At 47.9% G+C, this 144,179-nt stretch overlaps 1 long non-coding RNA gene and 1 pseudogene across 1 annotated transcript; both read left to right on the forward strand.

The window, feature by feature from the left end:
- The first annotated feature begins 12,480 nt into the window (after nucleotides 1–12,480).
- On the forward strand, nucleotides 12,481–19,337 carry LOC141257322 (uncharacterized). Its single transcript, XR_012318049.1, has 3 exons — nucleotides 12,481–12,564; nucleotides 18,355–18,470; nucleotides 19,307–19,337. It is a non-coding gene; the product is annotated as an uncharacterized lncRNA (long non-coding RNA).
- Nucleotides 19,338–19,608: 271 nt separating this feature from the next.
- LOC141258599 (uncharacterized) lies at nucleotides 19,609–119,140 on the forward strand (annotated as a pseudogene).
- Nucleotides 119,141–144,179: the final 25,039 nt, after the last annotated feature.

The following is a 144,179-nucleotide window of genomic DNA, read 5'->3' on the forward strand; positions in this document are numbered from 1 at the left end:
CGTCTCCATTTGTGAGGACTTATTTTTTGGAGCCAAAAAAATCTTTAGATTTTGATAGATCGGACATTTCTGAACTCAGAGATACTAACCGTGTATTTTTTATTTTTTTTATTGTTTTATTTTGAACGGGGCAAAAGGGGGCTGATTTGAAATTTTAGAATTTTTACAACATTTTTTTTTTAACTTTTTACTTGCTTCAATAGTCCCTTGAAGCAAGTAAAAAGCAAGGGAAGCTGTGAACATCCGATCGGTTGTGCTGCACATAGCAGGGCTCCAGCCCTGTAGCAGAAATCATCATCTCTTATGAACGCCGGACACGGGCCAGCATTCATACGAGATCTGCAGCAGACCTCTGGCTATCATGACAACCCATCGGCGCCCCGCGATCACGTGACATGGGCGCCGATGGGTGTGTTTTGTGACGTGCTTCCGCAGGGTGTAAGTTAAATGTCGCTTTCAGAGATTTGACATTTTAACAGCTGCTGGTGGATGGCAATTCCACCCGCAGCTGTTAGAGGCACATGCCAGCTGATTTAATCAGCTGTCATGTGCCGCGAAAGAAGCAGGCTCCGGCGCATCGGAGTCTACCTTGGACGTACGTATACGTCCAAGGTCGTAAAGGGGTTAATCAACACAAGAAAAATTTAAAAAATTTTAACAGTTTCGTAGAACATTTTTTTAACACATAACATGACAGTGAGGTTAATAATAGATTTTCATTATAAAATCATCAGTTTTACTCAAATTAGTTGATGCAAAACTTAATACACCCCAGATCAACAACTACAGACTATAAGACACACTTATTCCTCCAAAATTTTGGAGGAAAGTGGGGGGTGCATCTTATAGTCTGAATCTACTATACACTGTACTGTTGCTTTGGGTGGTGGGGGTGTGGGGATAGCGGGCACAGGAGACAGGAGCCGGCTTCTGCAGCTCTTGCGTGTGCCCGCTGCAAAAGAAAATGAATATCTACTGCTCCCTATGCCCATGGGCATGGGGAGCAGTGCATATTCATTCTCCTTAATAGCAGGCATACAGTGTCCGAAGCAGCCATGGCTTCTGCAGCGGCTCAGCGGTCACCTGTGCCTGCTATTAAAGAGCAGGAATATTCAATCCTCTCCATGCCCATGGGCGTGGGGAGTAGTGGATATTCATGCTCTTTAATAGCGGGCACACTCATTCGCCCAGCTGCTGCAGGAGCCATGGCTGCGGCTACAGTGTGTGCCCACTATTAAGGAGAATGAATAGTCACTACTCCCCATGCCAATAGTCCAGGCATGGGGAGCAGTGACTATTCTGGCAGCTCATCTCACCTTGTGAGGGCGCATGGCATTGACGTCATGCGCTGCTCGAATGGTGAAATCAGCTGCTGCCAGCAGAACAGGACCCAGTGCTGGAGCAGAAGGATGAAAAGTGAGTAGAATCGTTTATTTTTTCTGTGCAGTGTGATGGGGATGAGCGGGGCCAAGCATAACAGGATGAGGGGTACCATGCATACCAGGATGAGGGATGAAGGGTGTCATGCATACCAGGATGAGGATGAGGGCTACGTATATCAGGAAGGGACAGCCATATGTATCAGGATGGGGGATATTAGTACGGAATCGGGGGACACTACCCCTATAACAATGTTAGCAGCAGACCCCCTCCCCCATAACAGGGCATCTTGACCACATTTTTTGCTTACATTTTTTTTCTATTTTCCTCGTCTAAAACCTAGGTGTGTATTATGGTCCAGTGCATCTTATAGTCCGAAAAATATGGTATATTGTACGACCCCCATGATTTGTAAGGAAGGCACCAAGTCTTCTAGGCCTGGAATGAACAAGTTGGTGACATATTGCAACATTGATCTTTCTCCATTTTTCTGAACAAGCTCTTCTAGAGCTTGGATGCTGGATAGGGAGTGATGACAAATTGTCTTTTCAGATCTCCCCATAGGTGTCCGGTTGGGTCAAATCAGAGACACTTGACCAATGAATCTCTGTTAGCCTTTTCTTCTTCAGAAATGCAACAGATGTGTGTTTTGTATCATTGTCATGTTGGAAAAGTGCTCGTTGTGGAAACACAGGGGTCATTGGGTGCTCTCGTCCCCAGGCCTGAGACCTCATGGACCAGGGCTCATCCCACTGAAAGCCCTCTCTCCTTTCCCATGGGCATAATACTACTCAGACAAAACAGGGTGAGGGTAAAACAGTGTGGCAATACTTTATTGAACCACCAACATACAAAAAACCCTATAGAACAATCCCAGCAAATACCCAAGATGGTGAAAATTAGAATCTCATCCTTCCGCTGACTGGCCGGAATTAGAGCAGCTGCGACTTCGGGGCTTCCAGGGTCGTCTACTCCCACCAGTGGGACCCGATTTTGGCGGGCACCCACAGAGAGGAGGTAACAACAAGCTTAGTAAGCTGACAGTCCATTGAGGTACGTGACCAGGTGACCGGAGGGTCCTAACTTGACCGTCTCCATGGGGCCATTTTCCTCAAACGTCTCCATGGGGCAAGGTGGCCAGAAGGTCCCAATCTGGCTTCCCTAAACGTCTCCATGAGGCCAGGTGACTGGAGGGTCCCAACCTGGCTTCCCTAAATGTCTCCATGAGTTCAGTGATGGTCAATGGAACAGATCTGTATTCTTCCAGCTAGGGCCGTGGTCCCTTAGGTTGGCATCCTTTAGAATGTCAAATCTGTGTCCCTCTTGATGGAGCCATGGTGTCCTAGCTGCAGTTCTCTAGAGCCTCTCTGCATAAGGATATAGATCCCCTTTTATACCCACATCTGTGGATCAGGTCATCATCCACAGGTCAGTGGGAAGGTGGGATGAGATCAACTCACATTTGTAACGGGTCCGGGAGGCGGACTGTAACGGGTCCGGGAGGCGGAACCTCTGAGCTACTATACAAGGGGGCGGCCCTTGTAAGGGAGCGGGTGGCAGTCTCTGGGTGAACGGACAGGGAGTTACAGCAAGTGATCAGGGCAGTCTCTGGGTAAGGGGTAGGTACGACCTGTGATGGCAGAGCCTCCGGGTAGGCTAGCAGGCAGGTGGTAGATGTGTGCTCCCAGGTGAGCAAGCGAGAGTCTCTGGAATAGCAGGTGGTCACGGCACGTGACGGCGGAACCTCCGGGCTGGCAGGCAGGTAGGTAACGGAGAAGCGCTCCCAGGTGAGCGGGCAAGAGTCTCTGGAATAGCTGATGGTCACCGCACGTGACAACGGGACCTCCGGGCTGGCAAGCAGGCAGGTAACGGAGATGCGCTCCCAGGTGAGCGGGCAAGAGTCTGGAGTAGCTGGTGGTCACAGCACGTGACAACGGAGCCTCCGGGCTGGCAAGCAGGCAGATAACGGAGAAGCGCTCCCAGGTGAGCGGGCAAGCTGGTCCATAGACAGACTGACCGGAGTAGTAAGGCAGACCGTCGGACCTCAGGCAAGCAGGCAGGTAGCTGATATGCGCTCCCAGGTGAGCGGGCAGGCTGGTCCTTTAGACAGACTGACAGGAGTAGTAAGGCAGACCGTCGGACCTCAGACTGGCAGACAGGTAACAAGTATTCAGGCAGGAATCAGGCAGGTAACTGGCAGGTACTGGCAGGTAACTAGCAGGAAACTGGCAGGAAACTGGCAGGTAACTGGCAACGGGACCTGAGGGCTGAAGCACAGGTGAGACACAGGTGCAAACAACATTGCTCGGGCACCTCCATTTTGGAGGAGGTGCCTTATATATGATGAAGTCCTCGGCCATTGGCCGGGGACTCTTTAGGGCGGCGCGCGCGGCCCCTTTAAGAGGAGGGGAGCGCGCGCGCGCCCTAAGCACAGGGGCCGGGAAGGAGCGCGCGCTGAGAGCAGAGCAGGAGGAGGACGCCGGGACGGAGCGCGCGCTGACAGCAGAGCGGGGGGAGGAAGCCGGGCACGGAGCAGAGCGGTGAGAGGAGCAGCGTCCCTGCCTAGCAGAGGGCAGGGACGCCGGCACTACAGTACCCCCCCCTTTAGGCCCCCCCTTTTTTAGGCCAGACAGAAATTTAGCTAGGATGAGAGGGGCATGGATGTTCTCCCGGGGCTCCCACGTTCTCTCCTCAGGACCAAACCCCTTCCAATCTACCAGGAAAAAGGTCTTTCCTCTTACCCTTTTGGTGGCAAGAATGTTCTCTACCTCAAACTCGTCCTCAGCAGAAACCGGAGCAGGAGGCGTACCTGTAGACTTGGAAAAAGAGTTAAGTACCACAGGTTTGAGGAGAGACACATGGAAGGAGTTAGGGATCCGTAAGTTGGCCGGGAGTTTCAATTTATAGGCCACCGGGTTGATCTGACTGATGACCTCCAGTGGGCCGATGAACCGAGGCCCTAACTTATAGGAAGGGATCTTGAGCCGGACATATTTGGACGAGAGCCAGACTTTATCCCCAGGGCGGAATTGAGGAGGGTCCAGACGTTTTTTGTCAGCGTGTCTTTTCATACGCTCGGATGACAGAAGGAGTGCGGACCGGGTACTCTCCCATATGGAGGAAAATTTGTTAACAAGAGATTCCGCAGCCGGATTGTCCGCCGAGGTGGAGACGGGAAACGGGATCCGAGGATGCTGACCGTAGACTACAAAAAACGGGGATTTGGAGGAAGACTCGCTCTCGTGATTGTTGTACGAGAATTCGGCCCATGGCAGGAGATCCACCCAGTCAGAATGGTGGGCATTAACGAAGTGCCGAAGGTAACTGGTCAGGTTCTGATTGATCCGCTCCACTTGACCATTAGACTGTGGGTGGTAAGCGGAGGAGAAGTCCAGGGTGACGTCCAGCAATTTACAAGTGGCTCTCCAGAAACGGGAAGTGAACTGTACCCCACGATCCGACACGATGTGACGGGGCAGGCCATGAAGACGGAAGATGTGGCGGATAAAGTCTTTAGCCAGCTCGGGTGCAGACGGAAGACCTGGCAGTGGAATGAAGTGAGCCATCTTGGAGAAGCGGTCAGCGACCACCCAAATGACCGTACAACCGGCAGAGACGGGCAGATCAGTAATGAAGTCCATCGCTATATGCTGCCAGGGGGCAGCAGGTACTGGCAGAGGTAGGAGGCGGCCGGCCGGCAGGTGTCTCGGAACTTTGTTGCGGGCGCAGGACACACAGGCAGAAACAAAGTCTATTACATCCTTGTGCAGGTTAGGCCACCAGTAGTGCCGGGTAATAAGCTGGAGGGTCTTTTTCTGACCGGCGTGGCCAGCTAGTTTAGACGAATGACCCCAGTGTAGAATCTTCTCCCGATCAGGTACTGGTACGAACGTCTTACCAGGAGGAAGACGATTTAGACTCACGGGAGCCACCTGCATTACTCTGGCGGGATCGATGATATGTTTCGGATCCTCCTCGAGATCAGACACCAGAAAGGATCGAGACAAGGCATCCGCCTTGACGTTTTTGTCAGCCGGGCGAAAATGAAGGACAAAATCAAAACGAGCAAAAAACAAGGACCACCGGGCTTGGCGCGGGTTAAGTCTCTGGGCATGCTGGAGGTAAGCCAAGTTCTTGTGGTCAGTGTAAATTATTACCGGGTGAAGAGCCCCCTCGAGCAGGTAACGCCACTCCTCCAATGCCAGTTTGATGGCCAATAACTCTCGGTCTCCTATGGAATAGTTGCGCTCAGAGGAGGAGAAGAGTTTAGAGAAGAAGCCACAAGTTACCATCCTCCCGGAAGATGATTTTTGAGTAAGTACCGCTCCGGCTCCAGAGGAGGAGGCGTCAACTTCCAGGAAGAACTGCTTGTTGCCATCTGGGCGATGCAGCACCGGGGCGGAAGAGAAGGCCTGTTTAAGGGAAAGAAAGGCCTCCTCTGCTTCGGGTGGCCACTCTTTGGGATTAGTACCTTTACGGGTGAGCGCAGAAATTGGGGCCGTCCGGGAAGAGAAGTGTGGTATGAAGAGGCGGTAGTAGTTGGCGAAGCCCAGGAAACGCTGAATGGCCTTCAACCCCTCCGGTCGGGGCCATTTCTCGATGGCAGACAGTTTCTCAGGATCCATTTGAAGGCCGGTCTGAGAGATAATGTAGCCCAGAAACGGAAGCGAGGTCTGCTCAAAGAGGCACTTCTCAAATTTAGCGTAGAGATGGTTCTGCCTTAGCCTGAGCAGGACCTGACGAACGTCCCTCCGGTGAGTCTGGAGATCCGGAGAGAAGACCAAGATGTCGTCCAGGTACACCACTACGCAGGAGTAGAGAAGGTCCCGGAAGATGTCATTGACCAACTCTTGAAAGACGGCAGGAGCGTTACAGAGACCAAAGGGTATTACCAGGTATTCATAGTGGCCGTCCCGGGTGTTGAATGCCGTCTTCCATTCATCCCCCTGACAAATACGAACCAGGTTGTACGCCCCACGAAGGTCCAGTTTGGTGAAGATCCTAGCCCCCCTCAGACGATCAAATAATTCTGGAATGAGCGGAAGGGGGTACTTATTCTTCACCGTGATCAGGTTTAGGCCTCTATAGTCTATACAGGGACGGAGAGAGCCGTCCTTCTTTTTGACGAAAAAGAAGCCTGCTCCCGCCGGGGAGGTAGATTTCCGGATGAATCCTCTGGCCAGATTCTCCTCAATATATTCGGACATTGACCGGGTCTCAGCAGCGGATAAAGGATAGATACGCCCACGGGGAGGAGTAGTACCGGGTAGCAGATCGATGGGACAGTCGTATGGTCTATGTGGTGGTAATGTCTCTGCCTCCTTTTTATTAAAGACATCTGCATAAGACCAATAAGGAATCGGAAGTCCAGGTAGATTAGCTGGGGTAGGAGAGGGACGGACGGGATGGACGGGAACCAGGCAGGTTTTATGACAGTCTTGTCCCCAGCGAAGGACCTCTCCGGTTTGCCAGTCTAGCACGGGTGCATGTCTCTGGAGCCAGGGCAGACCTAGCAAGAGGGCGTGAGAGAGTCCAGGCAGAACATGAAAGGAGATACTTTCAGAATGCAGCATTCCCACCTGCAGGGTAATGGATTCGGTGATGAGTTGAATGGGGCGAGGTAAGAGGCCCCCATCCACGGCAGCGACAGACAAGGGTACAGCCAGAGGTTTGGTGGGGATGCGGTATTTCTCAACCAGGGACTGTGAAATAAGGTTCCCGGCTGCTCCAGAGTCAAGTTGGGCTAGTTCGAAATAACGGTTCTCCCCGTAGATGATCGAAACTGACAACAGCAGGGATGGAGAGGATTTATTCTTGTCTAGGTGGACCTCTCTGAGCGAACCTAGACACAGGCGTTTCCCGACCTCTCCGGGCAGGCACGGATCCGGTGCTCCTTACTGCCACAGTAGAAGCAGCTCCCCTCGGCACGGCGTGAGTCCTGACGGGTTTTGACCATCTTGGTCTGGTCGACCTGCATAGGCTCAGGAGAGTGTACCTGGGGAGAGATGGAGGGAATGACGGGTTTCTGGAAAGTAGGAGCTAAACGTGGAATCCTTCTCTCACGGGTGACCTCTTTGGCACGCTCCTGAAACCGTAGGTCAATTCGGGTGGCAAGAGTTATTAAGTCATCGAGAGTGGTAGGAATGTCCCGACCGGCAAGTTCATCTTTAATACGGCCGGACAGACCCTCCCAGAAGACGGAAACCAGAGCGTCGTTATCCCAGGCCAGCTCCGAGGCAAGGGTACGGAACCGTATGGCATATTGGCCCACGGTGAGACTCCCCTGACGGAGGCGTAGCAACGATGATGCAGATGAGGTCTTCCGTCCGGGTTCGTCGAAGACTTTCCGGAAAGCCGTGAGAAAAGCAGGCAAGTTGGACACCAGGGGGTCTCCTCTCTCCCATAGAGGATTCAGCCAGGCCAGGGCCTCCCCGGTGAGATGGGACATGATGAAGGCAATTTTGGCCCGGTCGGAGTTAAACTGGTAGGACAAAAGTTCAAAATGCAGGGTGCACTGATTCAAGAAGCCCCGAGCCTGGACGGGGTCGCCTCCGAAGCGAGGAGGTGCAGAAAGCCGGGGTCCGGGGTAGGATACCATAGTATTAGTGAGCAGCGGAGCCGCCGGATTGCAAGATATGGCACTGGCGGAGGTTGTTGGTGGATCAGACAGAGTGTTCAGGCGAGTATTAACATTCCGCAGGTGACCCAGGATGGCCTCCTGTTGGGACCTCTGACGGGACAGTTCAAGACCGAGGTCCGAGAGCGAGGGAGCTTGGGTGCCACCGGGTTCCATGGCCCGAGCAAACTGTAACGGGTCCGGGAGGCGGACTGTAACGGGTCCGGGAGGCGGAACCTCTGAGCTACTATACAAGGGGGCGGCCCTTGTAAGGGAGCGGGTGGCAGTCTCTGGGTGAACGGACAGGGAGTTACAGCAAGTGATCAGGGCAGTCTCTGGGTAAGGGGTAGGTACGACCTGTGATGGCAGAGCCTCCGGGTAGGCTAGCAGGCAGGTGGTAGATGTGTGCTCCCAGGTGAGCAAGCGAGAGTCTCTGGAATAGCAGGTGGTCACGGCACGTGACGGCGGAACCTCCGGGCTGGCAGGCAGGTAGGTAACGGAGAAGCGCTCCCAGGTGAGCGGGCAAGAGTCTCTGGAATAGCTGATGGTCACCGCACGTGACAACGGGACCTCCGGGCTGGCAAGCAGGCAGGTAACGGAGATGCGCTCCCAGGTGAGCGGGCAAGAGTCTGGAGTAGCTGGTGGTCACAGCACGTGACAACGGAGCCTCCGGGCTGGCAAGCAGGCAGATAACGGAGAAGCGCTCCCAGGTGAGCGGGCAAGCTGGTCCATAGACAGACTGACCGGAGTAGTAAGGCAGACCGTCGGACCTCAGGCAAGCAGGCAGGTAGCTGATATGCGCTCCCAGGTGAGCGGGCAGGCTGGTCCTTTAGACAGACTGACAGGAGTAGTAAGGCAGACCGTCGGACCTCAGACTGGCAGACAGGTAACAAGTATTCAGGCAGGAATCAGGCAGGTAACTGGCAGGTACTGGCAGGTAACTAGCAGGAAACTGGCAGGAAACTGGCAGGTAACTGGCAACGGGACCTGAGGGCTGAAGCACAGGTGAGACACAGGTGCAAACAACATTGCTCGGGCACCTCCATTTTGGAGGAGGTGCCTTATATATGATGAAGTCCTCCGGCCATTGGCCGGGGACTCTTTAGGGCGGCGCGCGCGGCCCCTTTAAGAGGAGGGGAGCGCGCGCGCGCGCGCCCTAAGCACAGGGGCCGGGAAGGAGCGCGCGCTGAGAGCAGAGCAGGAGGAGGACGCCGGGACGGAGCGCGCGCTGACAGCAGAGCGGGGGGAGGAAGCCGGGCACGGAGCAGAGCGGTGAGAGGAGCAGCGTCCCTGCCTAGCAGAGGGCAGGGACGCCGGCACTACAACATTGTTTGAGTATTTAATCAATCTGCATAGTTTGGCCTTCACTGTTTTGCAGGTCACCAAGCTACATGTACTTATACAATGGGTAATCAACATATTAGCAAACATTGATTGTTCAAAGACTCTGAGTCACTGTACTCCAAAGATTGCAACACAATAAACTGTAGGGGGCTGATATAATAAGTAGACAGCAGCCATTCAGCAATTCACAAACATCAATTCAAAAGTCATTGTTCAGACAATATGAACAATAGTCTATGTTTCTTGACCTACTGAAAATATTTGTCTGGTATAATTGTGATTAAATGTTGTGCCGTCACACTCGTCTACCAAGAGCATGAAGTGATGGCAGCACGGTGGCTCAGTGGTTAGCAATGTTGATTGCAGTGCTGGGTTCATGGGTTCAAATTCCACAAGGGAAGACATCTGGATCCATGTAATACGCTATCCATACTGTGATAGCTCACCCGTACAAGAATTTCAGATAAGAGAGGTAATATTGTAGGATAAAAATAAATTTTAATTGGCTCTGAAGAGGTTTTTTTGGTATGTGGCAGCAAGCAACTCTGCCTGCTTTGATGAGTTTCTTAGTGCAGACTATATTAAAAAACATGAATCTGTCAATGATTTTTTGAAAAAAGCAATCAAATTATGGACTGTTATAGAGATGTATGCAACCAGAATGAACACTCATTTCCAACTGATGATACATAGCACCTATCTCTATTCTAAAAGCAGCTAACAGCGGTATTAATAGGGAATAGACTTTTTTTTTCTTTTTTTTTGTTTGGTTGCAGCAGCAAGGGGTATAAGGCAATAATCCCTGGCTGGATCTGTGTAATATGCTATCCATACTGCAATAGCTCACGCGTACACAAATTTCAGATACGAGAGGCAACATTGTAGAATATAAAATCCATTAGAATTATCCTTCCCATTATTAAGGAGTGGGTTTCCTATACTGTTATTGCGTATGCAGTAAGTGCAAGGGCTGCCAAAAATTAGGACACACTCCAATACCAATTTGAAGAGACGTAGTGAAGGGCCTCAGAAAAAAATTAAAAAAATTATTAAGGAGTGGATCTCCTATACTGGTATTGCATATGCAGTAAGTTGTAGGGCTGCCAAAAATTAGGACACACTCCAATACCAATTTGAAGAGACGTAGTGAAGGGCCTCAGAAAAAAATTAAAAAAATTATTAAGGAGTGGATCTCCTATACTGGTATTGCATATGCAGTAAGTTGTAGGGCTGCCAAAAATTAGGACACACTCCAATACCAATTTGAAGAGACGTAGTGAAGGGCCTCAGAAAAAAATTAAAAAAATTATTAAGGAGTGGATCTCCTATACTGGTATTGCATATGCAGTAAGTTGTAGGGCTGCCAAAAATTAGGATGCACTGCAATACCCCTTTGAAGAGACGTAGTGGAGGGCCTCAGTCAAAATTTTTTTATTTTTAAGGCGTGGGCCTTCTAGACTGGTAATGCCCATGCACCAAGTGCATGGGCTGAAAAACATTTACCCCTGGGAGTATACATATATATTTTCTAGAAAGTTAGAGGTAGGCCTCTAAAAATAGTTCATACGGGCATCATCAACACACTAAAAAAAAATTGTGGGAGTTGCATGATGGTCACTCTGATGATATGAGGCCAGAATCTATAAATGGAAATGTGAACAGTTCTTTGGAGTGTCCAAGTGTGGGATCACTTGTCTCCGGGCACTTGGCATGGTGGGAGGAAGGAGGATCAGGGTGAGGAATATGTGGTCCAGACTCACAGCTACTAAGACTGGACAGTGTAGAAGACAGGGTGGTGGCAAACTGACTGGAAGCATTATCTGCTATCCAACCAACAACCTTTTCACACTGGTCTGGCTTCAAGAGTGGTGTTCCGCGGCACCCTAGAAAGTGGGACAGGAAAGCAGGTTGACATGATGTGGGTGCTTGTTGTGCTCCCTCAACAGGCACAGTTTCATCTTGCCCACGGCTTGGCCTCTGCGTGCACCATCAGCATCACGTCTACTTCCCCATCCCTTACCACTCGCCTTGCCCATTTTAAATGGAGTATAATATTTTGCAGCTTGCAAAAAATGTCCGGATTGTTATCGCAGCGATATTTGATCACGTCTGATGACCAATTTTTATGCAGTGCCGGTATAGCGATGCTATTGGTCAGCGACCAAGTGTGGATATGTTTTGAACGCACAACTGGCAGACTTTAAATGGAGTATAATATTTTGCAGCTTGCAAAAAATGTCCAGATTAAAAATATTATTATCCCTGATATCTAGGGCTGTGGATATGAGTTCCAGCAGCAGAAACAATGTGCAATGGACCCTATGCTGTACTATACTAGGTCTCCACAAACTCTGCCTAACTAGTGCCATCAGCAGCATTAATATTCATCAAAATGAGCCCTTACAAGGACTGTTAGAGTAGATTAATAACAGTGGTGTGGAATCACAGTTTAAGATAACCGCCGCCAAATCTCTCCCTGACTCAGCAGCATCTCTCCCTACTCTGCCTATTTCCGGGGTAGACTGTGACAAGTATAGGGTCCCGGGTCTTATATAGACCTGATGACGCTGTGCGGCCAGCCAATCACTGTAATGCCCACAACCAACATGGCTACAGCATTACAGTGACTGTCAGACAATCCCTGCATGTTCATTAGCTGTCTAACATGCGCTAAACATGCAGGACGGGGACTCGAGCTCCCGCCCGAACATTGAAAAGATACTCGCCGAGTAATGAGCACCTCGAGAACTGTGCTCGGGCGAGTAACGAGTAGTGACGATCATGCCCGCTCATTGCTATTAAAGGCATTCCTATGTTATTACTGTGTAAAATGTGAGATGTGAGTGATGTGTCAGCGACCGATCATCCTGTACAAGCTGCTGCATTAAGGGGTTAAAGGGATCTGCGGGGTCTTTGTTGTATCCCGGTCACCACAGGACCTTTGGTGGTGTCATGGTCATGTGATCAGTCATAGTAACATAGTAACGTAGGTTGAATAAAGACCTAGGTCCATCAAGTTCAACCCTTCTCCCCCAATTGTACTTCCCATATGAGGGGAGGAGTAAAGCAGTGGGACTTCCTGTCATGTGACCATCTGATATCGAAGGTCCTAAAGTCTCTAACATTTACTGCGTCTCTCCCATGTAACTGATCACATGACTGTGACATCACCGCAGGTCCTGTATACACCAGGAGGAGACATCTGCAGAGCAGCGATCGCTCCGGTACGTGAGACTTGTAGTCGCTGATCTTCTCTCCTTCTTTATTACAGTACAGTGATTATATACGAGATATAGTGCGGTGATATATATATATATATATATATATACAGTACAGACCAAAAGTTTGGACACACCTTCTCATTTAAAGATTTTTCTGTATTTTCATGACTATAAAAATTGTACATTCACACTGAAGGCATCAAAACTATGAATTAACACATGTGGAATTATATACTTAACAAAAAAGTGTGAAACAACTGAAAATATGTCTTATATTCTAGGTTCTTCAAAGTAGCCACCTTTTGCTTTGATGACTGCTTTGCACACTCTTGGCATTCTCTTGATGAGCTTATAATAATAATTATTATTATTATTATTTTTATTTATATAGCGCCAACATATTCCGCAGCACTTTACAATTAAGCGGGGACATGTACAGACAATAAAATCAATACAAGGTGAGACAGTTTAACAGTTACATCAGGAGTGAGGTCCCTGCTCGCAAGCTTACATTCTACAAGGAAATGGGGGGACACAATAGGTGGAAAGTGCTTGTTATTTCAGGTTGGCAATTATAATGAGTCGGGATTATCATATAAAGTTGTATAATCCGGTCATCAGCCTGTATGTTCAAGTGCAATACTCAATTACCGAGTGCAGTTATCTTGTGCATGGAGGGTGTAGAGACAGATGAACAGTAGGGAGCAGATTCTGAATAGTATTTAGGAGGGAACAGGGGAAAGTTAGTTTACTGGGTATTTGAGGTGGTCGGCTTGTTTAAAGAGATGGGTTTTTAAAGCGCGCTTGAAGACATCGGGGCTAGGCATCAATCGGATCGTCTGGGGTAGAGCATTCCAGAGAACTGGCGCAGCATGAGAGAAGTCTTGGAGACTGAGGTGCGAGGTTCGGATTATGGGGGATGTTAGTCTTAGGTCATTTGTGGAACAGAGGGCACGTGTAGGACGATAGACTGAGATGAGAGAGGAGATATAAGGTGGTGCAGAACTGTGGAGAGCTTTGTGGGTGAGAGCAGTGAGTTTATATTGGACCCTGTAGCGAATAGGTAACCAGTGTAATGACTGGCACAAGGTGGAGGCATCGGTGAAGTGGCTGGACAGAAATACGACCCTGGCTGCCGCATTCAGGACTCATTGGAGAGGGGAAATTTTGGTAAGAGGGAGACCAATTAGAAGAGAGTTGCAGTAGTCCAGACGAGAGTGAATAAGAGCGACAGTAAGAGTTTTAGCAGTTTCAAAAGTGAGAAAAGATCGGATTCTGGAGATGTTTTTAAGATACAGGTGACAAGAGCGAGTGAGTGATCGGATATAGGGAGTAAAGGAAAGGTTAGTGTCGAATATGACCCCAAGGCAGCGGGCGTGCTTCTTGGGAGTTATGGTTGAACCCTCCAAGGTAATTTCGATGTTAGGTAGAGTTGGGTTAGTAGAGGGGGGAAACACAAGAAGTTCAGTTTTGGAGAGATTCAGTTTAAAATAGAGGGAGGACATGATGCTAGACACAGCAGACAAACAATCCTTGGTATTTTGTATTAGGGTAGGGGTGATGTCAAGGGAAGAAGTGTATAATTGGGTGTCAGCATAGAGATGATACTCTAACCCAAATCTGCTGATTGTTTGTCCAATAGGGGGGCAGAGGAGGGGGCCAAGGACTGAGCCCTGCCGAACCCCGATAGTAAGGGGATGAGGAGGGGAAGAGGAGCCGGCAAAAGATACAGTGAAGGAGCGGTCATTGAGATACGAGGAGAACCAGGAGAGAACGGTGTCCTTGAGGCCTATAGAGCGGAACATAGTGAGGAGGAGCTGGTGATCCACAGTGTCAAATGCTGCAGAGAGATCCAGGAGAATCAGCAGGGAGCAGTGACCTTTGGATTTGGCTGTTAGTAGATCTTTAGAGACTTTAGTGAGGGCAGTTTCAGTGGAGTGTAAGGAGCGGAAACCGGATTGTAGAGGGTTGAGGAGAGAGTTATCTGAGAGATAGTGGATTAGACGGGAGTGGACCAAGCGTTCCAGGAGTTTAGAGATGAAAGGAAGATTAGAGACAGGTCTGTAGTTAGCAGTGCAGTTCTGGTCCAGGGATGGCTTTTTAAGTAAAGGGGTTATGATAGCATGTTTAAATGAGGAGGGAAAGATACCTGAAGAAAGAGAGAGAGGTTAAATATTTTAGTTAGGTGAGTGGTGACCACCGGTGAGAGGGACTGCAGGAGATGTGAAGGAATGGGGTCACTGTTTCAGGTTGTAGGCCGAGAAGAAGCGAGGAGCTGGGTAACTTCTTCTTCTGTAACAGGCTCAAAGATGGCAAGTGAGCTTGAAGTGTGGCAGGGAAGGGGATCCAGGCACTGAGGAGATTGGGCTGAGATGTCCTGATGGATGTGGTTGATTTTTTCAAAGAAATAAGAGGCCATATCCTCCCCGCTGAGGTTGGTGGTGGGGGCCTGTGCTTTAGGTTTCAGGAGGGAGTTTAAGGTATCGAAAAGTCGTTTTGGATTGTTGGACATTGAAGTGATGAGGGTGGTGAAGTAGGATTGTTTGGCCAGATGAAGGGCAGAGTTATAGGTTTTGAGCATGAATTTATAGTGGATGAAGTCCTCTGCTAAAATAGATTTTCTCCACTGACGCTCAGCACACCTGGAGAAACGTTGAAGAAAACGTGTTTGCATCGTGTGCCAGGGCTGCCGTTGTCTGTGTCGGGTAGCTTCAAGAGGTAGTCACCGGAAATGCTCTTCCAACAATCTTGAAGGAGTTCCCAGAGATGCGTAAGCACTTGTTGGCCCTTTTGCCTTCACTCTGTGGTCCAGCTCACCCCAAACCATCTCGATTGGGTTCAGGTCTGGTGACTGTGGAGGCCAGGTCATCTGGCGTAGTACCCAGCCACTCTCCTTCTTGGTCAAATAGCCCTTACACAGCCTGGAGGTGTGTTTGGGGTCATTGTCCTGTTGAAAAATAAATGATGGTCCAACTAAACACAAACCGGATGGAATAGCATGCTGCTGCACGATGCTGTGGTAGCCATGCTGGTTCAGTATGCCTTCAATTTTGAATAAATCCCCAACAGTGTCACCAGCAAAGCACCATCACACCTCCTCCTGCATGCTTCACAGTGGGAACCAGGCATGTAGAGTCCATCCGTTTACCTTTTCTGCGTCGCACAAATACACGGTGGTTGGAGCCAAAGATCTCAAATTTGGACTCATCAGACCAAAGCCCAGATTTCCATTGGTCTAATGTCCATTCCTTGTGTTCTTTAGCCAAACAAGTCTCTTCTGCTTGTTGCCTGTCCTTAGCAGTGGTTTCCTAGCAGCTATTTTACCATGAAGGCCTGCTGCACAAAGTCTCCTCTTAACAGTTGTTGCAGAGATGTGTCTGCTGCTAGAACTCTGTGTGGCATTGACCTGGTCTCTAATCTGAGCTGCTGTTAACCTGTGATTTCTGAGGCTGGTGACTCGGATAAACTTATCCTCAGAAGCAGAGGTGACTCTTGGTCTTCCTTTCCTGGGGCGTTCCTCATGTGAGCCAGTTTCTTTGTAGCGCTTGATGGTTTTTACATCTGCACTTGGGGACACTTTCAAAGTTTGCCCAATTTTTCGAATTGACTGACCTTCATTTCTTAAAGCAGTGATGGCCACTCGTTTTTCTTTACTTAGCTGCTTTTTTCTTGCCATAATACAAATTCTAACAGTCTATTCAGTAGGACTATCAGCAGGGCCGGCTCCAGGTTTTTCTGGGCCCCGGGCGAAAGAGTCTCAGTGGGCCCTTTTAACACATACACGATTCATGATGCACAGATACGGCGGAGAAATAAATATATAAATATATATATATATATATTTATTTATTTATTTATTACACATGGCCCAGCCTGCCCCCTCATCCTTCACATACGCAGACATATGCGCGCGCACACACGGTACGCAGACATATGCACGCACACACGCTACGCAGACATATGCGTGCGCACACACGGTACGCAGACATATGCGTGCGCACACACGGTACGCAGACATATGCACGCACACACGGTACGCAGACATATGCACGCACACACGGTACGCAGACATATGCGTGCGCACACACAGTACGCAGACATATGCGTGCGCACACACGGTACGCAGACATATGCGTGCGCACACACGGTACGCAGACATATGCGTGCGCACACACGGTACGCAGACATATGCGTGCGCACACACGGTACGCAGACATATGCGCGCGCACACACGGTACGCAGACATATGTACACATACAGACATACACATAGATAAAACAGACAAATATATATACACAGTCATATACACTGACATTCACATACATGCACTCACACAGACCCATTACTAATATTTTTAATATGGGGATTGGGGAAGCCTCACTCACCTGTCCCCGGTCCAGTGTCCTGTCCAGCAGCTCCTCGGGTATGGGGCAGTGCAGGGCCCCCGGCGTGTCACAGACTTCATGGCCCTGGAACATCAGAGGGGCCCACTTGCGGTCGGGTCCGGGCCCCTCCCGCCCATCTGTGCAGGACCTCCGCTCCGACGGTGTTTGATTGCCGGCACTCCCCCAGACATGGCCGCGCGCTGTGCGGCTGTGTCTGCTAGTAATGACGCGGCAGGAGCGACACACAAGCACAATTAAAGGTGCAGTGCCGTCGACCCTGCCGTGTCATTACTAGCAGACACAGCCGCACAGCGCGCGCCCATGTCTGGGGGAAGTGCCGGCAATCAAGCAGCGCCTGCGTCCCTGAACAGGTGCCGAGGAAGCGGCCAGGGCCCCGACAGTGAGTGGGCGGGTGGGTGTGTGGGCCCGGCCCCGACAGTGAGTGGGCGGGTGGGTGTGTGGGCCCGGCCCCGACAGTGAGTGGGCGGGTGGGTGTGTGGGCCCGGCCCCGACAGTGAGTGGGCGGGTGGGTGTGTGGGCCCGGCCCCGACAGTGTGTGGGCCCGGCCCCGACGGTGAGTGGGCGGGTGGGTGTGTGGGCCCGGGCCCGACAGTGAGTGGGCGGCTGGGCCCCTCTGATTTTCCAGGGCCCCGGCACTTGCCCGGGTACGCCGGGTGCTGACGCCGGCCCTGACTATCAGCTGTGTATCCACCTGACTTCTGCACAACACAACTGATGGTCCCAACCCCATTTATAAGGCAAGAAATCCCACTTATTAAACCTGACCGGGCACACCTGTGAAGTGAAAACCATTTCCGGTGACTACCTCTTGAAGTTCATCAAGAGAATGCCAAGAGTGTGCAAAGCAGTCATCAAAGCAAAAGGTGGCTACTTTGAAGAACCTAGAATATAAGACATATTTTCAGTTGTTTCACACTTTTTTGTTAAGTATATAATTCCACATGTGTTAATTCATAGTTTTGATGCCTTCAGTGTGAATGTACAATTTTCAAAGTCATGGAAATACAGAAAAATCTTTAAATGAGAAGGTGTGTCCAAACTTTTGATCTGTACTGTATGTCTGTGCAATTGTGTAGCATATACTGATGGAAATTTATGTCTTATTGGTTTATATTTTAGACAGGGTTTTGTAGTCATCCCTGCTGTACTTGTTGAAGATTGGAGCTGATCTGTATAGTGTTTTTGTTTGTCTGATGTCTCTTTTTATATTGTATTTTATATTGATGTTAATAAAAATTTGAATTTTTAATTATTTTGGCAGTTTTTACTCCACTTTGCAAGTTGTAGGTTTAGATTCTGTAATGTAAAGTGCTGCCGAATATGTTAATGCTATAGAAATTAAAATTATTATTATTACATTTCTCCACCATGAAATTGCAACACCAAGAAGGAAAAGTTGTGAAGTTTGGAAATCCCAGGATGAAGACGTTACTGATCTGAAAATAATGGAAAATTGAAACAAGATCCAGACGTTACAGCCGGGGATCGCAGCTGATTCTTTTTGTGAGTAAAACATTTCACTTCCTGTTTTTAAAAAATATTAAATAAATTAAAAAAATATAAAAGTTGAAATCACCCCCCTTTCGCCCCATTTAAAATAAGACAATAGAAAAAATCAAATATACACATATTAGAATCGCTCGAACTATCAATATAAAAAAATAATCCAATCAGTAAAAAGAATCAAAACACCAGAATTACGTTTTTTTTGGTCGCCGCAATATTGCAATAAAAAGCAATAACGGGTGATCAAAACATCGTATCTACCCCAAAATGGTATCAATAAAAACGTCAGCTCGTTGTGCAAGCAATTTTTTTTTTTTAACAAACTTTGGATTTTTTTTTCATCACAGAAATAAAAAATAATCTATACATGTTTGGTATCTACGAACTTGTAATGACCTGGAGAATCATATTGTCAGGTCAGTTTTATCATATAGTGAACGTGGTAAAAAAACAAACAAACTGTGGAATTTTTTCCAGTTTTCCAGTACACCATATGGTAAAGCCAATGGTGGCGTTGAAAAGTACAACTTGTCCCACAAAACATAAGCCCTCACATGGCCATATTGACGGAAAAATAAAAAAGTTCCTCTGGGAAGAAGGGGAGCAAAAAACGAAAGCGTAAAAACGGAAAATGGCCCGGGGGGTGAAGGGGTTAACCACATCTAATTGTGAAGTTTATTTTTATTCCAAAATCTGTTGATTAAAATATACTTTTGTTCGTGGCACAACCCCTTTAAATGTTATTTCAAATGTGATTTTGCGCTTATTCCTCCTTGTTTCTTATGTTCGGGATTTTTTTTCCTTTGTTTGACAATTCCTCTTTGTTTCCTCAGGTTCCTGATGTTCAGGACTTATTTATTTTCATAGCTGATGGTCCTTTCCATCAGCGACCCCCCGAGGATGGAGCAGGACAGAGACCACATGGCGGCTCGGATATTAGACCTCACCCTGGAGATAATCTACTGGATCACTGGAGAGGTGAGAGCTTCACATCACATCACTCTGATCTCTAGTAATAAAGCCGGAGATGACGGGAAAGGTGAAGGATTCTCGGCCTCTGTGTAGTGATCGGCGTCTCCCCATACACAGGATCACACAGTAGTGAAGACGTCGTCTGGGGAGTGTGTGACCCCCCGTGTGTCAGGAGGGCGGAGCAGGACCCCCAGTGACATCACCGAGCCTCCACCTCATTCACTGATACATGAGCAGAAGATCCTAGAACTGACCACCAGGATCACTGAGCTGCTGAGCGGAGAGGTGAGCGCTGCCGGGAATGCTGGGACATTGTACAATAACGCCGGGGGAGGGGTCTGCTAATGACGGGTCATTGTATGTGTCAGGTTCCTATAAGGTGTCAGGACGTCAGCGTCTATTTCTCCATGGAGGAGTGGGAGTATCTAGAAGGACACAAGGATCTGTACAAGGACATCATGGTGGAGAATCACCCGTCCATCACATCTCCGGGTAAGAGGAGACCTTCCTGGGTTGTAGAGGAGAGAACAGGTCTGAGAGTCGTCTAGATTCCCCATCATCTGCTCATCACATATAGACAATGTATTCAGTCACTGCGGTTATTTCCTATAGATGGATCCAGTCCGAGAAATCCCCCGGAGAGATGTCCCAGTCCTCTATATTCCCAGGATCGGCCAGAAAAGGAGGAAAATGTCCCCCGGGATCATCAGGTAGATGAGATGAGATTTCTGTAAATCTTCTATAGATTGATGTAATGAGGCTTCCTCTAACCTCCTCCGGCCGCCATGGAGTATACACCAGGCAGTCCTAACAATATATACACTGATCAGACATAACAATAAAACCACCTACTTGATATTCTATAGTTTCCCCTCCATGTTACCAAAGCAGCTCTGTCCCATCAGGATATGGAGTCTACAAAGCCTCTGAAGGTTCCTGTGATATCTGACACTAGGATGTTTGCAGTAGATCCTATAAGTCTTGTAGGTTGTGAGATAGCAGCTCCTTGAATGGTAACTGGTGTTAGCAAATACTGTTACCATAGACACCTTTCTATCATAGCTGCGATGCTCTGCGTGTCCTGGAATCTTTCTATCATAGCTGTGATGCTCTACGTGTCCTGACATCTTTCTATCATAGCTGCGATGCTCTGCGTGTCCTGGAATCTTTCTATCATAGCTGTGATGCTCTGCGTGTCCTGACATCTTTCTGTCATAGTTGCAATGCTCTGCATGTCATGACACCTTTTTGTCATAGCTGCGATCTCTACGTGTCCTGGCATCTTTCTGTCATAGCTGCGATGTTCTGCGTGTCCTGGCATCTTTCTGTCATAGTTGTAATGCTCTGCATGTCATGACACCTTTTTGTCATAGCTGCGATCTCTACGTCTCCTGGCATCTTTCTATCATAGCTGCGATGCTCTGCATGTCCTGACATCTTTCTGTCATAGCTGTGATGCTCTGCATGTCCTGACATCTTTCTGTCATAGCTGTGATGCTCTGCGTGTCCTGGCATCTTTCTATCATAGCTGCAATGCTCTGCATGTCATGACACCTTTTTGTCATAGCCAGCAGTAATGTTTTCATTATTTTCTGTCACAGCAGCTATTGCATAAATATATAATAATTAGTGACGAGCGAACGTGCTCTGATAAGTTGTTATCCTGTTATCCAAGTATCTCGGGCGTGCTCGGATAACATGTTCGAGTCCCTGCGGCTGCATGTTTTGCAGCTGTTAGATAGTCTCAATACATGCGGGGATTGCCTAACAAACGAGAAATCCCTGTATATGTTGTGGCTGTCTAACATCTGCAAAACAAGCAGCCGCAGGGACTCAAACATATTATCCGACCACGCCCGAGCATGCTGGGATAACACCTGTAAGATGGCCGCCGGACAGATCCTTGAGGGGAGATATGTATCATCAAGGTTGATAGCTTTGGTGATGTAAACCTGCGAAAAACATGCTCCAGCACATATAGTGCTGAGAGGGTTAATACAGCGTACCAGGGCCGGGTTTTACGAGCAGTCATAAGAGATGGGAGGGAAAGGCTGCTCACATATCCCCACCCTGGGGGGCATGGTTTTGTAAATAAAATACAGACCAAGTGTCTAATCCACTGTCTGTGGCTGGAGGTGTGGAGACCTCCAGCGTGTTTTTGCTAAAGGACACCTTACCATGAGCAGGCGAACACGCACTACTGTATGGACAGTTTATTTTCTGTTTTGTCACTCTGTGCCCGGATAAGGCTGTGTTTTGTTTACTTCTAAAGTGTGTCAGCTTCAAAAGGAAGTCTATAGTCAGGCCGGCACTGATACAGAATATGGAATATTGTGCGTTCCATAATTCCGATAATAACGGGACCTATATTTTTAGTGGCAGGGTCAGCCAAGGAGCAACATGCTTATTTTTCCATAGCCCTAATCCCCTCCAGGGGACTGTGGCGGAAAAGTAACAAAATAGCAGAGCGCAGCTAGGCCATGCATGGTCTCTACAGAAAGGCAAATTCATAATGGAAAAAATTGCATCGCTTGCAAGCTTCTGCAAACAACCAGGGATAAGTTATCGCAGAAGTTAGTGTTTTTAATAAAAATGTACACGCTAGAGACCAACCCCGTGATGTCAGCACAGGGGTTGTGGACTGGTCTATCTTTTCAGCATAAAATAGTTTGCTGAGGATGGGGTAGTATTCTTTGCCCGGGGGGTATAGATACTATAAGCAACGGATCGCGTTTGATAACGCTCAAATCAAACTGGGGAGCCCCTCCTCCGCCTACACTGATTCGTCCCTGCGAACTGTATAGAGTAAGTTTCTTCTTTAATCCTTGTATACATTTTTCCTAAACACTGTCCCCCTTTTGGATTAAATATAAAATTTAATAATTCTGTTTCTTTTGTTCTGTAATCGTTCCCTCCCCCGAAGCCATACGCTACCAAAAAGCAGGTGTCTGCCAAGGCCTGTATTATATTTCAAATCTGGATGGTGGTGGCAGCAAATAACATTAATAATTGGGCTATCGTGAAGCCGACAGTGACTGTACGGAGGACATAAACACATATTCCATGCGTTGATATCCAGAGGTGTGATGCCATACGCTCACTGGTCGCTTACCGATACCTCCATAGTGAGTAGTGGGGACCGTATGCTCGCTGATCCCTGACGAAACCCATGACGAGTGACGGCAACGGAGAGATATTGCGTGGTCTCCCCGGTGTCATCGCTGTGGCGTCCCTGACAAATTGGTGGCAGCGGTGGGATATTATAGAACATCAGTGGCTGGATTGAGCAATCATTCCTGTCTCTGAAAACTTGCATGGTTCTTGCGAGAATTCTGTGCAAAGTTTTAAGAAATCAGAATCAGTGTTTTATATTTTTTTTTATCTGGGACATTACTGTATGTATAGCAGTAGCATCCCCTCCCTTCTCTTGTTTTTCTGTTTTATCTTTTATTTTGCAATGATGGCGACACGTGGAGAGTCCTGGTATCAACAGCAGGCAAAGGTCACTATCACTGCCCTCTGTGAGCTGCCACAGATTGACCCCACAGGCAAGAACAATGCCCGAATGATTGCTGAACTGTTGCAAGTTGCTGCAGAGCCCTGATGATAGGGCGGCCAGCCAAGGCCCGGATGGCACTGCTGCAGGGGTCCCACCTGTGATTGCCAGCCATACCCGCAGCCAGGGTAGTGTGGACCCCCACCTGCAGATGGCCTTGGAGCTGCTCGCTGCATACGATCATGATGGACGACTGCAGCTAATCCTGAAATTCCAGGAGCAAGAGGCTGAGAGAGCTGAGCACCAGGCCCGAGCTGACCGAGAGGCTGCTGAGCGCCAGGCCCAAGCTGACCGACAGGCTGGTGAGCGAAAGTGGAAAGATGAGCAGCGGCACCAGCTGGAGTTAGCCCGAATCCACCTGCAGACCTCCACCACACAGACCCGTGAGTCCAACAGCACTAACAGCTGTAATAGAAAAGGATGGGGACTTGGACATATTGCTGCAAGGCTTTGAAAAGGCCTGCAGGCAGTATCAGCTGCCCACGTACCAGTGGGCAAGGTACTTAACTCCAGGGATCAGAGGAAAAGCCCTGGAGGTGTTTGCTTCTCTCCCTCGAGAACAAGATGGAGACTATGAGGCCATCAAGCAGGCCCTGATAAAAAAAGTACCAGCTGATGCCGGAGGTTTACCCAATAAAGTTCAGAGCCCTCCAACGTGGACCATATGATAGCTACAGTGATGTGGTGGATGGGCTCACTACCAACTTTGAGCAGTGGGTCCAAGGACTGTCTGTTACCACCTTCGAGGATCCCTTACAAAACCCATGACCAAGTGACGGCAATGGCGAGATATTACGTGGTCTCCCCGGTGTCATCGCTGTGGCGTCCCTGATAGTGCGGTTTATGCAGTTTTAATAAACCTGACTTGGACATTTTAAAGAAACCCAGGTTTCCTGTAGCTGTCTCAAACGCAGCTGAGTGAGTAAACTCTACAATTGGTGCTAGAAGCACAGGCACGAATCCCAAGAGGCAGTGTGACTGCTACAACAAACCGTATATGTCCTGGGTGAAGGCCGCCAGCCAGCAAGAGAGGTCCGGCAGCATGGAGGAGCTGATAAAGAAATTGGTGCAGGCTAACCTCTGGCAGCAGCAGCAGCAACCGCAGATGCAGCAGCACCATTAGCAGATGGAACTCCTAGCCGAGGTGATACGTGGCAGGGCAACTGCCCCACCCCCAAGTCCAGGTGATGATTCAGACGTGAGGAAGACGGTAAGAAGAGCCTTACAAAAGATGACCCCAGGTGATGACATTGAGGCGTTCCGGACGGTTTTTGAGAGAGTGGCAGAGCGGGAGAAATTGCCTCCGTAGAAGTGGGCAGAGGTTCTTGTGCCATGTTTAATAGGGGAACCACAGAAGGCCTATTATGACCTGGCCTTGCAGGACGCAAAAGAGTATGCCAAATTGAAAACTGAGATCTTGGTTCTCTCGGGAGTGACTCTGACTGTCAGGGCGCAACGGGTGCACCACTGGGCCTATTGCAGTGACAAACCTCCCCGGTCCCAAATATTCGACCTCCTACACCTGGTCCAAAAGTGGTTGCAACCTGAATCTTCCTCCCCAGCATAGATGGTGGAGAAAGTTGTTATGGACAGGTTCATACACTCCCATCCGAGGTCTGTTCAATCCTGGGTTGCCCAGGGAGATCCCCGTAATGCCGATGACCTGGTGGGGCTGGTGGAAAGGTGCCAGGCGTTAGAAAGTTCTCTGGGGAAGCAAGGGGTTGAAGCATCTTCATACTGGGGTTCCCAAAGGGCGACGGACACCGAAAAGAGGGGAGCTAGAGCCACATCTGGGGGGCATCCTAGAGCCCAGGAAGAGTCTAAGTTGCTGCCAAAGGCCCCGTCCAATAACATAATGTGTTGGAGATGTCACACCCCAGGTCACATAGACGCCCATTGTCCCTTGACCAACGAGCCAATGGACTGCAGCACAGGACAGCGCTGCTCGCACTTTGCATATCCTGCCTGCAGTGCTGTCCCTCAACCAGGCGAGGGACTGCAGGTATGCCTTGTGTCAGTAAATGGAGTGCAAGTGACTGCTCTGTTAGACTCAGGGAGTTTGGTAACCCTAGTGAGGGCCACAATTCCTCATCGTCTGATTCTGGGGAAAAAGGTGGGTGCCTGCTGTATCCATGGGGACGCTAAGGACTACCCTGTGGCACTAATGGTCATAGACACAAACTGTGGCACTGAGCCCCATGAAGTGGGTATAGTCAAGAACCTGTTGCACCCTGTTATAATAGGGCGGGACTTTGCCTTGTTTTGGGACTTGTGGGAAAAAGGGAGGAAGCCATTTGTCCGGACAGCAACTAGGTTGCTCCTAAAGAAACCTCATCGCAGGCTGCAGCCGACGAGTTTCCGTTTTGTGTGCTTGTTGGGGATGAGGATGAGGCAGCATCCCCGGAGGCCAACATTCCTGAGCTGGAGGTGTCTGGGGGAAACTTTGGAACCTCCCAGCTGAGGAACTTAACTCTAAAAGGGGCATTCAATAATGTCACTGTTCTGATTGGTGTTGCTCAAGAGCCGGGGGCTAACATAGTTACATAGTTACATAGTTTATAAGGCCGAAAAAAGACAAGCGTCCATCCAGTTCAGCCTATTTCTTGTGCACTGCAGCTATTCCGCAGCGTTGATCCAGGGGAAGGCAAAAAAAAAACCATGCGGTATAGGCCAATTTAAATCATTGAGGAAAAATTCACTTCCCGACTCCAATCTGGCAGTCAGATTAAATCCCTGGATTAATTAACTATCACTAAGCATAAGATGTAATTTTATTGTTCTCAAGAAAGGCGTCCAGGCCTCTCTTGAACTCATTAAGTGAGTTGGACATCACCACTTCCTCTCCCAGAGAGTTCCAGAGTCTCACGGCTCTGACCGTAAAGAATCCCCTTCTATGCTGGTGCAGGAACCTCCTTTCCTCCAGACGCATAGTGTGCCCCCTCGTCTTTGTCACCATCCTTGGTATAAACAGGTCATGGGAGAGATCTCTGTACTGCCCCCTGATGTATTTATACATGTTTATGAGGTCTCCCCTAAGCCTTCTCTTTTCCAACGTAAATAGGCCTAATTTTGACAACCTCTCTGGGTATTCTAGTCCCTCCATTCCCTTTATTACCTTAGTCGCCCTCCTTTGTACCCTCTCTAGCTCCAATATGTCTTTCCTGAGCACCGGAGCCCAGAACTGTGCACAATATTCTAAGTGCGGCCTTACCAGCGCTTTATACAGAGGAAGAACAATGTTCTCATCATATGCCCCTATTCCTCATCTGATGCATGCCATGACTCTATTTGCCTTCGCAGCTGCTGCCTGACACTGGGCACTCCAATTTAATTTGCTATTAACCAAGACGCCCAGGTCCTTCTCCATGCCAGATTTCCCCAACGGTTTCCCATTTAATATGTATGGGTGACTGCTGTTTTTCTTTCCCATGTGCATGACCTTACATTTATCGGCATTGAACCCCATTTGCCATTTTTTGGCCCAACTCCCCAATTTATCTAAATCCTCCTGTAGCTGTGCCCTATCCTCATCTGTATTAACTACTTTACAAAATTTAGTATCATCTGCAAATATTGCTATTTTACTATGCAACCCTTCCACTAGATCATTAATAAATATATTAAATAATATAGGGCCCAAGACAGACCCTTGAGGCCCCCCGCTAGTAACCCTGACACCCCCTGAGCTTACTCCATTGATAACCACCCTCTGCTTTCTATCGCTCAGCCAGCTATTTACCCACTTGCACACATTATCCCCCAGACCAAGCATTCTCATTTTATATACCAACCTTTTGTGTGGCACGGTATCAAACGCTTTGGAGAAGTCAAGGTCTACAACATCCACTGACTCTCCCCGGTCCAGCTGTGAGCTCACCTCTTCGTAGAAGGCCATCAGGTTTGTTTGGCAGGAGCGATCCCTCATGAATCCATGTTGATATGGAGTTAGACAGTTATTATCATTAAGATATTCTACAATAGCATCTCTAAGAAATCCTTCAAACAATTTACCCACAACAGACGTTAAGCTGACTGGTCTATAGTTCCCAGGGTCACTTTTAGACCCCTTTTTGAATATTGGTACCACATTTGCTTGGCGCCAGTCTAGTGGGACAGTCCCTGTCCATAAAGAGTGCTTGAATATAAGATACAGCGGTCTGTCTATCACATTACTTAATTCTTTTAGTACCTGGGGGTGTATGCCATCTGGGCCTGGTGACTTGTCTATTTTGATATTATTTAGGCGTTTCTGAACTTCCTCCTTGGTTAGGTGGGTGATATTTAGCGGAGGGTTTACTTTATCACTCTGCATTTCCTCCGATAAATTGTTTTCTTTTGTGAAAACAGTGGAGAAGAAGCTATTGAGTAGGTTTGCTTTACCCTCATCGCCCTCTATGATTTTACCCAGGTTATTTTTCAATGGGCCAACGCCATCAGCTTTAATCCTTTTACTGTTTATATAGTTAAAGAACAGTTTGGGATTCGTTTTACTTTCCTTGGCAATTAGTCTCTCTGTCTCCTCTTTTGCTATTCTTATTTGTTTCTTACAGATTTTGTTTTCTTCCCTATAAGATATTAGCGCTTCCTCGCTGCCTTCTTGTTTAAGTTTACTGAAAGCCCTTTTTTTGTTTTTCATTGCCCTCTTGACTTCCTTATTTAGCCACATTGGCTTCCTCCTATTCCTAGCCCTTTTATTCCCATAAGGTATGTACCTTCTACAGTGACTATGTAGGACTGTTTTGAAAATTTCCCATTTTCTATCCGTGCTCCTATTACTGAAGATACTCTCCCAGTCTATAAGGTGAAGGGCATCTCTTAGCTGAAGTTCAGTGTTTTTGTGAGTCCCTTGCTGGGCACCTACTGAAGCACATGTGGAATTGTATAATGTTGTGGTCACTATTTCCCAGGTGCCCCCCGACCTGCACCCCAGTTATTCTGTCTGGCCTGTTAGTTAATATTAAGTCTAAAAGGGCCGTCCCTCTAGTTGGTTCCTGCACAAGTTGTGACAAATAATTGTCTTTGATAATTGACAGAAACCTGTTTCCTTTCTGAGATCTACAGCTTTCGGTTTCCCAGTCTATATCGGGGTAGTTGAAGTCCCCCATAATAATCACCTCGTTATTTTTTGCTACTTCGTCTATTTGTCTCATTAATAGACTTTCCGCGGCTTCTGCTATATTTGGTGGTTTATAACAGACTCCTATGATAATTTTATGATTGTTTTTTGCCCCATGTATCTCCACCCATAAGGACTCGACCTCCTCATTTCCCTCCCATACATCCTCCCGTATTGTAGGCTTTAGACACGTCTTTACATATAGACAGACTCCACACCCTTTCCGACTTCTTCGATCCCTTCTAAACAGACTGTAACCCTGTAAGTTAACTGCCCAGTCATAGCTTTCATCTAACCATGTCTCGGTTATTCCCACTATGTCATAGTTACCTGTAGATATTTCTGCTACCAGTTCATCCATCTTGTTTGTCAGGCTTCTGGCATTTGCTAGCACGCACTTTACACGATTTTGTTTTGTTCCAATCTTCTCCCTGTGGATTGTGTTAGAAATTTTCTTACCTCCTTTCCAAGTATCTTGTCTTGGACCTTCTTTGTCGCACTTCATATCTTTCATTAGTATGTTCTCTGGTTTCATGTTCGTGTCCGGCGTTTTTCTTCCCATCCCCTCTTCTTCTAGTTTAACGCCCTCCTGATGAGTGTTGCGAGTCTCCTGGCGAATGTGTGTTTCCCGGGTTTGTTGAGGTGTAGTCCATCTCTGGCAAGGAGTCCGTCATAGAGGTAATTCACACCGTGGTCCAGGAATCCAAATCCTTGTTGTCTGCACCATCGTCTCAGCCAGTTGTTCACATCAAGGATCATGTTCCATCTCCTGACGCCATGCCCGTCTACTGGAAGGATAGAAGAAAAAACTACCTGCGCATCCAGTTCTTTTACTTTCTTCCCCAATGCTTCAAAGTCCTTGCAGATTGTCGGTAGGTCCTTCTTTGCCGTGTCATTGGTGCCAACATCAGAAGAAATGGGTGGACATCCTTGGAACTGATGAGCTTCGGTATCCTATCGGTAACATCCTTGATCTTCGCCCCTGGGAGGCAGCATACTTCTCTTGCGGTTATGTCCGGTCTGCAGATAGCTGCTTCTGTTCCTCTCAGTAGTGAGTCTCCCACCACCACCACTCTTCTTCCCTTCTTGGCTGTCCTTTTTCTTGTCGCTTCTGGGTGTTTCTGGGTGCTCTTTTCTTTTTTGCTTGCTGGTAGTTCCTCATCCTTAGGTGTGCCATCTTCGTCCTCCACAAGTCCTTGGAATCTGTTTCTCAGTTGTGTGGTTGGTGGTGTCTCCATGGTCTTCTTGCTTCTTTTGGTCACTTGCCTCCACTTGTCTGCCTCTGGAGGTTCTCTGACGCTTCCTTCACTTTCCGTGACCAGTAGTGACGCTTCTGTTCTGTCCAGGAAGTCTTCATTTTCCTTGGTGAGTTTTAATGTCGCAATTCTTTCTTCCAGTCCCCGCAGCTTTTCTTCTAAAAGAGCCAGTAGTCTACACTTCTGGCAGGTGAAGTTGGTTTCAGCTTCTGGTCGATCTGTGAACATGTAGCACATGTTGCAGCTCACCATGTAGGTTGTCACATCTGCCATGCTGCTCCTTGTCCCTGCTGACTTGATGTCTGTCTTCTTTCTTGTGATACCCTAGGATACCTGACGGCGCGCGGTTTGGCGATGCTTTCCAAGCAGCTGGTCCCGGCTGTACCCAACGATCTTCTAGCTGAAGGAGACTCTTCGCTTTTCCCAGAAGGCACCTGGAATATGCAAAGTGTCCTCTTCAAGCTTCAATCCCTGGTTTGGGATTGAAGCTTGAAGAGGACACCCTATATCCGTACTTTGCCGTAAATGGGGAGTTACTATATCGGGTCACCAAGCTCAGAGGAGAGGTAATTGAGCAGTTACTAGTGCCAGGGCTGTACAGACGCAGAGTGTTAGATATGGCTCATGCACATGTCTTAGGTGGTCATCTGGGTGTAGAAAAAAAACAGGAAACGATCCTCCAGAGGTTCTACTGCCCCAGTTATCTCAGAGAGATCTTGATTTATTGTAGGTTCTGTCCCACCTGTCAGCTGACCCTCCCTATGCCTGACTTCCGTAGCCCCCTTAGTGCCACTACCTATCATTGCGGTCCTATTCTATCACATCGCCATGGATCTAGTGGGACCCCTGGTCAAGTCCACCAGAGGACATCAGTGTATCTTGGTGGTAAAGGACTACGCTACACGGTACCCGGAGGCTGTACCACTACGAAACTCCTCTGCCAAGTGCATAGCCCGGGAGCTACTCCGCATCTTTTCTAGAACGGGGTTGCTTAAGGAGATCCTAACGGACCAAGGGACCCCATTTATATCAAGGGTGATGAGGGAGTTGAGCAAAACCCTGCAAATCACACGGCTTAGGACTTCAGTCTACCACCCCCAGACAGACGGATTAGTGGAGAGGTTTAATAAAACCTTGAAGGCCATATTGAAGGTCATAGAGAAAGACCAGGACTGGGACTATCTACTTCCATACCTTCTGTTCTCGATTAGAGAAGTCCCACAGGCCTCTACTGGATTCTCCCCGTTTGAGCTGTTATATGGCCGACACCCCCACGGACTCCTGGACGTAGCAAAGGAGACCTGGGAGGCGGAGTCTACACCCTAAAGGAGTGTAATCGAACATGTGGCCCAGATGCAAGAGAGGATTGCCGAGATGATGCCCTTTATGAAAGAACACCTCTTGAAAGCACAAGAGGCATAGTCGAGGGTCCACAATAGATCGGCGAGGGTGAAACACTTCAACCCTGGGGATCGGATATTAGTGCTGGTACCTACGGTGGAGAGCAAATTCCTGGCCAAATGGCAGGGTCCTTATGAAAGAGTTGAAAAGGTTGGAGACATTAACTATAGAGTCCACCGACCATGGAGAAGGAAGCCCTACCAGGTGTACTATGTCAACCTGATTAGGTCATGACGAGATAGGGAGCCTGTGGAAGTTCCTTGTTTGGTGGCGAAGACTGAAGCCAATGTGGAGGAAGTCAAGGTGGCAGAGTCGCTGTCCCGTGCCCAGTAGCAACAGTGTCGAGAGTTGCTACACCGGAACAGAGACCTGTTCTCAGAACTACCGGGGTGTACTCGGATCATAGAGCCTCATGTCCGAGTAAACATGAAGCTGTATCGGATTCCTGAAGCCCGCCGAGAGGTGATCTCGAAAGAGGTGAAGCGGATGCTGAGCCTGAGAATCATTGAGGAGTCCAAGAGTGGTTGGTCCAGTCCCATAGTCTTTGTGCCGAAACCAGATGGAAAATGGCGGTTTTGCAATGATTATAGGAAACTCAACGAGGTCTCAAAGTTCGACACCTACCCAATGCCCAGGGTAGACGAACTGATTGAAAGGTTGGGGCCGGCCAGGTACATTACCACCCTTGACCTCACGAAAGGATATTGGCAAATACCCATGTTCCAAGATGCCAAGAAGAAGATGACCTTCTCAACACCAGACGGTTGTTTCCAGTACACAAGGATGCCGTTTGGGTTGCAAGGAACCCCGGCTACCTTCCAGAGAGCCATGGACAGGATCCTAACTTCCCACAAGAAGTATGCAGTGGCCTACCTGGATGATATTGTGATCTACAGCCATGATTGGGGAAGCCATCTGAGCAAAGTCCAGGCAATACTTGATGCTCTACGGAAGGCAGGGTTTTCCATAAACCCGAAGAAATGTGCCATGGGCACGGAGGAAGCCAAAAACTTGGTCTATGTCGTAAGCAGTTGAGAAATAAAGCCCCAAATAAATAAAGTCAACGCGATCCAGAGTTGGCCACAATCCCTCTCAAAGAAACAGGTCAGAGCGTTCTTGGGCATTGTGGGCTATTACCGACGGTTTATCCCTAACTTCGCCATGATAGCCGCCCCTTTGACAGATCTCCTTAAAGGGACAAAGTCGGCTATGGCTGAGTGGTTTCCAGAGGCTGAGACGGCTTTCCAGGAACTGTGTAAACAGCCAGTGCTGGTGGCATCGAATTTCTCAAAGTTTGTAGTCCAGGTGGACACGTCAAATGTTGGGCTGGGTGTTGTCCTATCATAAGAGGTGAACGGGGAAGAGCACCCCATAATATATTTAAATTGGAAGCTGACATCCTGTGAGAAGAATTACTCCATAGTGGAGAAGGAATGTTTGGCCATCAAGTAGGTGTTGGACTCTCTAATATCTACCTCTTAGGCAGGAAGTCCAGGCAGGTGCCACACCATGCCCCACTAAGATGGATGAGGGAGAAGAAGGAGAACAACGCCCAAGTGACCAGGTGGTTTTTAGCTTCAATGTAGAGCATAGGCCTGGGAAACTGCATGACCATGCCGACGCACTGTCGAGGATCCACTGTTTGATAGCGGAAAGTGCCAACCCTCCTCCGGCTTTGGGCAGAGGGGAGTATGTAAGATGGCTACTGAACAGGTCTTTGAGGGTAGATATGTATCATCGAGGTTGGTAGCTTCGGTGATGTAAACCCGGGAAAGCATTCTCAAGCACATACAGTGCTGAGAGGGTTAATAGGGCATACCAGGGTGGGGTTTTACGAGCAGTCATAAGAGATGGGAGGGAATGGCGGCTCACATATCCCCACCCTGGGGTGTGTGGTTTTGTAAATAAAATGGAGACCAAGTGTCTCATTCACTGTCTGTGGCTGGAGGTGTGGAGAGGTGCTAAAGAACACTGACCGTGAGCGGGCGAATCCACAGTACTGAATGGACTGTTTATTTTCTGTCTTGTCACTCTGTGCTAAACAAGGCTGTGTTTTGTTTACTTCTAAAGTGCGGTTTATGCAGTTTTAATAAACTTGACTTGGACATTTTAAAGAAACCGGGTTTCCTGAACCTACCTCAAACGCAGCTGAGTGAGTAAACCCTACACACCTTATCCGTGCATGTTTGCTCATAACTATTATTAATAGCAAGAATTATAAAGCGAGCGATCCTTCTCTGTCTTGGCAGATTGGTTCTTGACTAGGGATGATCGGACCAGTGGAAGTTTAGGTTCGTCTGGTTTGACCGAACTTTAGTCCAAAGTTCGGTTCGGGTACCAGAACTGTATCCGAACACACTCTCTCTCACACTCACTCACTCTCACTCTCCAAACTGTGAAATGAACTTCCAGGAGAAGTCCATGTTCGGAGTTCAGCACCGTGGTGTCTAGTACAAATGATGAACTTTACATTTCAAGTTCGCTCATCTCTATTCATGAGTTGAATTTCACCTTCGCCTGGATATAAGATTTCTTTCTTTTCTTTTTTTCTCATGTATATAATATTGGATTCTTCAGGAAAGTTCCAGTGGAACGACGATTGGACTCGAAACTCCCACATCAGCATCAGTGACTGGTAAGAGAAGCTTCTCCATCTTGTTTCACTATAAATTACTTTATTATTAGGATCAGTGATGGGAAGATGAGAAGAAATGTCACCACAAACCAGAATTACTTTTCTGTCCATCATGTGTCCACTTCCCATTTCCCAGGTCTTGAGTATAAGTATACTTGGCCGGCTCACAGAGATTTGGTCATTCCTCTTCCTTTTAGGGCCTGGTCATAATGGGTGCATGTGGTGAGGCCAGGGACTGGAAATTCATATTCCCAGTTATGAAGGTCTCAGCAGGAATGCTAGTCTGTCTGACTTCAAAGGACCCCAGGAGAGAATTGAATACAGGTTGTAACGGGTCTGGGAGGCGGAACCTCTGAGCTACTATACAAGGGGGCAGTCCTTGTAAGGGAGCGGGTGGCGACCAGGCAGGCAGTCACAGCAGGTGACCGGGACAGTCTCTGGAAGAACGGGCAGGAGATCACGACAAGTGACTGGGGCAGTCTCTGGGTGAACGGGCAGATGGTCATGGCAAGTGACCGGGACAGTCTCTGGAAGAACGGGCAGGAGATCACGGCAAGTGACTGGGGCAGTCTCTGGGTGAACGGGCAGGTGGTCACGGCAAGTGACCGGGGCAGTCTCTGGGTAAAGGGTTGGTACGACCTGTGGCGGCTGATGGTAGACTTGAGCTCCCAGGTGAGCAGGCGCGAGTCTCTGGATAAACGGGTGGTCACAGCACGTGACGGCAGAGCCTCCAGGTAGGCTAGCAGACAGGCAGCAGATGAGCGCTCCCAGGTGAGCGAGCAGGAGTCACTGGACAGGCAGGTGGTCACAGCATGTGACGGCGGAGCCTCCAGGTAGACTAGCAGGCAGGTAGCAGGTGAGCGCTCCCAGGTGAGCGGGTAAGCTGGTCCATAGACAGACTGACGGGAGTAGGAAGGCAGACCGTCGGACCTCAGGCAAGCAGGCAGGTGGCTGGTGTGCGCTCCCAGGTGAGCGGGCAGGCTGGTCCTTAGACAGACTGACAGGAGTAGCAAGGCAGACCGTCGGACCTCAGACTAGCAGGCAGGTAGCAGATAATCAGGCAGGAATCTGGCAGGTAACTGGCAGGTAACTGGCAACGGGACCTGAGGGCTGAAGCAGAGTAGTGAACAGTGCAACAACATTGCTCGGGCACCTCCATTTTGGAGGAGGTGCCTTATATATGGTAAAGTCCTCCGGCCATTGGCCGGGGACTCCTTAGGACGGCGCGCGCGGCCCCTTTAAGAGGGAGGGAGGGCGCGCGCGCGCGCCCTAAGCACAGTGGCCGGGAAGGAGCGCGCGCTGCCAGCAGAGCGGGAGAGGGACGCCGGGCACGGAGCAGAGCGGTGAGGGGAACAGCGTCCCTGCCTAGCAGAGGGCAGGGACGCCGGCACTACAGTACCCCCCCCTTTAGGCCCCCCCTTTTTTAGGCCAGATAGAAATTTAGCTAGGATGAGAGGGGCATGGATGTTCTCCCGGGGCTCCCACGTTCTCTCCTCAGGACCAAACCCCTTCCAATCTACCAGAAAAAAGGTCTTTCCTCTTACCCTTTTGGTGGCAAGAATGTTCTCTACCTCAAACTCGTCCTCAGCAGAAACCGGAGCAGGAGGCGTACCTGTAGACTTGGAAAAAGAGTTAAGCACCACGGGTTTGAGGAGAGATACATGGAAGTAGTTAGGGATCCGTAAGTTGGCCGGGAGTTTCAATTTATAGGCCACCGGGTTGATCTGACTGATGACCTCCAGAGGACCGATGAACAACTTGTAAGAAGGTATCTTGAGTCGAACATATTTAGATGAGAGCCAGACTTTATCTCCTGGACGAAATTGTGGAGGATCCAGGCGTTTTTTGTCAGCGTGTCTTTTCATACGCTCGGATGACAGAAGGAGTGCGGACCGGGTACTCTCCCATATGGAGGAAAATTTGCTAACGAGAGATTCCGCAGCCGGGTTGTCCACAGAGGTGGAGACAGGAAAAGGAATCCGAGGATGCTGACCAAAGACTACAAAAAACGGGGATTTGGAGGAGGATTCGCTCTCGTGATTATTATAAGAGAACTCGGCCCATGGTAGGAGATCCACCCAGTCAGAATGGTGGGCATTAACGAAGTGCCGGAGGTAACTGGTCAGGTTCTGATTGATCCGCTCCACTTGACCATTGGACTGTGGGTGGTAAGCGGAAGAGAAGTCCAGGGTGACGTCTAGTAGTTTACAAGTGGCTCTCCAGAAACGTGAGGTGAACTGTACCCCACGATCCGACACGATGTGGAGGGGCAGGCCATGAAGACAGAAGATGTGGCGGATAAAGTCTTTAGCCAGCTCGGGTGCAGACGGAAGGCCTGGCAGGGGAATAAAGTGAGCCATCTTGGAAAAGCGGTCAGCGACCACCCAAATGACCGTACAACCGGCAGAGACGGGAAGATCTGTTATAAAGTCCATTGCTATATGCTGCCAGGGGGCAGCAGGTACAGGAAGCGGAAGGAGGCGTCCGGCTGGCAGATGTCTCGGGACTTTGTTGCGGGCGCAGGACACACAGGCAGAAACAAAGTCTATTATGTCCTTGTGCAGGGTAGGCCACCAATAGTGCCGGGCAATAAGCTGAAGGGTCTTTTTCTGACCGGCGTGGCCAGCTAGTTTAGACGAATGGCCCCAGTGTAGGATCTTCTCCCGATCAGGTACTGAAACAAACGTCTTACCGGGAGGGAGACGATTTAGACTCACGGGAGCCACCTGCATTACTCTGGCGGGATCGATGATATGTTTAGGTTCTTCCTCGAGATCGGACACCAGAAAGGATCGGGACAAGGCGTCTGCTTTGACGTTTTTGTCAGCCGGGCGAAAATGAAGAACAAAATCAAAGCGAGCAAAAAACAAGGACCACCGGGCTTGGCGCGGGTTAAGTCTCTGGGCATGCTAGAGGTAAGCCAAGTTCTTGTGGTCAGTGTAAATTATTACCGGATGAAGAGCCCCCTCGAGTAGGTAACGCCACTCCTCCAACGCCAGCTTGATGGCCAATAACTCTCGGTCTCCTATGGAATAGTTGCGCTCAGAAGAGGAGAAGAGTTTGGAGAAGAAGCCACAAGTTACCATTCTCCCGGAAGATGATTTTTGAGTAAGTACCGCTCCGGCTCCAGAGGAGGAGGCGTCAACTTCCAGGAAGAACTGCTTGTTGCCGTCCGGGCGATGCAGCACCGGGGCGGAAGAGAAGGCCTGTTTTAGGGAAAGAAAGGCCTCCTCTGCTTCGGGCGGCCACTCTTTGGGATTAGTACCCTTACGGGTGAGCGTGGAAATTGGGGCAGTCCGGGAAGAGAAGTGCGGGATGAAGAGGCGGTAATAGTTGGCGAAGCCCAGGAACCGTTGAATAGCCTTCAACCCCTCTGGTCGGGGCCATTTCTCGATGGCAGACAGTTTCTCAGGATCCATTTGTAGGCCGGTCTGAGAGATAATGTAGCCCAGAAACGGAAGCGAGGTCTGCTCAAAGAGGCACTTCTCATATTTAGCGTAGAGATGGTTCTGCCTGAGCCTGAGCAGGACCTGACGAACATCCCTCCGGTGAGTCTGGAGATCCGGAGAGAAGACCAAGATGTCGTCCAGGTACACCACTACGCAGGAGTAGAGAAGGTCCCGGAAGATGTCATTGACCAACTCTTGAAAGACGGCAGGAGCGTTACAGAGGCCAAAGGGCATTACCAGATATTCATAGTGGCCGTCCCGGGTGTTGAATGCCGTCTTCCATTCATCCCCCTGACGGATACGAACCAGGTTGTAAGCCCCACGGAGGTCCAGTTTGGTGAAGATTCTAGCCCCTCTCAGACGATCAAATAACTCCGGAATGAGCGGAAGGGAGTACTTATTTTTCACCGTGATCTGGTTAAGGCCTCTATAGTCTATACAGGGACGGAGAGAGCCGTCCTTCTTTTTTGCGAAGAAGAAGCCTGCTCCCGCCGGGGAGGTAGACTTCTGGATGAATGCCCTGGCCAGATTCTCCTCAATATATTCGGACATCGACCGGGTCTCAGCAGCGGATAATGGATAAATACGCCCACGGGGAGGAGTAGTACCGGGTAACAAGTCGATAGGGCAGTCGTATGGTCTATGAGGGGGTAGTGTCTCTGCTTCCTTTTTATTAAAGACATCAGCATAAGACCAATAAGGAATCGGAAGTCCAGGTAGATTAGCTGGGGTAGGAGAAGGACGGACGGGATGGACGGGAACCAGACAGGTCTTATGGCAGTCCTGTCCCCAGCGAAGGACTTCTCCGGTCTGCCAGTCAAGCACGGGTGCATGTCTCTGGAGCCAAGGTAGACCTAGCAGGAGGGCGTGAGAGAGTCCAGGCAGAACATGAAAGGAGATACTCTCAGAATGCAGCATTCCCACTTGCAGAGTAATGGATTCGGTGATGAGTTGGATGGGGCGTGGTAAGAGACCTCCATCCACGGCAGCAACAGACAAGGGTACAGCCAGAGGTTTGGTGGGGATGCGGTACTTCTCTACCAGGGACTGTGAAATAAGATTCCCGGCTGCTCCAGAGTCCAGTTGGGCTAGTTCGAAATAACGGTTCTCCCCGCAGACGATTGAAACTGACAGCAGCAGAGATGGAGAGGATTTATTCTTGTCTAGGTCGACCTCTCTGAGCGAACCTAGACACAGGCGTTTCCCGACCTCTCTGGGCAGGCACGGATCCGGTGCTCCTTACTGCCACAGTAGAAGCAGCTCCCCTCGGCACGGCGTAAGTCCTGACGGGTTTTGACCATCTTGGTCTGGTCGACCTGCATAGGCTCAGGAGAGTGTACCTGGGGAGAGACGGAGGGAGTGACGGGTTTCTGAAAAGTAGGAGCTAGACGTGGAAACCTCCTCTCACGGGTGACCTCTTTGGCACGCTCCTGGAACCGTAGGTCAATCCGGGTGGCAAGAGTTATTAGGTCATCGAGAGTGGTAGGAACGTCCCGACCGGCAAGTTCATCTTTAATACGGCCAGACAGACCCTCCCAGAAGACGGATACCAGAGCGTCGTTATCCCAGGCCAGCTCCGAGGCAAGGGTACGGAACCGTATGGCATATTGGCCCACGGTGAGACTTCCCTGACGGAGGCGTAGCAGAGACGATGCGGATGAGGTCTTCCGTCCGGGTTCATCGAAGACTTTCCGGAAAGCCGTGAGGAAGGCAGGCAGGTCGGACACCAGGGGGTCTCCTCTCTCCCATAGAGGATTTAGCCAGGTCAGGGCCTCCCCGGTGAGATGGGACATGATGAAGGCAATTTTGGCCCGGTCGGAGTTAAACTGGTGGGACAATAGTTCAAAGTGCAGGGTGCACTGATTAATGAAGCCCCGAGCCTGGGCGGGGTCGCCTCCGAAGCGAGGAGGTGCAGAAAGCCGGGGTCCGGGGTAGGATACCATGGTATTGGTGGGCAGCGGAGCTGCCGGGTTGCGAGTCATGGCACTGGCGGTGGTTGCTGGTGGAGCAGTCAGAGTGTCCAGGCGAGAATTGACATTCCGCAGGTGACCCAGGATGGACTCCTGTTGGGACCTCTGACGGGACAGTTCATGACAGAGGTCCGAGAGCGAGGGAGCTTGGGTGCCACCGGGTTCCATGGCCCAAGCAAACTGTAACGGGTCTGGGAGGCGGAACCTCTGAGCTACTATACAAGGGGGCAGTCCTTGTAAGGGAGCGGGTGGCGACCAGGCAGGCAGTCACAGCAGGTGACCGGGACAGTCTCTGGAAGAACGGGCAGGAGATCACGACAAGTGACTGGGGCAGTCTCTGGGTGAACGGGCAGATGGTCATGGCAAGTGACCGGGACAGTCTCTGGAAGAACGGGCAGGAGATCACGGCAAGTGACTGGGGCAGTCTCTGGGTGAACGGGCAGGTGGTCACGGCAAGTGACCGGGGCAGTCTCTGGGTAAAGGGTTGGTACGACCTGTGGCGGCTGATGGTAGACTTGAGCTCCCAGGTGAGCAGGCGAGAGTCTCTGGATAAACGGGTGGTCACAGCACGTGACGGCAGAGCCTCCAGGTAGGCTAGCAGACAGGCAGCAGATGAGCGCTCCCAGGTGAGCGAGCAGGAGTCACTGGACAGGCAGGTGGTCACAGCATGTGACGGCGGAGCCTCCAGGTAGACTAGCAGGCAGGTAGCAGGTGAGCGCTCCCAGGTGAGCGGGTAAGCTGGTCCATAGACAGACTGACGGGAGTAGAAAGGCAGACCGTCGGACCTCAGGCAAGCAGGCAGGTGGCTGGTGTGCGCTCCCAGGTGAGCGGGCAGGCTGGTCCTTAGACAGACTGACAGGAGTAGCAAGGCAGACCGTCGGACCTCAGACTAGCAGGCAGGTAGCAGATAATCAGGCAGGAATCTGGCAGGTAACTGTCAACGGGACCTGAGGGCTGAAGCAGAGTAGTGAACAGTGCAACAACATTGCTCGGGCACCTCCATTTTGGAGGAGGTGCCTTATATATGGTAAAGTCCTCCGGCCATTGGCCGGGGACTCCTTAGGACGGCGCGCACAGCCCCTTTAAGAGGGAGGGAGGGCGCGCGCGCGCGCCCTAAGCACAGTGGCCGGGAAGGAGCGCGCGCTGCCAGCAGAGCGGGAGAGGGACGCCGGGCACGGAGCAGAGCGGTGAGGGGAACAGCGTCCCTGCCTAGCAGAGGGCAGGGACGCCGGCACTACACAGGTGAGCTAGGATATATACCTTTGTAGTGCAAACGCCTATTCCTGACAAGAGTATGGGGGAGCTAAGTGAATCATGGCAATGAGGAGTAGCTAATTGAATTACCTCTGAAGTCGGGGGAAAGCTCCTGTGTTAGATCAATTACCATGTGCACCTTACAATGAGGATATTGCTGGGAAATGGATTATGAAATGTCTGATAGAAGGGAAGAGGAGATTACATGTAAATCGCCTATTTTCTGCCCTGCCCAAGTTACGTATAAATGTGTTCCTCTGTGAGAGAGGAGGGGTCTTCTGTTGAGGGTCACCTGTCACTGCAGATGTGCAGAAAGACATAAGGAACCGCCCTGGACCCATGACAGCACCCTTCCTGCCGTGTCCAGAGACCTTTGATGAAAGTGTGGTATATTCACTTTTATTCCTTTTAATTTTACTGTATCGTATTACTGCTTCTTTACTGTATTTGTCTGACTACTGTATATATATATCTTGTAACCGCTTGTATATATTGTACCTAGCATCGCTCTTTTGAGTAAATAAATATATAAAATTTATAAGCTCGCTTCACATTATCCTAAACCCGGAACTCACTGAAGTTGTGAGGAAGGATCAGGGGCACGTGGCTCCGATCGGTTTGTGACAATTGGTGGCAGCGGTTGGGATTTGGATATCTGTGAACTGAGCTCTTGCTAGTTAGTAGATCAGACATAGTATACAGTGAAAGCGTGTGTGCGATACTGTACCCTTCCCCCTCTCAGTTTTCTGTCCTATCTTTTATTTGGCTACGGTCTATGGTGGATGGCATACTGCCTCAGAAGCAAAGGTTCCCAGATGAGTGCTACCAGAGGGGACGCTGAGCAGATGGAAGGTGGCAGTGTGGTGCCAGTCGCTGACCAGACTGAGGTATCAGAGGAGGGTGGAAGTGCCCCCGACACCCACAAAAATCCTGAACATTCTGTTATGCAATCCACAGCTCCAGCTAGAGGGGCCAGTAACCCGGCCCTGGACGCTCTTATGTAGGCCTACGTCCAGGCTCTGAGAGATGGACAGCAGAAGCAGAGACAGGCCGTGCTCCACATGTGGCAAGCTGAGCGAGATGCCCAGGAAAGAAAGTGGCAAGCTGAGCGAGATGCCCAGGAAAGAAAGTGGCAAGCTGAGCGAGATGCCCAGGAAAGAAAGGAGGAGAGGCAGTACCAGCTGCAGTTAGCCCAGCTGCGGAGCCGGCAGGACCCACCGGCTCAAACAGCACAGACGCCAGCAGCCCCAAAAGCTAAGCTGCGCTCAGAGGATCTGCCTGTCCTGGAATTGGACGGAGACCTGGAACTTTTCCTGAAAGGGTTTGAACAGGTGTGTCTCCAGTACCAGGTACCCAAGGCAGACTGGGCACGCACCCTGTCCACCAGGCTAAGAGGGAGAGCCCTGGATGCTTTCTCGTCTCTCCTTGTAGCCCAGCACCAGGACTATGACCTCATTAAAGCTGCGCTGATCCTGAGGTACCGTCTCATGCCTGAGGTGTACAGAGTGAAATTCCGCAGCCTGTGGAAACGACCGACCGAGAACCACCTAGAGACTCTGCTCCAGATGAGTGTCCAGCTTCACAGATGGGCAGAGGGAGAGATAGACAATCCCGACAAAGCAACCTTGGATCTGTTCCTCAAGGAGCAATTCTTAAACATTTGCTCGGAGGAAGTGCAACAATATGTCCTGGACCGGAAACCCCAAGATGCTAGAACTGCTGCGGAGCTAGCGGATGAGTACGTCGCCAACCGGACGTTGCGGAGACCCGTCAGCACCGGCTGGAGGGGGAGTAAGACCAATCCTGTTCCGAGTAACCCTGCAGTTTCCCCTGAGACTACCCCCGCCCGAAAACCTATGGGCTCCATTGTTCCCCCTTCCAAGCCCCAGGGAGGACCCCCTCGATGTCACGCCTGCAATCAGCCAGGACATTACAGGGCGAACTGCCCTAGCCGGAAGAGGAACCCTCCTACTTCCCAAACCTCAGCAGCGGGTCCAACAGTTTATGTGGTGGGGAGGGGTGGGGCCAGGCCCAATGACAATCTCAAGCAAGTGACTGTGGGGAATAAAGTGGTTATGGGACTAAGGGACACGGGGGCCAATGTGACCCTAGTACAGCCTGAACTGGTACCCCCAGAGAGTATCATCCCTGGAAAGACGCTGACCGTCAGCGGGGTGGGTACGGAGAAGATAACTCTACCCATGGCTTGTGTGCATCTGGATTGGGGTGTGGACAAGGGGCTGGTAGAGGTCGGGGTTACATCTCGTCTCTGGGGCCTCTCACCTCTCAGTATGGGAAGAGAGCAACTCCACTGCCCCGTGGTAATGTATCTGTAAGTGATATTATACTTTGTGGTACCATACATGCTGATCCTTGTAGTGATGTGCCAGCTGACAGGAGTGCAGCTGGGGGGGATTTAGCCCCTCTTCCTGCTCTCTCAGCTGACATGTCCAGCTCTGAACTTTTCAGTGAGAATGCTAATGTAATCCATTGTCGTGCTAATGAACTCTCTGGCTTGGCTGAGGAGCTGGTGGGGGCCTTGCCTGCCCCTCCCAACTGTCAGCTTGCACATGATCCCTCCATCAGCTCAAAACCTAGTGAACCTGTCAAGTATGTATCACATGTTGGGGCTACCCACAGTGACCCCACAACCCATCCAGGTGAGGGAAGGGGACCGGGACTCCCTGAGGAGACTCGGGGCATTGCTGTGGTCACCCGCAGCAGGAGGGCTCAGGAGGCAGGGGCCGCTTTGCACCCTGACTCCTCCACCCCATCACCTGGGTCTGGGACTGGGCCCACTGGTGTTAACCCCCCAGCGCCGTTCCCTGAGGGTTCCGGCGAGAGTGCGGCCTTCAGGTCCCTGTTAGCGGGCTCCAGCAAGGAGTTCCAGGTGGCTGTCCAAGCCGACAGCAGCCTGGAAGCCTTGAAGGAACGCACAGGTAAGCCCCCCTTGGAGACAGACAAGGACCGCTTGTTCTGGGACCAAGGGAGGCTGTATAGGGAAACACTGCCCACAGATGGACAAGAAGGTTGGTGTAGCGAGAGGCACCTAGTGGTACCTCAGCCATACCGGGCTGAGCTGTTACGGCTCCCGCATGAAATTCTGTTGGCTGGTCACCTAGGGGTCGCTAAGACCAAGGCTCGGCTAGCCCACTTGTTTTATTGGCCTAAGATGGGGACAGCAGTAGCTGCCTACTGCCGTTCGTGTGTCACCTGTCAGAGGATGGGGAAGGCGGGGCCCGGCCCTAAAGCCCCATTGATACCTCTGCCCATAATAGGTGAGCCTTTCCAGTGAATTGCTGTGGACCTCATTGGGCCGCTGCCCATTCCCAGCAGCTCCGGGAAACGCTACATACTAACGGTAGTAGATTACGATACTAGGTACCCAGAAGCTGTCGCGCTGTCCTCCATCCGGGCAGACGTAGTGGCCAAAGCCCTGCTGGAAATCTTCACCCGTGTTGGCTTCCCCCTGGAGATGCTCACGGACCGAAGGCCCCAGTTCATGTCTGACTTGATGCAGAGCCTGTGTAAGCAAACAGGGGTGCAACATCTGGTGTCCAGCCCATATCACCCACAGACTAATGGCCTGTGTGAACGGTTCAATGGCACGTTGAAACAGATGATCCGAATGTTGGTCGAGTCCCAGGGACGCGACTGGGAGCGACACCTCCCACATCTGTTGTTTGCTTACCGGGAAGTGCCTCAAGCCTCAACGGGGTTCTCCCCCTTTGAGCTCCTGTATGGAAGACGGGTACAGGGACCCATCGCTCTCGTGAGGGAATCCTGGGAGGAAGATGCAGCCACCCCGCGCGTTTCAGTCGTGGAATTTGTCTTGCGATTCCGTGACAGAATGCAGGCAGGTGGTGCATGACAACATGGTCCAGGCCCAGGCAGAGCAGAAGCGCTGGTATGACCAGAATGCTCTGGAGAGGACATACCAGGAAGGGCAGAAAATATGGGTCCTAGTCCCTGTGCTCCAGGACAAGCTTCAGACAAGATGGGAGGGCCCTTATGACGTGCATCAGCAGCTCAGCAAGGTCAATTACCTGGCCACAATTGACCTGGTCCGGAGCAGGCAGAAGGTCTTCCATGTCAACATGATGAAAGCGCATCATGACAGGGAAGCCTGTGCCTTTCCGGTGTGCAGTCTGCCGGAGTAAGGGGAGGAGGACCTCATGGATCTGCTCGCACATGCCCATGCGGGAGGGTCCATGGAGGATGCCCCCATGAACATCCTTCTGTCTGAGGACCAACGGTCCCAGCTGAAGGAGGTCATGCGCCCTTTCCCTGACCTCCTCTCGGGAAAGCCCGGACGGACAAAGCTGGCAGTCCACCGAGTGGACACGGGGAATCACGCCCCTATCCGGCGAGCGGCATATCGCGTCTCCTTGGAGGTACAGGAGCAAATGCGGAAGGAGATTGCCGAGATGCTGGAGCTGGGGGTGATCCGCCCGTCCGCCAGTGCATGGGCCTCACCTGTAGTCCTCGTACTCAAAAAGGTCCGGACGACCCGGTTCTGTGTGGATTACAGGGGGCTCAATGCCATTACCGCCGATGACGCGTTCCCCATGCCGCGCATCGACGACCTGTTTGACCGGTTGGGCAAGGCTCAGTACTTGACCATCATGGACTTGAGCCGAGGATACTGGCAGATTCCCCTGTCCCCAGAGGCACAGGAGAAATCAGCCTTTATCACTCCTTTTGGACTGTATGAGCCCACCGTCATGCCATTTGGCATGAAGAATGCCCCCGCCACTTTCCAGCGGATGGTCAACACCTTGCTGTCAGGGTGCGAAGGGTTCGCAGCTGCATACCTGGATGACATTGCCGTCTTCAGCCCCACTTGGGAGGAACACCTTTGGCACCTGTTAGAGGTGTTGGGGCGGATCCACCGGGCAGGCTTGACCATCAAGCCGGGAAAGTGTCAGATGGGCATGACCGAGGTCCAATACCTGGGACCCCGGGTAGGTGGGGGGAAACTGAGACCAGAACCCGGGTAGGTGGATGCAATCACGACCTGGCCCACCCCAAGGACCAAGAAACAGGTGATGTCTTTCTTGGGTACGGCTGGGTACTATAGGAAGTTCGTACAGGACTATAGTGCCCTGGCCAAGCCCCTGACAGACCTCACCAAGAAGAAGCTGCTGCAAGCTGTCAACTGGACAGCGGACTGCGAGCTCTCCTTCCAGGCCTTGAAAGCTGCCCTGGCGGCAGCCCCTGTACTCCAGGCGAACGACGACTCCCGGCCGCTTGTAGTACAGACTGACGCCAGCACCTACGGACTCGGTGCGGTGCTGAGCCAACCTGACTCAGCAGGTCAAGAGCACCCTGTTCAATACCTCAGTCGGAAACTTCTGCCGAGGGAAGTGGCCTACTCTACGGTGGAGAAGGAATGCCTGGCGATCGTGTGGGCTCTGCAGTATCTGCAGCCATACGTGTACGGGCGCCATTTCACCGTGGTGACTGACCACAACCCCCTCACTTGGCTATCTCGAGTAGCCGGTGAGAACGGAAGGTTGTTGCGTTGGAGCCTAGCTCTCCACCACTACAACTTTGATGTTCGGTGTAAGTCCGGCCGGGCCCACGGTAACGCAGATGGGTTATCCAGGCAAGGGGAGGCAGCTGAAGTGCTTGCGGATGATGACCGACGAGGTCTTCCTCCGAACGCACTCTAAAAGGGGGAGGTGTGGTGAGGCCAGGGACTGTAAATTCATATTCCCAGTTATGAAGGTCTCAGCAGGAATGCTAGTCTGTCTGACTTCAAAGGACCCCAGGAGAGAATTGAATACAGGTCAGCTAGGATATATACCTTTGTAGTGCAAACGCCTATTCCTGACAAGAGTATAGGGGAGCTAAGTGAATCATGGCAATGAGGAATAGCTAATTGAATTACCTCTGAAGTCAGGGGAAAGCTCCTGTGTTAGATCAATTACCATGCGCACCTTACAATGAGGATATTGCTGGGAAATGGATTATGAAAGGTCTGATAGAAGGGAAGAGGAGATTACATGTAAATCGCCTATTTTCTGCCCTGCCCAAGTTACGTATAAATGTGTCCCTCTGTGAGAGAGGAGGGGTCTTCTGTTGAGGGTCACCTGTGGCTACAGATGTACAGAAAGACATAAGGAACCGCCATGGACCCATGACAGCACCCTTCCTGCCGTGTCCAGAGACCTTTGATGAAAGTGTGGTATATTCACTTTTATTCCTTTTAATTTTACTGTATCGTATTACTGCTTCTTTACTGTATTTGTCTGACTACTGTGTATATATATATATTGTACCTAGCATCGCTCTTTTGAGTAAATAAATATATAAAATTTATAAGCTCGCTTCACATTATCCTAAACCCGGAACTCACGGAAGTTGTGAGGAAGGATCAGAGGCACGTGGCTCCGATCGGTTTGTGACAGTGCACATTGGCTATTTTCCCTCATTAATGCCAGCCTGCCCTCTATTGGCCACTCCTGAGCTATGATGGCATTAGGCTGCTTTTTGACTCTCAGTAAGGACTTGGTAGGTTTTACTACAGAGCCGTATGGGGGTTTGTTTTTTACAGAACGAGTTGCAGTTTTAAAGACACTATTCACTTTACCATATAATGTGCTGAAAGATTGGGGAAAAAAATCCAAGTTGGGTGAAATAGTGAAAAGTAACACAATTCCACCATTGTGTTTTGGGGTTTCATTTTTACGGCATTCATTGTCAGGATCAAGGAAAAACGCTAGGAGAACTTCTTTGACAAAAAATATATAAATTTTGTTAACAAAAATAGGAAATATTTGTTCTTTTTACAGGTGAAGACAAGACGAGAGCTTCCAATGGACATCAGCATTTATCTCCTTATGAAGTAGAAGATAACAATACCACACAAGCTAATTTCGTGATTTCTAATGTATCCGCAGTCCATCACAGTAAAAATCTGTCCCAAAATTATGTTGGTCACAAAAAACCTTCATCTCATCAAAAATCATTGATGGGTGTAACAGGAAGCAGGCAGGGGGAGATATTTTCACATGGAAAACATTTTAAGAAGAAATCTAATCTTTCTTCACCTGAGACAGTTCATAAAGATATAGGGCAGTTTTCGTGTTCCGAATGTGGGAAATTTTTTTATCACAAATCTAGTTTTGTTAAACATCAGAAAAATCACTCGGGGGAAAAGCCGTATTCATGTCCTGATTGTGCAAAATGCTTTAATGATAAATCTAATTTTGTGAGACATCTAAGAATTCACACAGGAGAGAAGCCGTTTTCATGTTCAGAATGTGGGAAACATTTTAGACAGAAATCGGTTCTGTTTGTGCATCAGAAAATTCACACAGGGGAGAAGCCATTTTCATGTTCTGAATGTGGAAAATATTTTAGTCACAAATCATACCTTATTGCACATCTAAGAACTCACACAGGGGAGAAGCCATTTTCATGTTCAGAATGTGGGAAATGTTTTGGCCACAGATCAGGTCTCGTTGCACATCAGAAGGCCCACAAAGGGGAGAAGCCATTTCCCTGTTCTCAATGTGGGAAATATTTCAGAGACAAATCTGGTCTTGTTCGACATAACCGTATAACTCACAGGGGGGAGAAGTCCTTTTCATGTCCTGAATGTGGAAAGTGTTTTAGTTACAAATCAAATCTTGTGGAACATCTAAGAACTCACACAGGGGAGAAGCCACACTCCTGTCAAAAATGTGGGAAATGTTTTGGCCACAAATCTGGTCTAACTCAACATCAACAAAGAGCTCACACAGGGGAGAAGCCATTTTCATGTCCTCAGTGTGGGAAATTCTTTAGTTCTAAATCACATCTTTTGTCACATCTAAAAATTCACACAATGGAGAAGCCTTTTTCATGTTTAGAATGTGGAAAATGTTTTGCTTACACATCAGGTCTTGTTAAACATCAGAAAATTCACACAGGGGAGAAGCCATTTTCATGTTCAGAATGTGGGAAAAGTTTTTCCCACAAATCAAATCTTGTTAGACATCAGAGAACTCACAAACAGGAGAAGCCAATATAGTGTTCAGGTTCTATGAAAATTTTCAGGGGTGAAGCTTCACTCTGGGATCGGCTGCTTAACTACACCCTCTACCTAGCTACCGTACCTTCCAAAATTCCTTTCTAAAAAGAATGGTACAGGCAAGAGTCCCAAGAGGACTTGTGCTCTTATGACATTTCGATCATGTAGACTCTACAATTGTGACTCTACAATTAGGAGCGGAACATCATTGATTTGCTCTAACAAAGGAGATGGATGATCTCCATCATTTTATCTCTTGTAAGCTTCAACCAAAGCAGAAAACTGAAAAGAAGATATAAGAGGAGAGAAAGCAAGGATGTCAACATTTGGCCTCATTCACACTTCAGGATAGAAATAGGAATAAGATTGATTTCACAATAAGAGAGAGACTGAGCAGGCTTTATTACCTTACACTAGAGACTCAGTCTCTGATCCATCATTTCATTTCTATTTTTTTAAGTCCCTTTCCTTTGTTGTCTTGTGGTATTAGTTGCCGTTTTTTGGCACCAAATTCATCATAATGGTGGATGCAATTCTGGAATTTGGTGCAAAGTAAAACAAACACGGGACTTTTTCAAAAGATCCAAAAATTGAGCCAAAAGTTTGGCATACTTGAAAATACACCGAGTGGGTGTGGGAGGAATACATGATGAAATTCTAGCAAATTATGCAGCTTTTTAAAAAGTAAAAATTGATGAATTGGGCAAAAACATCTTTAATCACTAAACTTCGCACACAAAGTGGAAAAAAAAGACGAGCAGATATCGTATAGGCTTCAGAAAAGACCTAAATAGAATAATGAATTGGCTGCAAACAAAAAGAAGGAAAACACAAAACTAGACAAAAAACAAGCACAAAAGCAATGAGGAATGGAGGCCAGGGTCTACTCCACCCGATTAATGTTTATTATACTTTGGAGCCAGGCTAAGTTTACAAGTTTTAAATTTTTTGTACACTTGATAAAGACGCCGGTACGGCGTTGAAACATGTTGTAAATAAAAAAGCTTTTCCTAATCATCATTCCTTGGATTTTTGAATGTCACCATTTATTTTACCATGTGATGTACTAGAAAAGAGGAATAAAATTACAAATGCGGTGAAATTTTGCAAAAAAACGCAATAATTGTTTTATAGGTTTTAATTTTAAGGTTTTCTTTGTGGAGACAAAATGACCCGACATCATAGTTATCCAGGTAGGTTCAGTTACGGCGATACCAAACCTCTACTGTTTTTTTTTTATTTAACCCCTTTACTCACGAAGGAGGTTTGCACGTTAGTGACCAGGCTAATTTTTACAATTCTGACCACTGTCAGTTTGAGGTAATAACTCTGTAACGCTTCAACGGATCTCACTGATTGTGAGATTGTTTTTTCATGATAGTGATAAAATTTATTTGATATGACTTTGCGTTTATTTGTGAAAAATTAACGGAAATTTTTGGAAAATTGTGAAAATTTTGCAGTTTTCAAAATTTGAATTTTTATGCCCTTAAATCAGAGAGATATGTCACACAAAATAGGTAATAAATAACATTTCCCACATGTCTACTTTACATCAGCACAATTTTGGAACCAACATTTTTTTTTCTTAGGAAGTTATAAGGGTTAAAAATTGATCAGCGATTTCTCATTTTTTCAACAACATTTACAAAACCATTTTTTTAGGGACCACATCACATTTGAAGTCACTTTGAGGGGTCTATATGACAGAAAATGCCAAAAAGTGACACCATTCTAAAAAACTGCACCCCTCAAGGTGCCCAAAACTACATTCAATAAGTTTATTACCATCAGGTGCTTCACAGAAATTTTTGGAAGTGGAAGAAAATAATGACTTGCTCCGCCTGCAAAACCTCCTCTGTCATTGTGAGCAGCGAGCTTTTCCCTTAGTCAGAGAAGTGGGATGGTGACGTTGATTATGGCGTCATCGCCGCTCACCATCTTGGTCGAGTCCTCAAAGTTTTGGAGAACCACACAGATGTCAGACACCCATGCCCATTCATCAGCTCTTATGTGCGGAGGCTGACAAGAATACGGATGGGTGGGTTGGAGCTGGTACTCAACAACTTCCCTCTGCTGCTCGCAAAGCCTTGCCGACATATAAAACGTTGAGTTCAAACACGTGGTGACATGGTACACCTTTCGGTGAGCTGGAAGTTGCAAACGCTGCTGAGCACTGCCAGAGTTGTAGCTGACTTGCGGAAATGGGAGCACATGCTGCATACTTTCACCAGCAGCTCAGGCAGATCAGGGTAGGTTTCGAGAAACCGCTGACTAAGTTGAGCACGTGGGCCAGGCATGCTACGTGTGAGAGGTTGCCAAGTTTCAGAGCCGCCACCAGGTTACAGCCATTGTCACACACGATCATGCCTGGTTGTAGGTTCAGAGGTGAGAGCCACAGATCTGTATCTGTCTGCTCTGTTACAGCTTTCAACAACTCTGCAGCAGTGTGTGGTTTGTCACCTAAGCAGACTAGCTTCAGCAGAGCCTGTTACTACTTTGCCGAGGCAGTGCTTCAGTTATTCCAGCTTGCGATATTCACCTAGTGTGTCGTCAGGGAAATGCAGCGTCCATGGCCACAAGCACTTGTCTATGTGTCTGTGGTTAAGTGGACCTTCCCAGTAACTGCGTTGTTGAGGTCATGGGTAATGCTAAGGGACATGTGCTTCTGTAAGGCGGTGATGACACACCAGGAGAAATAGTGGCGGCTGGGGACCGGGCACCGAGGGACAGCTGCCGCCATGGAGTTGTGGAAAGCTTCAGTCTCTACAATCCTAAACGGCAACATTTCTTGTGCAAGCAGTCTGGAAATGTGGCCGTTTAGTATTGTGGCCTGTGGGTGGGTGGCTGTATATTTTCACTTGCATTCCAAAGACTGGGGTAGGGACAACTGAGCGCTGTCCTGTGACATGGACGTGGTTGTTGATGGTTGTTGCAAGTGTGCAATGACAGGTGCAGGGTGGAAGACATCTTTTCCGGCATCATGGAAAGGGGATTGGCGTGCACGTAAAACAGGGGAAGAGGCAGTGGTGTCACCTGCAGACACTGTTTCTGGACACTGGTGTTCGGCTCAACTAGTCAAGTGCTTTGCTCTCATATACCTGAGCATGCTAGTGGTGGTCAGGCTGGTAGTTGTGCTGCCCCTGCTGATGCTGGCATGGCAGATGTTGCAAATGACCTTTTTTGGGTTAACTGGACAGCATTTTAAAAATGCACCAGACTTTGGAAGACCTAACCCTTGGACTGGCAACTTTCCTCATGTTGGTGTTCTGGGGAACAGTTACCTGCCTTGTGTCTGTGGCCACCCCACTGCCTGTTCCTGCCTGTTGTCGGTGCTGCTGTCCTCGCTCTGCATGTCATCCTCCCAGGTTGGGTCAGTGACTTCATCGTCCACCACCTCGTCTTCCACGTCCGCACCCTGGTCCTCCTCCTGACTTGCTGGCAATTGTGTCTCATCATCATCCACCTTTTGCAAAAGTAATTGCAGTTTCCCCCTTCTTGTGACCTTGTGATAAGTCAGAATGTATAAATGGAAATGTGAACAGCATGTGGAAGACAGTTTGGTGCTGGCAAACTGACTGGAAACATTATCTGTTATCCAACCAACAACCTTTTCACACTGGCATGGCTTCAAGAGTGGTGTTCCGCGCCCCCCTTACAAAGTGGGACAGGAAAATAGGTCGACATTATGTGGGTGTTTGTTGTGCTCCCGCAGCAGGCACAGTTTCACCTTGCCCATGGCCTTGGCCTATGCGCTCTCCATTAGCATCACATTGCCTTAGCATGTGCCTTGCCCATTTTAAATGGAGTATAATATTCTGCAGCTTTAAAAAAATATCAAGATTATTACCCCAGTAAAATGTGACCACCTCAGATGGACAAGTTTCACTGCAATAGCAGTAGAACGAGGATATTGGTTACCGGCCAAGTCTGGATGTATGTTTTCAACGCACAGCTGGTGTAGTTTACTGTATATGGAGCTTCCTGTCCCAGCTTCAAAAATTTTTTTAGGATTATAACTGCTGTAAAATATGACCACCTCAGATAAACAAAATATGACCACCTCAGATAAACAAGTTTCACTGCTTGCACTATATTGCTTTCTATTCAAATCAGCCAAGTCTGGCTGTATGCTGTTAACAAACAAATGGACTATTATAAATGGTGTATTATATTGCTTTTCACAAAAATTTGCAGGATTAAGAGCAAAAAGAATATTATTATCCCTGAGAACTAGGGCTATTGATATGAGTGCCAGCAGCAGAAAGAACATGCAATGAACCCTATCCTGTAATACAATATCTTTCCACAAACTCTCCCTAACTACTGCTAACAACAGCATTAATATTCATCAGAATGAGCCCTTACAAGGACTGTTGGTGCAGATGAAATAAATAATAGTGGTGTGGAATCCCTCCCTAAACGCAAGTACAATTCTCTCCCTCGCTCAGCAGTAGAGATGAGCGTTGTTTTACTCGAACTGTTCGCCAATCTCAAATTCGAGCTGTTTTGGGCGGTGTTCGAGCCGGTCGGCGAACACGAACAATTTGAGAAAAATTCAGCTGTTCGAGGTTATGTTCGATAACTGTTCGTGCACCAATATCATAACTGGATTTTTTCTCAGTAATGATGAAAATTAATGTTAATACGCAGTTTGAGTGTACAGCGGGGTGGGGGGAGGGGCAGGGGATGGATCTCTGCAGGAACAATGAAGATCTCCATTTTTTTTTCTCTTTCCCGCATTTGCAGTGGGGAGGTGCAATCTGTCAGCCTATCAGCAGCGCACACACGGAGCGAAGTGCTTTTTTTCACACAAGCAAGGGCATGTGTGATTGGCAGTGTATGTCACATGTCCTTGCCCTATAAGACCAAGCCATTTTCCCCGTCGCCACCATTTTCTCACTGCTGCAGCTGCGTGTTAGACGGCACCGCTGTTGCTGTGTGCGCTATACCTTGTTAATTTCAAGCCAATTTTCGCACAAATATACAGATAGCTTGGGAGTAGGGAATAGTTGTGATTGCAGTCCTTTTAAGGACTAGGTTACAGCATTTCCTACGACTTTTATCAGGCAGGTCTGTGCTCTTAAATAGATAGATTGTGGGAGTAAAGACTAATTGTAATTGGAGTCCTTTTCAGGACTAGGTTACATCAGTTCCTATCAGTTTTTGCCAGGCAGGTCAGTGCCAGTGCTGTGCAAGTTTTTTTCACAGCATTTGGCTGAATCTAGCAAAGCTAATCCTTTTTGGCCTATTGCAGAGTGTGTTAGTCAGTGGAGTAGCCTATCTGTGTTGCAAGATATACCACCTGTGTATAGAATACCAATTTTTTTACTGCACCTAGTGAAGTAAAATCTTTTGGGCATAGCATCATTCTATTAGTCCATCTATACTGACCTCCATCAGGTTGCAAATTAAAACTAATTTTTTTCTTCATTTAGCTCTGAAAAAATATTTGGGCTTCTAGCAGTGTGTGGGACTTGTTCTATTAGTCCTTCTATACTGACCTCCAGCAGGTTGCAAATTGAATATAATTTTTTTCTGCATCTAGCTCTGAAAAAATATTTGGGCTTCTAGCGGTGTGTGGGACTTGGTCTATTAGTCCATCTATACTGACCTCCATCAGGTTGCAAATTAAAAATAATTTTTTTCTGCATCTAGCTCTGAAAAAATATTTGGGCTTCTAGCAGTGTGTGGGACTTGGTCTATTAGTCCATCTATACTGACCTCCATCAGGTTGCAAATTAAAAATAATTTTTTTCTTCATTTATCTCTGAAAAAATATTTGGGCTTCTAGCAGCGTGTGGGACTTGTTCTATTAGTCCATCTATACTGACCTCCATCAGGTTGCAAATTAAAAATAATTTTTTTCTGCATCTAGCTCTGAAAAAATATTTGGGCTTCTAGCAGTGTGTGGGACTTGGTCTATTAGTCCATCTATACTGACCTCCATCAGGTTGCAAATTAAAAATAATTTTTTTCTGCATCTAGCTCTGAAAAAATATTTGGGCTTCTAGCAGTGTGTGGGACTTGGTCTATTAGTCCATCTATACTGACCTCCATCAGGTTGCAAATTGAATAAAAAAATTTTCTGCATCTAGCTCTGAAAAAATATTTGGGCTTCTAGCGGTGTGTGGGACTTGGTCTATTAGTCCATCTATACTGACCTCCATCAGGTTGCAAATTAAAAATAATTTTTTTCTGCATCTAGCTCTGAAAAAATATTTGGGCTTCTAGCAGTGTGTGGGACTTGGTCTATTAGTCCATCTATACTGACCTCCATCAGGTTGCAAATTAAAAATAATTTTTTTCTTCATTTAGCTCTGAAAAAATATTTGGGCTTCTAGCAGTGTGTGGGACTTGGTCTATTAGTCCATCTATACTGACCTCCATCAGGTTGCAAATTAAAAATAATTTTTTTCTGCATCTAGCTCTGAAAAAATATTTGGGCTTCTAGCAGTGTGTGGGACTTTCTCTATTAGTCCATCTATACTGACCTCCATCAGGTTGCAAATTAAAAATAATTTTTTTCTGCATCTAACCCAGCCAATAGTTTTGGCCTAATACCACAGTTTGGCCACTCAGCTCTGCTCGGTTACCATCCATTGTTTTTTTGTGCAAACAACTCCAGAGTTGTGAATTAGTTAACCACCAAAATGAGTGGAAAAAGGCCTGCTGCTGGTGGAAAGGGGAATAGGCGTGTTGGGAAGGGGAAAAAAGGTTGTGTCCGTGGGGTAGGTGCAGAAGAAAGACCATCTTCCAGCCAAACTAAAATGTCTACTTCTTTTAGCGGACAATGTGATAAGATCCCTTTCTTACGGCCACGCCAATCGCTACAAATTCCAGATGAGGCACAAAAACAGCAGGTGCTTCAACGGATATCAAGTGCTCCTTTAAGTGGGCTCTCCTCCACATCAACTTCAACATCACAAATACTCCAGTCCTCAAAGGTGTCACCCAAATCGCACTTGCTTCCTCACAGCTCCCAAATCTCCAGCTGCCCGTCTGAGTATGAGGTAGAACAGATGGTTGAGTCTGCAGAGCTGTTTACTCATACTATAGCCTGGGAATCAGAGGTCGACTCCAGCGCTTCTGTGAATCCAGACGAGGAAATGATCTGCACTGATGCCCAGAATCTTTATGAGTCGGATCCAGGACCAGACGCAGAAGGTTCTGACCATAATGTAGACCCTCATTCCCAAACTGTAACTCCTGTTGGTGGAGACAATGAGGAAGACGATGATAAGACTCAAATACCTGATTGGAGCGACAACTTTAGTTTTTTGTCAGGGCAGGAACAGGTTGGCTCTGAGGACGACGGGTGTGATAACGCACAGGGTGATGATGATGAGGTCGGAGATCCCACTTACTGTCAACCCACAGTCAGCCAAGAGATGAGGTCAGCAGAGGAGGTGGAGGAAGATGCTAGTGACGACGAGGTCAGGTTGCGCCTTCCTGGACAGAGACGTAGTACTGGAAGCACGTCAACAACTGCATCCTCAAACACAACTCTGCCTCTCACCACAAGTCGTGGTGGCTCTTCAGGTCGCATGGGTGCTAAGCCTTGCATAGCCTGGGCATTTTTTCAGATCGATAAAGATGACCCAACTCGTGTTATCTGTAACATTTGTCAGCAAAAGCTAAGTAGAGGCCAAAAAATACATAGTTTGAGTACTTCATGCATGAACCGGCACATGGACATGAAGCATAAGTTGCAGTGGGAAGCTCAGTGTGCTACAATGCGGTCTAGCCGGCCGGGCCAACCACCGTCTGCCATATCTTGTGCATCCGCGGCCTCTTCATCCTCTGTGACTGGGGGGACAGCAGTCACACCTGTTTTGGGGCGCAGACCTGCCACCTCTTTACCCGCAACAGCCAGCGTGATTGGCAGGTCATCATTTTCTTTGGAGGTGGTAACACCAGCTGGTGTTGAGCGCTGTCCGACATCGATAGCACCACCTTTGGATCAAGGCAACCTAACATGTCCGCCTGCATCTTCCTCACAGACCGGCAGTTTGCCGGGGACACCCTTATCAACCCCGTCTAAGCACAATAGCCAGCCCTCGGTCCCTCAGATGTGGACAAGTAAAAGACCATTTCCTCCTAGCCATGAGAAAGCTAAGAGGTTGAATTTCACCATCTGCAAGCTCTTGGCTACAGAAATGCTGCCTTTCCGCCTGGTGGACACAGAGGATTTTCGAGACCTTATGTCCGTCGCAGTGCCCCAGTACCAGATGCCCAGTCGGCACTACTTCTCAAAGAAAGGTGTGCCTGCGCTCCACCAGCATGTCGCACACAACATCACCGCTTCTTTGAGAAACTCTGTGTGTGACAGGGTGCATTTCACCACAGACACTTGGACGAGTAGGCATGGACAGGGGCGTTACATGTCGCTGACTGGGCACTGGGTAACTATGGTGACAGCAGGACAAGGGGCTGCTGTCCAAGTCTTGCCGTCCCCACGAGTTGTGCGTCAATCCTCTTTATGTCATTTTTCCTCCACTGCTTCTGCCTCCTCAACCTCCTCTCGGTCTTCCACCTGCACCCAAAGCCTGTCTGGTCATGCCACAAGCTTTCTAACTGCGCAGAAGGGATCCTGCACACCTCCTTACTATGCTGGCAGTAGGGCTCAACGTCATCAGGCGGTTTTTACATTGAAATGTCTGGGAAATGTGAGTCACACAGCTGAGGAGTTGTGGTCAGCTCTGGAGAACCAATTTCATGAATGGTTGTCTCCACTGGACCTGAAACCAGGGAAGGCCGTGTGCGACAATGCTGCAAACCTGGGTGCGGCCCTTCGCCGGGGCAATGTCACACACGTGCCTTGTATGGCTCACGTGTTGAACCTGGTTGTCCAGCAATTTTTAGCCCACTATCCCAGACTAGATGGCCTTCTGCAGAGGGCACGGTCGCTGTGTGCTCACTTCCGCCGTTCGCATCCCGCAGCTCAGCGACTTACATCTCTACAGAAGTCGTTGGGCCTGCCACTTCACCGGCTAAAATGCGATGTGCCTACCCGGTGGAATTCAACTCTGCACATGTTGCAGCGACTGTGGCAGCACCGACAAGCCCTGGTGCAATACGTTCTGACGTATAGCCTGGGCCAACGAGATTCAGAGGTGGGGCAAATCACGCTGGAGGAGTGGTCTCAGATCAGGGACCTATGCACCCTTCTGCACAGTTTTGAAATGGCGACGAAGATGTTTAGTGCTGACGATGCCATTATCAGCATGACTATTCCGGTGATTTACATGCTGGAGCACATGTTAAACAGAATTCGGAGTCAGGTGGTGGCACAAGAGGAGGTGGAGGAAGTAGAGGAGGAGGAGTTGTATGCGGAAGGGCTAACATCTGCAAGGTCCAGACGGTCGGCAGCACCAAGGCGGCAGGCATGTGAGGGTGGGGGAGATGGTTTTACCAGGGCGCATGGTAGCAGCCAAACTAGTGAGGAAGGTGCAGGAGCCCAGGAAGAAGTGGAGGACGAACTGATGGAAGACTCATCAGATGAGGGAGACCTTGATCACATTTCTGTTGTGCGAGGTTGGGGGGAGAGGACAGAGGAAGGAAGCATGATTGTTACCTCGCCACCAACACAACAGGGACTTGGTGCTCCTGGATGCGCAACACACATGAGTGCCTTCTTGCTGCACTACCTGCAACATGACCCTCGAATTGTGAGAATTAGAAATAATCCTGACTACTGGGTTGCCACACTGTTAGATCCCCGGTACAAAAGTAAATTTGCAGAAATTATTCCTGCCATAGAAAGGGATGCACGCATGCAGGAGTATCAGCAGAGACTGTTGCAGAATCTTACATGTGCTTTTCCACAAAACACCAGTGGTGCACGTAGTGAATCTCACAGTTCTAACTTGCCAACCGTGGTCTGTATGGAATTGTTCAATAAAGGGCCCAAAATTAAGATAACATAGATGGGAGAGGTCTCTATGAATAGGAATTCCTAAGTATTTGATACCCTGTGAGGGCCAGGCAAAGGGAAAGTTGGACTGGATGGAATCCTATATGGATTTAGGGAGGGAGACATCGAGGGCCTCAGACTTTGCTGCATTGATTTTAAAATTTTACCATGTAACAAAGTGATCTATTTCAGCCATAACAGCAGGGATGGATATATGTGATTGAGTGATATATACTAGGACATCATCAGCAAATAGAGAGCACTTGTACTCGGTGCCTCCCACCTCAATCCACCTAATATTGGGGTTATGGCGAATTGATGAGAGCAGGTGCTCCGTCACTAGGATGTATAAGAGAGGGGACAGAGGACATCCCTGCCTTGTCCCATTGGTGATTGTGAAAGGTGATGAAAATGTTCTGACGCACCCCCTGGGCCTTGGGACACCCGGAGCCGGACCCTTTTTGGTGGATGCTGGTGGTTGTAGTCTTCGTGGCGGCGATCCGGTTCCGTGGCTCAGGGCGGTCAAACCAGTGGCGGAACTATTTATGTGGTTTTGATGTTTAAATGTCCGACTACGCCACCCGTGGATTGCGGTCAGAGTGAACCGCCGCTCCAGGGCAGACCGCTAAGGCTGGTGTTGTGGGTGCAGCAGAGCGTAGCATAACTCCCCACGGGAGGAGTATAGCCTCAGGGCAGTGTATGCGGAGGATGGGGGTGATGGTGCAGGGCAGCAGCAGTAACGACACGGAGTCAGTGATGCAGTTCAGGGCCTTTACTCACAGTTCTTATTATCCAGACCACGTCTGCAGGTAACGGCTGCCCACGTCGTACTGTGCTCACCAGGTGAGGGGCTCAGACAACTCCCAGATAACTTTGGAGCGCTTCACAGGACCCCCTTTGTGTGTCCTTTGTCTGGCCTTTCTTACCAACACTTCTGTCCGGCTGCCTCGGGCCTCCTCTTGGTAAACTTGGCGCCAGTTTCCCTGACCCTATGTGGTGCCTTCCTAGCGGGTGGAGCAAGGGGCTGCGCCACATAAAATGTCAGAGCCTCCGGTTTCTAGCTGAGGGTCGTTTCCTGCCTCCACTAGTTCGGGGACCGGTCTCCCCCTTTGGCCTGACCCCTCCACGCAGGTGGATTCGGGCGTGCGGTGGCGACTCGCCCGTCCGCACCCCTGGGATCCCTTCATTCCTCGTTCCTGGAGCCTTCTCCGCTCCTCTTCCTTCCTTCTCCCTCTTGCAGGCCTGGGCCTCTGTTACTAGGCCCGCCTCCGGAGCAGAGCTCATGCAGAGCCCCTGCTCCCTGCCACTTCTGCTCAGACTTCTCTGCACTGAACTAAGATGGTGCCCACCTTTTATACTCCCTTCTCAATGCACCCAGGAACTGCTTCCTCCCTGCTCCTGCACTGCAGGGTTCCCCTTCCTCAGTGTTCCCTCCCCCCACTCCAGCCAGGGACAGGGACTGTCGTGCCCATCTCAGGGGCATATTGGTCGCCCTGCCCCACGGCAATGTGGTGTAATGCATGCAGGTGTCGGGTCCTGATCCACACTCCATCCTTATCTGAGAGTGAGATATCACACCTCTGGGTGAGGTGCAATACGTCTGTAGCAACCGAGCCCTCGGTGCTACAGTTCCATTTATCTTCAGCCTAGGTGACGTATTGTGATACAGGGCCGTGATTTTGGCTATAAAAGGGTCCCCTAGACCCCTACCCCAAGCTTTTTAAGAGAATCATATATGGCGTGCCAGGAGACTCTATGGAATGCTTTCTCAGCATCCAACGAGAGTATCTACTTACAAATTTTTAACTGCATCTAGCCCAGGAAATACTTTGTGCCTAGTAGCAGTGTCTGCTAGTCAGCGGATTATCCCGGCTGTTAAGCAAGCTACACCACCTGTAGTTTGGACACTTAATTTTTTCAAAGGAAATGCTTCGGGACCACGGGATACTTAGTGAAGAGCATCAGGAGGCACCCCAAGGCATAGGGGCTGGGACTGGCACTAGGATGCCTTGCGGTGGACAGCCGAGCTCGATCCTTATAAAAGCTTTTTAACTGCAGCAGCTTTAGTGGACGCTACTGGAGCTGGAATTACGCGGCTGCTGGCATGAGACTTGCCCTCCAATAGATCCTTGTAAATGGATTTAAAGTGTATTCATTCAAATTAGAGGGACAATTTAAATTAAAAAGCTTAGAGCTGCCTCCACCACAGGGGGGCTCTCTCGACCCACCAGCGGACAGGCACCAGTATTGGGAGAGGGGGGCTGGCCGTCAGGGTTCACCGCGGCTCTGGCACAAACCCGGCGACACGGAGGTGGCACGGGCAGGAGCGGACTGGCCGTCTCGGCTTCTCACTTTTTGGATTTTAGAAGGGCATGACATGCCTATATCTGTGTCTCCCCCTCCTTTTACTCCTCCACCTCTTTTCTTTTCGCATGACTATATGTACTTGTCACTTTTCCATGTGTTAGTTGTGTCTTCTGAGCAGTTTGTCAGCTTTTGGACACCTTTGAAGGTGTTTTCTATGTGTTTCTATGTGTTTTTGTTTGCCTGCCATTGGTTTTAACGGTGTTCGAAGGTGTTCGACGAACAGTTCGACGAACAGTTCGGCGAACACACGGGTGTTCGACGAACCGAACCGAATTCGAACACTACGGGGGTGGCTCAACACTACTCAGCAGCAGCTCCCCCTACTCTGTTTTATATAGACCCGATGACGTTATACGGCCAGCCAATCACTGTAATGCCACAACCAACATGGCTACGGCATTACAGTGTGTGGCAGACAATCCCCGCTTGTTAATTGTCTTCCTAAAAAGCACCAAACATGCGGGGCGGGGACTCGAGCTCCCGTCCAAACATTAAAAAAATACTCGCCAAGTTCCAAGCATCTTGAACACTGTGATGCTCGGGCGAGTGACGAGTAGTTACGAGCATGCTTGCTCATCACTAGAGACGAGACCTGAGATGTTGTGGCCATGGGAGCAGGTTGAGGCCTCACAGGCTGCTCACAGTAATACCAGCACCATGTGGCACATTAGGGACCCTCTTTGTTACACATCTTATCATTATATTTAATATAGTTTGTAGAGACTCATCAGTATAGAGAACAAGTCACAGTTTTCTTTTAACAGTATTACAATTTTTTTCATATTGTTAACTGTATTGAGTGTAAAATACATATATGGATTTTTTTCAGAGCCTGGAACGTGTAATTCAGTGAATACTGTCTCCTGTGCTTTTATATGGCTCCTGTATTGTGAAAACCTGAGGTTGTGGGTTGTAATAATCACCTAGGCAGGTTAACAATGCAACTAATTTCCTTACATCCATGGTCTTAAAGCAATTCCAGGTAGATGGTCACAATGTCCCCAGTCCACAAGGTCCCATCCAGACGATAGATATCACAACCGTAGCACGTGTATCAGGCTCCAGACGGCAACAACATATAGTACAGTCCCAACCGGGGTTCTCCAAATGTCTTTGTGAGTTCAGTGATGGTCAGAGGAGCAGACCTGTATTCCACCTGATGGAGCCATGATTTTTTGGGCTCATGTCCTGAAGAGAGTCTCTCGAGAGGGAGCCGGAGACTTTATATCCACAGATCCCATTCAGGACATTCTTCCACAGGATTGGGGAAGGTAATCCTTCACTGTTTAGCTAACCTGCATGTTTGTCCTAAATTGTGTAGATTAGTAAACTGAAGTGGGCTGATGCAATACTGACTCGCCCCCAGGACCGTGTGGTACTCGGCAGCCGGGCCTCTATGGATGCCAGTTGGGTATATCACGGTGGCTGGCCCGGTCCGTGGCCCAGGGCGGTCACCCAAAAGGGGAATTATTTATAGGGGATTTGTAAAATGTTCATGACGCCACCTGTGGAATGCGGCTAAAGGGTGCCACCGCTGCGGAGCAGTCCTCTGAGGCAGATGGTAGGGCAGCTTGTGATGGAACGGCTCCCCACAGGTGGAGCGGGCCTCAGGGCAGCATGGGGTAATGGATGGTGGTACAGGGGAGAGACGGCCAGGGCGGTTCAGGAAGAAATGAAGGACACTCCCACGGGGGTTCGCTTCGGTACCTTTACTGGTCTTGATGCAGGTATGGTCCAGGGTACTCGGTACGTAGGGTGCACTTTTGGACTCTCCCCAGTGAGCGGGTATAGGGCCTCCTGATCCGCTGCTTTCACTTGCTAAGCTTCTGACCTGCCTGGTGCTAGGCCTGGCTTTATTAATGTTTCTCTTTCTCTTTTGCACCTGCTGACCTGGTGGTAGGGCTTTCTCCTGGAGATCACTCTCCCTGGACGCTGGAGCTTCCATGACTCCTAGCCCTGGTACAATAATCAGCGTTGGTCGGCCTGGGACTTGTAGTCCTCCAGGTATCCGGTGGTCCCTACTGGGTGTGAAGGTCCCTGTAGGCGCGGACCCGGTGTCCGGTGTATACTTCGGGGTGAGCCTGGTACGCTCCTCTGCCCCCTCAACTCCTCTCTCCTTTCCTCCTTGGTGTCGGCCGCACTCAGGGCCCTCACTACGGCAGAAGCAGGCGAGCCGCGTCTTCGTCCCTAACGGGCTCCCTCTGCTGGTCTGAGGTGGTAGGGTGGAGGTGTGTGAATGTAGTTAGGGCCTCTTGTGAAGTCCATCCATGCACCCTACTGGGTTCTGTGGCACCAGTGCGCAGCAGGGCTCCACATTCCCCCCTAGTACAATTCAGTACTCCTGGACTGAAGCATTTTGTAACAGGTTAACAAATAACAATTATAACAATTATACTACTAACAATAATAAGGTCACAGTAAGTCCCGTAACCTGGTGTCCATTTCACCGAAGAAGGAACATGAGGAACCCGCCTGAAAACCCTCAACGTAGGCCCTTGGCGTAGCTACAGGGCATAAGTGATTCAGGTGCTGGACCACGTCTTCGGCCACGCCAAACGGGTTTTTGCTCTGTGGTCACTTAAGGGGCACTCCAGGGAGTGCAACTATGTATAGGAACAGTTTTTGGGCTGCTCACAGTCCTCAGCCTACAAGTCCTTGTACTCTGACGGGTAACTAAATAAACACGTATTAATTTTCGGTTTATACAATAAACAATACAGTAGGCAATACCCAACTGGGTAACTATTTACATGGTAGGCACTTCATTCTTATTCCCTATACCTGGCAGGGACCTGGCCTTTTGTACTGCGTGTTGACCTACGTAGTACTGGGGTGTTGTTGATGTCTGTGTTTGCACTGTCTGATACCCTATCAGATCTACGTGTGGGCAAATTGTAGAACTGTCTTAACCTCTCGATGGGACTGGCAAGTACACTGGTTACTGGGCCTACTGGCTCTGCTTCTATCGATGATCCTTCTTGCGGGGATGCTTCCTGAGCAGGCTCTTCTGCGGCACTTACAGGTCTTACTTGCAATGGAGGGTCTTCTGGCTGTTGGTAGAAGTGCATCACAGGTATTATTACGGCTCCATCCAGTTGAGGCCAATCTGCCGGGAAATCTCCTAAGACAAGTTTTTCTATTGTCGAAACTGGAATCCAACACAGTGTAAGGCTCTCTTTCCCACTGGTCATCAAGCTTGTGGTTTCTTCTCTTTCGCTTCAGCACAACTTCTCCAGGTGTTAAGGGTTCTGCGGGTGCACTCTTGTTGTACTGTGCTTCCTGCTTATCTCTCATCCTATTTAGACTGTCTTAGACACAGGCCTGTACTCTCTTGTACTGCTCCTGTCGGGTCATATCCCAGTCTTCAGTGGACATGTCAGCTTCCGGCTCTACCACTCCAAGCTCCAGGTCCATGGGCAACTTTCTGGGTCTTGCTCTCATGAGGTACGCTGTAGTACAATTGGTGGAACTCACAGGTATGTGATTGTACAGATATACCAGGTCAGGTAGTTTGTCTGGCCACTGATTCCTTTCTTCTAGAGGTAAGGTCTTCAGCAGGTCTATGACAATATTGTTCATCTTTTCACATAGACCATTAGTTTGAGGGTGGTACGGCGTAGTCCGAATCTTCTTACACCCGTACAGATGGCAAAACTCTTTGAACAGCTCGGCTTCAAAGGCAGGGCCTTGATCCGTCAGCACCTTATCCGGGTATCCATGGGGCCTGCAGAAGTATGCTTGAAACGTCCTTGCTGCAGTTTCTTCCGTCAGATCCACCATGGTCAGTGCATAAGAGTAGCCCGACCTGCTGGGTGACAGCTTGACGTGATCCAGAGCAACGATCTCCAGGGGCTGGGTTGTCTTGATGGACTGCAACAGTGCTTTCTGGCTGCTGTAGTCTTTTCTTCTGAGGCTACAGGGTCCACAATTCCGGCACCACCTCTCTATGGAGCTCCTCATTCCAATCCAATAAAACCGACTCTTCAGGAGAGTTTCCAGCTTCTTCCAGCCAAAGTGCCCTGCTTGATCGTGGTAGGCCTCCAGCACCATCTGGATGTATGTCCTGGGCATTATGATCTGCCATACCATCTCATGGGTCCTGGGGTTAGCATACCTTCGGCACAGCTTCTCTCTATAGATGAACAGCCGGCTTCTCTCATTCCACAGTTGCTTGGCTTGTGGAGAAGCGTCCTTCTCCAGGGAGGAACCTTCCTGGGTTATCAGTTCCTTGATACGGCTGACAACCAGGTCGCTGTCCTGAGTCTCCTTCCAACTGTGATGAGGTAAAGGGTTTAGTGTCTTACCACGATACCTCCTGGAGGTGCGCTGCTCGTGGACCATCCCATTTCTATGGAAGGCAGGTAGCTCAATCTCCTCCAGGTCATCCTCTTCTTCTTCAGTGTCCGACTGGTGAGGCATTCTGGATAGTGCATCGGCGTTGGCGTTCTTGTGGCCTGCCCGGTACTGGATGGTGAACTGATAGTTTGACAGTCGGGCCATCCAACGCTGTTCCATGGCTCCTAACTTGGCTGTCTCTAGATGTGTCAAGGGGTTGTTGTCAGTATAGGCCGTGAACTTAGTGGAGCCAGGTAGTGCTTGAAGCGTTCAGTGATGGCCCAGACCAAGGCCAGGAGCTCCAACTTGAAGGAGCTATAGTTTTCTGGATTCCTCTTGGTAGGACGAGCTTCCTGCTGGCATAGGCAATCACCTTCTCTATGCCATACTGCTTCTGGCTTAACACAGCTCCTAGTCCCTCGTTGCTGGCATCAGTGTACAGCAGGAATGGTTGGCTGTAGTCAGGGTAGGCCAGGATTTCTTCGCCAGTCAGGATCTCTATCATCACTGCAAAGGACTCAGCCTGCTCTTTACCACACTGGAAGGGGGGGGGGTTGCCTCTGTGGGACTGTCCTACCAGGAGATCTTGCAAAGGCGCTGCCTTCTTGGTGTAGTCCTTTACAAATCTCCGATAATACCTGACCAGTCCCAGGAACTGACGTACCTCCTTGAGATTCTTCGTCTCCGGCCATTTCTGGATGGCAGTGATCTTCTCCGGGTCTGGTGCTACTCCTTCTGGACTGACGATGTACACCAGATACTGGACCTTCTATTTGAGCAGGTGGCACTTGGAAGGCTTAAATTTCATACCATACCGGGACAATGCTTCAAATACCTCCGCCAGGTGCTTTAGATGGTCCTCATATGTCCTCGAGTACACTATCACGTCATCCAGGTATAGCAGCACGGTCTCGAAGTTATGGTGTCCCAAACAGCACTCCATCAATTTCTGGAACGTTCCAGGGGCGTTGCAGAGTCCGAACGGCATACTGTTGAACTCGCAGAGCCCCATTGGGGTAGTGAAGGCCGTCTTCTCCCGGTCCTCCTCAGCAACTGCTACTTGCCAGTACCCACTAGTGAGGTCAAGGGTAGAGATGTAATTTGCAGACTTTAATGCAGCCAGGGATTCCTCTATGTGGGTCAAAGGGTATGCATCTTTATGTGTTATGCGGTTTACCTGTCTGTAATCTACGCACATCCTCATGCTTCCATCCTTTTTAATGACCAGGACCAGGGGAGCTGCCCAGGGGCTACAGCTATCTCTTATTACCCCTGCTTTCTTCATGTCATGCAACATTTCCTTCGCTTTCTGGTAGTGTGCTGGTGGTATAGGACTGTAATGTTCTTTGATGGGTGGATGATCACCTGTGGGTATATGGTGTTGTACCCCTTTAATCCTCCCAAAATCAAGTGGGTGTTTACTAAACACTTGTTCATATTCCTGAACCACTCTGTAGACACCGTGTTTTTGATGGACAGGAGTGGCGTCAGTCCCAACATGGAGCTATTGACACCAATCCTCAAGCTGAGCTTCGGAGTCATTGTCCTCCACTGTATCTGGTGGGGTCAAGGATTCCACTGGGTGTATGGCATAATCATTCACAGTACACAACCTGGCAACAGTGGCGTATCTTGGTAATTTAACTTCCTCCTCCTCACAATTTAGGAGACGTATGGGTACCCTCCCATTGCGTACATCAACTACCCCTCTAGCAGTCAAGAGTGTAGGTCTGTGCTCCGAGCTAATGGGCTCCACTACTGCCTGGTAGTTCTGTCCCTTGAGACCTATTGCTGCCCTACACCAAATCACCATTTCACTCATTGGGGGAATCACAATGGGTATTGGGTCTGTCACCCGTACATTACCAATCTCACCACCTGTTAGCTTTACCTGTTGCTGGTACAGGAGGGCTCGAGACTCTCTCTGGAGCACCTGCCTCTGCCCTGGTTTGGCAGTGTCAGCAATCTGTTGGAGCGAAAACAACACTTCTCCCAAACAGATACCAACAATATTCGTACCAAGTATCATATACAAGTCTGTATCACCAGGGTTAGATTCTACTACAATCAGTCCTTGGCCTTTTAGCTCCACTCTCCCCACCTTCACTGTCATGTCCTTAACCCCGACTAGGTTAAGAGGAAAGCCGTTAGAGGCATACACAGAGAGGTTCGGGGCTGGCGGGCGGAGTTCATCTACGGACCAGTACCTTTTGTAGAGGACATCAGGTATGATGGTTACCTGTGAGCCGGTGTCCAGTAATGCAGGTGTAGCAATGCCATCCAGCACGATGGACAGGAAAGGCCTTCCTCCCACGAACCGGTGGTACCAGCTTGATGGGCCTGGTTGATTCACTCCTGGGTGTCGGCCATCGGCCCCAGGGTTTGCTCATTTAAAGGAAAGTTCCGCGCTGTGTGGCCTGCCTTGTGGCAACGGTAGCAGATGAAGTCTCCTGGAGGGTGACGTTAGTCGTTGGTCCTCCCACGGGGTGGCGTTGTCCTCCTCCGGGGTGGCGTTGACCTCCTACGGGGTGGCGTTGACCTCCTTCTCCTCATCCAGGGGACATCCTCAGGGCTGTCAGTGAGTAGAATCCTTCCTTCCGGCTCAGGCTCCTCCTGTAGCTGCAGGGTGCTCAGGACAGTGACCAGGGTTTTACTTAGCTGACGCACTTCAGAGCGCAGGCTGTCCAGCTCGCTATGGGGCACTGTTTGCATCTTTGTTTCAGCCGTCACTGAAGGAGCGGTGGGTACTGCGGGCACTCGGGTGGCCCCACCCTGGTAGCGCTGGATAGCAGTCCCTGATGTTTCCAGGGGCTGTAGACCCTTAATAGCCATGTCCTTGAGGGTGTCAAAGGTGGCGTCTGGATGATCTAAAGCCCACCACCGTACAGTTCTGCTCTCCTCCTGAAACCTCAAGCCCCGGATGAACTGCTCCGTCAGCGTTTTATTTTCATCCTGTATGCTGGCTGTACTAACCTGTTTTAGGGCCCGCAGGGCTTCCTGTAAGCGCCAGGCGTAGTCCCGGATACTGTCCGCAGGTTTCTGGACACAGTGGTAGAACCTCATCCGGAGATCAGTCTCAGTGCGGTTTTCAAACACAGTTTGCTGTCTCTTAAAGATAGTGGATATTGATTCCTGGTCTGCGGCTGGCCAGGTTTCAACTTCCCGCTCTGCGGCACCACTCAATTGTCCCAGCACAACAGCGGCTCTCTGCTTACCAGTCATAGAACACGTGTCCAGTACACCGCATATTTTTCTCTTGAACCCGGACAGGGTGTCCGGTTTGCCATCATACTGGGGAAGCCATTTCGCTCCAGGGATATACAGCAGAGCCATGGGTATCAACGGAGTCACGACCCCTGTTGGTGGGGCGGCCCCTCCGGCCTGTGCAGCGCCGGGCGCAAGTTGGGCATCAGGAGCGTTAACCGGTGCTCCAGCGGCTTGCTGGTCGTCGGACATGGTTGTGCCCCCCTAGTAAACCATAGCCTACCTTCTTCACTCCTTATCAGGAAGGCCGCAGCTCCACGGGCGACGGTCTTTTTCCAGGACCTTGCGTCGCTCGTGTCTGACATCACAGCGTCCTTTGGACTCCTTCCAGGACCTGACGCTTCCTGGTTCAATGTCAGGGGCGGGGCATGTCCTGGGCTTCTCCCGCTTTTCACAGTCGCGCCTCTCGGGTTCCCGCGGTTACGTCCCTCTTCTTCCTGCGCGCTAACAGGAAAATGGCGGACAATGGCGGGAAATCTCGGGAATGGCAGGAAACCTTGACCACAGTGAGTATTACTGTCTTTTAAGACGCACAGTACCCGGTGGCAACGGGCACGGAATCCTGTTCGTGATGCCAGAAGGTTGACTCGCCCCCAGGGCCGTGGGGTACTCGGCGGCTGGGCCTCTATGGATGCCGGTGGGGTATATCACGGTGGCTGGCCCGGTCCGTGGCCCAGGGCGGTCACCCAAAAGGGGAATTATTTATAGGGGATTTGTAAAGTGTTCGTGACGCCACCTGTGGAATGTGGCTAAAGGGTGCCACCGCTGCGGAGCAGTCTTCTGAGGCAGATGGTAGGGCAGCTTGTGATGGAACGGCTCCCCACAGGTGGAGCGGTCCTCAGGGCAGCGTGGGGTAATGGATGGTGGTACAGGGGAGAGACAGCTAGGGCGGTTCAGGAAGAAATGACGGACACTAACACGGGGGTTCGCTTCGGTACCTTTACTGGTCTTGATGCAGGTATGGTCCAGGGTACTCGGTACGCAGGGTGCACTTCTGGACTCTCCCCAGTGAGCGGGTATAGGGCCTCCTGATCCATTGCTTTCACTTGCTAAGCTTCTGACCTGCCTGGAGCTAGGCCTGGCTTTATTACTGTCTCTCTTTCTCTTTTGCACCTGCTGACCTGGGGGCAGGGCTTTCTCCTGGAGATCACTCTCCCTGGACGCTGGGGCCTCCGTGACTCCTAGCCCTGGTACAATAGTCAGCGTTGGTCGGTCTGGGACTTCTAGTCCTCCAGGTATCCGGTGGTCCCTACGGGGTGTGAAGGCCTCTGTAGGTGCGGACCCGGTGTCCGCTGTATACTTCGGGGTGAGCCTGGCACACTCCTCTGCCCCCTCAACTCCTCTCTCCTTTCCTCCTTGCCGTTGGCCGCACTCAGGGCCCTCACTACGGCAGCAGGCGAGCTGCATCTTCGCTGGTCTCAGCGTCAGCACGCTCTCTCTCTGAGCACAATCTCTGAACTCACTGAGCTGCCTGGCTCCACCCTCCCTATATATATCCCTAACGGGCTCCCTCTGCTGGTCTGAGGTGGTAGGGTGGAGGTGTGTGAATGTAGTGAGGGCCTCTTGTGGAGAAGTCCATCCATGCACCCTACTGGGTTCTGTGGCACCTGTGCGCAGCAGGGCGCCACAATATGTACTCAGCAGGCATTTACAAATTCACATACAACAAGAGTCAAAGTAGAGTCTCATATCATGAGAGTAATGGAATGATTGCTTTTACATTTAGCTTTACCAATCTCCTGTCTGGCCTTATGTATGCATAAGATCCAGCAGTCATTCTCTGCTTACTGTAATTGAATGGAAACATTGATTCCAGAGGCTGAACACTTTCCAGGTGAAATTAGTGCACTTAAACTGATGAGCAAGCAAAGCAAATCTCTAATAAAACAAAACAATAAGTTTGACGTAACCGGTGGTCCCTGCTACAAAAAGTCTGCATCTCTTATAGGCGTGGATTCCGCTCTATGCGCATTGTTTCAATAGTCTTTAGTACAAGGCCAGCACCTGACATGTATTATTTTAACAAAGAAGACAATACAGTGTTTTTTAATCTTTGATGCTGGCTTCTCCTATCTTCGGATTACACTATGGATTGAACCTTGCCGTGCATCTGCTACCGCAGAGGGTGAGCTGACAACATTGCCTTCCAAGGTAAAATATAATACTTTACTCAGAGCCCTGGCGGACACAGACAGAAAAGGGCCCCTGTGCAAGAACAACATTTGGGCCCTTTGCAGTACAAGAGCTCCTAAAATTGCAAAATTGCACCTGCTTTGGAGGTAGAAATGGGCCCCCCTTACCTCTTGGGTCCCTGTGCGGCCGCACAGGTTGCACCAATGATATGTCCGCCCCTGACTCAGAGACAGGATTATCTGTTGGAAGATGGTATAGAAATTGTATAAACTTTCAGCCAACATTTCCAAGTATATGCCATTATGGTGGATACTTGCTGTAAATCTTAAAGTCTTAAATGTTGCTGATCCTGAAAATTAGGTCTATTTGATGGTCTTATGGGCCCAAATGAGCGATTAGACTCTTTATCAGTGACATCCAACAAACTTAGAAGTCAGAGTGAGACCGAATACAAGGTAATCCTAATTCTTTTTGCGACAAATCTTAGAGGCACAGAGTAAACACATGCACCCTAAATCAGCAATGGATGTAGATGCATTATAGGATTATGCAAAGGACAATTTATGCTTTTGACCTGCCCTACAGAAATGCCCCAGCCAGTTATTTGAGAGAATGTCCCTAATGCAAGCAGGCAAAGGACAACTCACTTTATGGGATCTGGGAATGTAAAATTGTCCCTTTCTGGCTAATGAGGCATTGTGTTTCAGTATGAGACATTGAAATTTCATTTTCTCCAAAGGAATTTATTTTCCAATGTGCTTGAAAAGACATGACAGAGTCAAGAAGCCAATACCATAATTTTACCATATAGTGTACTGGAAAATGGGAAAAAAATTCCAAGCGCGGTAAAATTGCAAAAAAATGCAATTTTACAATTGTCTTTTGGGGTTTTTATTTAGCATGTTCACTAAAGGCTATAACTCACCCGCTATTATGATTCTCCAGGTCATTACGAGTTTGCAGATACCAAACATGTATAGGTTCTTTTTTTATTTAAGTGGTGAAAAAAAAATCCAAAATTTGTAAGAAAAAAAAAATGGCGTGTATTTTTTTTTTATTTTGAATGGGGCAAAAGGGGGGTGATTTGAACTTTTATATTTTTTAAAACATATTTTTTTTAATTTGCTTCAATAGTCCCTTTCAGAGATTTGAAGCTGTGAACATCCGATCGCTTGCGCTGCACATAGCGGGATGACAGCCTAAGCTATTTTACACCCCCGGGTTTAGTTTGGCCTTGAACAGTTTATTCCGCGTAGTATACTCTGGCCTGGGCCAAACTATACCCGGGTTTAGTCTGGGCAGGGGTTAATTTGGCCTGTTACACTGACTCTCTGGTTTCCTCCCACACTCTGAAGACATACTGAAAGGGAATGTAGTTTGTGAGCCCCAATGGGGACAGTGATGATGATGTCTGTAAAGCTGCGGAATATGATGGCGCTATAGAAGAAAAGCATAATAATAATAAAGCATAATAAATACAATGGCGGCATCTTCTCTGTCACTATAGCGCAGAACATCTATGAATTCATGATGCCATCAATGACATGTAGCCCCCGGCACCAGCAGCTCATGACGCCCCCCATAAGGACACGGCCACCACCAGGTGTCACTGTAGGCACCAGGCATATTTCTAACTTCATGGAGCCTACTGTGAGACCTGGTGCCGGCTGCCTCAGAACCTCTTGGAGACATAAAGACATTCCTATGTTATTACTGTGTAAAATGTCAGATCTGAGTGATGTGTCTGCGACCGATCATCCCGTACAAGCGGCTGCATTAAGGGGTTAAAGGGATCTGTGGGGTCTTTGTTGTATCCTGATCACCACAGGACCTTTGGTGATGTCATGGTCATGTGATCATATGAGAGGAGGAGTAAAGCAGTGGCACTTCCTGTCATGTGACCGTGTGATATCACAGGTCCTAGTCTCTAACATTTACTGCGTCTCTCCCATGTAACTGATCACATGACAATGACATCACCGCAGGTCCTGTATACACCAGGAGGAGACATCTGCAGAGCAGCGATCGCTCCGGTACGTGAGACTTGTAGTCGCTGATCTTCTCTCCTTCTTTATTACAGTGCAGTGATTATATACGAGATATAGTGCGGTGATATATAGATATATATATATATATATATATATATATATCTATATATACAGTACAGACCAAAAGTTTGGACACGCCTTCTCATTTAAAGATTTTTCTGTATTTTCATGACGATGAACATTGTACATTCACACTGAAGGCATCAAAACTATGAATTAACACATGTGGAATTATATACTTAACAAAAAAGTGTGAAACTACTGAAAATATGTCTTATATTCTAGGTTCTTCAAAGTAGCCACCTTTTGCTTTGATGACTGCTTTGCACACTCTTGGCATTCTCTTGATGAGCTTCAAGAGGTAGTCACCGGAAATGGTTTTCCAACAATCTTGAAGGAGTTCCCAGAGATGCTTAGCACTTGTTGGCCCTTTTGCCTTCACTCTGCGGTCCAGCTCACCCCAAACCATCTCGATTGGGTTCAGGTCTGGTGACTGTGGAGGCCAGGTCATCTGGCGTAGCACCCCATCGCTCTCCTTCTTGGTCAAATAGCCCTTACACAGCCTGGAGGTGTGTTTGGGGTCATTGTCCTGTTGAAAAATAAATGATGGTCCAACTAAACGCAAACCGGATAGAATAGCATGCCGCTGCAAGATGCTGTGGTAGCCATGCTGGTTCTGTATGCCTTCAATTTTGAATAAATATACTTGCTTGAACACACGCTCTATTCTGCGATATGTATTCTATGTTTGTTTATAGTGGCCTGGGTGTGATTTAAGACAGATATTGTGCCAGCAGTATTAGACAGGAGTGGTCACCTAAGAAGAGAGCCAAAGCTGTTACTTTAAGAGAAGAAGGGTACAGTTACCGGGAAATTGCAGCACGAATTGGAAAGGGGATTTCACCGGCCAGCGTTCTCAAAGTGTATAAGCGGTTTCAAGAGACTGGTTCGATAAAGAATAAACCAGGTAGAGGAAGGAAGAAGGCTACAACTCTTCAGACTGATAGAATAATTGTTAGAATCACCCTAAATAACAGGAAATCAACTGCTGTAGACATCAACAAGGGGCTTGTCAACACTGGAGTGACAGTGTCTGATCGGACAATTCGACAACGATTGGTAAACTCGGGGTAAAGAGCCAGAATACCACGTAAAAAGCCATTTTTGAATGCCTCACAGCGTTAGAAACGTCTGCAGTGGCCAAAGAACATTCTAAATGGACCATTGAACATTGGAGAAATGTTTTATGGAGCATTGAGACACGCATAGCCATCTTTGGCAGCGATGGTGTCCGCTACGTTCGACGACGACCTGGAGAGGATTGCTTGCCAGCGTGTACAGTACCCACCATGAAGCCTCCTCTGAGTGTTATGGTAGGGGGCTGCGTGTCCAGAGATGCAGTTGGTAGGCTGCAGGTAATTGAGGAACAGTTAATGCTGAAAAGTACATCAAGGAAGTCCTTCAGCCTGAACTCATTCCTTCGGCACGTGATGTATTTGGTGAAGGGACACCGTTTATTTTTCAGCAAGATTGAGCCCCTTGCCATACAGCTAAAAAATGTCTCTCTTGGTTCAAGGACAAAAATGTCTAGCTATTGAATTGACCAGGAAACAGCCCAGATCTCTCATCAAATCATGGTTTCATATCATCACACCATCTGATTTAAACAAACTGGTAGATAGCATGCCAAATAGATGCCAGGCAGTCATCAAGGCCAAGGACCATCCAACTAACTATTAAAATTTTAGTGTTAGATATGAAAATAGGACAAATAAATGGCTTTTCTCCCACAGTCATCTGAGTGACAATAGTGTCCAATTTGTTGACAAATGAACAAATTTCCTGCTAATATTGTGTTTCTATATGAGATTTTGTTATTTCTACTTAAAAACTTTACTGTGAAATCAAAAACATTCATGAAATTTGGATTTGTATTGGCAAAATGCTAAAAATTCATAAATCTTGAGGGTGTTGCCTCAATTTTGGCCACTAGTGTGTATGTGTATATATAAATACCTGACTAGTGATTAGCGAATATGTTCGAAAGACAATCGTAAGTTTCAAATTCGGCACAAATATGGCACATTCGAATTCGTGATCGGAAGCCTGAGCATTTTTTCTTAAAATCGGTACAATTCGGTGAAAAAGTGCAGGAAATTATTGCGTTGCAACTAAAGTATTTTTATCACTTCGGCTAGCATAGTAGTGGTGTATGATGAGCAGGGGGACGTGTTTGATGAGGGGAGGGAATGGGGAGAGCTCAGAAGTGGTCAGAGGAGTGGCACGCTTGTAATCTTTTTTTTCCCCCTAACTTTATGGTGGAAATCGTGGCTAGCCAATCAGGGCGCAGGAAGTATCCCCACTGTCCAGACACAACGGCTTGTGCCATTGGCTGCTGAAATCACCCTCTATATAAAGAGTGGACATGTTGTGTTAGCGCCATTTTGTCATTATAAAAGGTCACAGAGAATACTGCTGACGCTGCTCTTGCATACTGAGAAATTTTAACTAGTTAGATAGGCTGTTGCTTCTAAGTCAAATAGTTTAGGTAGCTAGTTTTCTGTGTGTCTGTGAAATCTACCTTCCAGCAGATTTTTCTTTTGTGTGCCATTACTAAGGTCCACACAAAGACAGCAGGGCCCATGTCATAGAAGTCTGTTGTGCACTGCTTCAGTTGTGCTCCATGCACGAGTGCACCTTTTAAAAATCTATTTTTTCAGTTGCTAACATGATGCATGTAACATCCCTGGCGGCGTGCTGGCATGGCTTACCACCTCCCACCATGCAAGACCGCCATCTTACCTATCAGTCCAGGCTGCACACTTTGCTCCAGTACCTGCTGTGTGCATGTCTCTTGTCTGATTTCTTAGGGCGGCAGCGCGGTTACTGCCTGATTCTTATAGTTTCTGTGTGCGCACTTCTAATGCGTCCCCTGCCTCTTGTTGTGAGTCACTGGATACTTAAACCCCCTCCACCCAGTAAGAGGTGCCTGAGCAACACTTTCTTTCAGTGTGTTCTGTGCAACTGAGTTGCCAGGTCCTGTCCTGTATCTTGTCTGTTTCCGCCACTCTGGGGGCTGTATACTCTGGACTGTTACCTGTATCTGTGACTTCTAGTCTCTTCCGCCACCCTGGGGGCTGTATACCCAGGCCCGTTACCTGTATCTGTGACTTCTAGTCTGTTTCCGCCACCCTGGGGGCTGAATTCCTGTGTCTTGTTCCTGGTTCAGTTCCTGTCTGAACAGTGTCTTAGCCCGTTACTTGTTTGTCTCTATGTCCATATCTTCCCTTTTCCTGCAGTGTCTGAACCTGCACCTAACTCCAACTCGTTGTCTCTGTACTTCTGTTTGTGAGTTTAGTGTCCACTCGCTACTTCATTGTAAGTACCTTGTGTGTATTTGCTCTGCTCTGCTTGTCTACAGCACCTACGGGTTTGGATCTGCTCTGCTTGTCTACCGCACCTGCGGGTTTTGCTCTGCTCTGCTTGTCTACCGCACATGCGGGTTTTGCTCTGCTCTGCTTGTCTACCGCACCTGCGGGTTTTGCTCTGCTCTGCTTGTCTACCGCACCTGCGGGTTTTGCTCTGCTTGTTTACCGCACCTGCGGGTTTTGCTCTGGTCTGCTTGTCTACCGCACCTGCGGGTTTTTCTCTGCTTGTTTACTGCACCTGCGGGTTTTGCTCTGCTCTGCTAGTCTACCGCACCTGCGGGTTTTGCTCTGCTCTGCTAGTCTACTGCACCCGCGGCTCTGTTCCTGTATCCCAGTCTGTACTGGTTCCTATCCAGCCTGCGTTCCTACCTACCAGTATCTGCCTGTCTGCATACCAGCCGTGCCTGCCAGTACCCACCTGTCTGCATACCAGCTGTGCCTGCCCGTTCCTGCATTCCCCAGTGTGGGTCAACAGCTGTGACCGGGGTCTGATCTGGAGTAGCACCTGGTCCCTTTGATCGGTTCCTCCCTGGTTCACGGAGTCGACTGAACCGCCGTGCGACCTTGGTCGGACCGAGTTGATACTTAGTCACGCCCCTCCAGGCACTCCTCAGTTCATGGTCTAGTGGGATCACTAACCACGCTCACGCCAGTCTGTCCGGGCGTGTGCGTAACAGTTTGCTCAGGCCATGGTCCCCGTTGAGCTCCACAGCCCTTCGCTCTCGGAGACGTTTGAATCCTTGTCTGACGAATACGTGCACCAAAGAAAAAATTTTTCTCAAGCTGAAGTCCAGGCGATTTACACACCAGCCCAAATGGAACTATCAGCACTCGTTCCTGCGGATCCACCACGGTACTATGGGGATCCAAAACAAAGCTGTGCATTTGTGGAGCAATGCATGCTGCATTACAAATTCTATTTTCACTATTTTCCCACTGATCGGGTTAAAGTAGCATTTCTGATGTCCTACCTAGCGGGTGATGCCTTGAATTGGATCACCCCCCCCTATGGGAAGCATGGGATCCTATCGTCTCTGACCTGCAGGCCTTTCTGGTGGCCTTTCTAATGGTCTTCGATGACCCTAACCCTGAAGCTTTTTCTAAAGCTTCCCTTCCCAATATCCTGGAGCAATCCCAAAGGGTGATGCTTGTAGGTAGCCCACCAGTTCCCCAGCCAGAAGAGGCTGCTGCCCACACAGAATCCACACAGGATGACAATGCTCCACAGAATACTTCTCTTCCCAACCTCAAGAGGCAGTCCAGACATGCAAGGCGTAGAGGTAAACCGTCACGCCAGATTCTGTCCTTCCAAAGACCTCCTGTTCCCCAGCCTGTAGAGGCAGCTATCCGCACAGAATCCATGAAGGTTGACCATGTTCGTCAGGCAAAGCAGAGGCCGGAACTCAGTCACAAAATCGGATTGCAGTCCCGCTGCGGTTGTTTGGGACATCCTGACGGTCTTTGTCCAGTGAAGGTTGGAGAATCCCAAGACATTAGGCCTGTAGGAGAGGCTGCCCTTGGCGTTAGTGTTTCCTCTCCACAGATGACCATGACTGTCTCCGTGGCAAGTGAAGGCCTCAGATTAACCAGAAGTTTTGGGCTTAAAGCCTTGAAGAGTCGGTGTCTGATTCCCGTCCGACAACTCCAGAATGCGGTTTGGGCATTGTCTGTGGAAGGACAAGCCCTACTCAGAAACAGTCAAAATATGTCTGTACAAATTAAGCTCCAGATTGGAGCATTACACATGAAGAAGTTCACATTCCAGGTGCTGTCTGGTTTATCCACAGGTCGTCCAGAGCCAAGAGATCTAGTGCCCGCTCAGGTCTGGAGATCCTGCATGGTGTTTCCTGGGGGACTGCTGAGGTACAAGGGGTGTCCAGTACCCATATCTTCAGGACAGTCAGCAGTGTCTTCTTCTTCTTCACCAGATCTGCTAGTCGCTGACTCGCTGTGCGCTGAAGTCTCCGAAGGAAGGGAAGCGGAGGCATTGTCCCCACACGATTGTACCAATGATCTGGCTTCAGGTACCGCCCCGCCTCGCAGACATGTCATCTCAGAAACCATACTGAAGTTGGTCCCTAAGCAGGGATCCTCCATCTCTAATAAATCTGGCAATAATTACATCAAGGTGGTGGCTACCTCCAAGTCTCTGCACCCCACCAACCAGGCGGAGGACTTCCAGTTGTCTCCTGAATCCTCCAGGGTGCTACCTGATAACAAATGGAGGGAGACTTTTCTGCACCCTGTACCTGGTACTTCGCCCACTTCATCCAGTAAGCTTGGCAAAATGTACATAAAGGCAGTGGTTACCCCCGAGTCTCTGCACCCCTTCAACCCGGTGGAGGATCTCCCGTTGTCCCGTGAATCCTTTGGGGTGCTACCCGATATTAACAAATGGAGAGAGACTTTCCTGTGTCCTGTTCCTGGTACTTCACTCACTTCATCTGTTGCTGAGGATGGCTCGATGGGAGTGACGCGCCCCCTGGGCCAGTGCTGTTTGGGGATTACCCGGAGCCGGATCAGATGGGGGTTGTAGTCTCCGAGTGGCGGTGACCCGGTCCGTGCCCAGGGTGTCAAACTCAGTGTGTGGCAGTCTTTACAGATGTTGTTAAAGGTCCTTAATGTCGACTACGCCACCCGTTGATTTGCGGTCACAAGGCCGCCGCTGCAGAAGGGTCCGCTGAGGCTGGTGGTGTGTGTGCAGCTCTGGTAGTATAACCCCCAACGGGAGGGGTATAGCCTCAGGGGGTCAGGTGTAGAGGATGGTGGTAGTGAAGGTGCAGGATGATCAAGCAAGAAGACTCAGAGTCGGGCTGTGCAGTTCAGGGGTTTTTACTTACGGGTGTTCTTATGGTCACTCTGGCCTGAAGCGACCACCCGAGCCGTGCTGCGTCCACCAGGTCCTGGACTCGGCCAACCCCCAAGTAATTCTGGAGCGTGGTCCTGAGCTCCTGTCTGACTTTCCCTCTCTTCTGGCCGTTCTCACCAGGGATCCACCTATGTCCGGCTCCCTCGGGTCTCTTGGTGGGTACACCTCTTCTGGGTTCCCTGACCCTATACTTGGTCTGCCTTCCTGGTGGATTTGGTGAGGGTCGTGGCAGATCCTGCCCACGACCTCCGGTCTCTGGCTAAGGTGTGCTTTTCCCTCTGCCAGCTTGGGATCCGGTACCCTAGGTGCCAACCCTTCACCCTGTTGCTTGTATTCTGGGGTCTTGGGGTTCCTTCTCCTTCTCTCTGGGTCCTTCTGACTCCTCTCTCTCTCTTGGCCTTGGAGCTGGGCCCAGCCGGAACCACAACTCCCTGTCAGCCCTTCTGGCTGAGCTTCTCTGCTCTGCTCCTCTGACTCTACAAAAGACAGACTGACCCTGATCTAAGATGGTGCCCACCTTATATACTCCCTCTATGTGTGAGCTCAGGTGACCAGCACCCAATGAGCTCCTAGCCTTACCCAGACTGCTCCCCCTATCTGCCCCTACACTACTGGGATGTTCCACCCCCCTCCCACTCCAGCCAGGGACAGACACTATCGTACCTGCACATATATTGGTGGGAGTACCGTTGGTCTGTCCCCCGGAAATGGGATGTATGTAGTGTATGCAGCTATCTGAGCTCAGTTCCACACTCCATCCTTACCCGGGAGTGGAATACCACACCTCTGGCTTGAGGTGTAATACCCCTGTAGCAGCCGAGTCCTCAGGGTGCTACAGGAGGAAGCATCCTAGTCACCAAGATGGTGAGACCAGTTTCGTTCCCTCTAGTGGACAGAAGAGGTAATCTTCTTGAAGAGAAGGATCGGCCTCCAAATTCTCTGCAGAAAATCCTTGCAGGCTTGAAGAAGAGGGGGGCGTAAAGGGGGGGTACCGTAACATCCCTGGCGGCGTGCTGGCATGACTTACCACCTCCCACCATGCAAGACCGCCATCTTACCTATCAGTCCAGGCTGCACACTTTGCTCCAGTACCTGCTGTGTGCATGTCTTTTGTCTGATTGCTTAGGGCGGCGGCGCTGTTGCAGCCTGATTCTTATAGTTGTGTGCACACTCTTACTGCGTCCCCAGCCTATTTTTGAGTTACTGGATACTTAAACCCCCTCCACCCAGTAGGAGGGGCTTGAGCAACACTTTCTTTCAGTGTGTTCTGTGCAACTGAGTTGCCAGGTCCTGTCCTGTATCTTGTCTGTTTCCTCCACCCTGGGGGCTGTATACCCAGGCCTGTTACCTGTATCTGTGACTTCTAGTCTGTTTCCTCCACCCTGGGGGCTGAGTTCCCAGGCTCGTTCCTGTATCTTGTTCCTGGTTCAGTTCCTGTCTGAACAGTGTCCTAGCCCATTACTTGTTTGTCTCTATGTCCGTATCTTCCCTTTTCCTGCAGTGTCTGAACCTGCACCTAACTCCAACTCATTGTCTCTGTACTTCTGTTTGTGAGTTTAGTGTCCACTCGCTACTTCATTGTAAGTACCTTGTGTGTATTTGCTCTGCTCTGCTTGTCTACCGCACCTGTGGGTTTTGCTCTGCTCTGCTTGTCTACAACACCTGCGGGTTTTGCTCTGCTCTGCTTGTTTACTGCACCTGCGGGTTTTGCTCTGCTCTGCTTGTTTACCGCACCTGCGGGTTTTGCTCTGCACTGGTTGTCTACCGCACCTGCGGGTTTTGCTCTGCTCTGCTTGTCTACCGCACCTGCGGGTTTTGCTCTGCACTGCTTGTTTACCGCACCTGCGGGTTTTGCTCTGCTCTGCTTGTCTACCGCATCTGCGGGTTTTGCTCTGCTCTGCTTGTCTACCACATCTGCGGATTTTGCTCTGCTCTGCTTGTCTACCGCATCTGCTGGTTTGCTCTGCTCTGCTTGTCTACCGCACCTGCGGGTTTTGCTCTGCTCTGCTTGTCTACCGCACCTGCGGGTTTTGATCTGCTCTGCTTATCTACCGCACCTGTGGGTTTTGCTCTGCTAGTCTACCGCACCCACGGCTCTGTTCCTGTATCCCAGTCTGTTCTGGTTCCTATCCAGCCTGTGTTCCTACCTGCCAGTATCTGCCATTCTGCATACCAGCCGTGCCTGCCAGTACCTGCCTGTCTGCATACCAGCTGTGCCTGCCATTACCCGCCTGTCTGCATACCAGCCGTGCCTGCCAGTACCCACCTGTCTGCATACCAGCTGTGGCTGCCCATTCCTGCATTCCCCGGTGTGGGTCAACAGCTGTGACCGAGGTCTGACCTGGAGTAGCACCTGGCCCCTCTGCTCGGTTCCTCCCTGGTTCACGGAGTTGACTGATCCGCCATGCGACCTTGGTCGGACCGAGTTGATACTTAGTCACGCCCCTCCAGGCACTCCTCAGTTCATGGTCTAGTGGGATCACTAACTACGTTCACGCCAGTCAGTCCGGGCGTGTGCGTAACAATGCATTAAGCCATAGTAGCCCACCCTGTCATTTTGTGGGGATGAAATTCAGCTGTGTACAGACTGAGTAAAAAAAAAAAATTTCAGCTGCTAAAAAGAGTAAAAATATATATATTTTTTTCTGTGACAAACATGATACAGTAGGCCATATGTCACCTTGTCATTTTATGGTGCTGAAATTCAGCTGTATGCAGAGTAGAAAAAATCGATTTTTTTCTGTGACAAACATGATTCAGCAGGCTAGATCTGAGTTTGAAATTGTTTGGCGCATATCTTCTTAGTTATACCGGCCTCATCCACACTAAAAAATTAATTTGTTCTGTTACTAACGTGATACAGTAGGTGAGATCTCAGTTTGAAATTGTTTGAAGCATATCTTGTATGTTATACAGGCGTCATCCACACACAAAAAAAAATTCTTCTGTTACTAATGTGATACAGTACAGGGCATCTCAAGCTGCCAAGGGAGGGTGGATCAGTGCGATCACGGGGGGCTGGTGATGCTAGACAAACTGTTAGTGACGGTGCAAGCGCTAAGGAACAAATGGAGGAGGAAGAGCTGATAGGTAAGCAACTGTGAGGAGATGAAGAGGATAATTATCCCCTCTCTGTTGTTCGTGGTTGGCGGGAGGGAATGGAGGAAACAAGCATCAGAGTTAACCAGCCACCAACACAGCATGGGCTTGGACCTCATGGAAGAGCCCGACATATGAGTGCCTTCTTGCTTCTGGCAATCTCACTGTGATAAAATGCAGACCAGCGGAGCTCAACAATGATCAGCCGCCCAATCAGCCACATCTGCTGCTTCTTCCTCCTCTGTTACCGTGCCAAGTTTTATCATGCAGGTCTCCAACCGCAGAACCTCCGGTTCTTTACCCGCTCTACTGAGTGAGAGCCCGTCAGCTGTAACGGAAGCGGACATGTCTTTTTTTTTCTGACCAATCTCAGAGAACAAGCACATCACAACTTTATCAATCCATCGTAATATCTCCGCCTTCACCTCACTCACAGTTCAGCAGTTTGTCCGGTTCACCGTACTCCGCCCTCTCTCAGCGCTGCAGCCAGCCCTCAGTCCCGCACTTGTGGTCACGTAAAAGATTGTTTCCTCCTACACATGACAAAGCTAAGCGGTTGAACTCCACCATCTCCAATCTGTTGGCCATGGAAATGGTGTGTCAGGCCCTAATTTTTAGAAATGTGAACACTCCTGGTTGAGTCTCCATCCGCTTGGTTGGCTACAGTGGAAGAGGTGTCGGACCCCATTATAATAGTTGTACTCTAGTGAAAGTAATTCTTTGGTGCAGATATTGTTCTCACAGGGGTACACATGATAAAATCGAAATTGGTTTTCTTACTACATCTAATCTTTTAATTCTTTGGCTCAGATATTGTTCTCCACACAAGGGTACACATGATAAAATCGAAATTTGTTTTCTTAGTACCGTAGTAGATAAAGCAGGCTACATCTCATATTTCATTTTTTGGTACATATATTGTTCTCTACACAGGGGTACACATGATAAAATGGAAATTGGTTTTCTTACTACCGTGGAATATAAAGCTGCCTACATGTCATCTTTTAATTCTTTGGTGCTGATATTGTTCTCCATACACATTAATGATGGGCGAGCACTAAATGTGCTCAACTTAGTGGTTCAGCGGTTTCTCAAAACCTACCCAGACCTGCCGGAGCTGCTTGTGAAAGTATGCCACATGTGTGCCCATTTCATAAAATCAGCTACATCTTCCGCCACCCTGGCAATGCTTGAGCAGCGTTTGCAGCCTCCAGTTCACCGACTGGTGTGCGATGTCACCACATGTTGGAAATCAATGTTGCAGATTTTGGGAAGGATTTGTGAGAATCAGAGGGCAGTTGTTCAGTACCAGCTTCACCATGCTCATTGGAATTCAGGTCAGCCTCCGCACATAAGAGCTGATGAGTGGGCACGGATGTCTGACTTCTCTGTGGTTCTCCAAAACTTTGAGGACTCCACCAAGATGGTGAGTGCCGATTACACCATAATTAGTGTCACCATCTAGCTTCTCCGTCTACTGAAATGCTCACTGCTCACAATGAAAGAGGAGGCATTGCAGGCAGAGCAAGGAACTATATAGGGTGATACTACACAGCCCAGTCTCATCTCAACGCGGATTGGGTGATAATGAGGAGGAGGAGAACATGGACAGTCATCCTCTTGGTGAGGTCAGGGAAGTCTTTGCTGTCTTGTAAGTCTTGATACCCCTTTTTCAGTCTGTGGGAAAGCTGTATGAGTTTCGCTTAATGATGACCTTCAGTGACCTAAACCGTGGCTTTGCTTATGCATGTTATTTCTCAAAACGCATTGCAGATCAGGCAATTGCCCAACTCTGTAGTCATGAAATTCAAGATGTAAAGTGTGAGCTGATGTTGGACGGGCTGCCATTGCTTCTGCATCAAGCTGCATTAGAGGACTTCCTGGGAGAATTGACACCCAGAGTAGATACTGTTTCCCTCTATGCCAGTCCTTTCACCGAGCTAAAGAATATGGCTGTGATGAAATACAACTCTCACCGAGAAGCAGTGTCAAACTGAAGAACATTGGGCCCACCAGAGGATTTGATTCTAAGGGCTCACCTTTCTCCCCCACTCAAGAGCCCAATAGCAGCTGCAAGGTTTGCACTGTGAACTCTCCTGAGTTCAGCTGCAATCCGGAGGACATAATTTTTATTTAAGTTGTGAGTTTTTGCAAATAAAGACATTTAAGTGGAACTTTCCTTGGGTCACTGCCTCATTACCCCACAGTGTGAACACCGCCGCACTACACTGTCCACAAGTCTTGATCAGTTTGACTGCGATATCCAAGGCATATTAATTGAAACACTGCCTGATTGCAGTGAGCCCTGGCTGTGCAGTACGGAGGTGGGGGGGATTCTATATTCACTGTTATAACGTGTGTCTCATTAAAGCAGAGGTTGTGGGCGCAGGTGGAGGCCCTAGAGGAGGTGGAGGAGGCAGAAGCACTAGAGGAAGTGTTAGATACAGAGGTGTGTCCCGCAAGCCTTGGGGATTCCAAGACTTGCTGTCTAGTGACACTTTGGTATCTAGTGGTTTAGTTCTCCATCCCCTGGTGTGTAGTAGCTTAGTTCTCCAACCCTATCTGTATAGTAGTTTACTTTTCCAACCCCTGTTGTCTATTAGTTTAGTTCTCCATGATCTGGTGTGTATTTGTTTCGTTCTCCAGCCCATCCATGCCCACCCCCAGGGGTTAACATCTGGTGACGAGGGTTTGGATTCTGCCCAGACCCTACTTCAACCAGCCCCGGATCAACTGAAAAAATTTTGGGCATCGCTACACATGCTTTCCCCCTCTTGAGTCAATGAAGCTTTGGATCAGACCTCTGATGCCCCGGAATACAGCTCTGCAGACTCGCCCATCTGTGGTTCCCCACAGTCAGTTGGGCTGTTGTAGAGTTGTGACACGGGGGAAAACAAGGGTAATTGGGGTGCCAACTCTGAGGACTATACTGCGTGTGATGTGAAGGTGGAGGAAAAGGAGAAGAGGCCACTTGATGCAGCACTTGTCATCTACTGGAGCACATGTTCTTTCTGGCCCTCATGTACAAAGCATACCGCTATCTCGGCATCACAGACTTTGCTCTATCTTTGATCTCTTCATACCTAACCGACTGGACATTCACTGTCTCCCACTCACACACCACCTCCTCATCTCGCCCTCTATGTGTCGGTGTTCCACAAGGTTCAATTCTAGGATCCCTGCTCTTCTCCATCTACACCTTTGGCCACGGACAGCTCGTAGAGTCTCACGGCTTTCAGTTTCCAGAATTCCACACGTTTTCCTTCTTGGTGTTACAATTTCAATGTTGAGTCTAAATGCTTTAATGTCATGTTATAAATACAGTAGGTAGATTATTTGTTGGGCCTGGAATTCTGTTCAGGGCCCTATTGATGAGAAGTTAGGAGCGAGGAAAATACCTTAATTGTCTGATTTTTTTTTTTTCTTTTGATCGGGGTTCTGATTTATGGGCTCAATTTTAAAGTTTATTATAGGGACCTGTACTGTCTAGTTACTACTTTCTAGGTTAAAGGGATTGTGCCACGAACAAAAGTCTATTTTAATCAACAGATCTTGGAATAAAAATAAACTCCACAATTGAATGTGTTTAAAAAAATGTTCCTGTGCTGAGATAATCTTATGTGCCCCTGCTGTGTACTGTGTAATGGCTGTGTCTGACCGTACAGGAATATGGTCTGATCATACCACATCTCCTGGGCAGGGGAGTAAGCAAAAACGTATACAGACATTACAGCCGGGATCACAGCGGATTCTTTTTGTGAGTAAAACATTTCCCTGCCTGTTTTTAAACAATATTTCACCTCAAATAAAGAATCAGCTGTGATCCCCTGCTGTAATGTCTGTATAGTCTTTTGCGTCCTCCCCTACCCAGGAGATGTGGTATGATCAGACCATGTTCCTGTACGGTCAGACACACAGCCATTACACAGTACACAGCAGGGGCACATTTATAAGATTATCTCAGGAACATTTTTTTTAAACACATCCAATTGTGGAAATTATTTTTATTCCAAGATCTGTTGATTAAAATGTACTTTTGTACCCTTTAAAAGTTATTTCAAATGTGATTTTGTGCCTATTCCTCTTTGTTTCATCTGGGACTCTTAATATGAAACATGTAACCCATGAACATAACTCCCCCTTTTATACAAAAAAACACTGACACATGAAATTCTTTTTGTGACGGAGTCGGCCACAGCTTTAGGCTATGTGCACACGATGCAGAAATGCTGCATATTTTTTCCGCTTCTCCCTGGCATGAAAAACGCATGCGGATTTTACATGCGTTTTTCCCGCCAGGTAGAAGTGTTTGTCAAGCGTTTTTGCAGCATTTCCGCATGCTGGTTATCAAGCGATTTTAGCATCACTTGGAAAAGTGCTTGACAACTTGTTCCCACTATATAAATCCATGCAACAGGCATATATAGTGTGACCAAGTTAGTGAAAAAAAAAAGAATAAGAATGGTAAAAAATAAAGATTATACTTATCTTCCGATGTCGTCCTGGTGTTTTCTCTGCTGCGTCCGGTGTCTTAGGCGGCTTGCAGTGGTGTGAAGGACCTGCGGTGACGTCATTGAGTCATGTGACAGGTCACTTGACTCAATGACGTCATGGTTGGTCGTTCACAACAACGCGACCTACACAGCAGACCAGACGGAGGGGAGAAAACACCGGGAGGACATCGGAAGGTAAGTATAATCTTTATTTTTTATTTTAAATTCTTTTTTTTACAGTTTCTATGGTACCCAGGTGTGGATGAGAGTCTCCTCTCCTCCAGACCTGGGTACCATCCGCACATTGAACCATGTGATATCCACTTCTGCAGATGCAGTGATGCGGATGTCATGCTGTCCAATGCAAGTCAATGGCGGAGATTACGCTGCGTGTCCGCAAAATTAGTGGACATGCTGCGTATTTTTCCGCAATGATAATCCGCAGCGGAAATTTCAGCAGCATGTGCACAGCACATGCAGATTATCATTGGGGACCATGGGGCACATATTACCAAGCGTTCTTTAAGCATTTTCGCTGCGGAAATTCCGCTGCAAAAACGCTTGAAAAACACATAGTGGGCACGCAGTCTTATTTATGGATTTAACCAAAAGTCGAGCTGACACAGTATGCACCAGCGGAATCCCGATGGGATGGCAAGTCCGTCTTCAGATCATCAAAAGCTCAAACTATGTAATTTTGTACTGCCAGACTTATAACACCATAGAACGACATAAAACCCCTGCACAGCGGGTCCCGGGAAGGGGTTTTAATACTGGAATCGGCGTTTTCATACAAGAGAGAGGTGGGGAGGGGGACAGGAGGAGTGACGGAAGCAAAGGGCGGTCTCAAGGCAGCAGATCCATAGGTGATAGTGATCAGCCTAAGCATATAAAAACACCCATCCCCTATACAAGGAGCTGCTGGTATGGCCAGGATTAATTCCAAGTTTGCTGAACTGCCAAACATTGACAGAGGGATAAAGGGGGAGAAATCCCAAACTACTAATAGTGACCTATATCCCCAGTCCAGGACCCCTTCCCTATACTGCTTATAGTCCACTATTCCTTATGTACAGGACTCTTTTCCCTTAATAGATGATGGTCCTTTCCATCAGTGACCCCCCGAGGATGGAGCAGGACCGAGACCAAATGGCGGCTCGGATATTAGACCTCACCCTGGAGATAATCTACTGGATCACTGGAGAGGTGAGAGCTTCACATCACATCACTCTGATCTCTAGTAATAAAGCCGGAAATGACGGGAAAGGTGAAGGATTCTCGGCCTCTGTGTAGTGATCGGCGTCTCCCCATACACAGAATCACACAGTAGTGAAGACGTCGTCTGGGGAGTGTGTGACCCCCTGTGTGTCAGGAGGGCGGAGCAGGACCCCCAGTGCCATCACCGAGCCTCCACCTCATTCACTGATACATGAGCAGAAGATCCTAGAACTGACCACCAGGATCACAGAGCTGCTGAGCGGAGAGGTGAGCGCTGCCGGGAATGCTGGGACATTATACAATAACGCCGGGGGAGGGGTCTGCTAATGACGGGTCATTGTGTGTGTCAGGTTCCTATAAGGTGTCAGGACATCACCGTCTATTTCTCCATGGAGGAGTGGGAGTATCTAGAAGAACACAAGGATCTGTACAAGGAGGTCATGATGGAGAATCACCCGTCCATCACATCTCCGGGTAAGAGGAGACCTTCCTGGGTTGTAGAGGAGAGAACAGGTCTGAGAGTCGTCTAGATTCCCCATCATTTGCTCATCACATATAGACAATGTATTCAGACACTGCGGTTATTTCCTATAGATGGATCCAGTCAGAAAAATCCCCCGGAGAGATGTCCCAGTCCTCTATATTCCCTGGAGTGTTTAAAAAAGGAGGAAAATGTCCCCCGGGATCATCAGGTAGATTAAATAGGTAGATGACTAGGGATGAGCGGACCCCTGGAAGTTCAGGTTCGTCTGGTTTGACCGAAGTTTAGTCTAAAGTTCTGTTCGGGTACCAGAACTGTACTCAAACACACTCTCACTCTCTCACACTCTTTCACACTCACTCACTCTCTTTCACACTCATTGACTCTATCACTCTCCAAACTGTAAAACGGACTTTCAGGAGATGTCCATGTTTGGAGTTCAGCACCAGACACTAGGTGTTCGGTATGAATGCCAAACTTAACAGTTCGGGTTTGCTCATCTCTATTCATGACTTGTAGCGATTTTTCACCTTCGCCTGGATATAAGATAAACTACGATTTCTTTCTTTTCTTTTATCTCATGTCTATAATGTTGGATTCTTCAGGAAAGTTCTGGTGGAGCAACGATTGGACTCAAAACTCCCACATCAGCATCAGTGAGCGGTAAGAGCCACTTCTCCATCTTGTTTCACTATAAATGACTTTATTAATGGGATCAGTGATGGGAAAATCAGAAAAAATGTGACCACAACCAAGAATTAATTATCTGTCCATTATGTGTCCATTTCCCATTTCCTGGAGGTATTTCTCCCCCTAGGTCTTGAGTATAAGTATACTTGGCCGGCTCAGAGATTTGGTCGTTCCTCTTCCTTTTAGGGCCTGGTCATAATGGCTGCACATTGGCTATTTTCCCTCATTAGCGCCAGCCTGCCCTCTATTGGCCACTCCTGAGCTATGATAGCATTAAGCTGCTTTTTGACTCTCAGTAAGGACTTGGTAAGTTTTACTACAGAGCCGTATGAGGGTTTGTTTTTTACAGAACGAGTTGCAGTTTTAAAGACACTATTCACTTTACCATATAATGTGCTGAAAGATTGGGGAAAAAAAATCCAAGTTGGGTAAAATAGTGAAAAGTAACACAATTCCGCCATTGTATTTTGGGGTTTCGTTTTTACGGCATTCATTGTCAGGATCAAGGAAAAAACGCTAGGAGAACTTCTTTGACAAAAAATATATAAATCCTGTTAACAAAAATAGGAAATATTTGTTCTTTTTCCAGGTGAAGACAAGACGAGAGCTTCCAATGGACATCAGCATTTATCTCCTTATGAAGTAGAAGATAACAATACCACACAAGCTAATTTAGTGATTCCAAATGTATCCGGAGTCCATCACAGTAGAGATCTGTCCCAAAATGATGTTGGTCACAAAAAACCTTCATCTTATCAAAAATCATTGATGGGTGTAACAGGAAGCAAGCAGGGGGAAATATTGTCACATGGAAAACATTTTAAGAAGAAATCTAAACTTTCTTCACCTGAGACAGTTCACAAAGATATAGGGAAGTTTTCGTGTTACGAATGTGGGAAATTTTTTTATCACAAATCTAGTTTTGTAAAACATCAGAAAAATCACTCAGGGGAGAAGCCGTATTCATGTCCTGATTGTGCAAAATGCTTTAATGATAAATCAAATCTTGAGAGACATCTAAGAATTCACACAGGAGAGAAGCCGTTTCCATGTTCAGAATGTGGGAAATATTTTAGTCAGAAATCAGACCTTGCTGCACATTTAAGAACTCACACAGGGGAGAAGCCATTTTCATGTTCAGAATGTGGGAAATATTTTAGTCAGAAATCAAACCTTCTGACACATCTTAGAACTCACACAGGGGAGAAGCCATTTTCATGTTCAGAATGTGGGAAATATTTTAGTCAGAAATCAGACCTTATTGCACATCTAAGAACTCACACAGGGGAGAAACCATTTTCATGTTCAGAATGTGGGAAATGTTATGGCCACAGATCACGTCTCGTTGCACATCAGAAGGCCCACAAAGGGGAAAAGGCATTTCCATGTTCTCATTGTGGGAAATATTTCAGAGACAAATCTAGTCTAGTTAGACATAACCGTATAACTCACAGAGGGGAGAAGTCCTTTTCATGTCCTGAATGTGGAAAGTGTTTTAGTTACAAATCAAACTTTGTGGAACATCTAAGAATTCACACAGGGGAGAAGCCACACTCCTGTCAAGAATGTGGGAAAGGTTTTGTCCACAGATCTGGTCTAGTTCAACATCATCAAAGATGTTCTCCTCACACAGGGGAGAAGCCATTTTCATGTCCTCAGTGTGGGAAATTCTTTAGTTCTAAATCACATCTTTTGTCACATCTAAAAATTCACACAATGGAGAAGCCATTTTCATGTTTAGAATGTGGAAAATGTTTTGCTTACACATCAAGTCTTGTTAAACATCAGAGAATTCACACAGGGGAGAACTCATTTTCATGTTCAGAGTGTGGGAAGAGTTTTTCCCACAAATCAAATCTTGTTAAACATCAGAGAACTCACAAACAGGAGAAGCCAATATAGTGTTCAGGTTCTATGAAATATTTCATGTGTGAAGCTTCACTATGGGATCGGCTGCTTAACTACACCTTCTACCTAGCTACCGTACCTTCCAAAATTCCTTTCTAAAAAGAATGGTACAGGCAATAGTCTCAAGAGGACCTGTGCTCTTATGACATTTTGATCATGTAGACTCTACAATTGTGACTCTACAATTAGGAGCAGAGCATCATTGATTTGCTCTAACAAAGGAGATGGATGATCTCCACCATTTTATCTCTTATAAGCTTCAACCAAAGAAGAAAACTGAAAAGAAGATATAAGAGGAGAGAAAGCAAGGGTGTCAACATTTGGCCTCATTCACACTTCAGGATGGAAACAAGAATAAGATTGATTTCACAATAAGAGAGAGACTGAGCAGGCTTTATTACCTTACACTAGAGACTCAGTCCCTGATCCATCATTTCATTTCCATTTTTTAAGTCCCTTTCCTTTGTTGTCTTGTGGTATTAGTTGCCGGTTTTTACGCCAAATTCATCAAAATAGCACATGCAATTCATGAATTTGGTACAAAGTAAACATGGGACTTTTTCAAAAGGCACAAAAATTGGGACAAAACTTTGGCATACTTGAAAATACACCAAATGGGCGGGTGGGGGGGGGGATACATGATGAAATTCCAGCATATTTTTGCAGCTTTTTAAAAAGTAGAAATTGATGAATTGGGCAAAAACATCTGGAATCACTAAACTCCGCACACAAAGTGGAGAAAAAAAAAAGACGAGCAGATATCGTATAGGCTTCAGAAAAGACCTAAATAGAATAATGAATTGGCTGCAAACAAAAAGAAGGAACACACAAAACTAGACAAAAAACAAGAACATAAGCAATGAGGAATGGAGGCCATGGTCTACTCCACCCGATTAAAGAAAAGCTACTCTCTGGATAACACAGAACCCATTAGTGTGGATAAAGGAAATGTATCCAGTAGAGACGCTGTGTATATTCAGTGACGGTCAAGTATGTCGGGGTCACAACAGCTGGGATGGAAGCAAGTCATCAGCTGGTATTTGATATTTAAGCTAGGATAGATAAAAGAAATAGAAAAGCTACGCATTTTCAGATTTTGGTAGAATAATCTTAAGGAGAATGTATTCATGTTTGAACCTGAGATAGGGAACACTTACTAGTAGAGATGAGCGAATATATTCAAGTGTAATTGAATTCTACTTGAATTTTACAAACCTCATTGTATCTTCTCATTGCCACCATGAGCGCTGAAATCCCCGGGCCTCTCGCCTCTGATGAGGTCACGTTGCTCATAATGACTATATGACCTTTCACGTGTTTGTGGAGAACCCTCTTGGGCCTCATCAGAACCAGAAGTCCCAGTCCAGCGTGAGAAGAGGATTTCAGCACTTATGGTGGTGAAGATGTGATGACGAGGACTGGATACGTGATAGTGAAGAGCAGAGAATCATAGAATCATAGAATGGTAGAGTTGGAAGGGACCTCCTGGGTCATCTGGTCCAACCCCCTGCTCAAAGCAGGATTCACTAGATCATCTCAGACAGATGTCTGTCCAGCCTCTGTTTGAAGACGTCCATTGAAGGGGAACTCACCACCTCTCGTGGCAGCCTGTTCCACTCATTAATCACCCTAACTGTCAAAAAGTTTTTTCTAATATCTAATCTGTGTCTCCTCCCATTTAGTTTCATCCCATTGCTTCTAGTCTTTCCTTGTGCAAATGAGAATAAAGATGATCCTTCTACAATGTGACAGCCCTTGACATATTTGTAGACAGCTATTAAGTCTCCTCTCAGTCTTCTTTTTTGCAAGCTAAACATTCCCAAATCCTGCAACCGTTCCTCATAGGACATGGTTTGCAGACCAGTCACCATTCTGGTCGCTCTTCTCTGAACTTGCTCCAGTTTGTCTATGTCTTTTTTAAAATGTGGTGCCCAAAACTGTACACAGTATTCCAGATGAGGTCTGACCAAAGAGGAGTAAAGACCGATAATGACTTCACGTGATCTAGACTGTATGCTTCTGTTAATACATCCCAGAATTGTATTTGCCTTTTTTGCTGCTGCATCACACTGTTGACTCATGTTCAGTCTATGATCTATTAGTATACCTAAGTCTTTTTCACATGTACTGTTGCTTAGCTCTATTCCTCCCATTCTGTATATGCTTTTTTCATTTTTATTGCCCAGATGTAGTACTTTGCATTTTTCCCTGTTAAAAACCATTCTGTTGGTTGCTGCCCACTGCTCCAGTTTATTTAGGTCTTTTTGAATCCTCTCTCTCTCTTCTCTAGTATTAGCTATCCCTCCTAGCTTTGTGTCATCAGCAAATTTAATCAGCTTACCCTCAATTCCTTCATCTAAATCATTGATAAAGATGTTGAACAATACAGGTCCCAGGACGGAGCCCTGTGGTACCCCACTTGAGACATTCATCCAGCTGGATGTGAAGCCATTTACAACCACCCTTTGAGTCCGATCACTAAGCCAGTTATGAATCCACCTAACAGTTGCCTGGTCCATTGCATACTTGGTCATTTTTTCAATAAGGATGGTGTGAGATACTTTGTCAAATGCTTTGCTGAAGTCAAGATATACTATATCTACAGCATTTCCCTGATCCACCCAGTCAGTGATTCTGTCATAGAAGGAAATTAAGTTAGTCTGACATGACTTGTTAGTTACAAACCCATGCTGACTCTGGTTAATCACTTCATTCTTATCCATGTACTTACATACATGTTGTTTAATAATTTGTTCAAAGATCTTTCCTGGTATAGAAGTCAGACTCACCGGCCTATAGTTCCCTGGGTCCACCTTCTTCCCCTTTTTGAAGATAGGAACAACATTTGCTCTTCTCCAGTCTTCTGGGACTTCTCCTGTTCTCCAAGAATTTTCAAAGATTATGGAGAGTGGTTCTAAAATTTCTTCTACGATCTCCTTCAGTACTCTGGGGTGTAATTCATCTGGACCTGGAGACTTGAACTCATTTATGTTAGCTAAATATTCCCTCACAATCTTTCGGTTTACAGATAACTTGGATTCCTCTATTCCTTTAAAAGGACAGTGAAGATCAGTTGATGTTACATTTTCTTTCTGAGAGAAAACAGATGCAAAATAGGAATTAAAAAGTTCGGCCTTCTCAACATCCTCTCTTACCATTTCTCCATTTTCATCCTGTAAAAATCCTATAGCATCTTTGACTTTTCTTTTACTTTTGACATACCCCCAAAATCCTTTTTTATTGCTTTTGACATCTCTTGCAAGCCTTAATTCATTGTCAGCTTTAGCTAACCTGATACGTGCCCTACAGGATCTGCAGACTGCATTATAATCTTCTTTAGATATGCCTCCCTCTTTCCATTTAATAAACATTTCTTTCTTTCTTTTTAGCATGTGTTTAAGTTCTGTGTTCATCCATCCTGGTTTCCTTAAATGCTTCCCATTCTTCCTACTTTTCGGGATTGTTAACGATTGTGCTTTGAGAATCTCATTTTTAAAAATTTCCCATCCTTCCTGGACATTTTTGTCCTTAAGGACATCCAGCCATTGAATCCCTCCTATTCTCTTTCTGAGTCTCTTAAAATCTGCCTTTCTAAAATCTAACCTTGAAGTTTGAGTCTTCACATGTCTTCCTCCTCTAGTTATCCAAAATTCTATAATAGCATGATCGCTGCCTCCTAGGGTCCCAGCCACCTTTACCTCCTCAACCATTTCCTCCCTGTTTATAAGGATTAGATCCAAAGTAGCAGATCCCCTTGTTTTCTCCCCTACCTTTTGGAAGATAAAGTTGTCAGCAAGAGAGGATAAGAATTTGCTTGACCTGTTAGTTTTACTTGAGAGAGATTCCCAACAAATGTCTGGATAGTTGAAATCTCCCATGACCACTACGTCATATTTTTTGGAGAACTTGGTCATTTGATACATAAAGAGTTCATCCATATCTTCAGCTTGCCCAGGTGGCCTGTAGTAAATGCCTACAATGGTGTCCTTTCCGTTGTTCTCTCCTTGTATTCTTACCCAAACAGTTTCCACAGAACTCCCAGTCTCTGAAGCTTCAATCTCTGTGCAGATATACGCTTTTCTAACATACAATGCAACACCTCCTCCTCGTTTATCAAGTCTGTTTCTTGCAAATAAGTTGTATCCTTTTAGCCTTTTATTCCAATCATGTGTATCGTCCCACCAAGTTTCAGTGATTCCAATGACATCATATTCCTTTTCCTGCATTAGTAGTTCCAATTCTCCTTGTTTGTTGCCCATGCTTTGTGCATTTGTATAAAAACATTTTAGTTTGTGATTGGTTTCTCTTCCTCCCATATTTTTATTATTTAAATTGTTTTGTCTTTGTTCTTCTTTTCCACTTCCAGTAGCAGAGATCTCAATAGTATTTGTCAGCTGTATGGCTTTTTCTGGCCTTTTGCTTCCCTTCCCACATTGTTCTAGTTTAAAGCTCTCCTGATGAGTGTAGCAAGGCGACTTCCAAATACATGTTTTCCAGTCTTCGTAAGGTGCACCCCATCTCTAGCAAGTAGCCCATCGTATAGGTAATTCATTCCGTGATCCAGAAATCCAAATCCTTGTTGACGGCACCATCGACGTAGCCAGTTGTTCACCTGTAGAATCTTATTCCACCTCATTGTTCCATGGCCATCCACTGGGAGGATGGATGAGAAGACCACCTGCGCTCCCAATTCTTTCACTTTCTTGCCTAAGTCTTCAAAGTCACTGCAGATGGTTTCCAGGTCCTTTCTTGCGGTGTCATTTGTCCCCACATGTATTAGCAGGAATGGGTAGTGATCTGTAGGTCTGAAGAGTCTTGATATCCTGTCAGACACATCTTTAATTTTTGCTCCTGGAAGACAGCACATTTCTCTTGAGGTTATGTCTGGTCTGCAGATAGTGGCCTCTGTTCCTCTTAACAGGGAATCCCCCATAACCACCACTCTCCGTTTTTTCTTCACAACATTCTTCTTTCTCCATCCAGGAGGATTCTGAGGGCTTACAAGGTTATTCATTGCTGGCAAAGTCTTATTTTGCTGTATTTCTTCATGGTTCTCCTGCGTGAGAGCCTGGTACTGGTTCCTGAGCAGTATGGGTGCTGACTGCCTCTCGATCCTCCTGCTTCTGTGGGTCACATGCTTCCATTCCTCTGTTTCGTCAGGTGCAGTTCGAATTTCTTCTCTTTCTGAATCATGAAGAGATAATTCTGCTCTGTCTAAGAACTCTTCACCTTCCTTAATGATTTTCAAGGTAGTTAACCTCTCTTCTAGATTTCGCAACTTTTCCTCCAACAGGGACACAAGCTTGCATTTCTGGCATGTGAAGTTTGGCTTTTCCACTGGCAAGTCTGTGAACATGTAGCAGGATATGCAGCTCACCAAATGGCTCCTGGACTCTTCCATGTTCTTATTGTTAATGTTCTGAAAACAGTGAAAAAAGCTTAAAAAAAAAGCTGCAAAATGCGCGCGCCTACCGGCGCGCGGTTTACCGATGTCCTCTTTTCAGCTCCAACAGCCAAAATCCAGTGTTCTTTGAGCTCGCGGAGACTCTTCACTTACCCCAAAATGCTGTGGGAATATGCAAATTATCTCCTCAGGTCTCCTCCCCTGGTTTACCGATGTCCTCTTTTCAGCTCCAACAGCCAAAATCCAGTGGTCTTTGAGCTCGCGGAGACTCTTCACTTACCCCAAAATGCAGTGGGAATATGCAAATTATCTCCTCAGGACTCCTCCCCTGGTTTTGAGGAGGCGCCGGAGAGGTGAGCGGTAAGGTGAGTTTAAGGATTTTTTTTTTTTTTACATCTTACATTTATTATACTTTGGAGCCAGGCTAAGTTTACCAGTTTGAAATTGTTTTATACACTTGATAAAGACGCCGGCACGGCGTTGAAACATATTGTGAATAAAAACCTTTTCCTAATCATCATTCCTTGGATTTTTTAATGTCGCCATTTATTTTACCATGTGATGTACTAGAAAAGAGGAATAAAATTCCAAGTGCAATGAAATTGTGAAAAAACCGCAATAATCGTTTTATGGGTTTTAATTGTAAGGTTTTCTTTGTGCAGACAAAATGACCCGACATCATAGTTACCCAGGTAGGTTCAGTTACGGCGATACCAAACTTGTACTGTATTTTTTATTTAAGTAAGGAAAAAAATTTCAGAAGTTCATTAAAAAAAAATAAAAAATTGCTTTCTGAGACCCATAACATTTTCATTTTTCCAACAATGGAGTTGTGTGAGGGCTTTTTGTTTTTTTGCGAGGCGAGCTGCTGTTTTTATTGATACCATTTTGGGATAGATGTTTTGATCACAGATTGCAGTTTTTGCTCTATTGTAGTGACCACAATAATACATTCTGACATTGTAATTATTTTTCTCATTACGCCATTACCCGAGCTGGTTAATTTATTTTATATTTTGATCCATCGGACTTTTGACGCCAGTTATATATTACAGCTGGCATCTGCATAGTGCTCAGCTCCTGAGCCTGCTCTAGTCACGGGACCCAGCAAATCCGCACAGAAAATCTCCACCAAATGCCCAACGTGTGAACTTGACCTGAATGTTTTGCACAGTTAAACAACTCACACTAAGACCTCATTCAGATGTCCATTTTATATTGTAAGGTAGCGCTACTCATCACGCTGGGGGCACTCGCTTCACCGGGTCAATTAAAGCACAGATGCAACGTTTTTCCGGTAATCCACAGTCCAGGAGTTTATTACATCTCATAAACCGCTCATAACATAGTCCACCTCAGTGGCTCGCCGACATGTTACACATAATATCCCAGAGCCTTTCTAGTGACAGATATGCCCACTTGGCTCCAGATACAGCCTTCAGCAAGGTAACAATATCAATGTCCACATCAAGCAGCGTTTTTACCTTTGCCGGGTCGTTGCTGCTTCATTCAGCTCGGTTCTGCCACAGCTGTGGCTTTAAGGCTTCCCAGATGGGGCCTCCGGGCCACATCCCTTCAAAGGCTACTGGTATCTCAAACACAGGGGGGCTCCAGCCTCTGCCTTCCAGGTTAGTGGAGTCCTACACAGGGACCAGGCCTCTCGCCCTCCAAGGCTACTGGTATCTCCAACACCAGGGATCCAGCCTCTGCCTCCCAGGCTTCACCAGGCCTCTCTCTCTCTAGGCCTCACCAGGCCACTCTTTCTCTCCCTGTTTCAATACTACCAGGGTTTATATATCCTTTTGTGCACACAGGACCTGTGATGATGTCACAGTCACGTGATCAGTCACGTGAGGGGGAGGTAAATGGTCAGCTAGAGCACACCCCCTGGACATTCTAGCAATGCAGCAAGCCGCTGCATTACAATATGTACGTGTTTTTCATGGATTCTACAAGCACCCATTATAGTCTATGCGGCTGGTCCCATGTCCATGTTTCTATTGTGGGCTATTGAGTGTTCCCAACAACAACAACAAAAAAAAGACCAGAGACATGTTTTCACCCCAGTCACACATCAAACCAACCAATGAAAGCCTGTGCGCTTCTGAAAATCTTGGAACGCACACTGATGGCATCCCATGTCTGTGACTGACTGTTTATACAACAAAAAGTGATGAAACGCTGAAGGTGAAAAATGACACAATGACCAAACACTGACAAAATCTACTTGTCAAAAACCTGCAGAAAAGTGTGCACCAAAAACTTGAAAACTTACCTTTGGGGTTTGTTCAGACAAACGTATTTTACGTAAGAATGCTATTTGTGTTCAACACGGTCATACGAAATACTGATTGGATTTACATTTCTCTCTTGTATATTCTCTTTGCATTTTGTTAATTGATAAAAATAAACTATTAACACTTCTATTTTTAAAGGCTTCTAACTATGCAGCATTTTCTCCACACCTGCCTAAAACTTTTGCACATTACTGTGGATATATATATAAACTCTTCAACATTGAAATTACAACAGCAAGAAGAAAGATGTTACTGATCTTCAAATAATGGGAGAATGGAAACAAAATTTTCAAAACCTCTGGATTTATCCAGTCTGGAGTATGAGCACCACATGCAGAAATCCCAACTTTGAGTTCAAATGCGTGGTGAGCTGGAAGTTGCAAACGCTTCTGAGCACTGCCAGAAATGCTGACTTGCGGAAATGGGCACACACGCGGCGTACTTTCACAAGCAGCTCAGGCAGATCAGGGTAGGTTTTGAGAAACCACTGACTAAGTTGAGCACGTTGGCCAGGTATCGTACGTGTGAACGTTGGTGGACAGCCATTTTCAGGTCTCTCCAGAGATGCTCAATTGGGTTTAGGTCAGGGCTCTGGCTAGGCCAGTCAAGAATGGTCACAGAGTTGTTCTGAAGCCACTCCTTTGTTATTTTAGCTGTGTACTTAGGGTCATTGTCTTGTTGGAAGGTGAACCTTCGGCCAAGTCTAAGGTCCAGAGCACTCTTGAAGAGGTTTTCATCCAGGATATCTCTGTGCTTGGCCGCATTCATGTTTCCTTCAACTGCAACCAGTCGTCCTGTCCCTGCAGCTGAAAAACACCCCCATAGCATGATTCTGCCACCACCATGTTTCACTGTTGGGATTGTATTGGGCAGGTGACGAGCAGTACCTGGTTGTCTCCACACATACCGCTTAGAATTATCAACAAAAAGATCTATCTTTGTCTCATCAGACCAGAGAATCTTATTTCTCAGTCTGGGAGTCCTTCATGTGTTTTTGAGCAAACTCTATGCGGGCTTTCATATGTCTTGCACTGAAGAGAGGCTTCCGTCGGGCCACTCTGCCATAAAGGCCCGACTGGTGGAGGGCTGTAGTGATAGTTGACTTTGTGGAACTTTCTCTCATCTCCCTACTGCATCTCTGGAGCTCAGCCACAGTGATCTTGGGGTTCTTCTTTATCTCTCTCACCAAGGCTCTTCTCCCACGGTTGCTCAGTTTTCATGGACGGCCAGGTCTAGGAAGACTTCTGGTGGACCCAAACTTCTTCCATTTAAGGATTATGGAGGCCACTGCTCTTAGGAACCTTGAGTAATGCAGAAATTCTTTTGTAACCTTGGCCAGATCTGTACCTTGCCACAATTCTGTCTCTGAGCTCCTTGGGCAGTTCCTTTGCTCATGATTCTCATTTAGTCAGACATGCACTGTGAGCTGTGAGGTCTTATATAGACAGGTGTGTGCCTTTCCAAATCAAGTCCTATCAGTTTAATTAAACACAGCTGGACTCCAATGAAGGAGTAGAACCATCTCAAGGAGGATCACAAGGAAATGGACAGCATGTGACTTAAATATGAGTGTCTGAGCAAAGGGTCTGAATACTTATGACCATGTGACAGAGGCTGGACAGACATCTGTCTGAGATCATTTAGTGAATCCTGCTTTGAGCAGGGGGTTGGACCAGATGACCCAGGAGGTCCCTTCCAACTCTACCATTCTATGATTCTATGATTTCACTTTTTCTTTTTTAATAAATTTGCATAAATTTCTACATTTCTGTTTTTTTTCACTCAAGATGGGGTGCAGAGTGGACTTTAATGAGAAAAAAAATGAATTTTTTAGAATTTACCAAATGGCTGCAATGAAACAAAGAGTGAAAAATTTAAAGGGGTCTGAATACTTTCCGTACCCACTGTATGTTTTCAATGCACAACTAGTGCAGTTTATATGGCAGTGCTATTCAAATCAACCAAGTCTGGCTGTATGCTGTTAACAAACAAATGGACCAGTATAAATGGTGTATTATATTGCTTTTCACAAAAATTAGCAGGATGAAAAGTAGCAAAAAGAATATTATTACCTATGAGAACTAGGTCTATTGATATGAGTTCCAGCAGCAAAAAGAATATGCAATGAACCCTATCCTGTAGTACACTATCTTTCCACAAACTTTCCCTAACTACTGCTAACAACAGTATTAATATTCATCAGAATGAGCCCTTACAAGGGCTGTTGGTACAGATGAAATAAATATAAGTAGTGTGGAATCCCTCCGTCACTCAGCTACAGCTCTCCCTACTCTGCCTGTTTCCGGGTTAAAGTGTTACAAGCATAGGGTCCTGGGTCATATATAGATATATGTGGCCAGCCAATCACTGTAATGACACTACAACATGGCTATGGCATTACAGTGACTGGCAGGTAATCCCCGCTTGTTAATTAGCTGCCTAAAAAGGACCAAACATGCGGGGCGGGGTCTCGAGCTCCCGCCCGAACACTAAAAAAATACTCGCCGAGTATCGAGCATCTCAAGCACTGCTCAGGCGAGTAACGAGTAGTCACGAGCATGCTTGCTCATCACTAGAGATGAGACCTGAGATGATGTGGCCTTGGGGGCAGGTTGAGGCCTCACAGGCTTCTCACCATGCGGCACATTGGGGGACCTCCTTGCCACCCATCTAATCCTCATATTTAATATGGTTTGAAGAGACTCATCAGTATAGAGAACAGGTCACAGTTTTTTTTAACAGTATTACAATTTTTTTCATATTGTTGACTGTATTACAATAACATTCCTTAAGATACTTCATCACATCCAGACGATAGATATCACAACCGTAGCACATGTATCAGGCTCCAGCAACATCATATAGTACAGTCCCAACCAGGGTTCTCCAAATGTCTTTGTGGGTTAAGTGATGAGCAGAGGCGCAGACCTGTATTCCACCTGGTGGAGCCATGGTTTCTTGGGCTCATGTCTAGTGATGAGTGGGCACTAAAATGCTTGGGTACTCGTTGTTCAAGTAGAGCAAATTGGAATGCTTGAGTGCTCGGCCCGAGCAACGAGCCCAATGTAAGTCTATGGGAAACTCAAGCATTTTTCCGGCTGCCCCCCCACCCCTGGAGGTCTGCAGAGGGCCTAAAAATTGACCAAATCCTTGGGTACAGTGCTCAAATGACATAGGAACAGCATGGGGAAGGCCCCTGGAAGCATTTCTGACTCCCAGGTCACTGCTGTCAACAATGTTGTCAGAGTATTACGCCACTTTTACGGACTCACAATAAAACAAAAACGAAACCAAAATGGATTTTCCTGGGAAAAATGTTAAGGAACATCCTTTCCAGGGTATATAAGGCAAAATAAATGTTACAGATCCGGGTGGTGGAACCTCTGTGCTGTGATACAAGGAGAGACCAGAGGGGCATAACTAAGTGCATACCCGGACCGACCCTGGCCACACGGAGGCTTAGTCAACTCCGTGAACCAAGGAAGGACCGGGAAGGTGAACCAGGTGCCACTCTGGGACTGACCTTGTGTGAGAGCAGGCGACTCCCACGGGAATGATGGCTGAAGCAGACAGGCACAGCAGATGAGCACGGCTGGTAGACAGGCAGGTGATGCGGGTAGACAAGCAGGCGGGCACGGCAGAAAGACAGGCTGGCGGGCACTGGAACCTGAGGGCAGGAGAGAGTCTTAGCACACAACAACTTTGCACAGGTACCTCCATTATAGAGGAGGTGCCTTAAGTAGGCCCAGTCCTTCGGCCATTGGCCGGGGACTTTTTAGGACGGCGCGCGTGCTCCCTTCCTCTTAAAGGAAAGTGCCCTAGGTACAGAGACCGGGGATCTACGTGCGGTGCGCGCACCCTGGATAGACGCGATGAGGCTGGGGGGAGGAGCAGGGAAACCCAGACCGTAGCCGCAGTGATGAGTAGATCGGCGTCTCTGTCAGGCAAAAGGCAGAGACGCCGATGCTACAGTACCCCCCCCTTTACGCCCCCTCTTCTTCAAGCCCGCAAGAAACTTTTCAAGAAGAAGAGGAGCATGTATGTTCTCCCTGGGCTCCCCAGACCTATCCTCAGGACCAAACCCCTTCTAATCTCAGCGCTGACTGGAACTGGGGTGGTATCCGGATCATCAGAGAAAGGATTGAGGACAACAGGCTTGAGGAATGATACATGGAATGAGTTGGGGATCCTTAATGAGGCAGGAAGTTTCAACTTGTACGCCACCGGATTAATTTGGCTTAGAATCTCGAACGAGCCAATGAAGCAAGGACCCAACTTGTATGAAGGTATCTTGAGGCGAACATGCTTAGAGGGAAGCCAGACCTGGTCTCCCAGACGGAGAAGAGGCGGATCCAGACGTCTCTTCTCAGTGTGTCTCTTCATTCGCTCAGAGGACTGTAGAAGCGCAGATCTAGTGTCTTCCCAAATCACCGAAAAGTTACTGACAAGAGACTCCGCGGCAGGATTGTCCACTGAAGAAGAGACGGGAAACGGAGTTTGAGGGTGTTGACCGTAAACCACAAAAAACGGAGACTTAGCAGAGGACTCACTCACATGGTTGCTATAAGAAAACTCGGCCCAAGGCAGAAGTTCTACCCAATCGCTATGGTGAGTGTTGACAAAGTGCCAAAGAAAAATGGTGAGGATCTGATTTATATGTACCACCTGACCATTGGACTGAGGATGATAGGCCGAAGAAAAGTCCAAAGTGACATCCAGCAGCTTGCACATGGCTCTCCAGAAGCGAGAAGTGAACTGAACTCCTCTGTCTGAGACAATGTGGAGGGGTAAGCCATGGAGACGAAAGATGTGATGGATGAAGTCCTTAGCCAGCACAGGTGTGGACGGAAGACCAGGAAAAGGAATTAAGTGAGCCATCTTGGAGAAGCGGTCAGCGACCACTCATATGACGGTAGAACCGGCAGATACTGGAAGATCAGTGATGAAGTCCATAGCAATGTGTTGCCAAGGAGCAGAAGGCACGGGGAGAGGAAGAAGACGACCAGCTGAGAGGTGCCTAGGTATCTTGTTACGGGCACAGGAGGAACAAGCTGCGACAAAATCCGCAACATTGTTGCGCAGGGTGGGCCTCCAATAATGTCGGGCAATAAGCAGAAGCGTCTTCCTCTGGCCGGCATGACCAACCAGTTTGGACGAATGACCCCAGAGTAAGACCCTCTTCCGATCCTGAGCCTATTTGTCACAGCGACCACGTGTGAATAGCTTCACTGACACACTGCTACAAACTCTAAATGGAGGACAGAAATGGCTGCATTTGTACCGCAGTTAAATTTGATACGTCTGACGACACCCACGGTTTTAAATAGCGGCCCTGTAGTTTTCTATTATTGCCAGCGACCACGTGTGAATAACTTCACTGACACACTGCTACAAACTATAAATGGAGGACAATATTTTCCATGTTCACTACAAATTTGTGGATTTTTATAGCTGTAATATGGGATCATGTTTGATGATGGAAAAGATCTGGCTGTATTCTGCAGTTCTAACAAGCAAATGGAGCAGTAAAATGGTGTACTCTGGATTGCTTTTTAAACAAATAATCAGGATTAAGATAAAAAAATAAAAATTAGCCCTGATATCTGGGGCTATGTCTATGAATATCTGTAACAGCAGGAGCAGAGAGAATGTGTAATGAACCCTTTTGTGCTGCATATACTGCCACAAACCCTGCCTGCCTAACTCCTGCTATCACCACTGAATATATGCAGCTGGATTAGTCCTCAGAAGGACTGTTAGTCCTGCCGAGCAGAGACGCCGATCCCCTCACCGCCGCGGCCCCGGTCCGGCATCCTCCGTGGCTAGTGCTGCTTCCGCCCGGGGTGCGCGCAGTTGCCCGAGCACTGTACTTAGGGCGCGCGCGCGCTCCCTCCCTCTTAAACGGGTCGAAAGCGCCATCCTAAAGAGTCTCCGGCCAATGTCAGGAGGACTGCCCTTATATAAGGCACCGCCTCCAAAATGGAGGTGCCTGTGCAAGGTTGTTCTTTGTGTGCTAACACTCTCCTCAGCCCTCAGGTTCCAGTACCCGCCAGCCTATCTATCAGCCGCGCCCGCCTACCTGTCTATCAGCCGTGCCTGCCTGTCTATCAGCCGTGTCCACCTGACCGTCTACCAGCCGTGTCCACCTGACCGTCTACCAGCCGTGTCCGCCAGCCTGTCTATGAGCCGTGTCCGCCAGCCTGTCTATCTGCCGTACCCGCCAACCTGTCTATCTGCCGTACCCGCCTGCCTGTCTGCAAGCCGTGCTCATCAGCTGTGCCTGTCGGCTTTGGCCATCAGTCCCGTGGGAGTCGCCTGCTCTCACACAAGGTCGGTCCCAGAGTGGCACCTGGTTCACCTTCCCGGTCCCTCCTTGGTTCATGGAGTCGACTAAGCCGCCATATGGCCAGGGTCAGTCTGGTTAGGCAATTAGTTATGCCTCTCTGGTCCCTCCTTGTATCACGGCACAGAGGTTCCACCACCCGGATCCGTAACAAGATGGATATATATCTTGCTGTGGAATACCTATATCTAACTATTACACTGCCAATTCTGTCCCTAGTTCAGAAGCATCTCTCCCTACTCTGACTGTTTCCGGGTTAGACTGTGACGAGCATAGCTGTACCAGGTCACCACTGAATATATGCAGCTGGATTAGTCCTGCTGGGCAGAGACGCCGATCCCCTCACCGCCGCGGCCCTGGTCCGGCATCCTCCGTGGCTAGTGCTGCTTCCGCCCGGGGTGCGCGCAGTTCCCCGGGCACTGTACTTAGGGCACGCTCCCTCCCTCTTAAAGGGGCCGCGAGCGCCGTCCTAAAGAGTCTCCGGCCAATGGCCAGAGAACTGCCCTTATATAAGGTACCTCCTCCAAAATGGAGGTGCCTATGCAAGGTTGTTCTTTGTGTGCAAACACTGTCCTCAGCCCTCAGGTTCCAGTACCCGCCAGCTTGTCTATCAGCCACGCCCACCTACCTGTCTATCAGCCGTGCCCGCCAGCCTGTCTATCAGCCGTGCCTGCCTATCAGCTGTGCCCACCTGCCCGTCTACCAGCTGTGTCCACCTGACCGTCTACCAGCCGTGTCCACCTGACCGTCTACCAGCCGTGTCCACCTGACCGTCTACCAGCCGTGTCCGCCTGACCGTCTACCAGCCGTGTACGCCAGCCTATCAGCCATGTCCGCCAGCCTATCTGCCATACCCGCCAGCCTGTCTATCTGCAGTACCCGCCTGCCAGCCGTGCTTATCAGCTGTGCCTGTCGGCTTCGGCCATCAGTCCCGTGGGAGTCACCTGCTCTCACACAAGGTCGGTCCCAGAGTGGCACCTGGTTCACCTTCCCGGTCCCTCCTTGGTTCACGGAGTCAACTAAGTCGCCATGTGGACAGGGTCAGTCCGGGTAGGCAATTAGTTACGCCCCTCTGGTCTCTCCTTGTATCACGGCACAGAGGTTCCACGACCCAGATCCGTAACAAGATGGATATATATCTTGCTGTGGAATACCTATATCTAACTATTACACTGCCAATTCTGTCCCTAGTTCAGAAGCATCTCTCCCTACTCTGCCTGTTTCTGGGTTAGACTGTGACGAGCATAGCTGCACCAGGTCTTATATAAACCTGATGACGCTGTGTGGCCAGCCAATCCCTATAATGCCACAACCAACATGGCTGCGGCATTACAGTGCGTGGCAAGAAATCCCTGCATGTTCACTGGCTCTCTAAAGAGCGCCAAACATGCATGGAGGGGATCCGAGCACCGACCCGAGCAACCTGGAAATATTCGCCGAGTGCCGAGCATATCGAGCACAGTGATGCTCAGGCGAGTAAACATAATTCTAGCATTTTGATTCTTTTTCTCATCACGCCGTTTACTGATTTGAATTAATTTACTTTATATTTTGATAGATCAAACATTTATGAATGCAGTGATACCAAACATGTAGTTTTTTTAATTTGAATGGGCAAAAGGGGGGTGATTTGAACTTTTATATATTTATTTTTTAAAACTTTCTTTTTTTACTTGCTTCAATAGTCCCCTTAAGAGATCTGAAGCTGCGAACATCCGATCGCTTGTGCTACACATAGCAGGACTCCAGCCCTGCTATGTGTAGCAGAAATCATCTCCTATGAACGCCGGCCACAGGCCAGTGTTCATAGGACATCTGCAATGACTAGCACAGGGGTCTTTACTAGTGTTGAGCGAATTTGTTCGGCATTTCAAATTCGTGTTCCTGTGCGGGGTTCTGAATTGTTCGCGCAAAAAAATCGGCTCCGCCCATGAACATCCCTGATTTGCCACGCTGTCCCTGATGACAAATCAGGAATGTTAATGGGCAGAGCCAATTTTTTGGCGCGAACAATTCAGAACCCCGCACACGAGCACGAATTTGAAATGCCAAACAAATTCGCTCAACATTAGTCTTCACCAGACCCCAGGCTGTCATGACAACCCATCAGCGCCCTGCCATCACGTGATAGGGTCACTGATGGGCATGTCTTGTGATGCGCTTCCGCCGGGCACAAGTTAAATGCCGCTGTCAGAGATTAATAGCAGCATTTGACAGTTTAACGGCCGCGGGTGGATCGCGATTCCATCTGCGGCTGTTAGAGGCACATAATAGTAGATTTAATCAGCTGTCATGTGCCAGGAAAGATGCAGGCTCAGCGCTGGAGCCCACATCAAACGGAGGGATTTTGACAATTCTGTAGAGCATTTTTTAACACAAAAGTGAGTGTAATAATATAACTTTCTTTACAAAATCTTCAGTTTTACGCAAATTAGTTGATGCAAAACTGTATACACCCCACATCAACAACTACTACATCTAGTATTTTGTATGACCTCGGTAAGGTGCCCAGGGCGGTGGCCATAGTCGAGGGGCTGCCTCATGTCACCCTGATATCATACAGGAAATTCGTGTCCCCGGCCCAGAGTGCTATCTCGTGTAGGGCTCGTTACACTCACTTGCTGGCCACAGGCCTCCACTGCCTACTGGTCTCCATCCTCAGAAACAGCCGCACACATATCAGGGGACACCCAGTTCGTTTTGTAATAAGGAAGTTCATTTAACTGGTATAATAATAAATACAATGGCGGCATCTTCTCTGTCACTATAGCGCAGAACATCTATGAATTCATGATGCCATCAATGACATGTAGCCGACGACACCAGCAGCTCATGACGCCCCCCATAAGGACACGGCCACCACCAGGTGTCACTGTAGGCACCAGGCATATTTCTAACTTCATGGAGCCTACAGTGAGTCCTGGCTGCCTCAGAACCTCTTGGAGACATAAAGATATTCCTATGTTATTACTGTGTAAAATGTCAGATCTGAGTGATGTGTCTGCGACCGATCATCCCGTACAAGCTGCTGCATTAAGGGGTTAAAAGGATCTGTGGGGTCTTTGTTGTATGGGACCTTTGGTGATGTCATGGTCATGTGATCATATGAGGGGAGGAGTAAAGCAGTGGCACTTCCTGTCATGTGACCATGTGATATCCAGGTCCTAGTCTCTAACATTTACTACGTCTCTCCCATGTAACTGATGACATGACTGTGACATCACCGCAGGTCCTGTATCATAGCTCCCAACCGGGACTCTCTCCAGCTGCCAAGGCGCAGTGAGAAGTATCCGCCACGCCCCTCTAGCTTTGGGCCACGCCCTCTAGCTATGGGCCACGCCCCCTCACACTCGCCTTCCTATATAGGACCTTCACAAGCAGTGATCCTGCAGAGTGCGTGGCATCCAGCGTCCTGTGAGTGAGGTAATTACTATAATTGGAGTCAGCAGTCAGAGCGCTGTGCGCCTGCAGAAGAGGAGCCATGATACTGTAATAATAATAGTTTTTATTTTTATAGCGCCAACATATTCCGCAGCACTTTACAATATTAGTGGGGGACTTGTGCAGACGTTACAGAATAAGCATAACACAGATATTACTAGGAGTAAGGGCCCTGCTGCTCGCAAGCTCACAGTCTATGAGGAAATAGGGGGGACACAAAAGGTAAAATGGACATATGTTGTATAATACAGCCATAATATACTAAATAGGATAAATAATAATACATGGACTGGTCGCAGCCAGTATGTGTACGGTACAGGCAGAGGCTATTATGTGCATGGATGGTATAAACATGATTTTGAAGAAAATTTTGATATGGGCCAAACTAGGACAGTTAGATAAGTATGTTGAGGCGATAGGCCAGTCTAAAGGAATGGGTTTTTAGGGCACACTTAAAACTGTGGGTATTGGGAATAAATCGAATCGTCCTGGGTAGTGCATTCCAGAAAATTGGCGCAACACATGAGAAATCTTGGAGACGGGAGTGGGAGGTTTGGATAATGGAGGATTTTAGTTTTAAGTCATTAGCAGAACGGAGGGCTCAGGACGGATGGTAGACGGAGACGAGAGAGGAGATGTAGGGGGGTACTGAATTGTGGAGAGCTTTGTGGGTGAGAGAGATAAGTTTATATTGAGTTATATTGTATTGGATGGGCAACCAGTGCAATGACTGGAACAGGGAAGAGGCATCGGTGTAGCGGTTGGTGAGGAATATGATCCTGGCTGCTGCGTTAAGGACGGATTGGAGAGGAGAGAGTTTAATAAGAGGGAAACCGATTAGTAAAGAGTTGCAATAGTCCAGATGTGAATGAATAAGAGCGACAGGAAGAGTTTTTATCGAGGCAAAGGTAAGAAGAGTTCTGATTCTAGAGATGTTTTTCATGTGTAGATGACACGAGCAAGCAAGTGATTTGATGTGAGGAGTGAAGGAAAGATCTGAGTCAAAAATTACCCCAAGACAGCGGGCATGTTGCTGGGGAGTAGTGGTTGAGTCACAAACGGAAATGGCAATATCGGGCACAGGTAGGTTAGTGGAGGGAGGAAAGACGAGTAGTTCAGTTTTTGACAGATTCAATTTTAGATAGAGGGAGGACATAATGTTAGGCACAGCAGAAAGACAATCACTGGTCTTTTGTAATAATACAGGGGTGATGTCCGGAGAAGAGGTGAAAATTGGGTGTCCTCAGCATAGAGATGGTGCTGAAAACCGAATCTACTGATGGTTTGTCCAATAGGAGCAGTGTATAAGGAAAAAAGAAGGAGGCCAAGGACTGATCCTCGTGGAACCCCGACAATAAGGAGAGAGAAAGAGGAGACAGCAAAAGACACAGTGAAGGAGCGGTCAGAGAGGTAGGAGGAGAACCAAGAGAGAATAGTGTCCTTGAAGCCAACAGAGCGGAGCATAGTGAGGAGGAGCTGGTGATCCACAGTGTCAAATGCTGCAGAGAGATCTAGGAAAATCAGCGGGGAGTAGTAACCATTAGATCTGGCTGTTAATAGATCATTAGAGACTTAAGTGACGGCAGTTTCAGTAGATTGTAAAGAGCGGAAACCAGATTGTAAAGGCTCAAGAAGAGAGTTATCTGAGAGATAGCGGATTAGACGGAAGTGGACCAGGCATGCCAGGAGTTTATAGATAAAGGGAAGATTAGTTCTGGTCCAGGGATGGTTTTTTAAAGGGAATCTGTCAACCCTTTGGAGTTATCAGACCTGTATTATGGGCATACAGGTTATAGAAATGTAAATCTATACTTACCTGTACGGCCCATATTACAGGTCTGATTGCAGAGAAATCTCTTTTTATTCAATCCGTTTTTCTAGGCTTGGCGTCCGGGGGATGCCAAGAAATGCCCTCCTATATGCTTAATTTAAATATTCCCCCCCTCTCCTGCACGTCACAGGGCCCTGTGATGTGGAGGCTAGAGCTGAACATCCCTCACATGTGCAATGCGCCTATAGCTGAAGGCTTTTTTTTCTCCATGCGCTATTTTACTTGTCTGCTCCAGTGCGCAGGCTCCGGGAGTCACTGTGACTTCCGCTCCAGTGACCTCCGGCGTGCACAACCATGAGGTTTGGTTCCCATTTCCTCCCGGATAGCAGGATGCTATAAAGATGGGAAATAACAAATGGGGTCCCCTAACAATAAAATGGGTCCCACGATACCCATGATACTATATTGCAAACAACCCTAAATGAGGGGTAGGTGGTAAAGAACACCCAAAGGGAGGCATAGAATGGTAATCCCAAAGTGATGTTGATGAACACGTATATGAGAGGTAACAACCTCCCAACAAAAAAAAAAAAGAGATATGAACAGTGTAGTAAATGGTACACATTATAATAAAACATGCAAATAGGTTGCACACAGTAATCCTCTAGCAGAGCAAGGCCAAAATCCAGAAAATATGTCCAAAGGGATTCCAAATAGGAGGATGTCACGAGGATAAGTATCCGCTGCAAAACCACGGCCGTATGGACAAAGCTTGAGATCACGAAGGTAAGTAGCCCACTGTACAGCCAAAGTCCCAGAGATGAAGCTTGAATCCACAAGAATAGCTCATCACATGGCCGGAGTTCAAGGACAACTTCACTAAAGTAAATGACTCACTGCCAGGAGGTGGAGGAAAAACCTGAAAGGGACAAAACATAAATGAATACATGGAAAAAAAGACATGAGAGCCAGGGAAACCCAACCAATGGGCTCATGTATCTCTTTAAAAGCCCACATAGAGTAGTTCTTCATTAATGCCATGCGGAGCCTGTCAGGGATTCCAAACAGCGACAACACCGGGGAGATCACGCGATATCTCAACGTGCCATCACACTGTCCGTATTTCGTCCGGAATCGCGACCACACGATCCAGACTACTTGCTACGTGGATATCGGCAAGCGACCAGTGAGAGTATGGTGTCACACCTCTGAGTTCCAAAGCCTGGAATCTGTGTTTACGCCCTCCATACTGTCACTGTCAGCTTCACAATAGCCCAATTATTATTATTCTTTGCCACCACCGGCCGAGTTTGAAATATAATACAGGCCTGACCGGACGCCTGTGTTTTGGTAGCACGTATGGCTTCGGGGAAGGGAGTGATTACAGAACGAAAGAAACAGAACTATTAAATTTTATATTTAATCCAAAAGTGAGGCAGTGTTTAAGAAAAAATACATACAAGGATGTTACAAAGGAGACATTAAAAATACATAAGCAGTTACATAAAATGAACAGGATAAAGGAAGAAAAACTTACACTATACGATCGCGAAGACAATTCAATATAGGTGGAGGAGGGGCTCCCCAGTTTGATTATGCTGTTATCGAACAGGACCCGTTGCTTATAATTCTTATACCCCCCCTGGCAATGAGTGAGTCTGTACTGTCCATGAGTTCTCTTATACCTAAGGGGAGATTTACCCACATGCCGCTTGTGGTGACATCATGTTGGCTAGTCTCCAGCCTGTACAATTTATTAAAAACGCTAACTTCTGCGATAACTCATCGCTCATTGATCGCAGAAGCTTGCAAACTACGCCATTTTTCCAGTTATGATTTTACCTTCATTTAGAGACCACACATCGTATAGCTGCAGTCTGCTATTCTGGTGTTTTTGTGCTACAGCTCTCTGATTTGTCTTGCAACTATGAAAAACTATGTATGCATTCCTGCTTCTGTTTCTGTCACTAGAAATATGGGTCCCATTATTGTCAGACGCATGGAACTTACAATATTTTGTTTCGTAGTCAGATTGTCTGGAGATTTCTTTGCTAAGCTCGGGAAAGCTACTTTCTCAGTTACATGCAAATTAGTGCAATCCTGCCAGTAATTACCCACTCGTGTGCCAGGGACAAGAGCTTGCTTCCTAACGAAGTTATAACACTCCTTGTCTGGCATTTGTTTGTGTTAACTATTTCTCAGGCATGTGTTAATTGGGGCTTTTGTGCTGAGCAAAAGGGGAATAAGGGAGGGGGGTGAACATCTATGTCAGGCAAATATGGAAGAACATTTTCCTGACATTAATATTTCCCTGACAGAGCTAAAGTGTCAAGATCATATATCCATTTGGCTTCCCGCCATACGTAACAACTCCTTAATGACTGAGCCAACCCTGATGTTAGTATTGACCAACTCAATACCCAAAACCCTCAGTCCTGAGGTACGTCCACCAAGCTGTAGTAGAAAATGGGAGGCTACTGAAGAAATTGCCTTACCTTTGTCCCTGTTACTTCTTGCCGTGGCAATATTAGAAAGATGTTGTTGGACACGGCGTCTAAGTTCCTCTGTTGTTTGACCTATGTACGACCTATGTTGATATGAAACTTGTAACCCATGAACATAACTCCCCCTTTTATAGAAGAAACCACTGACACATGAAATTCTTTTTGTGGCCGGAGTCGGCCACAGCTTTATTTATGAATTTAACCAAAATTCAAGCTGAAACGGTATGCACCAGCGAACTCCCAATGGGATGGCAAGTCAGTCTTCAGATCGTCCAAAGCTCAAACTATGTAATTTTGTAACGACTGCTGTGACTTATAACACCATAGAACGACATAAAGGACCTGCACAGCGGGTATTGGGAAGGGGTTTTAATACTGGCATCAGAGAGGTGGGGAGGGGGACAGGAGGAGTGAGGGAAGCAAAGGACGGTCTCAAGGCAGCAGATGCATTATTATTATTTATTATAGCGCCATATATTCCATGGCACGTTACATGTGAAAAGGGGTATACATAGCGAAAACAATTACAATAATCTTGAACAACACGTGACAGTGACTGGTACAGGAGGAGCGAGGACCCTGCCCACGAGGGATCACAGTCTGCAAGGAATGGATGAGGATACAGTAGGTGAGGGTAGAGCTGGTCGTGGAGCGGCATGGTGGAGCGATGGTTAATGCAGGTTGTAGGCTTGTCGGAAGAGGTGGGTCTTCAGGTTCCTTTTGAAGGTTTCCACGTTCGGCGAGAGTCTGATGTGTTGGGGTAGAGAGTTCCAGAGTAGGGGGGATGCACGGGAGAAATCTTGTATGCGATTGTGGGAGGAGGAGATAAGAGGGGAGTAGAGAAGGACATCTTGTGATGAGGATCGGAAGTTGTGTGCAGGTATGTACTGGGAGACTAGGTCAGAGATATATCGAGGAGAGTGGTTGTGAATGGCTTTGTATGCCATGGTTAGGGTTTTGAACTGGAGTCTCTGAGCAATAAGGAGCCAGTGAAGAGATTGACAGAGAGGAGAGGCCGGGGAATAGCGGGGGGGCAGGTGGATGAGTCAGGCAGCAGAGTTTAGGATAGATTGGAGGAGTGCGAGAGTGTTGGAATGGAGGCCACAGAGCAGGAGGTTGCAGTAGTCAAGGCGGGAGATGATGAGGGCGTGCACTAGTGTTTTTGCAGATTCATGGTTGAGGAATGTGCGGATCCGGGAGATATTTTTAAGTTGGAGTCGGCAGGAAGAGGAAAGGGCTTGGATATGTGGTTTGAAGAAGAGTTTGAGTCCAGGGTTACCCCAAGGCAGCGAGCTTGAGGGACTGGGGAAAGCGGACAGCCATTGAGGTTGATAGATAGGTCAGTTGAGGGGGTTGAATGAGACAGTGGAAATTTCATGAATTCTGTTTTGTCCATGTTAAGTTTAAGAAATCTAGCGGAGAAGAAGGATGAAATAGCGGACAGACATTGTGGGATTTTGGTTAGTAGAGAGGAGATATCAGGTCCAGAGAGGTAGATCTGTGTGTCGTCAGCATAGAGGTGATACTGAAAGCTGTGAGACTCTATGAGCTGTCCCTAGGAGTCCTAGAACTGAACTTTGGGGGACACCGACAGATAGGGGGCAAGATGAGGAGGTGGTGTGTGAGTGGGAGGCCCTGAATGTCCGGTCTGTATGAGGAGATCCAGGATAGGGCCAAGTCTGTGATGTATACAGATGCATAGGCGATAGTGATCAGCCTAAGCATATAAAAAATACCCATCCCCTTTACCAGGAGCTGCTGGTATGGCCAGGATTAATTCCAAGTTTGCTGAACTGCCAAACATTGACTGAGGGATAAAAGGGGAGAAATCCCAAACTGCTAATAGTGACCTATATCCCCAGTCCAGGACCCCTTCCCTATACTGCTTGTGGTCCACTATTCCTTATGTACAGGATCCTTTTCCCTTAATAAATAATGGTCCTTTCCATCAGTGACCCCCCGAGGATGGAGCAGGACAGAGACCACATGGCGGCTCGGATATTAGACCTCACCCTGGAGATAATCTACTGGATCACTGGAGAGGTGAGAGCTTCACATCACATCACTCTGATCTCTAGTAATAAAGCCGGAAATGACGGGAAAGGTGAAGGATTCTCGGCCTCTGTGTAGTGATCGGCGTCTCCCCATACACAGGATCACACAGTAGTGAAGACGTCGTCTGGGGAGTGTGTGACCCCCCGTGTGTCAGGAGGGAGGAGCAGGACCCCCAGTGCCATCACCGAGCCTCCACCTCATTCACTGATACATGAGCAGAAGATCCTAGAACTGACCACCAGGATCACTGAGCTGCTGAGCGGAGAGGTGAGCGCTGCCGGGAATGCTGGGACATTGTACAATAACGCCGGGGGAGGGGTCTGCTAATGACGGGTCATTGTGTGTGTCAGGTTCCTATAAGGTGTCAGGACGTCACCGTCTATTTCTCCATGGAGGAGTGGGAGTATCTAGAAGGACACAAGGATCTGTACAAGGACGTCATGGTGGAGAATCACCCGTCCATCACATCTCCGGGTAAGAGGAGACCTTCCTGGGTTGTAGAGGAGAGAACAGGTCTGAGAGTCGTCTAGATTCCCCATCATCTGCTCATCACATATAGACAATGTATTCAGTCACTGCGGTTATTTCCTATAGATGGATCCAGTCCGAGAAATCCCCCGGAGAGATGTCCCAGTCCTCTATATTCCCAGGATCGTCCAGAAAAGGAGGAAAATGTCCCCCGGGATCATCAGGTAGATGAGATGCGATTTCTGTAAATCTTCTATAGATTGTTGTAGTGAAGCTTCTACTAATCTCCTCCGGCCGTCATGGAGTATACACCAGGCAGTCCTAACAATATATACACTGATCAGACATAACAATAAAACCACCTACTTGATATTGTATAGTTTCCACTCCATGTTACCAAAGCAGCTCTGTCCCATCAGGATATGGAGTCTACAAAGCCTCTGAAGGTTCCTGTGATATCTGACACTAGGATGTTTGCAGTAGATCCTATAAGTCTTGTAGGTTGTGAAGTAGCAGCTCCATGGATGATAACTGGCATTAAACACCATAGACACCTATCATAGCTGTGATGCTCTGTGTGTCCTGACACCTTTCTATCATAGCTGTGATGCTCTGTGTGTCCTGACATCTTTCTATCATAGCTGCGATGCTCTACGTGTCCTGACATCTTTTTATTATAGCTACGATGCTCTGCGTCTCCTGACATCTTTCTATCATAGCTGCGATGCTCTGCGTATCATGACACCTTTTTGTCATAGCCAGCAGTAACGTTTTCATTATTTTCTGTCACAGCAGCTATTACATAAATATATAATAATTAGTGACGAGCGAACGTGCTCTGATAAGTTGTTATCCCAGCATGCTCGTGTGTTATCCGAGTATCTCAGGCGTGCTCGGACAATATGTTCGAGTCCCTGCGGCTGCATGTTTTGTGGATGTTAGATACCCACAACACATGTAGGGATTTCCTGTTTGTTAGGCAATCCCCTGTCTAACGTCCGCAAAACATGCAGCCGCAGGGACTCGAACATATTGTCCGAGAACGCCCGAGATACTCGGATAACACATGAGTATGCTGGGATAACAACTTATCCGAGCACGTTCGCTCATCCCTATTATTAATAGCAAGAATTCTAAAAGCGAGCTATCCTTCTCCATTTTGACACATTGGTTCATGACTAGGGATGAGCATACCCGTGGAAGTTCAGGTTCGTCTGGTTTGACCGAAGTTTAGTCCAAAGTTCGGTTCGGGTACCAGAACTGTACTCAAACACACTCTCACTCACTCTCTCTCTCTCTCTCTCAGTCACTCTCTCACACTCACTCACCCTCAAAACTGTAAAACGGACTTCCAGGAGATGTCCATGTTTGGAGTTCAGCACCAGACACTAGGTGTTCGGTACGAATGCCAAACTTAACAGTTCGGGTTTGCTCATCTCTATTCATGACTTGTAGCGATTTTTCACCTTCTCCTGGATATCAGATAAAGTAGGATTTCTTTCTTTTCTTTTATCTCATGTCTATAATGTTGGATTCTTCAGGAAAGTTCTGGTGGAACAACGATTAAACTCGAAACTCCCACATCAGCATCAGTGACCGGTAAGAGCCACTTCTACATCTTGTTTCACTATTAATTACTTTATTATTGGGATCAATGATGGGAAGATCAGAAAAAATGTGACCACGACCAAGAATTAATTATCTGTCCATTATGTGTCCATTTCTCATTTCCCGGGGTATTTCTCCCCCTAGGTCTTGAGTATAAGTATACTTGGCCGGCTCTCCGAAATTTGGTCGTTCCTCTTCCTTTTAGGGCCTGGTCATAATGGCTGCACATTGGCTATTTTCCCTCATTAGCGCCAGCCTGCCCTCTATTGGCCACTCCTGAGCTATGATGGCGTTAGGTTGCTTTTTGACTCTCAGTAAGGACTTGGTAGGTTTTACTACATAGCCATATGAGGGTTTGTTTTTTACAGAACGAGTTGCAGTTTTAAAGACACTATTCACTTTACCATATAATGTGCTGAAAGATTGGGGAAAAAAATTCCAAGTTGGGTGAAATAGTGAAAAGTAACACAATTCCGCCATTGTATTTTGGGGTTTCGTTTTTACGGCATTCATTGTGAGGATCAAGGAAAAAACGCTAGGAGAACTTCTTTGACAAAAAATATATAAATTCTGTTAACAAAAATAGGAAATATTTGTTCTTTTTCCAGGTGAAGACAAGACGAGAGCTTCCAATGGACATCAGCATTTATCTCCCTATGAAGTAGAAGATAACAATACCACACAAGCTAATTTAGTGATTCCAAATGTATCCGGAGTCCATCACAGTAGAGATCTGTCCCAAAATGATGTTGGTCACAAAAAACCTTCATCTCATCAAAAATCATTGATGGGTGTAACAGGAAGCAGGCAGGGGGAGATATTTTCACATGGAAAACATTTTAAGAAGAAATCTAAACTTTCTTCACCTGAGACAGTTCACAAAGATATAGGGAAGTTTCCGTGTTACGAATGTGGGAAATTTTTTTGTCACAAATCTAGTTTTGTTAAACATCAGAAAAATCACTCGGGGGAGAAACCGTATTCATGTCCTGATTGTGGGAAATGCTTTAGTGATAAAGCAACTCTTGAGAGACATCTAAGAATTCACACAGGAGAGAAGCCGTTTCCATGTTCAGAATGTGGGAGACATTTTAGACAGAAATCGATTCTGTTTATGCATCAGAAAATTCACACAGGGGAGAAGCCATTTTCATGTTCTGAATGTGGAAAATATTTTAGTCAGAAATCAAACCTTCTGACACATCTAAGAACTCACACAGGGGAGAAGCCATTTTCTTGTTCAGAATGTGGAAAATATTTTAGTCAGAAATCAGACGTTATTGCACATCTAAGAACTCACACAGGGGAGAAACCATTTTCATGTTCGGAATGTGGGAAATGTTTTGCCCACAGATCACGTCTCGTTACACATCAGAAGGCCCACAAAGAGGAGAAGCCATTTCCATGTTCTCAATGTGGGAAATATTTCAGAGACAAATCTAGTCTTGTTAGACATAACCGTATAATTCACGGAGGGGAGAAGTCCTTTTCATGTCCTGAATGTGGAAAGTGTTATGGTTACAAATCAAATCTTGTGGAACATCTAAGAATTCACACAGGGGAGAAGCCATACTCCTGTCAAGAATGTGGGAAATGTTTTGTCCACAAATCTGGTCTAACTCAACATCAACAAAGAGTTCACACAGAGGAGAAGCCATTTTCATGTCCTCAGTGTGGAAAATTCTTTAGTTATAAATCACATCTTTTGTCACATCTAAAAATTCACACAATGGAGAAGCCATTTTCATGTTTAGAATGTGGAAAATGTTTTGCTTACACATCAATTCTTGTTAAACATCAGAGAATTCACACAGGTGAGAAGCCATATTCATGTTCAGAATGTGGGAAAAGATTTTCCCACAAATCAAATCTTGTTAAACATCAAAGAACTCACAAACAGGAGAAGCCAGTATAGTGTTCAGGTTCTATGAAATATTTAAAGGGTGAAGCTTCTGTGGAGCCCCTGAGGGTTCGGTCGCCACAAAGGTACTGCACCTCACCCAGAGGTGTGGTGTCTCCCTTCTCTCAGGTAAGGAGGGAGTGCTGCACGGGACCCCAACACCTACATCCAACACTACACTACCACAGGCCAGCAGGAGGGACAATACGCGATGTAGTTTTCTGCTGAGCCCTGTCCCTGGCTGGGGTGGGGGGAACCCAAAGGTAGGGGGAACCAGTACTGGGTGTGCGTGGAGGAAGTAGTTGATGGGAGCACTCATACAGTAGATGTATAAAAAGGTAGACATCTTAAAACAGGAGGTTGGTTGAGTAGGGACAGTTCAGAAGAACAGTCTGGGAGCAGAGTCTCTGTAGGAGCTCTGCTCCACTACAAGGGCCTAGGACTGAGGCCCAGGAGGGGAGCAGGGAGTAAGCTCCGTTCTGCAGAAGGGATCCTAGGGGGTACGGCGAGTGCGGGCGGCAACCGTACACCCCGAACCTACCAAGTGTCAGGAGGATCTAGGCCGCAAGAAGGGGACCGGCCCCTGGCCCAGTCGTGTAGCTTCAGGCCTCGGCTGGAAAAACCAGAGGCTTCTGGCTTCTACAGCCAGAAGCCAAACCCCCGCTCCAATCCAAGTAAGGTCAAGCGGGTGTGTGCAACTCCGACGGACAGGGGGGACCTCGCAGCACCCGAACAGGATTCACAGTGGGAAGCGCAGGGCAGGAGGGAGTAAGACCAAGCGTGAAGTCGGTCTAGAGAGGCACATAAGGAAGTGGGGTTCTGCCAGGTACACCCGAGCTGCCTGAGGAAGGACTGAACCCCTGCCCGGTGAACGCAGTGCGACGCGGGAGGCTTGCACCAGTACAGTGCACCTGTGGACTGTCTAAGAACTGTGAGTAAATCTTGGATGACTGCACTGAGCTGCCTCCGTTCCTTTCTTTCGCCGGTGCCATTTCCCTCCCTGCACTACAACGCCCAGCACACCTCCATTTATCTACACTGCCCTGAGGCCTGCTCCACCTGTGGGGAGCCGTTCCATCTCAAGCTGCCCTAACACCTGCCTCAGAGGACTGTCGCAGCGCTGGTGATCCTCACCAGACACCACAGGTGGCGTCACGACAAATCCCCTATAAATATCCCCCTGACCGTGATGGGTCACGGACCGGGCCACCCACCGTGATCTCCCCCCAAGAAGCAGCCATAAGGCCCGGCTTCCGAGTACCCCACGGCCCTGGGGGCGAGTCACTTCACTGTGGGATCGGCTGCTTAACTACACCTTCTACCTAGCTACCGTACCTTCCAAAATTCCTTTCTAAAAAGAATGGTACAGGCAAGAGTCCCAAGAGGACCTGTGCTCTTACGACATTTTGATCATGTAGACTCTACAATTGTGACTCTACAATTAGGAGCAGAGCATCATTGATTTGCTCTAACAAAGGAGATGGATGATCTCCATCATTTTATCTCTTGTGAGCTTCAACCAAAGAAGAAAACTGAAAGAGACTGAGCAGGCTTTATTACCTTGCACTAGAGACTCAGTCCCTGATCCACCATTTCATTTCCATTTTTTTAAGTCCCTTTCCTTTGTTGTCTTGTGGTATTAGTTGCCGTTTTTTACACCAAATTCATCAAAATGGCGCATGTAATTCATGAATTTGGTGCAAAGTAAAAAAAAATGGGACTTTTTCAAAAGGCACAACAATTGGGACAAAACTTTGGCATACTTGAAAATACACCAGGTGGGTGGGTAGGGGGGGGATACATGATGAAATTCCAGCAAATTTTGCAGATTTTTAAAAAGTAAAATTGATAAATTTGGTAAAAACATCCATAATCACTAAACACCGCCAACAAACTGGAACAAAAAAAAAAAGACGAGCAGATATCGTATAGGCTTCAGAAAAGACGTAAATAGAATAATGAATTTTGTGCAAACAAAAAGAAGGAACACACAAAACTAGACAAAAAACAAGCACAAAAGCAATGAGGAATGGAGGCCATGGTCTACTCCACCCGATTGAATAAAAGCTACTCTCTGGATAACACAGAACCCATTACGTATGGACTAAAGGAATCGCATCCATTAGAGACGCTGTGACAGTCACGTTAGTCGGGGTCACAACAGCTGGGCTGGAAGTAATTTACCAGCTGGTATTTGATATTTAAGCTAGAATAGATAAAAGAAATAGAAAAGCTACACATTTTCAGATATGGTAGAATTATCATAAAGGGAATATATTAATGTTTGAAACTGAGATAAGTAACCCTTACTAGTAGAGATGAGCGAATATATTCAAGTGGAATTGAATTCTACTTGAATTTTACGGGGGGGAAAAAAATCTCCATTTGCCAAAATTCTGGCTGCCATTTTTGGGAACAGTAAAAAGCCATCAGAAGGTTAAAAAAAAAAATTCTGATACTCGCCTTACCAATCGCCACTCTGGCTGCTCCACTTCTCTCCAGCGCCCGTCTGGAGCTCGTTGTATCTTCTCATTGCCACCATGAGTGCTGAAATCCCCGGGCCTCTCGCCTCTGTTGCACATTAGGACTATGTGACCTTTCACGAGTTTGTGCAGAACCCTTATGGGCCTCATTAGAACCAGAAGTCCCAGGCCAGCGTGAGTAGAGGATTTCAGCACTTATGGTGGTGAAGATGTGATGACGAGGACTAGATAAGTGATAGTGAGGAGCAGAGGCACCGGAGAGGTGAGCGGTAAGGTGAGTTTAAAGGGAATCTGTCACCCCCCTGGGAGATTCCAGATCTCTACTATGGGCATACAGGTTATAGAAAAGTAAATCTATACATACCTGTATGGCCCATAGTAGAAGTTTGATTGCAGAGAAAAGTGTTTTTATAAACTCCGTTTTGCACAGGCTTGGCGTCCGAGGAACGCCAAGAAATCCCTGCCTATCTGTTTATTATTTCCCGAAATTCCCGCCTGTTTAGTTACCATATTCTCCCCCTCCTCTGCACGTCACTGGGCCCTGTGATGTGCACTGTGCTCCCGGACTTCCCGGGCATGTGCAAAGCATCGCTCACATTAGGTCGCTTTGCTTCCTCTCGGCCACGTCTGCCTGTGCACTGCGCCACAGGGTTCTATTGCGCAGGCGCTGGGGAGTCACTGTCACTTCCTGGCACCTGCGCAATAGATTCCTGCGGCGCAGTGCACAGAGAGATGGGGCCAAGAGGAAGCAAAGCGAGCTCTATGTGAGCGTCGCTTTGCGCATGTGACGCGCCCCCTGGGCCATGAGGTACTCGGTACCGGGCCGTTCGTTGCTAGGGGAGATGTCACAGTGGCGGTGACCCGGTCCGTGACTCAGGGCGGTCAATCAAAAGGGATATTTACAGGGGATTAATAAAGTTTTTTTATATATATAGTTCGTGACGCCACCTGTGGTATGCGGCTAAAGGGAGCCGCCGCTGCGGAGCAGGTCCTCTGGAGCTGATAGCTCCAGGGCAGTGTAGATGGTATAGGTTGTGCTGGGCGTTGTAGTGCAGGGGTAATGGCGCAGATAGTAATCACAGAGACAGTGGGGTGCAGTCTTCCGAGTTTACTCACAGTTGATAAGCTCCTCAGGTTACAGGTTCCGGACTACAACCTCCCACGTCGTGCGACGTTCACCAGGCAGGGGTTCAGCAATCCCTCAGGTAAACATCCCGCCGGTTAACAAATATGTCTCTATCAGTGTGGGGCTCCCGTATAAAGCCCCACCCAGCGTCCAAGTCCACTATCCCCTCCAGACGGGGACTGGGTGTGGTGGACTTTACCTGGCGGGCCCGGGCCTTGGCCGCCACGTTTCTGGCGTCTATGTGCTCCCATCGCACCTGCCGGTCATATCGCTCCTTTTCCCACTGCAGGAGCTCCCTCCTGCAGTGCTCTTCCCTCCGGAGGGCCTGGGCCTGCGTCTCCCTCGGGAACCCCATGAGGTCCCCTTCCTGGTTGTCCCACCAGAACTCCTCTCCTCCTGAGCAGGTGACCGGGGGTGCAGGCATGGGCGTCAGAGGGAGTCCTCCCTGGTCAGCATTCCTGGCGGACCAGCCATAAGTGGGGCCTCCGTATGCCCACTTAGGTGCGGGGGCTGGTGGCTCCGGTAGGGGGCCCAGGAGCAGGTCAGCTGAGCAGGCGCCCGGGTATGGGGTTTCCGCCAGGGGGTCGAGGAGCAGGCCAGGTGGTATGGGGATTCCGCCAGGGGATCGCGGATCTGGTCGGCGGAGCAGGCACCCGGTGTAGTAGACTCTGGGCTTTGGAGTAAGTGCGCGTCCGGGTATGGAGGAGCCGCCAGGGGGCACAGGAGCGAGTCAGCGCGGTCTGCGCCCGGGACAGGAAAACTCTTCCTACCTGCTCCCACGGCCTCTCCTGGGCTGCTCTCTGCCTCCTGGTCCTGGTTAGGCTCCGCCGGGGCTGGGGTGCTGCGGGTGGACTCTGGTGATTGCTGCCGTCTCGCTCTCATCTTCTCCAGCACCTCTCTTTTCCAGCTGGCGATGGCTGTTTGCTGGGCCTCTCCCACCCGCCGACTTAGCTCACACATTTCGGCGTGGAGGAACTCCGCGTCCTCCAGGGACAGCTTACTGATCACCTCTCCCAAGGTAAGAGGTGTCTCGTCTTGCTGCAGGCCGCAGGCCGGAGTACCAGGCTCACCTCCTTCCATCTTGCCTGCCGGGTGTGGTCTGTCTGGTCTGCTTAAAACCACACCCTGTCTCTCAGTCTTCTTCTTTCTTCCTCTCCCCTTTCGGGGGCGGTCCCTTGGCTGCTTGCTGTCGGCCACACCTGGGGGCAGCTCCCCCACCTTGATGGACACATCCACGTTCATGGTCACTGCTGCTTGGGGCGTGCTCCATTTTTGGCGCCATTCTGGGACCCGGCCCACGATGGGAGGAGGTCTCTTGTTGTCTTTTGGTTCGCACATAATGGCGCCCGTTCTTCTTGGGCGGGCACCACATTCAGTAGAAAACACAGTCTCTAGGCGCACAATACCCGGTGATAACGGGTGGGTTCATATCCTGTTCGTGACGCCAAAGATGACGCGCCCGCAGGGCCGTGGGGTACTCGGTGCCGGGCCGGTCGTTGCTAGGGGAGATGTCACAGTGGTGGTGACCCAGGGCGGTCAATCCAAAAGGGATTGTTTACAGGGGACTGACAAGGTTTTTATATATATATAGTTCGTGACGCCACCTGTGGTATGCGGCTAAAGAGAGCCGCGGTTGCGGAGCAGGTCCTCTGGAGCTGATGTTAGTGCAGCAAAGCTGGTGTGGCTCTCTACAGGTAGAGCTTAGCTCCAGGGCAGTATAGATGGTATAGGCTGTGCTGGGCGTTGTAGTGCAGGGGTGATGGCGCAGATCGTAATCACAGAGACAGTGGGGTGCAGTCTTCTGAGTTTACTCACAGTTGATAAGTTCCTCAGGTTACAGGTTCTGGACTACAACCTCCCACATCGTGCTGCGTTCACCAGGCAGGGGTTCAGCAATCCCTCAGGTAATTCAAGAGTGCCTGACAGGACCCCGTTCTATTTGCCTTCCTCAGTCATCTTCCTGCGCTGGCTCTCGCCCTCCTGCCCTGCTCCTCGCAATCAGTGTCCCAATCCGGTAACCTCGGGTCTTGTTGGGCGACCTGCAGTCCCCTGGACCCTCTGTGGCCACCTTTGCGGATGTGGCCACTGTACCTTACAAGTACAGCAGCCTCCAGTTCCTAGCTGATCCTTGTAGTTCTCCACTAGTTTAGTGGCTGGTCCCCTCTGCGGCTCGATCCCTCCACCGCCTGGCAGATTCGGGCGTACGGGTGGCCTCCAGCACTTCCTGCACCCCTGGGATCCCTTCTGTTCCTGGAGCCTTTCTCCTGCTCCCTCTCCTCTCTTCTCTCCTTCTCCTGGGCCTCTCACTAGACCTGCCTCCGGAGCAGAGCTCCTGCAGAACCTCTGCTCCCCTCACTTTCCTCCTCCAGCTGGCTTGTCTTTCTAAGATGACTCCCCATTTTATACAGCTTCTTTCACGTGCTCCCCTGAATTTTCATGCCCTTAAATCATAGAGATACAGTTATATGAAAAAGTTTGGGCACCCCTATTAATCTTAAGCTTAATGTTTTATAAAAATTGGTGTTTTTGCAACAGCTATTTCAGTTTGATATATGTAATAACTGTTGGACACAGTAATGTTTCTGCCTTGAAATGAGGTTTATTGTACTGACAGAAAATGTGCAATCTGCATTCAAACAAAATTTGACAGGTGCATAAGTATGGGCACCCTTATCATTTTATTGTTTTAAATACTCCTACCTACTTTTTACTGACTTACTAAAGCACTTTTTTTTGGTTTTGTAACCTCCTTGAGCTTTGAACTTCATAGCCAGGTGTATGCAATCATGAGAAAAGCTACTTAAAGTGGCCACTTGCAAGTTGTTCTCCTGTTTGAATCTCCTCTGAAGAGTGGCATCATGGGCTCCTCAAAACAACTGTCAAATGATCTGAAAACAAAGATTATTCAACATAGTTGTTCAGGGGAAGGATACAAAAAGCTGTCTCAGAGATTTAACCTGTCCGTTTCCACTGTGAGGAACGTAGTAAGGAAATGGAAGAACACAGGGACAGTTCTTGTTAAGGCCAAAAGTGGCAGGCCAAGAAAAACATCAGAAAGGCAGAGAAGAAGAATGGTGAGATCAGTCAAGGACAATCCTCAGACCACCTCCAGAGAACTGCAGCATCAACTTGCTGCAGATGGTGTCACTGTGCATCGGTCAACTATACAACGCACTTTGCACAAGGAGAAGCTGTATGGGAGAGTGATGCGAAAGAAGCCGTTTCTGCATGCACACCACAAACAGAGTTGGCTGAGGTATGCAAAAGCACATTTGGAGAAGCCAATTTCTTTTGGAAGAAGGTCCTGTGGACTGATGAAACCAAGATTGAGTTGTTTGGTCATACAAAAAGGCGTTATGCATGGCGCCAAAAAAACACAGCATTCCAAGAAAAACACTTGCTACCCACAGTAAAATTTGGTGGAGGTTCCATCATGCTTTGGGGCTGTGTGGCCAATGCCGGCCCGGGAATCTTGTTAAAGTTGAGGGACGCATGGATTCCACTCAGTATCAGCAGATTCTTGACAATAATGTTCAAGAATCAGTGACAAAGTTGAAGTTACGCAGGGGATGGATCTTTCAGCAAGACAATGATCCAAAACACCGCTCCAAATCTACTCAGGCATTCATGCAGAGGAACAATTACAATGTTCTGGAATGGCCATCCCAGTCCCCAGACCTGAATATCATTGAACATCTGTGGGATCATTTGAAGAGGGCTGTCCATCCTCGGCGACCATCAAACTTAACTGAACTGGAATTGTTTTGTAAAGAGGAATGGTCAAAAATACCTTCATCCAGGATCCAGGAACTCATTAAAAGCTACAGGAAGCGACTAGAGGCTGTTATTTTTGCAAAAGGAGGATCTTATAAATATTAATGTTACTTTTCTGGTGAGGTGCCCATACTTATGCACCTGTCAAATTTTGTTTGAATGCAGATTGCACATTTTCTGTTAGTACAATAAACCTCATTTCAAGGCAGAAACATTACTGTGTCCAACAGTTATTACATATATCAAACTTAAATAGCTGTTGCAAAAACACCAATTTTTATAAAACATTAAGCTTAAGATTAATAGGGGTGCCCAAACTTTTTCATATAACTGTATGTCACATAATAGGTAATAAATAACATTTCCCACATGTCTACTTTACATCAGCACAATTTTGGAACCAACATTTTTTTTTTTAAGAAGTTATAAGGGTTAAAAGTTGACCAGTAATTTCTCATTTTTCCAACATAATTTACAAAACCTTTTTTTTTAGGGACCACATCACATTTGAGGTCACTTTGAGGGGTCTATATGACAGAAAATACCCAAAAGTGACACCATTCTAAAAACTTCACCCCTCAAGGTGCTCAAAGCCACATTCAAGACATTTATTAACCCTTCAGGTGCTTCGCAGGAATTTTCTGGAAGTGGAAGAAAACAATGAACATTTTACTTTTTTTCACAAAAATGTTACTTTAGACCCAATTTTTTTTTTATTTTCGCAAGGGTAACAAGAAAAATGGACCCCAAAATTTGTTGTGTAATTTCTCCTGAACATGTTGATACCCTATATGTGGGAGAAAACCACTGTCCCACATGTTGATACCCCACATGTGGGAGAAAACCACCAAGGCTCGGTAGGGAAGGAGCGCCATTTGACTTTTTGAATGTAAAATTTGCTTGAATAATTAGCGGACGCCATGTCGTGTTTGGGGAGCCCCTGATGTGCCTAAACAGTGGAAACCCCCCACAAGTAACACCATTTTGGAAACTAGACCTCTCAGGGAACTTATCTAGATGTGTAGTGAGCACCTTGAACCCCCAGGTGCTTCACAGAAGTTTATAACATTCAGCTGTAAAAATAAAATTTTCACATTTTTCCCACAAAAATGTTTTTTCAGCCCCCAATTTTGCATTTTCATAAGGGTAACAGGAGAAATGGCACCATGTAATTTGTTGTGCAATTTCTCCTGAGTAAGCCAATACCCCATATTTTGGGAAAAAACATTGTTTGGGCGCACGGCAGGGTTCAGAAGGGAAGGAGCACTGTGTGACTTTTTGAAACCAAAATTGGCTGGAATTGAGAGCAGACACCATGTTGCATTTGGAGAGCTCCTGATGCGCCTAAACAGTGGAAACTCCCCACAAGTGACCCCATTTTGGAAACTAGACTCCTCAAGGATTTTATCAAGGGGTATAGTGAACATTTTGAACTCTAGAAGTCCGGCACAGAATTTGATAACATTAGGTCATCATATTGAATAAGTTGTCATTAGTCTTGAGCGCAAGTGCTCGCTACTTGAGTTTGCATCGGGTACTCGTGTATGCACCAAGTATCGCAGATGCTTGAGTCCCCACCCCACATGTTTCACGGTTATTAGATACCCCAAAACAAAAACATGCGTACATGGCAGGCAATCCCTGAGTGTTTTTTTGGCTGTATAACAGCCGCGAAACATATGGGGCGGAGACTCGAGCATGTCACTCGAGCACCTGCGATACTCGCAAGTGATGAAACGCTGAAGATGAAAAATGACACAACGTCAACGAGCAAACACTGACAAAATTTGCTTGTTAAACACCTGCAGGAAAGTGGTTGATAAGTGTGCACCAAAAACTTGAAAACTTTCTTTTAGGGTTTGTTCAGACAAACATATTTTACGTAAGAATGCTATTTGTGTTCAACACGGTCATACTAAATACTGATTGGATTTACATTTCTCACTTGTTTATTCACTTTGAATTTTGTTAATAGTTTATTTTAATCAATTAACACTTCTATTTTTAAAGGCCTCTAACTTTGCAGCATTTTTTCCACACCTGTCTAAAACTTTTTCACATTACTGTGGATAGTGTAAGATGGCTGCCAGACAGGTCCTTGAGGGGAGATATGTATCGGGGAGGTTGGCAGCTTCAGTGATGTAAAAACGGGAAAGCATGCTCCAGCACACATAGTGCTGAGAGGGTTAATTGGGCGTATCAGAGCTGTTTTTACGAGCAGTCATGAGAGATGGGTGGGATTGGCTGCTCACATATCCCCACCCCAGGGTGTGTGTATAAAATGGAGACCGAGTGTCTCATTCAGTGTCTGTGGCTGGAGGTGTGGAGACCTCCAGAGTGTTTGTGCTAAAGAACACTGACCGTGAGCGGGCGAACCCACCATATTGTATGAACTCTTTATTTTTTGTTTTGTTACACTGTGCCGGACAAGGCTGTCTTTTGTTTACTTCTAAAAGTGCGGTTTGTACAGGCATAATAAACCTGCCTTGGACGTTTTAAAGAAACAGTATCCTGTGTCTACCTCTAACACGGCTGAGTGAGTACCAAACCTTACAATTGGTGCTAGATGTCACACCTCAGGTCACATAGCCACCCGTTGCCCCGTGACAAATGAGCCAATGGACTGCAGTGCAGCACGGCGCTGTTCATACTTTGCATATCCTGCCTGCAGTGCTGTCCCTCAACCAGGTGAGGGACCGCAGGCATGCCTTGTGTCATTGAATGGAGTGCAAGTGACTACTCTGTTAGACTCAGGGAGTTTGGTAACCCTAGTGAGGGCTACAATTCCTTATCGGCTGGTTCTGGGGAAAAAAGTCAGCGTCCGTTGTATCCATGGGGACGCTAAGGACTACCCTGTGGCACTAGTGGTCATAGACACAAACTGTGGCGTCGAGTCCCATGAGGTGGGCATAGTCAAGGACCTGTTGCACCCGGTGATAATAGGGCGTGACTTTGCCTTGTTTTGCGACTTGTGGGAGAAAGGGAGGAAGCCAGGTTGCCCGGACAACAACCAGGTCGCTCCTGAAGAAACCTTCATGCACATGCACATGTCTTAGGTGGTCATCTGGGGTTAGAAAAAAAACAAGAACGGATTCTCCAGTGGTTCTACTGGCCCGGGTGTCACCGAGAGATAGTGAATTATTGTAGATCATGTTCCACCTGTCAGCTGACCTCCCCGGTGGCTCACTTCCGTAACCCTTTAGTGCCTCTGCCTGTCATTGAGATCTCATTTGAGCGCATTGCCATGGACCTAGTGGGATCCCTGGTCAAGTCCGCCAGAGGACATCAGTACATCCTGGTGGTACTGGACTATGCTACGCGGTATCCGGAGGCCGTGACACTACGAAACTCCTCCAAGTGTATAGCCCGGGAGTTGGTATCTTTTCCAGGACCGGGTTGCCCCAAGAGATTCTAACGGACTAAGGCACTCCGTTTATGTCAAAGGTGATGAGGGAGTTGTGCAGGAGCCTACAAATCACACAACTCAGTACATCAGTCTACCACCCACAGACAGATGGCTTCGTGGAGCAGTTTAATAAAACCTTGAAGGCCATGTTGAAGAAGGTCATGGAGAAAAACGGCTGGGACTGGGACTGCCTAATGCCATACCTTCTGTTTTCCATTAGAGAAGTCCCACAGGCCTCTAGTGGATTCTCCCCATTTGAGCTGTTATATGGCCGACACCCTCGCGGACTCCTTGACGTAGCGAAGGAGACCTGGGAGGCGGAGTCTACACCCTACCGGAGTATAATCAAACAGGTGGCCCAGATGCAAGAGCGGATTGTAGAAGTGATGCCCATTGTGAAAGAACACCTCTTCAAAGCACAAGAGGCATAGTCAAGGGTGTACAATAGATCGGCGATGGTGAGACACATCAACCCTGGGGATCGGGTACTGGTGCTGGTACTTACGGTGGAGAGCAAATTCCTGGCCAAGTGTCAGGATCCCAATGAAGTGGTTGAAAAGGTTGGCGATGTTAACTATAGGGTCCACCAACCTGGGAGAAGGAAGCCCTACCAGGTGTACCACGTCAATCTAATAAAGCCATGGCAAGAAAGGGAGCCCGTAGAAGCTCCGTGTTTGGTGGCGAAGTCAGAAACCGACATGGGAGACGTCAAGGTGGCAGAATTGCTGTCATGTGCCCAGAAGCAACAATGCCAAGTGTTGCTGCAATGGAACAAGGACCTGTTCTCGGATCTACCGGGGTGTACTCAGATCGTAAAACATGAGGTGCTTACGGAGCCTCATGTCCGAGTAAACCTAAAGCCATATAGGATTCCTGAAGCCCGCCGAGAGGTAATCTTGAAGGAAGTGAAGCGCATGCTGAGTCTAGGTGTCATTGAAGAGTCCAAGAGTGGCTGGTCCAGTCCTATAGTCTTGGTGCCGAAACCAGATGGAGAATGGCAGTTCTGCAATGACTATAGGAAACTAAATGAGGTCTCTAAGTTTGATGCGTACCCAATGCCATGGGTAGATTGAACTAATTGAAAGGCTAGGGCCGGCCAGGTACATTACCACCCTTGATCTTACAAAAGGGTATTGGCAAATTTCCGTGTCCCAAGAGGCCAACGAGAAGACGGCCTTTGCAACACCGGATGGGTGTTTCCAATACACCAGGATGCTGTTTGGGTTGCAAGGAGCTCCCGCTACCTACCAGAGAGCCATGGACCAGATCCTAGCTCCCCACAAGAAGTATACAGCGGCTAACCTGGATGATATCGTGATCTACAGCCAGGATTGGAGAAGCCATCTGTGCAAAGTCCAGGCGATATTCAATGCTCTACGGAAGGCGGGGTTTTCCATCAATCCGAAGAAATGTGCCATGGGCATGGAGGAAGCCAGATATTTGGGCTATGTCATAGGTAGTGTTGAGCGAGTATGTTCTATTAACCCTTTCGCCGAGTATGCTCGGGCCGAGCTCCGAGTATTTACAGCTGCTCGGTGATAAGGTTAAATCGCTCCCGTGTGCATGATTTGCAACTGTTTGACAGTTTTATTACATGTGAGGAATGCCTATTTCTTACACATTCCTCACATGTAATAAAGCTGTCAAACAGTTGCAAATCATGCACACGGGAGCGATTTAACCTTATCACCGAGCAGCTGTAAATACTCGGAGCTCGGCCCGAGCATACTCTGACACAACAAACTCGCTCAACCCTAGTCGTAGGCAGAGGCGTGATAAAGCCCCACATAAATAAAATTGAAGTGATCCAGGGTTGGCCACAACCTCTCTCAAAAAAACAGAGCCTTCATGGGCACCATGGGCTACTACCGCCGGTTCATCCCTAACTTTGCCATGATCGCCGCCCCTTTGACAGACCTCCTAAAAGGGACAAAGTCAGCTATGGCTAAGTGGTCTCCAGAAGCTGAGACGGCTTTCCAGGAGCTAAAGCAGGCGCTGTGTAAACAGCCAGTGCTGGTGGCACTGGATTTCTCAAAGGAGTTTGTGGTCCAGAGGGACACGTCGGATGCCGGACTGGGGGCTGTCCTATCAGAAGAGGTGAACGGGGAGGAGCACCCCATAATGTATCTAAGCTGGAACTTAACATCTTTTGAGAAGAATTACTCCATAGTGGAGAAGGAATGTTTGGCCATCAAGTGAGCATTGGACACTCTAAAATACTACCTCTTGGGCAGAAAGTTGAGGCTGGTATCAGACCATGCCCCACTAAGGTGGATGAGAGAAGAAGGGGAACAATGCCCGAGTGACCAGGTAGTTCCTAGCCCTCCAGGACTTTAGCTTCCATGTAGAGCATAGGCCTAGGAAACGGCATTGTAATGCTGACGCTTTGTCGAGGGTCCACTATATGTTAGCAGAAGGTGCCAAGCCCCCCGGCTTTGGGCAGAGGGTGGGAATGTAAGGTGGCTGCCGGACATGTTCTTGAGGGGAGATATGTATCGCTGAGGTTGGCAGCTTCAGTGACGTAAAAGCAGGAAACCATGCTCCAGCACACAGTGCTGAGAGGGTTAATTGGACATATCAGGGCCGGTTTTTACGAGCAGTCATAAGAGACGAGTTGGATTGGCTGCTCACATATCCCCACCCCAGGGCATGTGTGTAAAATGGAGACCGAGTGTCTCATTCAGTGTCTGTGGCTGGAGGTGTGGAGACCTCCAGAGTGTTTGTGCTAAAGAACACTGACTGCGAGCGGCGAACCCGCCATATTGTATGAACTGTTTATTTTCTGTTTTGTTACACTGTGCTGGACAAGGCTGTCTTTTGTTTACTTCTAGAAGTGCGGTTTATGCAGGCATAATAAACCTGCCTTGGACGTTTTAAAGAAACAGTATCCTGTGTCTACCTCAAACGTGGCTGAGTGAGTACCAAACCCTACCATAGATATATAAACTCTTCAACATTGAAATTACAACACCAAGAAGAAAGACGTTACTGATCTTCAAATAATGTAAGAACAAAATTTCTCATTCACACATACAGTACAGACCAAAAGTTTGGACACACCTTCTCATTTAAAGATTTTTCTGCATTTTCGTGACTATGAAATTTTTACATTCACACTGAAGGCATCAAAACTATGAATTAACACATGTGGAATTATATACTTAACAAAAAAGTGTGAAACAACTGAAAATATGTCTTATATTCTAGGTTCTTCAAAGTAGCCACCTTTTGCTTTGATGACTGCTGTAGCGTCGGCGTCCCTGCCTCCTGCTAGGCAGGGACGCTGTTCCCCTCACCTCTCCGCTCCGTGCCTGGCGTCTTCCTCCCGCTCTGCTGGCAGCGCGCGCTCCTCCCTGGTCACTGTGCTTAGGACGCGCGCGCGCTCCCCCTCTCTTAAAGGGGCCGCGCGCGCCGCCCTAAGGAGTCCCCGGCCAATGGCCGGAGGACCTCTCCATATATAAGGCACCTCCTCCAAGATGGAGGTGCCCGAGCAATGTTGTAGCATAGTTCATCACTCTGCTTCAGCCCTCAGGTCCCGTTTCCAGTTACCTGCCAGCTACCTGCCAGTTTACTGTCTGATACCTGCCTGACTCGTGTCTATCTGCTGTTATTCCTGCGGTCCGACAGTCTGCCTACCAGCCCTGCCAGTCTGTCTATGGATCCATCTGCCCGCTCACCTGGGAGCGCTCACCTGCTACCTGCCTGCTAGCCTACCTGGAGGCTCTGCCATCACGTGCTGTGACCACCTGCCCGTCCAGAGAATCTTGCCCGCTCACCTGGGAGCGTCCACCTGCTACCTGCCTGCTAGCCTACCTGGAGGCTCTGCCGTCACGTGCTGTGACCACCTGCCCGTCCAGAGACTCTTACCCGCTCACCTGGGAGCGTCCACCTGTTACCTGTCTGTTAGCCTACCTGGAGGCTCTGCCGTCACTTGCTGTGACCACCCGCTTGTCCAGAGACTCTCGTCCGCTCACCTGGGAGCGTCCACCTGCTACCTGCCTGCTTGCCTACCTGGAGGCTCAGCCGTCACTTGCTGTGATCACCCGCTTGTCCAGAGACTCTCGCCCGCTCACTTTGGGAGCGTCCACCCGTTACCTGCCTGCTGGCCTACCTGGAGGCTTAGCCATCACTTGCCGTGACCTCCTGCCCTCTTACCCAGAGACTGTCCCTGTCACTTGCCGTGACCTCCTGCCCTCTTACCCAGAGACTGTCCCCGTCACTAGCCGTGACTGCCTGCCTGCCTTCCCTGGGTGTCACCCGCTTCCTTTGTATAGTTGCTCTGTGGTTCCACCTCCCAGACCCGTTACAACTGCTTTGCACACTCTTGGCATTCTCTTGATGAGCTTCAAGAGGTAGTCACCGGAAATGGTTTTCACTTCACAGGTGTGCCCTGTCAGGTTTAATAAGTGGGATTTCTTGCCTTATAAATGGGGTTGGGACCATCAGTTGTGTTGTGCAGAAGTCTCGTGGATACACAGCTGATAGTCCTACTGAACAGACTGTTAGAATTTGTATTATGGCAAGAAAAAAGCAGCTAAGCAAAGAAAAATGAGTGGCCATCATTACTTTAAGAAATGAAGGTCAGTCAGTCCGAAAAATTGGGCAAACTTTGAAAGTGTCCCCAAGTGCAGTTGTGAAAACCATCAAGTGCTACAAAGAAACTGGCTCACATGAGGACCGCCCCAGGAAAGGAAGACCAAGAGTCACCTCTGCTTCTGAGGATAAGTTTATCCAAGTCACCAGCCTCAGAAATCGCAGGTTAACAGCAGCTCAGATTAGAGACCAGGTCAATGCCACACAGAGTTCTAGCAGCAGACACATCTCTACAACAACTGTTAAGAGGAGACTTTGTGCAGCAGGCCTTCATGGTAAAATAGCTGCTAGGAAACCACTGCTAAGGACAGGCAACAAGCAGAAGAGACTTGTTTGGGCTAAAGAACACAAGGAATGGACATTACACCAGTGGAAATCTGTGCTTTGGTCTGATGAGTCCAAATTTGAGATCTTTGGTTCCAACCACAGTGTCTTTGTGCGACGCAGAAAAGGTGAACGGATGGACTCTACATGCCTGGTTCCCACCGTGAAGCATGGAGGAGGAGGTGTGATGGTGTGGGGGTGCTTTGCTGGTGACACTGTTGGGGATTTATTCAAAATTTAAGGCATACTGAACCAGCATGGCTACCACAGCATCTTGCATCGGCATGCTATTCCATCCGGATTGCGTTTAGTTGGACCATCATTTATTTTTCAACAGGACAATGACCCCAAACACACCTCCAGGCTGTGTAAGGGCTATTTGACCAAGAAGGAGAGTGATGGGGTGCTACGCCAGATGACCTGACCTTCACAGTCACCAGACCTGAACCCAATCGAGATGGTTTGGGTGAGCTGAACCGCAGAGTGAAGGCAAAAGGGCCAACAAGTGCTAAGCATCTCTGGGAACTCCTTCAAGATTGTTGGAAGACCATTTCCGGTGACTACCTCTTGAAGCTCATCAAGAGAATGCCAAGAGTATGCAAAGCAGTCATCAAAGCAAAAGGTGGCTACTTTGAAGAACCTAGAATATAAGACATACAGTTATATGAAAAAGTTTGGGCACCCCTATTAATCTTAAGCTTAATGTTTTATAAAAATTGGTGTTTTTGCAACAGCTATTTCAGTTTGATATAAGTAATAACTGTTGGACACAGTAATGTTTCTGTCTTGAAATGAGGTTTATTGTACTAACAGAAAATGTGCAATCTGCATTCAAACAAAATTTGACAGGTGCATAAGTATGGGCACCTCACCAGAAAAGTGACATTAATATTTAGTAGATCCTCCTTTTGCAAAAATAACAGCCTCTAGTCGCTTCCTGTAGCTTTTAATGAGTTCCTGGATCCTGGATGAAGGTATTTTTGACCATTCCTCTTTACAAAACAATTCCAGTTCAGTTAAGTTTGATGGTCACCGAGGATGGACAGCCCTCTTCAAATGATCCCACAGATGTTCAATGATATTCAGGTCTGGGGACTGGGATAGCCATTCCAGAACATTATAATTGTTCCTCTGCATGAATGCCTGAGTAGATTTGGAGTGGTGTTTTGGATCATTGTCTTGTTGAAAGATCCATCCCCTGCGTAACTTCAACTTTATCACTGATTCTTGAACATTATTGTCAAGAATCTGCTGATACTGAGTGGAATCCATGTGTCCCTCAACTTTAACAAGATTCCCGGTGCCGGCATTGGCCACACAGCCCCAAAGCATGATGGAACCTCCACCAAATTTTACTGTGGGTAGCAAATGTTTTTCTTGGAATGCTGTGTTTTTTTGCCGCCATGCATAACGCCTTTTTGTATGACCAAACAACTCAATCTTGGTTTCATCAGTCCACAGGACCTTCTTCCAAAAAGAAATTGACTTCTCCAAATGTGCTTTTGCATACCTCCGCCGACTCTGTTTGTGGCGTGCTTACAGAAACGGCTTCTTTCGCATCACTCTCCCATACAGCTTCTCCTTGTGCAAAGTGCGTTGTATAGTTGACCGATGCACAGTGACACCATCTGCAGCAAGTTGATGCTGCAGCTGTCTGGAGGTGGTCTGAGGATTGTCCTAGACTGATCTCACCATTCTTCTTCTCTGCCTTTCTGATGTTTTTCTTGGCCTGCCACTTCTGGCCTTAACAAGAACTGTCCCTGTGTTCTTCCATTTCCTTACTATGTTCCTCACAGTGGAAACTGACAGGTTAAATCTCTGAGACAGCTTTTTGTATCCTTCCCCTGAATAACTATGTTGAATAAGCTTTGTTTTCAGATCATTTGACAGTTGTTTTGAGGAGCCCATGATGCCACTCTTCAGAGGAGATTCAAACAGGAGAACAACTTGCAAGTGGCCACTTTAAGTAGCTTTTCTCATGATTGCATACACCTGGCTATGAAGTTCAAAGCTCAATGTGGTTACAAAACCAAAAAAAGTGCTTTAGTACATCAATAAAAAGTAGGTAGGAGTATTTAAAACAAGAAAATGATAAGGGTGCCCATACTTATGCACCTGTCAAATTTTGTTTGAATGCAGATTGCACATTTTCTGTTAGTACAATAAACCTCATTTCAAGGCAGAAACATTACTGTGTCCAACAGTTATTACATATATCAAACTGAAATAGCTGTTGCAAAAACACCAATTTTTATAAAACATTAAGCTTAAGATTAATAGGGGTGCCCAAACTTTTTCATATAACTGTATTTTCAGTTATTTCACACTTTTTTGTTAGCTATATAATTCCACATGTGTTAATTCATAGTTTTGATGCCTTCAGTGTGAAAGTACAATTTTCATAGTCATGAAAATACAGAAAAATCTTTAAATGAGAAGGTGTGTTCAAACTTTTGGTCTGTACTGTACATTCCAAAACCTGGGAGTCATGATGTTTGTAACCTCTGAGGAAAAAAAAATACACATACAAAATGCAAATAACCACTGGGCAATACCATCTAACACATGAATGAGACATATAAGATAATTATCTGGCGATGTGGTGTGTGAGACATGATCAGACACCTCCGGTTTCATTTATGAAAGAGGGTCTCTGAAAGTCCCATTTAATTTTTCAGGGCCGTCAGACGGCCCTCACTATTTATAGAGGGCCAGCAGTCGGTCCTCACTACTGTCTGAGGGCCAGCACCGGCTATGCTTTGCATAGCTGTATATTGCTACTGCAATATAATTTATTCATATGAGGTGGCAAATTTTCTTTTTCGTATTAATACTGTAAAGTTTGAAACTTGGAGGTCCAGCAGCCGGCCCTCACTATTTACAGAGGGCCAAGAGGTCAGTCCTCACTATTGTCTGAGGGCCAGCAGGTGGCTGTTCTTTGCATGGCCGTATATTGCTACTGCAATATAATGTATCCACCTGAGGTGGTCAAATTTTCTTTTTCGTATATATTCTGTAAAGTTTGAAACTTGGAGGTCCAGCAGCCAGCCTTCGTAAGTTATAGAGTGCCAGCAGGCAGTCTTCACTATTTTTAGAGGGCCAGCAGGCGTCTTGTGTACAGATGAGACCAATATAGAGCTTTTTGGTAAATCACATCATTCAACTGTTTACTGTAAGTGGAATGAGGACTTCAAATAAAAGAACACAGTACTTACAGTCAAATATGGTGGAGGTTCAAAGATATTTAGGGTTTGTTTTGCTGCCTCTGGCACTGGGTGTCTTGACTGTGCAAGGCATCATGAAATGTGAAGATTCCCAAAGGATTTTGGGTCACAATGTAGTGCCTAGTGTCAGAAAGCTGGGTTTGCATCTTAGGTAGTGATGATCGAGTATGTCTCATTAACCCTTTCGGTGAGCATGCTCGGGTGCTCGCCGAGTATTTTGGCATGCTCGGCATTTCGTTTAATGTCGCCGCGCCTGGAAGTGTCACGGCTGTATGACAGCTGTGACACATGCATAGATTGCCTGTCAGACTGTGTGCTAGACTGCCAACAGCCAGGACTTCCCTATCCTCCCAAGAGGACAAATGCCCATCATCTCCTCCTGGTCCTCCTCCTCATTCTCCCTCTCCTCTTCCCTCTCCTCCTCTTCAGTCCATCCACTCTGGACAGACGGGATGAAGATGGTGTGGGTAGTATCATTTGTAGCGCAGGCAACCAGCTCCTGTTTCTCCTCCTTATTATTACCCAATCCTTGTTGAGAAGATGAAATGAAGCTGGGCTGTGTAGCACCACCCTGTATAGTTTCTTGCTCCATCTTGACTTGCTCCCCCTGCAAAACCTCCTCTGTAATTGTGAGCAGCGAGAGTTTCAGTAGTCAGAGAAGCGGGATGGTGACGCTGTTTATGGCGTCATCACCGCTCACCATCTTGGTCGAGTACTCAAAGTTTTGGAGAACCGCACAGATGTCGGACATCCATGCCCACTCATCAGTTCGTATGTGCAAAGGCTGACCGGAATATCGATGGGCGTGTTGGAACTGGTACTCAACAACTGCCCTCTGCTGCTCACAAAGCCTTGCCAACAAATGCAACCTTGAGTTCAAACGCGTGGTGACATCGCACACCAGTCGGTGAGCTGGAAGTTGCAAACGCTGCTGAGCACTGCCAGGGCTGTAGCTGACTTGCGGAAATGGGCACACACGTGGCGTGCTTTCACAAGCAGCTCAGGCAGATTAGGGTAGGTTTTGAGAAACTGCTGACTAAGTTAAGCACATAGGCCAGGAATGAAACGTGTGCGAGATTGCCAAGCTTCAGAGCCACCACAAGGTTATGGCCATTGTCACACACAACCATGCCTGGTTGTAAGTTCAGGGGCGAGAGCCACAGATCTGTCTGCTTTGTTACAGCTTTCAACAACTCTGGTGTGTGGTTTGTCACCTAAGCAGATTAGCTTCAGCAGAGCCTGTTGCCGCTTGGCCAAAGCAGTGCTTCCAGCTTGAGACTTATGTTGTTGATGTTCTGGAGATGGAGGGTGAGGAGGAGATGCAGAAACTGCTTTAGAAGGTGGGGGCAGCCCTGATTGAGCCAGGGCCGGAAATCCTCGGCATCGGTAGGACATGTTCCATCTCAAGGTCCGACTGGGTCCCAGCTTCCACAATATTCACCCAGTGTGCCGTCAGGGAAATGTAGCATCCCTAGCCACAAGCACTTGACCATGTGTCTGTGGTTAAGTGGACAATCCCAGTAACTGCATTGTTGAGGCCATGGGTAATGTTATGCTTCTGTAAGGATGGGACGGCACACCGGGAAAAATAGTGGCAGCTGTGGACCGAGCACCGAGGGACGGCCGCTGCCATGAGGTTGTGGAAAGCTTCAGTCTCTACAAGTCTAAACGGCAACATTTCCAGTGCAAGCAGTCTGGAAATGTGGCCATTTAGTATTGTGGCCTATGGGTGGATGGGTGGCTGCGTATTTTCACTTACGTTCAAAAGACTAGGGTAGGGACAACTGAACGCTGCGCTGGGACAAGGAAGTGGTTGCTGACAGTGGTTGTAAATGTGTAACGACAGGTGCAGGGTGGAAGGCATCTTTGCTGGCGTCATGGACAGGGGATTGGTGTTCACATACAACAGGGGAAGAGGCAGTGGTGTCACCCGCAGACACTGTTTTTGGACCCTGGCATTAGACCCAACTAGTCGGGTGCTTTGCTGTCATGTACCTGAGCATGCTAGTGGTTGTCAGGCGGGTAGTTGTGCTGCCCCTGCTGATGCTGGCATTGCAGATGATGAAAATAGCCTTTTTTGGGTTAACTGGACAGTTTTTAAAAAATGTGCCAGACTCTGGAAGACCTAACCCTTGGACTGACAACTTCCCTCGTGTTGGTTTTCTGGGGAACAGTTACCTGTCTTGTGTCTGTGGCCACCCCACTGCCTGTTCCTGCTTGTTGTAGTGCTACAGATCCCTCCTTCTCTGCACTGCTGTCCTCGCTCTGCATGTCCCTTCCCAGGTTGGGTCAGTAACTTCACCGTCCACCACCACGTCTTCCATGTCTGCACCCTGGTCCTCCTCCTGACTTGCTGGCAAATGTGGCTCATCATCATCCACCTCTTGCGACAGTAATTGCAGTTTCCCCCTGTTGCCTTCTTGTGACCGTGGCTGCTCAAATATTTGGGCATCGCTACATGCAATCCTTATGTCCCCCTTGAAGCTGGCAGAGCCAGAAGCCAGGAAATGGAAATGTGAACAGCTCTTCGGAATGTCCAAGTGTGGGATCACTTGTCTTCGAGCACTCGGCATGATTAATATTCATCAGAATGGGCCCTTACAAGGGCTGTTGGTGCAGATGAAATAATTAAAAGTGGCGTGGAATCCCTCCCTAAACGCAAGTACAATTCTTTCCCTCGCTCAGCTACAACTCTCCCTACTCCGCCTGTTTCCGGGTAAAAGTGTGACGAGCATAGGGTCCCGGGTCTTATATAGACCCAATGATACTATTCGGCCAGCCAATCACTGTAATGCCGTAGCCATGTTGTAGTGGCATTACAGTGACTGACAGGCAATACCCGCTTGTTAACTTGCTGCCTAAAAAGCACCAAACATGCGGGGCGGGGACTTGAGAGCATTAAAAAAATACTCGCCGAGTACCGAGTATCTCAAGCACTGTGATGCTCGGGCGTGTAACGACTAGTGACGAGCATGCTTGCTCATCACTAGAGATGAGACCTCAGATGTTGTGGCCATGGGAGCAGGTTGAGGCCTCACAGGCTGCTCACAGTAATACCAGCACCATGCGGCACATTGGGGGCTCTTTTTTGCCACACATCTAATCTTTATATTTAATATGGTTTGTAGAGACTCATCAGTATAGAGAACAGGCCACAGGTTTTTTTTTACCAGTATTACAATTTTTTTCATATTGTTGACTGTATTGAGTGGAAAATACATGTATGGATTTTTTTTCAGAGCCTGGAACGTGCAAATTAGTGAATACTGTCTCCTGTGCTTTTATATGGCTCCTGTATTGTGAAGATCTGACGTTGTGTGTGTAATAATCACCTAGGCAGGTTAACAATGCAACTAATTTTTATTCCTTACATCCATGGTCTTAAAGCAATTCCAGGTAGATGGTCACAATGCAATGCCCCCAGTCCACAAGATCCCATCAAGACGATAGATATCACGACCGTAGCACGTGTATAAAACTCCTGCAGACAACAACAGGCCTTAAGATAGTTCCTCACATCCAGACGATAGATATCACAACCGTAGCACATGTATTAGGCTCCAGCTGGCAACAACATATAGTACAGTCCCAACCAGAGTTCTCCAAATGTCTTTATGGGTTCAGTGATAGGCAGAGGAGCAGACCTGTATTCCACCTGATGGAGCCATGGTTTCTTGGGCTCATGTCCTGAAGAGAGTCTCTGGAGAGGGAGTCGGAGACTTTATATCCACAGCTCTCATTCAGGACAGACTGTGGGGACCCCCAACCAAAGCCAGACGCTCAGCCCCCCTACCGCCCCACTTTCCTTGACAATACAATAATGTAACTCTTACAACTGGATGGGTGAGGATCGGTCACAGCTTTATTAACTCTTTATACTCATTCCATTAGAAAGGCATTTTATTTCCAAAATATTTTTGGAAAATTTCTCCACACCGGCAAGTTGGCCAACAAGTGTAACTCTCCAACATGTCCTTTCTATTTCCAGGCCACAGAGGATCCTGCTTACTCGTATGCAGGACTCCGACCCCCACCCATCATTATTAACGCTTGTTCCACTCCGTCCTGGAGTCCTGACAGGAATATGTCCGGTATCCGTTAAGTGAACACCGTCGGGCCTTAGCAGGTCTGCTTTATCTCCTTCCAGTTGTCGGTGTCGTATTACTACACCGCCTCTTTCTTTAACAAATTTTGCCATCCGAATATTTATTACCCACCTTGTCCGTTCGATGGTCGCGCTGTCTCGTGCACCTCGCCATACCGCTCTCGGCACAATCTCTGACCATACTATAGTTACTTTTGTGAAAAATTCTCTGAAGCGCTCAGTGTCTAGTTTCATTATTGCCATTAATTCAGCACTCTTGTAATGACCGAGGTCGTTTCCCCCGGCGTGTATAACTAAGATGACCGGACCTCTTGCTTCTCTCTCTATATCGATCACCTCCAGTAGTACCTGTGACCATCGCAGGCCTCTAATACCTCTCCAGTTGAAATACGTGTTATGAAACCCTAATTTCCTCCCACCTGGGCGGACTTTCGCCCTTTTTTCTACCCAGTATATGTACGAGTGGCCTATCACCCACACTGTTGGCTTAGCGTCACATGTAAAAGAAACAAACCGCGTTAGGATAACAAGTCTGGTCTTATGTATCGGGTGAAACATGCGGATCGCCATCTCCATATCCTCTGCGCTTCCGTTTCTGACAGTCCTGCTCTGGCTGCTTCCATGGCTGCGCCTATCCAGAATGATTGTGTCCCATACTCCTTAGGGAGGTTCCCTGCCAATGTTAGGCATTTTTTAAATATTGTTTGGAACTGGTATCTTGTTAATGGGGATCCATCTATGTGTGATAGGAAGAAATTACTTTGTGGTCTGCATTATTGCATTATTGGCTATAACTAAGTCCTGGTGTAATAAGCCTCCGCTGGTGCTAATTTTGGATTGAGGGACTAATTCGCTTATCCACATCGCCCCGGAGAAGGCGATTGAAAATGCGGTAAACAGTAGTGTCGCTTCAAATTGGGACTGGCATGTTACTGCTGTCAAGGATATGATATGTGAAAGCAGTTTTAGGCTATGTGCCCACGATGCAGAAATGAAGCGGAAAATTTCCGCTTCATTTCTGTATGTCCTTTCCCGGAAAAATGTGTGCGGAATTTGACACGCGTTTTTTGCGCGTTTTTGAAGCGTTTTGCACATGCGGAATTGCCTTGCGTTTTCTAATGCATTGAGATGGCAAATAATGGACAGGCTGCGGAATTTTCCGCACATCAAAAACGCTGTGGAAAATTCTGCAGTATGGGCATTGAAATTGCAGAATTTCATTGGGGACCATGCGGGAAGGATTACCAAGCGTTTGCCAAGCGTTTACGCAGCAAAAATTCCGCAGCATATACGCTTGAAAAACGTATCGTGGGCACGGACCCTTAGTGACACGGGACGTCTGCACTCCTTGTTGGCTGAGCCCTTTTCCACCCTTTTATGACTTGTCTGATGATGAATGTTTTTGTCACATCTCCCCAATTTAGTAGCTGGAAATGAAATACTACTCCGGCCAGCCACCGCTGTGCCGATGCCCCTGACATGCCTCTCATCATTAGCTGGTGGAGAAATTCTATGGTAACTTGTAACCTGGCTTGTTCACATTGGTCAACCCATCTGCCTGCTACTAGTCGTGTCTACTCTTCCCATGCCTTACCGTAAGCTTGCCACGTCGACGGGGCGACTGACGCTTTGATTAATGCCATCAGCTGTTTGCCACTATATCCCAGAGGGAGGGGGGGCAACTGGTGCCCGACGGATGGGCGTTGGGGAGGAGCTCTTTGAAAACCTGCCAATTGAATTGTGATAAGGCGTTAGCAGTAGCATTAGACCCTTCAGCATCGTGGCTGGCGCGAACCCATATATTGTGTTTTAGGCACAGGAGTGCTAGCCGGCGTAGTAGGCCTAGCACTGGAAGAGATGATGATGCCATCCTATTTATGCAGTGCGCTAGGCTGCTGTTTTTTGTCATGAAGTGTATATTTTTGTTCGCTAGGTGCGTGCCCCATATTTCTATTGCTACCACTATCGGGAAGAGTTCCAGGAGTGTCTGTTTTTTTGTCAGCCTTTGTTCTGACCAATACAGAGGCCATAGGCCTGTGCACCATTGTTTATCTAATATCGCTGCATATCCGCCTGATTCTGCCGCCCCGGTGAATAATCTTAATACAATGTTGGACTGCTCAGCTGACATAAATATCATGTGACTGTTGAATGATTGTAAAAAGGTTTTCCACACCTCTAAGTCCTCCCGTAGCTGCCTGATGCTTCTGATTCTATGATTCGGTTTTAATGCACATTTTGTTGCGATAAACGACGAGAAAAAAAAACCCTGCCGACTGGCATCACTCGGCCCACAAACACGAGGAGGCCTAGTAACACTTGCATCTGCTGTAGCGTTACTTTTCGTACTGCGCAAAATCCCTCGATCAGGTGTAATGTTTTTTGTATTTTTTCCGTTGGGAGGCGGAACAACCTTGCTGTAGTGTCGATTTCGATGCCTAAGAACGACAACTTTGTTGTGGGGCTTATGGTTTTTGTTGGGCAGAGTGAGACCCCAAACCGTCGCGAGATGTTTGTGACTTAGTTAAGTAATGATTGGCATTGCTTTGAGTCTTTGGGTCCGACGAATAGGAAGTCATCTAGGTAATGTGTGACGGACCTATTGCCGGTTTCGTACCTCAGCACCCATTCTAGGAAGGAACTGAATAGCTCGAAGTAATAACAAGATATTGAACAACCCATTGGGAGGTAAGTGTCGTAGAAGTAGTCGTTGTCCACGTGGCATTGACACAGGTGTACTGGTAGTAGGCGAAAGGCGGATTCTATGTCTGATTTAGCGAGCAGCGTCCGCATCGCGTACTAACATTACTGCTCTGTCGAAAGACGCGTAGGAGACTGAGGCGTCTTCAGACGAAATCGTTCACAGATTCTCCTTTCGGGAAAGATAAATGATGGATAAGATGGAATGAACCTGTCTCTTTTTTGGGGATTATTCCCAACGGGGAAACTCTTAGGTTGCTGAATGGTGGTTTTGGGAAGGGGCCTGCTATTCTGCCTAGAAC

The sequence above is a fragment of the Phyllobates terribilis genome, unplaced genomic scaffold, assembly GCF_046119375.1.
Source record: "Phyllobates terribilis strain yellow unplaced genomic scaffold, ASM4611937v1 Scaffold_3__8_contigs__length_932513732, whole genome shotgun sequence".
NCBI classification, from domain to species: domain Eukaryota; kingdom Metazoa; phylum Chordata; class Amphibia; order Anura; family Dendrobatidae; genus Phyllobates; species Phyllobates terribilis.